This window comes from Peromyscus maniculatus, chromosome 7 (assembly GCF_049852395.1).
Source record: "Peromyscus maniculatus bairdii isolate BWxNUB_F1_BW_parent chromosome 7, HU_Pman_BW_mat_3.1, whole genome shotgun sequence".
In the NCBI taxonomy this organism is placed as follows: domain Eukaryota; kingdom Metazoa; phylum Chordata; class Mammalia; order Rodentia; family Cricetidae; genus Peromyscus; species Peromyscus maniculatus.
In genome coordinates, this window is record NC_134858.1 from 56,547,392 (window position 1) to 56,691,570 (window position 144,179).

The window sequence follows — 144,179 nt, forward strand, 5'->3', positions numbered from 1 at the left end:
GATCCTCTTCTGACCACCACAAGCACCAGACACATACGTGGTGCAAGGACATAAATGTGAGCAAAACACTCATAACACGTAAAATATATAAATCTCAAAACAATTTTAGGGCTGGAGAGCTGGCTCAGTAGTTAAGAGCACTTGTTCTCACAAATGACGCAGGTTCAATTCCCAACACCCATACGGAGGCTCATCGCGTCCTTGATCACCAGACATGTATGTCGTGCACAGACACACCTGCAAGCAAAGCACGCATACACATAAAATAATTGTAAGAAAATTTTTTTTAAAGTGGAACAAGCTGGACAATGGTGATACATGCCTTTAATCCTAGCACTCAGGAGGCAGAGACGGGTAGGTGGATCTCTGAGTTTGAGGTCGCCTGGTCTACAGAGTGAGTTCCAGGACAGCCATGGCTATAAAGGGACACACTGGCAGTAAATGGTTACTGTACAAGTATAATGGAAGGCTAGATACAAAATAAACAAATACAAATAAGAGAAATGAAGAGCTCATCAGATAGTTTTAATAGATTAGCATCAGAAAGCCAGAGAACTTAAACAAAGTTCAATGAAAAGCATGCACATTGAAAACAAGAGGTGGGGGGGGGGAGGGAGGGGGTTGTATGAAATCTAGAGGATAATAGCAGAGACATCTACATACAGCAGTAATCTCAGGAGACAGACTGGACATGAGAAATATGTGAATTACCCAAATTTAATGAAAGAAATCAACACTGATTTGAAAAGTTCAGTAATCTCTATATAAACGAAAATGGGCCCGAGATATGGGTCATCATCCTCCTGCAGAGGACCCAAGTCAGTTCCCAGCACCCATGTCAGGCAGTTTACAACCACCTTTAACTACAGTTCTAGGGATCTGATGCTTCTGGCTTCCTCTAGCACCTGCCCTCATGAGCACATACGCACATGCAGGTACATTTATACACACATAATCTTAAAATAATAAACTCTTTTTTTGAAAAAGAAAACCTACCTAGACATGCAGGTACATTTATACACACATAATCTTAAAATAATAAAATCTTTTTTTTTTGAAAAAGAAAACTTACCTAGATGTATCACAGGCAACTTGCTAAAAAACAAACAAACAAACAAACAAAAAACCTACCTACAGTAAAATGCAACCATGTGAGGAGGGGTATCACAGGCAGTGGAAACTTGAAATGATCAAAACACCCAAGAGTACGGTACAATTAAAGTCCTGACAGAATAAAAGGTCAGCATGGAATCAGAATTCTATACCAAGCAGGAATCACTTGGGAGGTGGGGACAGGAGGATCAGAAGTTCAAGGTTATCCTTAGCTACACAGCAAATCTGAGGCCGACCTGGGCGACAAGAGACCCTGTCCCAAACAGAATGTAACAGTTCTGTATCCAAATAAAAACAGCCCTCACAAAGAAAAAGGAAAATATATTCTGCAACCAATGAGAAGTCAGAGAAGTCATTTCTGGAGAAATGACAGTGGCGGGCTGGAGATAGAACTCAGCAATAGAGCAGCCTAGTGTGGTTCAATCCCTGGCATCAGACTTGAGAAATTATATCAGATAAAACCTTAGATTGACTGGAAACTATGAAGAATATTATGTACTCTAAAGTTTATATATAAAAAGCATATAAAGCATAAAATTATAAAAGTACCATTTCTGGCACACATATATATGTGATTTCTAGTTCTAAACAGTCCCATACAGAACATATCAGCTTATTTAAATTTAAATTCACTGAAAGTAAAAATCCATTTACACTAATCACATCTAAGTGTTCAATAACCATTAATTAGCTACCATATTTTTAAGTTCAATGTATCTTCCTATCACCATATACCGTGTACTTGGACAGGGTTAGTGTTGGATGAGAGGGAACAAGAGTACTTTTGTTTTTCAAGACAGGGTTTCTCTGTGTAGCTTTGACTGTCCTGGAACTCACTCTGTAGACCAGGCTGGCCTCAAAGTCAGAGATCCACCTGCCTCTGCCTCCCGAGTGCTGGGATCAAAGGTGTGCGCCACCACCGCCCGGATTCCAAGCAAGAGGACTTTAAGCTTTACAGCATGTATCTCTGGCTCTTCTTCTTCTCCCCTTCCTAAACCTTTCCCCTTCCATTTTTAAACATTATTTAACTTATTAAAGGAAGCTGGTGCCATGGTGTGTGTGTATGGATGAGAAAGGACAACTTGCAGAAATCAGTTCTTTCCCACCATGTGGGGCTTGGGGATGGAACTCAGGCCATCAGATTCAGCAGTAATCATCTTTACCTGCTGAGCCATCTTCCTCCCCCTCCCCCCCCACCCCCCACCCCCCACCCCGGCTTTTAAATAGATAAGTTTATACTTGCCTGCAGATAGGCAGGCAGCAGGCTGGACAGTAACTAGAGTACAGCCTGCAGCCTAGCCATTTAAAAATAGCTCAAGGGTTTAGTCTTTGAACTGAATTTAGCCCACTGTATAGTATGTTAACTCTTCCCTCTGAGAAACTCTTATGACACTTCTAACAGAATCAGAAAAGGCATCTGATAAAATTTAGCAATGCTTCCTATTAAAAATGCTTAGTAAAATGGGAATAGAAATGAACTCCCACAGGTTTGTAAGATGCATATATTTAAAAAAAAAAAAACCTTACCACTACATATCACACTTAACAAAAAACCATGATATCTTTACTTTCTAATGCTGAGAACAGAATCAGAATGTCACTGTTACATTTTTCTAGCACTAGATTTTGTCACCAGGATGGAAGGGCAAGACAAAACGCTAAGCAATACAAAAGGGAGACATGGAGGTTATCCAGAAGATAAAGCTACTAGCTGCAAAAACCCGACAACCTGAGTTCAATTCCCATGTAAAAAGTTAAGAGGTGTGGGTTATCCTGCATGGAGTAAGCCAGGCAGCATCAGAAACACTAAAGCCCACCTCAGCAAGGTGGAAGATAAGAACATTGTTCTCTGACCTCCACACAGACAAAATAAAAATGGGAAAAACCAAAAACAAACAAACAAAAAAAAGTAAAAACATCATTTACAGAAATGATTTTGCATATATGAAACCCACAGAGCTATTTCTAGAATAGGTTTATTAAGTGGGCTTCAAGATCAATATGTAAGATCAATTTTATTTCTTTATAAGAGCAAAAATAGAAATGACATTTTAAAATATTTTTTAAAAAGTATCAGCCTGACATGGTCACTCACATCGATAACAACAGTACTCAAATGGTTAAGGCAGAAAAATCTGAATTCAAGGACAGCTTGTGCCACAAGCATGAGACCCTGTCTAAAAAAACAAAAAACATATATATGTATATATACATACATACATACATACATACACACACACACACACATGCATATACCCAAGGGAAAAAGCTAAGGGAAACTACAAAGCACTACTAGGAAAAAAATAAAATAAAAAAATAAGAAACTCTAAATAGCTAAGCATGGGGGCACATGCCTGCAACCCCAGTACTTGAGGTAAAATCATTCCTAGTTATATATAAGAAGTTCAAGGTTAATATGGGCTACTTGAGAGCCTACCTCAAAACACAAGCAAAAAAAAAAGTAAACAAAAAACATAAATGGCAATATATGTACCATGTTTATGAACAGAGATTAACTCATCCCTAATAAAATATTAACTCTTCCTAAACTGACCTGATTTCAACGCAACCCATCAAGATTTTCAACCTAAGTGCCAACCTAGAGCTAATGGGGGGAGGGGGATAGAAAATCCTTTAAATAAGCTGCTGGAACTGAATATCCATGTTGAAACAAAATGTGATTCTGTTAACAGAAATCAACTTTGAAATATTAGGTCACCTAAATGTAAAATGCCATAAATGTTTAAACAACTAACTTGAGATGGATCATAAATTTCCAGCAGAAAACATACTGCTTATGATACTGAACTTATTAAATCATAAAACCAGAATTTATGTAAGTCAAAATACAAAATTACAAGCTGAACACCAATAACACAGACACTGCAGTCCTAGAAATATCAGGGGCTGAGGGAGGAGGATCATTTGAGCCCAGGAATTTAAAGCTAGCCTGGGCAAAACAACAAGACCCTGTGTCAAAATAAAATGAAATAAAAAGTAGGCCTAGCATGTAATTTCCCAGTAATGCAAAATAACTGTCACAACTTCCATTGCTAGGTATTTCATACATGCTAAGCAAGCACTTAACCAAAACGGAGTATGTTTATACCACCAAGGGAAAATAACATAAATTAAAATCAGTTATTTCCTACCTGCTAAGATAGGTAGTATAAAAAGTAAACACTGATAGAGCTAGATGTGGTGCATGTCTATAATCATAGTGTTTAGGAGGCGGAGGCAGGAGCTTCTTAAATTCAAGTCATGCCTGAGCTACACAAACTCCTGTCTCAAAAACCAACCACTGACAACAGGAATGTTTAGATATGGAGAAACTAGAGATTGGATATATCATTCATAGGCACACAAAATGATGCACGCTTTGTATAGGACAGTCTATGGCCTTAAACATAAGGTAACCATGTGACCCAACTAATCTGACTGTTAGGTATTTAATCAGGAGAAAAAATGTATCTAAAAACATTTAGAGAGATGGCTGGTTTAGAGCACTGGCAGCTCTTGAAAGAGGACCCGGCATCTACATGGTGGCTCACAATCATTTAACTCCATTTCTAAGGGATACAGTGCCTTCCAAAGACATAGACCTATATTCAGGCAAATACCTATACACAATTAAAAAAATTAAAAACTCATATAGCCCCAAATAGGAAACAAGAGTTATTGGTAGGAAACTGGATAAACTGGTATTATGTATAGGATGTTTTACTTTTCAGCCTACAGAATGATCGAACTTATAATATGGAGAATCTTTAAGGCATTATGAATTAGCCACCCAAGAGTACATATGACCCATTTATATGAAGTTCAAAAGTGAGCACACTGACCTTGAGTGATTGAAACCAACAAGTAGGCACTGGAAAGGGGCCTCAAAGATAGCATTAAAGAGAGCTCCATCATTTTTGGGTTATTACACAGGCGTACACAGTTCTTAAAATACCCAACTAAATGTAAGATGTGTACAGTATGACCAATTAAATACACGATGAATATGGAATTCCTATTCCAGGAGCATGTGTTTCCAAGTCTGTTTTCTTCAGTATAATTTGTGGGCTCTTGTCTGCTCAGGGCAATGCCCTAGATTATGAAATTTATCTTAGAGACACACACACGTCCTTTAAAGAAACAACATTTGCAATCTGTGAAACAATTTCATGGAACCAGCTGATTACATGAATTAGTGTGCCAACATTTGGTAACTGTAAGGCAATGACTTTATTCATTTGATTTTTACAATATATCATGGAGATCTTTTGTTTCTTCTTTTATTTTTTTATAACTTTTTTTTTTGAAACAGGGTTTCTCTGTGTAGCTTTGTGCCTTTCCTGGAACTCTCTTTGGAGACCAGGCTGGCCTTGAACTCACAGAGATCCGCCTGCCTCTGCCTCCCAAGTGCTGGGATTAAAGGCGTGCGCCACCACCACCCAGCCGGAGATCTTTTTAAGTACATATTTTGTTGACTTTATTGAAAGCTTGTCAAAATAATGAAAACAAATTTTGGGAGAGAAAGGGCATAAAGAACGCTATCACCACTCTTCTCGAGGCATATTCTCTGGCGTTTACTGTCATGACCTTTATAGTATTCCAAGTCATTCCCTAGAAAGGGCATAGTGGCACACACCTAAAATCCCAGCACCAAGAGGGTTGCAACTTAAAGGCCAGTCTGGACCTTTATATAATTTATGGTGATATTTTATTTGTATTCATAAATAAAGTTACCCGGTGGGTCAGAGCTATTAGCAAGCCATAGGAAAACAGGGCAGTGGTGGCGTACACGTGGTAGGCAGAGCTAGGTAAGTCTCTGTGTGTTCAGGGATACAGTCAGTATTGGATATACATGCCTTTAATCTCAATACCAATCAATAGAAAACCTGGAGGTCTATGCAGACAGGCCGTGGTGAGGTGGTCATGTGGTTGGGTTTATAACCAATGAGAAGGCAGAACAGAAACACTATAAAAAGACAGACACACAGGAAGTAGTTCTGGTTCGGAGAGATAGGACCACCGCAGGAAGGGTAAGGTTTTAGCTCTCAGCTCTGACCTCTTGGCTTTCTTCTTTGCATTGGTTCTGTGTTTCTTATTTAATAAGACGGTTGGTTACATCTACAATGACCTTTACAGTATTCCAAGTCATTCCCTAGAAAGGGCATAGTGGCACACACCTAAAATCCCAGCACCAAGAGGGTTGCAACTTAAAGGCCAGTCTGGACCTTTATATAATTTTAGCAAGATCCTGTCTCACACTGAATAAAAATTTGAAAGTACATCTTTTCCAAATCAAGTGAATACTCAGGTCATACTTTCCTATTAGAAAATTCTAGCATTTGTCTTATATAGGTAGAAATGAACCACAAGCCAAGATATGTGATAGGAATTTATTAATAAGCAAACATCTTCTTTCATACCAGGAATACCAGCAATTAAGTTATAAATAACTTGAGAGTGAATGTAGTTAACAACTTCAGAGCATCCCATTAGAATGTCTACTGTCCAAGTAAGCCCACAAAAGGTCATCTATAAGTGCAGATCATATTTTATACTACACTCCAAGGAAATGATACCAACAGGAGTAGCAGAGTTCTCTCTTTAAGAGCAAGCTACAATAATTGTTTTTGGATAGGGTCCCTTCAAGTTTTAGGATATAAATTCCTGAATCCCTGTCTGATCCACCTCTTCCAGAGAGCTGGGTCCCCATGGTATAAGATTCAAATAGCTATTCGTGTGAAGTCACCAGTATTGCACTGTTTGATTTTGTATACAGAAATCTTATTTACTTGACTTCTCTATCAGACAGTAGGTAGCTTGCAAAGTTAATGACCCACCCAACTTTCACACAGGTGTAGTCAGGGAGGAGGGCTTTACAGGTGCTAGTTAAGGCACAAAGTAATCCTCAGGAAACATTACTTTATGCATCTAGAGCCAATTCCATCATGTCAAGATTGGCCATCTTTGAATGGTCTGAAGATATAAGGCCCTTCTTCACTCGTTAAAATAGGGTGGCTCCTAAACATGAGGAAATGCTTGGTTTATCTGAGGTCTTCAACAAAAGCAACCTGTTCTGAGTAGAACAATCAAATGAATTTGCCACCGAGTTCCTAGAATAACTTAATAATTTTAGAAGTCTTAAGTCCCAGCAGATACATTGGTAAAACTGAATAGTGTAAAGTGGCCAAATATAGCCCCCACCTGGTAAGAGGCTGGGTTACAGAACAACCCATTTGCACAGACAGCCTAGGTTAACAGCTTCACACAAATTGACAGACCCCTTTGGTTGACTGTTGAACCTGCAGTGTCCAACACTGTATTAAAGGAACTTAATTCTACCCCTTGCTAATGGGAGTGAGGGTAATTATCCATTTTCACTAAATTTTATTTTTATCAAATGAGGAAGGTAACTGTGGTGATTTAGATGATAATGGTTCATATAGGCTCATATTTCAATACTTAGTCCCAAGTGGATAGAACTGTTTGGGAAGGATTAGAAGGTGTGGCCTTGAGGGGGTATGTCATGGGGGCAGGCTTCTCGATTTCAAAAATCTCATGGCATCATTCCCAGTGTGCTCATTCTGCCTACTTGAGGATCAAGATGTGAACGCTCAGCCACCATGACTCTAACCATCTGAAACTGTAAGTCCAATTAAAAACTTTCTTTTATATGTTGCCTTTGTCATGGTGTTTTGTCACAATAGAAAAGTAACTAATCAAAACACAAGAGACCTAAATTAAGTATTTCTTAAGATTTATAACTAGGCTTTATTTTACCCATTCTTTGATTCCCACAATATTCTTTTTTTTTTAAAGCAATATAATAGAATATATGGAATCAGACAAGTATGGACACACTATGAACTCAAGGTTTAACATTTAGTGATCTGACAGTATTTTCTTAGAATCCAGCTCTAATGGGAGTAATCGATCCCTATTTACCTAACTTAGTATGCATTTGAGTTTGAGACCCCTGAATCCCCCATGGATGCATTGTTGAGAAGCTAAGTGCCAAAGTGACTGGTACTTTGACAAGTTTATAACTTGGCAACTACAATGAAAAACATCCTAATGGCCCCAATCCATAACAGGTGAAAACAGTTTTCCCCCAAAAAGCAGTATCACTTCTCCCATTAAATGCTTGAGAAGATTAGCAGGTGCCTTAAACACACCCACACACCCACACCCACACCCACACACACACCCACACACACAAAGAAAATTCCAAACTTTACTTTTATTCTTAGTCAGCATTGACTTCCAATTGAGTTTTTAGGTGTCTAGGTTGGCTAATTCAACTTGAAAAACCAAGAGATGCACATTGTTTAAAATATATACCAACTGCCCAAAGGGGGGAGTGGAACCTTAAGTCTACAGTTTTCATTTCTGAAGGAGCCAAGATTTCCCCATTATGCTGTTTATCTAAAAATAAAACAAAAACAAAAACAAAAAAAACCCTCCCAAGGTGTTAGGTATGGTAGTACATACTGCAATCCCAACACCCAGGAGGCAGAGGCAGGAGGAAAGTTTTAAATTGGAGGTCAGCCTGGGCTATAGTGCTGAGATTCTGTGGTAATAAAAACAAACGAAGACCCCCCCCCCCAAAACAAAAAACCCCAAAACCAAAAATTCCCAGACTCTCCAGTTGCAGGGATAAATGCTGAGCTCAAATGGTTACTTGCTAAGCTGGGCATAGTGGCACATGCCTGTCATTCTAGCACTTGAGAGGCAGAGGCAAGATGATCAGCAGTTCAAGGCCATCCTTGGCTACCTAAGTTCTAGACTCAGACTCACTTGGGCTACAAAAGATCTTGTCTTTAAAAGAACCAAAAAGAAAAAAAATAGCTGCCACTCTCTGCATTTTCAGCTATCATGTATAAAAGAGACCTTGTAACAAGTCCCAGCAGGCCATCCAAATTCAAGGTCAACTGCAAATACCCTATAAAGTTACACTAAGCTATTTATTCCCAACTGTCATATGTGGTCTGGGTGACACTGGTAACTAGTACTTCAAATGATATACAGGGACTGGCTGCCCCAACTGCACGTGGGGAAGGGCTCTCTTCTAGTCACGGCTGGTTTCTAGAAGAAATTAGGACCACAATGGTGAATGACACCATAGCTCTCTAAAAGGAGCGTTGCTAGGCATAACTGCTGTTAAAGTATGGTTCAGAAACACAGCACTAAATGACACTTCTGGTCATGGATACTACATAATTCTGAGACCGGAATAAGAAAATTGTACAGAGAGGTAGCTGGATGTTGCTCTGGTCCTAGATAATCTTACTGAGTCTTATTGTTCTCTTCTGTGAAATACAATCTTTACTCCACTTGTTTGAGAGTAAGTGCTTTGAAGATGGAAGTGACAGATTACACTATTGATGGGATAAGACTCACTGTCCTAAAGTCTGGACTTGGTTATTGTATCATTAACAATATCTACAAGTATCTTCAGCTTTGAGACTGCTTTACAGCGACCATCAGCTTCTACATGAAAGTAAGGTGAAGTACTTTTGAGGCTGAGAATAGTATTTTAAATATCTTATTTAAAAAAACAAAAACCTGACATTGAGGATCTGAGCATCTAGATGTGTATCACTATTAGAACATAAACAATCTAAATTCCATGTTTGCGATTTGGAAACCAGAAAGCTTTCAGAAGTACTTCTGAAAGTTTCATTAGCCAAATTAAATGATGGGGATGGTCTCATTCACAGTTCCCTACCTAGGACCTGAACCAATTTTTGACAGTTTATATTAAATAGGAACAGTGAATAAGGCACATTATTCAGGTGGCTGTTATCCACCTAATTCATCTGTTTTCAGCTATAAAAATAAACATAAGTAACTAATGGAATAACAAAATAAATGTTTATTTTATTAGAATTAGGAATGTTCTTTCCCTCTGGGCAACCTGAACAGTCCAGTTACAATGAAAATCTAAGAACAGTTATTTCCACAGCACAAGGTGCTCTATGCACAAAATTACAGGGTTAGGAGCATTTAATCAATTTATCGATCTGATTGTCTCACCAACCCACCCCATCCCATTCCCCAAGTGCTCTATATCGGGATATGTGGCTAAAATAATGTTACATTAAGTCCTTTTACTCTCTTGTTCTAAGTTTCAACTCCTAATCACAGGTGAACCACACATTACACTGCAGATTCAACCATTTCAAACCAAGTCAGTCAGTCTTGGATCTATTGGTATGTATGTATACACGTGTGTCTTTAATATATTTATTTAAACACACATAAAACATATACAATCTGAGTTGCAGCAAATTACAAAGAATTTAGAGTCTGGTGATGTTATATGCTACTCCATTTACCACAATAGTATGTCTCCTGAGCTTTGGATCAAAATTTTATTGTAAATCATTAAAAGTTCACCTGCTGCTCAATGAATTGCTCAAATGAAGCATGTGCCTAGAATGTAACTGACCTCAAAAACACAAGGAGACCCTTGTGCTTACTGTAAGTAGAGCCCTCTGAGAGACTTAGGGAGGTCAAATAGGAAAGTTGTCAAACAATATGGCTTGCCTATCCCAGCTGGGGGCACTGAAGCTACTAACAAAAGCAGTTAAATTCTGAAAACTCTGTTAGATGTGGAGACAGTTGTTAAAAGCTTGGATGTAGCAGAAAGGCCAATTCACCTTGATCCACACAGATTATGAGTGCAATACCCTCAAGTCCCATGTGAGCACTGGGACTAGGAAGTGTCACCAACTGCACTATCCCTCCATGGGTGGGGACTGGGACTATAAGGTGCAAACACTCTTTTGGATACTTGTTGCAAGGGCAGGGCGTGAAGAGGACTTCTGACACTCAGACCTAGATACTGCGAAGTTAACTGTTTTTAAACACCACATACACAAAGCATTTTAAGGGACCATATATCTATGTGACAATTCTGGTTGCTTTTCAAAGTCACCAGGAAAAGGAACTTACTTTGAGCTTTCTTTGAAATCTCGTTGGTTTTGATAAATGTTGCTTTTTTTTTTAAAGACTGATGCAATTATTTAAAATAAAGTCAAATGGATAATGGGGGAAAGACAGGGCAAAGAGAAAATGGAGAAGCAGACACAAGTTCAGATTTGCACCTGAGGTGACAAGGGAAGGGAAGAAAAAAGACAGAAGTAAAGTTGATCCTAAAGCGACAAGTGGTTTAAGGAAGCAGCATAGCACACTCAGCAAACATTCACTGATTTGTGATGGGAAAAGAACAGTTGCAAGTACATCTCATGTAACAACCTTTCTAAAAGGAAAAGTAGGGTGATTCAGCAAAGCCTAACTTAGGCAAAAAGCCAGAGGAAAGTGAACCTACTTCCCAATGGAGTAATAAGATGTACAATGCAAGAACAGACACAGCTGCCTCACAAATGGTAAACACTCCCTAGGCACAAGACAGTTAAAGGAAGACGAAGAGGTCCTCAGCCAAAACTGGCATTTAATAGTTATACCTCTTGATCTAGTTGCCTAGTTCACTCTGCACTCTAATATAAAACTGACAGTCTTAGGGATGCTGACCTGTCGAAAAATACCACAGGCAGAATGGCCTAAACAGGTATATAGTTAATAAAACCACCACCATCCTTTACTTTTAACATAGCTTTTAGTAGAAATTTCATAAAAATGGACATCACAGCTAAAATGCATTATTAATTCTCCTATATGCTGACAATAGAAAAGAAGCAAACTCAGTGATTCCTACTCAAATGCACTGGATGGGAGGAGTATCAATGTTCTAGTGGTGTTTGCCTTCAAACTGAACCCACCGCAACACACACAAGCAATTTCAATATCCACCATTTAAAATTCACAATCTCGGACTAAGTGAATGGCTATTTATTTATACTTAAAGTGAAAACATTGTATTCAACACCCTAACATAAAGAAGGGATGAGACGAGCCATAACTAAAATTTCAAAAGGCTCAAAGCAGCAATTCAGGAAAAATAAAACAGGAAAAGAAAATTTGAAATGCTTCCTCCAGACGTGATGGGGAGGCCTAGGAAGCCCACAGCCGTGTGCATAACGTGCGCACATGGGCTGGGATAGAGGCATCAAGGCCACACAGGAAAGAGGAAGTTGGGACAGGATCATTCATGAACTGAAGCAACAAACCCCTTGTAGTCTTTCACAGGCCACAGCATTTGCTCAGGACTTGATTCCCTTGTTCTATCTACATCTAGAAGCTGGGAATGCAAGGCATGAGTCCCATGGCCAGGAAAAGACAGAACCAAACCAGAAAGGGCAAACTGACCTCAGGAAAGGGAAACTGAAGCACTCTAGTTAGGTCTTGCAGAGGTGCTTAACATACACACCTTTATCCCAACCCCAACCCTGGAAAGATAAAGCCAACTGAAAGAAAATGCACAGCAAATAGACATAATCTTGAAGCTTTTTAAAGAATAAATATTTTTGTAATTAAACATTATGCAAACACGTGCCACGCTTGCTTTATCCATGCATATGCGCTATATACAATTTTGAAAAATACTGTGTTGTCCTCTTGTTTTAAAAGTCATATACAAAGTGTTTGTGTTTTTTGTTTAATCCTCTTGCTGCCTACCCATTCCCCTCCTAAGAATTTCCTTACAAGTAGCTAATAATCATTATTCACTCATGACCGTAGGGTATGAGAGAAAGTGACTCCAACTGTGTGTGTGTGGGGTGTGTATGTGCAGGGGAAGAAGGGGAAGAGGTCCTTTACCAAAGTACAACAAAATGGCTGGTTTGGACATGAAAAGCAGGGTCAAGGAGCTATTTGAAATTTTAACTGTACTACACTGGGGTGGGGGGTGGGGGGGGCGGAGAAAAAGGAAGTCAGCTTTGAGAATGAAGCTACGTTACAAGTTAAAGTTGGAGGGCTTTTTGTGTGTCTGTCACACTTTGTTGGCGGCCTAGAATACTGTTGTACAATGGTTTATCTACCTTTTTTATTACAATATAATTTACTGAAACTTTCCGTTAACAAAACAGAATTCTGGTACTACAGACCAGCGGTGTCAGAATAGGCTTAGTGCCTCCTTGTTTGTGTTTGTGTTTGTTTTAATTGCATGAGCACTCTAGATGGTAAAGTTTTCAGAGTTCATTTTATGCAGGGCCATTCTCAGTCCTCAATGTACTCCCACAGATCTTTTTCATAGCCTTCATGCACATGCTGTAACAAAACCCTTCGTCGACTCTCACAGTATCTGTAATCAAAGAGAAAACAAAAACAAAAACAACTTGTCATCAGCCTCTGATAATGAAAAAAAGAGGCATTTACCATTTCTAAAAAGAACTACTCTATAGTTTGCCCAGATTTTGAAAAAAAAAAAAAAAAAAAAAAAAAAAAAAAAAAAAAAACACCCGCTATTACTATGACCATTTTCAGATTGTGTACAGACACACCAAACTGCTTCTACCTCTTCTAAGGACGGTTTTTTGCTTTCTTTCACTGCTGGAAATCAAACCTAGGATGCTGTGCATGCTAGACAAATACTCTACCACTGATCTAGCCTTTCAGCCTAGGATTTCCATTTTTTTTTTTTTTTTTTCAAACTCAGATTTCCAGTGCCAGAAATTAATTTTAGAATCTTCCATGTTTTAGAAGTTGTGATGGGCCCTAGAAACAATGATTCAACCCCAAAGTTGCATAAATTATAAAGAGTTAATTTCAGCTGGGCAGTGGTGGCGCACATCTTTAATCCCAGCACCCAAGAGGCAGAGCCAGGCAGATCTCTGTGGGTTCAGGGCCAGCTTGGTCTACAAAGGGAGTTCCAGGATCCCCAGGGCTAGTAAACAGAGAAACCCTGTCTGAAAAAAACAAAAAACCAAACAAACAAAAAGTTAATTTCATGGGCCATCTATTCCCATCTATATAGTTCTGGTTAACTACAAAACACAAAGTGAAAATTGCAGTTATCGAAAGGAAGTGAAGTGAAGATACTGGGATTAAATCTCCAGGCCTTCCAACTTCCCAGTTCTTTACTACTATAAAAAAAAAAAAAAAAAAAAAAAAAAAAAGATACCAGAAGATGGAGAGATGGCTCAGTGGTAAAGAGCATTTCCTGCTTTTCCAGAGGATCCATGTTCCGTTCCCAGTACCCACATTTGGTGGCTCATAACAACTCCCTGTAACTTAACTCTAGCTCCAGGTAATATGTCCCCCTCTTCTGGTCTCTTTGGATACACATGTACATACTTACACAAAAATATACATAAATTAAAAAAATAAATCATTTCAGAAAGAGATACCCATTGGGAAAAAGTTTTATTTGAGGAACCATCCAATCTTGAACTGCTGTTTACCCCTGAGCTAAATTTCTCCCAAGATATAAAAGCTAACAAAAACTCTAAAAAGAATGCATAATTCACTTGCAAAGAACCATGACCCACAAGAGTTCCTGGATAAAAACCAACATCCCCTCATGCTAATAATAGCTACTTATTCCTTTTAAAGTCTTTCTTTCCTATGGTGTAGGGATTTCAAATGAAACAGAATCAGCCATTAGGGGGCTGGAGAGATGGCTCAGAGGTTAAGAGCACTGGGTGCTCTTCCAGAGGTCCTGAGTTCAATTCCTAGCAACCACATGGTGACTCACAACCATCTGTAATAAGATCTGGTGCCCTCTTCTGGCTTGCAGGCATACATGCAAGCAGAATACTATATACATAATAAATAAATAAATAAATCTTTTTTTTAAAAAAAGAATCAGCCATTAGAATACATGTCTAGATTCCTCTTCTACACTCCATCAGTAAGTATATTCTCTGCAATTTTTGGCCCAATAGACAGAGGGAATCTGGGAAACACAGAAGTACAGTCAACCATACAGAACCTCACCACTGGCAGATTTTATTCTCACCTGTACTTATCTTGGACTTTCTGCTTTATATCCTGCAGAGAATCTTGGGAAATATCTCGTTCGAGGTAACCCGAAAGCACCTCTGTGGCATTTTCTAGATCTGCTTGATTATTCTGAAAGAAAAAGAATATAAATTCTGGCTTCAAAGTCAAGCTAAAATATAACCCATTTAAGCTAGTTTGCTGACTATACACATACTTTCAACACTGATAGTCATTTTGACAAGTTGCTTAACTAGCTCTTTGGGGCTTTCACCTGTAATAACCTTTTTTTTTTTAAAATCCCAGAACAATTTTAAAAATGTTAGAAAAGATAAAGACTTACCTACTTACCTCTGGATGAATACTGAAAACAATATGAAAGTCTTTACATTGTTCTAGGTCTGAAAGCTGCTCTTTTTGAAAACTAAAAATTAAAACTTTCAAAATAAAAATCCAAACCCCCCCAAAACAAAACAAAACAAAACAAAACAAAACAAAAAACCAACCCTATTGTTGCCACATTTGGCTGCAGTCATTTTCATAAATTTAAGTATCTAGTTTTTGTTGTTATTGTTTTTAAAGACATGGTCTGCAGTGTAACCTTGACTGGCATAGAACTCTCTATGTAGGCCAGGCTGGCCTCAAACCAACAGAGATCTGTCTGCCTCTGCCTCAGAAGTTCTGAGATTAAAGGAATATGCCATAATATCCAGCTGAATAAATCTATTTCACATCATATGCAAGATCAGTATTCTATGCATCAATTTATGTTGTTGCCCTTTGTTGGAGTGAGTAGATATAGGGTTTAACTATGTAGTTCTGGCTGGACTAGAACCAGGCTATCTTTCAACTCAGAGAGATGTGCCTCCCTCTGCTTCCTGAATGCTGGGATTATAGGCGTGATCCATCAAGCCTTGCTCTTCTCTATTTTAGAAGAGAGTGGAGTACTTATCATTCTGGATATTATGAGGCTTAAGTGACACAATTCATATAAATTGATTGTTCAGCACCTGGCACATCTAAGCTCTCAATAAGCACACAACTGGCCTTGATATTAGAAATTAACATGGTAGTTATCTTTAGTGTTGACATGATGGCTAAAATAGTAGGCTTTTAGCAGTAAAGGTTTTTCAAATAAAAACATTGTAAAATTGATGCACAAGCTGGGTGGCACAAGCCTTTAATCTCAGTACTCAGGAGGTAGAGAGATCTCTGTGAGTTTGAGAACAGCCTGGTCTACATAGCTAAACCCTCCTGTCTCAAAAATAGAAGACAAAACAAACAAAAACTCCAGAAAAGAAAAAAGGGAAAACCACCAGGGGAGAAGGAAGAGATAAGTCAGCGTAAGCCATGATAAAAGCCAATGCTAAACCATGATAAAAGTAAAAATTCCAATTGAGGGCTGACTACAGAGCCAGCACGGTTCATTAGCTGGCTAAACCACATCATTTCAATGCCGCTTAGTTTAACAATGAAGGTTTTCTATCTTTCTAGTAAGGACTATTTTTTTAACCTACTTTTTTTTTTTTTAATAGAAAGGGTTTAACTCTGTTCTATGAAACAAGGTAGTCTTCCTCCCTGTCCAGGAACTTGTCCTACCTCAAAGATAATGGACTGGTTATTCTTTTTGAGGTAGAAGGCGAAGACATAAGTGTACATGAGTGTGGCACGACACTGGCAGAGGACATCGACTGCTTTCTTCAGGAACTGCACCTCGATCCAGGACATGTTGTGCTGCTGCATCTCCTCCATCTTCTGCTTCACCTGAGCATACAGCTTATGTTCAAAGCGTAGACTCTGCATGTGGTTCATATAGCGATTACAGTAGAACAGGTACCTCTGCAGGGCTGCCCGAGATCGCTGCCCGAGTAAGAAAAAGAAAGGTCTTTTAATTATGACATACATAGCCTACACAAAAGCTGGTGTCTAAGCTACAGTGTAATAGCACCTCACACACTAAAATAGCTCATTACTCGAAAGGGCAAAGATAACCAAGAGTTGGCAGTGGAGTGAAGGGAACTGTATGAATGTAAATCAGTAGAAGGCCCTCAAAAAAACTAAAATATACTAAGCCTGTATAGAAATATATATACTATACAATCTTGACTTCTATGAAGAATCTAAAACCACTGAACTCAGAGAAGTAGAGAGTAAAATGATGATACCGGGGAGAGACCCTGTCAATAATGCATTGTGTATTCAAAAGTAACGGAGTAAATGGCAAATGTCTAACCATAGAAAATGATTAGGTACCCAAGGTGACAAAATAATTATCTATATTTAAATATCCATCAACTTTATACACATATTAAAACACTATCTGTGAGTTTATATGATTTTTGACTAAAACTGCTAATTAAAATTTCCTATATTTGCTGATAAAATAGAACAGTAATTTAGAATTAATCTTAATTTAAAATTAAAACTAAAGCCATATATAGTTACCTTTGTTATTTAACACTGTTCTGAATGCCTTACTATAGATTCCATACAGCAGCCATGAGCCACATATTTGTCTATTTTAATTCAACATTAAAATATCTGTTCTACATTAATGACCAACAAATTAAACAATGATGATAGAGTATTTTTCCCATTACAAAAAGAGTTCTCTTGGATAGCACTCTACAGCAGATGCAAAGAGACAGAAAACCAGAGACAGCTGTGTATATTGCTGGTGGCTGAACCCTAAGATTAGTGCAAGCTACGCAAATTTACTGACAACCCAGCCCTTGAAACCAAGTATTTTTAAGTAGAAAACTACCCCCGGGCAAAAAAGGCATCATATAGCTCCTAAGACAATGTAACTCAAGGAGGCAGTACAATCAACTAAGTGTTTTTTTAAAAAAATATATTTTTAAATTACTTTATCTGTATGTCTATGAATCACTTGTGTGCCTGGTGCCCAAAGCAGCCAGAATAGGGCATCAGATTCCTGAGAATTGAAGAGTTACAGGAGGTTGTGAGCTACTATGTAGGTGCTGGAAACTAAACCCGGATTTTCTGGAAGAACAGCCAGAGAGTTCTTAACCACTGAGCCATCTCTCCAGCCCTCATCTATCTAAATGTTCAATGTTCTTCTTGCCGAGTCTGAATTTGTTTAAATTTATAAACTGACTAAGTAGGTAGACTCATCTACCCAGAGTTCCAGGGACAGCTATACAGTGAGCATAGCTCACTGAAGGTTAATGAGGTTTAGTCAAGGATAGCTACCAACTGTTTTTATCTAAGCAAAGTTATTTGGAACACAGTCAAATTCATCTATTAAAGCCTATGGTTTCCTTAGCAGTAAGGGAGAAAACACTTGAGTAATCACAGTGGAGATCACCCAGTCTGCAGGTATTATTTGATTCATACCCCAGTGCTGGGAATCAAAGCCTTGCCCATGCTGGGCAAACTCTACCCCGGAGACTCAACCCTCCCACCTTTTCCCCCCCTTTTTACATCATCCTCCACTTTTTGCGTGTGCGTGTACATATGCACACGCATATGCCAGCAGGAGGTCAGAGTTAACTTTCAGGAATCAGTTCTCTCTTTCCACACTGTGGATTCAAAGGATCAAATGCAAGTTTATCAAATTTGTATAGCAAACATTTTTACTTACTGAGCAATCTCAATGGGCTTATCTTCCCCAACCCCAACAGGTGTATGTGTGTGTAGAATGTATGCGTGTCTAGAGATAAAGTTCACGTAGTGTGTCTTTCTGGATCACTATTTATTAAGGCATGGACTCTCACTGAACACAGATCTTGTTGATTCTGGCTAATGTAGCCGGGCAGCTAGCCACAAGAGTCCTGTTTCTGCCTCAATGCTGGGATCACAGGCAATTGCCATGTGGATGCTGAATTTGGGGCCATGCTTTTTTAAAGTAATGTTTTAAACACTGAGCCATCTCTCTGGTTCTCCCAATACACACAACCACACACCCCTTTTAAAAAAGAGTATCACTAAACTGCTCAGGGTGGCTTTTAACTTCTCTCTGTAGCTCAGCCAGACCTTGTATTCATAATGTTCCTGATTCACCCTTTGAGTAGCTGTGGTTTTATTTAACCCTCCACAGAGAAGGATTACTGACTTCCAAAGACAGAAGAAAATTCAAATTTTTACCACTGTCAGCACAACAGAGCTTGAACTTTTCTACAACACAAAGCACTCAAAATACCACCAATGATCTTTCTGGACTGTATACCAAATTTCTAATACTTCTGAAGACTAACAATAACCCAAAAGGTCAGCATGTTAAGAGTGGAGAGCATAAAGAATAATCAAAAGGTTAAAAATAAGCATGTAATGGTACATGGCCATCAAATAAATAATAACAGTGATATGAAATCTTTCCCTATGCCCCAACAGCAGTATAAGATTCTAGAATGGTCTAATTTGTGAAGTACAAGCTATAAACCCCTACTTTAAAGGACTTAGAAAGGGATTTTACCAGCAAACAAATGAAGAGCAGCTGACTTCAACGGCCCACTCCAGGAATAGATAGATCATGTATTTTGATGGTACTATGGGCTGAATGTGGTTTGTCTCAGGCAAATTCATATTGAGACTTAATTTTCTGTATGATGGTACCGAATGGTGGGGTCTTCAAAACAAAAGATCAGTGCTAAATATGATCTCTAGATCTAATCGGTCTACTATTCATTCAGAATTCATGGTAACTAGGAAAATACAGTGCCACCCACTGTATTTGCCATCAGGAAAAAACATTTCTTTGTATTTAAAGGAATTATCAAAACTATATAGAAAAATGTATAGCATTGTTCTTCAAAAGGATTTTTTTTTTTTTTTTTTTTGGTTTTTCGAGACAGGGTTTCTCTGTGTAGCTTTGCGCCTTTCCTGGAACTCACTTTGTAGACCAGGCTGGCGTCGAACTCACAGAGATCCGCCTGGCTCTGCCTCCCGAGTGCTGGGATTAAAGGCGTGCGCCACCACTGCCCGGCCTTCAAAAGGATTTTAAACAATCATGATTTCTAATAAGTCATAAAAATAAGCTAAGCTTTAAAACAAATAAACAAACAAACAAAAGCACAACAGTAAAACAGGAAGCTAGAGAAAGCAGGACTGCCACTAATAATTTATAAATCAGAATTATACAAAGTGACTGTACTGGCTAATTTTAAGTCAACTTGACACAAGCTAGAGTCATTGAGAGGAGGGAGTCTCAACTGAGAAAATGCCTCAATAATATCGGGTGTAGGAAAGCCTGTAGGGATTTTTCTTAATTAGTGATCAAAGGGGGGAGGGCCTCTACATTAGCTCCTGTCTCAGGTTCCTGCTCTGGTTTGAGTTCCTGCCCTCACAGCTTTAGAAGATGAACTGTTATACGGCAATAAGAGTGAAATAAAGCCTTTCCTAGCAAGTGGCTTTTTGTAATGGTGTTTAATCATAGCAAGAGTAATCCTAACTAAGACAGTGATCCATCTTATATTAACATCCAAGGACCATTAAATGGGAGTGAAGTAGAGGTATCAAATTATTAGTAGACCACAGAAATATTTTGTTTTTTTTGAGTCAGGGTCTCTCTATGCAGTTCTGGCTCTCCTGAACTTTTTATGTAGACCAGGCTGGCTTTGAACTCACAGAAATTCTCTTGCCTGTTTGTGCTGGAATTAAAGGTGTGAGCCACCATGCCTTTTTAAGTAATAAAAATGATGATGATGATGATGATGATGATGATGATCACATCAACTCAGCACAGGAGATGTAGCTCAACTGGTAGAATCTTTGCCCTGCAATACAGGAATCCCTGGGTTCTATCCTTTGCACCACATAAACAAGAAACAGTGGTATATCATTTCACTATCTACAAAATTAAATGAATATAAATAATTTCACTGATTTGTGATTTGATTTGGTTATATAGCTGTACAGAAATAAGATATTTGCAAATGGTTTTACATTCACATATTTAAATAATACTGTAGTGAATATATTTAAATCAGCACAGTAATTTGTGAGAATTTTTCTATTCTTTGAAAGGACTAAAATAGTATGCATGTAATTCCAGTACTTTGAATCCAAACTGAGCTGGACAGTTAAAACATTTCTCGCTGAGCAGTGGTGGCACATGCCTTTAATCTCAGCACTTAGGAGGCAGAAAAACCCTGTCTTGAAAAACCAAGACTCAGAAAACAAACCACCTAAACTATATCCCCCTAAAGGACCAAAATAGCACAAATATCTGTGAAACATTCATCATTTGCAATTATAAAAAAAGACAGTACCTTTATTTCTACCAATATGGGAGTGTATCGTAATATGTATTGGGGGCATTTTTTTTTTAAAATTAGAAATGATTGAGGTCTGTGTGTGTTGAGTGAGAGGTTTCTTGCTGGACTCAAAATTGAGATCCTCCAAAGCCTCCAGAGTGTTGGATTACAGGCACACAGCAATATGCCAGGCCTAGAAAATTTAAAGAAATGCCTTTAAGAACAAATAATAACAAACATGCAATCCATGTTTTGGATTGTATCCAGCTTGGAAGACCATTTAGCATTTTTTTGTCTCTAGGAATTTCAATAATGAACGACCAAATGAAAACTCAATGTTTTTACAACTACTATTAAAATTACAAGGTTATGCCTTTAATCCCAGCACTCGGGAGGCAGAGCCAGGCGGATCTCTGTGAGTTCGAGGCCAGCCTGGGCTACCAAGTGAGTTCCAGGAAAGGCGCAAAGCTACACAGAGAAACCCTGTCTCGAAAAACCAAAAAAAAAAAAAAAAAAAAAAAATTACAAGGTTAAAAAAAAGTATTATAAACCCAAACCTATTGTCTGGATCCTTTCCTAAAAACAGGTCATTTCTCTATGTCAGGAGACTCCTGAGGGGTCTGTTTCAAATCAGCTCACTTATCAGAACTACATGAACAATGAGGTAAAAACAAAACAAAGTGAAAGTAAGTGACACACTGTGTGCTCTATACAGAATAGCAGCAGTTCATGAACAACTGCTGGTCTCTTATTCTCCTTTCTGAATGAGCAGAATGCAGAGGTGAGTGTTGATACCATAAACACCACCGGGACCTGAAAATATCCAACTAAGAGCTCAACTAAAACAAAGGAAACAACAAGACTAACCTTATGGAGGAGGAGGATTGGCAGACCCCTGTAATCTCAGACTTGGGAAGCTGAGATTTGGAATTCAAGGTAAAAAGCAAGAGCTTGTCTCAAAATCAACGAACCAATAGCAAAACAAAAAAGACTGAGCAAAATGCACATGCCTATATCCAGCAGTCAGGAAGAAGCAGCAGAAGGATCAATGAGTTTGATGCCAATCTGAGCTACAGTGCCGTTCTCAGAAAACAAAAATACGAATATGCCTAATAAATATCCTAAGAGTCCCTTTAGGATTGTAAGCAGACATCTAGGATTTATTGGAGTGTCTATCTAAAAATAATTCAGAACTGAATGCTTCTACAAAGTTACCCTGAAAAACGTGCCTTGGGGATTCTGAGCCAGTGCTGCCCTGCCATGGCTGCACTCACCTCTTGGGCATCTCTTGCGGCCTTTGCATCATCCTCATTATAGCGGTTACAGTTGTACCTTAAAGAAAATTAAGAGGATTTCAGAAAGCCATAAATCAATTAAAAAAGGAACAGAATGTAGCATTTCAACTTGGACTAAGAGATTATCTAGAACCAATATTCTACTTTACAACAGATAAACTGAAATGTCAAAACACCCAGGGTTCTATTGTTATAATGGCAGAACTACAAGGCTAAATAAAGCACACTGGGAGGGTTGAACATAATCAACACCTAGTATTTTGGTTGTCTAGATGGAATACTAGATCACTTCTCCATGATGTAATAAGAAATTCCACACCTTCTGGGTAACCCATCCCAAACCAGCTAAGCTACAACCACCAGAAACCACTGCATTATAGAGTTTATGTTTACTACTTATAGTCTGAACTTCAAATTCTGTTTCTGAAGAGATCACCTTATCTCCTAAGCCATCTGTTACTCATTGTATCTCTCCTTTCATAAACCAGAGAACCAACAATCAGCAAATTACTCTTTAAGAGATGCTGTGCTGTATGTACTTTTACACACTGTTATGACCTATTAACTGTCACTGAAAACTGAATGATACATAAAAAAGGAGGGAACAAGCCCAGAGAAATCAACTCAGAGTGGAAATGATTGGTACTTCTTTTGTCCTTGTTACTATGTATCTTTTGTTGTTGTTGTTGTTGTTTACACAGGCTCTCACTATCCCTAGCTAGCTTGAGACCTGCTATGTAGACCAGGTGGACCCAAAACTCAAGAGATCTGCCTAGCACTGGTCTTCAAGTGCTGGGATTAAGGTTACATGCTACCACACCTGGCTACGATGTTATCTTCTATGAGAGACTACACTCTGATTGTGGCTATATATATATATATATATATATATATATATATGCTTAACTATCCACCAGCAATGGACTTTCAAAGAGTGATTCAGAGTTAATACGTAGAGGCAGTTCAGTTAGCAGGAAGCTAAAAGCTAACATGCTGCAAAGTCTGTTAACAGTGAACCTTTTAGAGCTAAAGGAAGCCTTTTAAAAACCCCATTCCTCCCTCCATACCCCCACCCCCGCCGCCAAAAAAAGTTGAATTTAAATGTTAAAAGTGAATTGTATGGGGCTCAAGAGATGGCTCAATAGCTAAGAGCACTTGCTACTCAAAAGGACCAGAGTTTATTCCCAGCATACAATGTGAGCAGCTCAAAACATTCTGGAACTCCAATTCCAAGTTATTTAATGCCCTCTTCTGGCCTTTTGTGGACAGCTGTTGAAATTGAGTGACCATGTGTGTGACAGATGCATATTCATAGAGACAGACACAGACACACACAGACACACACACACACACACACAAAGTAAATCTAAAACTGAGTTGTTGTACAAACTTACCAACATTTTTAGAATTGTTTTTTGAATACACGTGTGCACGTGGTGCTAAGAATTGGATTTAAAGCCTCTTGCACACTAAGCAAATGCTCTCTCTGCCACTGAGCTGTATCTTCAGCCCTTCAGAACTGTACTGGTGTCTATGTATTTGTAGGCACACATAATATACAAACCCTCATTATCTTTGATTTTACCAAATGTGTATCAGAAAGCAATGCTGAGAGAAGTGTTTGTCTATGTATGTGTTTGTCTATGTGTGTGTGTGTGTGTGTTCAATACCTTTCTTTGACTTACATGTTTGAGTAACAGATGGCTTTGGAGATAAGATAGCTCTTACGAAAATGTACCAGAAAGCAGAAGGAAGTAGGGTAACCTTTCATGAAACTTTTAAAGATATTTAAAAGTTCCCCTAAGGAAAATGCAAATTTATTATGGTTACTGCAAGAAATGGCCAATCAATCCCAAATATCTTTGCCTATTTTTACTGAATAGGCTACAAATTTCAGTCTCCAATGAAATATTCTACTGAAATATGGTTCAGATATAGTTTTTAGGTATGGTATAGAATTAAATCAGAAATGTGAATTTATACTTTTAATTGCTTAATCTTTGATACTAGCCGATTGCCTATTTCCCACAATTGGTCTTAGAGTAACAGGTAATTTATCTGGGTAAGGGAGATTTAATGTTAATTTTCACCTGATCATTCAATGTTCTTTTCTTGATGCACTAGTATGCTTAATGTAATTGGAAGATCTCTGCTCTTGTTATCTCTTGGTTAACTATTAAAATTCTTTTCTTCCTATCTCCTAAACCTCACAACATTCCCTTGTAGTTTGTTTTTGAGATATGGTCTGTCTATGTAACTCAGGCTGGCCCAGAACTATTTATGCAACCCAGGCTAGGCCATCCTTTAGAGATGCACCTGCCTCCTGAGTGCTGGAATTAAAGGTGTGTGCCACCATATCCACTCTTTGCAATACTTTTTAAAATGTATTTTAAAGCACCATCTTAACACAGGCTTTTTCCTCCCGAAACTATTAAAGATTTTAAGGCTAGCAAAAGTAAATATTTAGTATCTACATATATTTCTTTTTTTGTTTGTTTGATTTTGTTTCTGTTTTTCCAGACAGGGTTTTGCTGTATGGATTTGGAGCCTGTCCTGGAACTCACTCTGTAGCCCAGGCTGGCCTTGAACTCAGAGATATCTGCCTAGCTCTGCCTCCCGAGTGCTGGGATTAAACGCGTGTGCCCACCACCGCCTGGCTCTACCTATATTTCTAACTCTTCTAACTCAAATAACTGATTGTGCTACTTGGAATACTGTTATGATAAAGGCATTTTAAAACATACAGAAAAACAAAGGATACATTTGCAAGTAAGTATAAAGGCATGGCCCTTTCACCCAGGTCATCATTCAGCCTGTGGTAGTGCTTTTGCTTTGCATAACTTAATTAAAATCTGAGTCATGATGAGAGATGTCATCAAACTCAAAGGTCTTGAAAAACTCTTCTTTATTCCCCACTTCTCTAGGCTTGCATAAAAAAATATACAGTGTCCTTATTATAGTTTCTGGAAACCCCTAAGTTTGCTATCATGAGAGACAGGAGGGGAGGGGGGTGGGGGTAAAGGAGGAAGAGGTAGCCCCCTTTAATCCCAGCACTTGGGAGGCAGAGGCAGGTAGATCTCTGAGAGTTCTGGCAAGTCTGATCTACAGAGCAAGTTCCAGGACAGCCAAGGCTACACAGAAAAACTCTGACTCAAAAAAATCCCACAACCTTTAAGCCAGGTGAATCTCTGTGAGTTCAAGGACAGGCTGGCCTACAAAGCGACATCTAGGACAGGCACCAAAACTAAACAGAGAATCCCCACAAAACCAAAACAAACAAACAGAATCTGTCTTCAGTTGACAATGGCATAACTTCTTTATTTACCAATAACAAATTAGATTTTCCTTAGAATTAGTTTCAGAAGTGAACCCTATTATCATTCTTCCAATTGCTATAACTAATACAGGTTCCAATTAAATTAAAAGCAAATGCCTAACTTTTGTATTAAGTTCCTATTTCCTTTATCTTGTCTTGAACCTGCATGCCCCCTCCCATCCAATCTCCACAGAGCACTGTAATTATTTGACAATCTGTAAGGACACAATACAGACAGACCCTTTTCATCTAACCATGTTACTTTAACTTAAACCCTCACAATATCCAAACTATTTTATACCACAGTTCTATTTCCTAACTTTCCCTATCCCCCACAACTTACTGGAGGAAGGGGGATCAAAAGAAAGTAGGAAGGTAACACAAACATTTTCATTTCAACAGGGTATGTGCTTAGCTCCTGTTTCTCAATCAACCTCATCTAAAATTTTCTCAAACTCATCTAAAATTTAACTTGCATTTTCTCAAATAAACAGGCATATCACAAAATTATCTATTAGTACAGAAAGAAATGGAATGACGCCATTTAACACAGAGAGCAAAAAGTATCTGAAGATAATTCCCAACTGTACTGAACACAAACAGAAGTCTTTATCCTTGTCATTATTCCCTAAATGATACTGTTTAAAGAACAATCACTGTGTGCTAGGTATTATAAGTAATCTATATACATGCAAATACTATACTAGTGTATATAGTGGCCATAATGATGCTCAGATTTTGGTATCCAGAGTGCATCCTGGACCCCATCTCCAATGGATGCACACATATCTAACATTAACTCTCAGTCATGAAGAACTTATAACATTGCACAATAAAGGCCCATTTGAAGAACTGTAGGTAATTCTTCCAAATAGAAACGCAAGCCTATTTCAAAGAGAGGCTAAAAATAAAGATTTTTGCTCAATAGCTTTCCAATTATTAAAGACAACAAAACTTGTTTAATGATGTTGTAGGGTAAGGAAAACACACAGGTTAAATTTCTGTACATAAACTCTAGTTTACAATGTCTACCTAAAGGATGTATCAGACACTGTAACTAAAAATTAAAATCATGAACTTAAAACATTACTCTACCTCCGTTCAGTGTTGCTTTTACTTTGTTTCCAACTTTAATTAATGAAAATATCAACCCAAAGGTTTGTCTCAATTATTAATTCCTGTGAGAAATATCACTACCTAATCCCTCTCTATGGCTATCTTGAACATATTCCTCTACTGAAACGACATATTGTTTATTTAGCTCAAGTCAAATGATAATCAAAGGCAGAAGTATCATTTATATGTGGTATACATCCCATAATTATGTGAACATACTCTACCATTTGTCCAACCTACCAGGCAGATCCATGTGGTTCCCAAGGGCCAAGACACACCCAGCAAAACTCTGCTTTACAGTTCTGGTTACGACAAACCATGTGATTACAACCGCCATCCTTCTCAATTGTGACATGGCATTTGGGACATTCCTATGGAAAAAAACTATAAAGTTGGTGTCAACGCTACACTAAGCTGTATTGCTACCACTGAGGAGAGAAGCCAGTTCGAGATTTCATTTATTTATTAGAGTTAATACACATAAGTAATAAATACCATTAAATATAACCTGTATCATTATTACTGGGTTTTAACAAATACAACAATGTAATGCTTCTTTTTTTTTTTTTAGTATTTATTTTTATTTATATGTATGTCTGTGTGTTTGTCATCTGTATGCAGCTGCCTGTGGAGACCAGAAGAAGGCATCAGATCTCCTGGAGCTGGAATTATAGAAAGTGATGAGCCACCATGCAGGTGGGAATTGAACTCAGGTCCTATGGAAGGAAGAGGAGCCAGTGCTCTCAGGTGCTGAACCATCTCCACCCCAGTGAAAACCAATCAAAATATTTTTAATCAGACACACTAAGTTTGATTAAAACTTTGAAGTTAATTATTTTACTCATTGTAACACAGTTTAGTACCACTTAGCTGTAGAGTACTTTCTATCCTTTGGCACTGTTCTCAGAGTTTTATATGCAGCATAAACATTGTAACAATGCTACTTATTCCTGTTGGTCACATGAATAAAAGACAAAATAGAAATAACAAGGAAACTAATTCTAGGTCACATAGGATCCATATACGGGTAATCTGGCCCTGACTTCCAAATTGAATTCATACTGAGGCTCACAACTTCTGCTTTTGTTTTTATGTACTTTTAAAAACTTTCGTTGTTGTTGAGACAGGGTCTCTCTATAAAGCCCTGGCTGTACTAGAACTCACTATTTAACTAGGCTGGCTTCAAACTCAAAGTGCTGGGATCAATGGTGTGAGCCACAATACTTTAAATTTGAGTGGCATGGACAGTGTGCACACACTTGTGCGAAAGATGACACTAGGGAGTCCTATAACATAGCTCTCAGCCTTATTCCTCTCAGACACTCTCAATGAGGTCTTCAAGTTCAGCTAAGCTGGTTGACCACTGAACTCCAGGGAATCCACTGTCTCTGAAACACAGCACTGGGGGTTACATGGCCACAGCTGCCTTTCATTTGGGTATCAAGGATCTGAACTCAGGTCTTCCTACTTGAGCAGCAAACACATCTTCTCAGCCCTTGTTTTTATATTTTCCTACAAAGTCTTGTGTAACTTTGTGCTGGTGTTGAACTTCTGATACCTGCCTCCACTTCTGCAGGGCTGACATTACAGGTTGTGTCCCCATATTCAGTTTCTATCGTGTTTAGGATCCAGACCAGGGCTCTGTGCCTGTTAGGCGAGCTCTCTACCAACTGAGCTACATTCACAGTGCCAAAGAGACTGAATTTACAACTAGCTTCATTAATAACATACTTCAAAATAAAAATAAGGACTACTACCATCGGTCCACTTTCAATTTTTCACATAAGTCATATTTTAGATGTATATCATAAAGTAGAATCAGAGAATCACTTCTGTTAGACTTACTTTACACAATCAAAACATAAAATTAGTTACTCTGTTTAAATCCTGGCCTCTAAAGATGGACTTCTAAAAAGTAAAACTGAGAAATTTAAAGTAGAAAATGACAATAGCTGGTGACACAGGTCAGGGGCTAAGGGTACTTGCCATCAAGCAAGTACAGGTTCAATACACTGTAGCTACAGAGTGGAAAGCAAAAACTGATTCCTGTAAGTGGTTCTCCCCTGACCTGGACATGAGCATATACATGCACACTAAATAAAAATGATTTTAAAAAAGGGCCTTTAATCCCAGCACTCAGGAAGCAGAGCCAGGCAGATCTAGATCTCTGTATCTTTGAGGCTGGCCTGGTCTACAGAGCGAGATCCAGGATAGGCACCAAAACTACACAGTTTTAGAAACCCTGTCTCGAAAAACAAAAACAAAAACAAAAAAAAATGTAAAAAAAAAAAAGAAAAGAAAAGAAAAAAATGAGTATTAGGTCAATATAAATGAACTGGATGGAGAATCCTCAAATCTAGCTTAGCAAAATTAGCTTGTTCTACAGGAAATTCCTGTTTTTACAATAAAAGTAGAGCACTATGCATACTGCCTTAGAGCTGCTCAATAACAAATACCTGAAAGTAATTAAGGAACCAATAGACAACCATTGGGGATAGGGTGGATAAAAGCTATTGTAAGGCTCATACCAACATAAACTCACACTGCTTTTGCTAATGCTTATATAAACACCTATCCTTCACCACGTTCTTTTCAACAGTTTGGGGATGGGGTTGAAGGGGGGGGGGGGGGGACACATGGATGGACCAACCTTTGTGTTAGCTGCAATCCAATTAGAAGTTTCACTGTCATCATCACACTTTTTAATCCACTTCTTCAACCACTATTTGAAAATAACAATCATTAGAATATAACTAAGAGCTTAAGAATAGCAGCTTATTTCAGCACTTAAACAAAGACAAGCTTTAAATGTGAGAGTCAAAAAGGAATAGATTATCATTAGTCATATTTTCAAAGCAGGAAAATTTGTAGCTATAAAAGCTCATTTATATAAGATCAAGAATTTTATGTAAGAATTTTGTCTGGTTAAAGTGGAGATGGGAGGCTGGAATCTTGAGGAAAAGTCAAACTATAACGTTATTCCTCCCAAAACAAAGTCTGACACCAGCGCTGCTCCACTCACAGATATTCTAAGAATAAGCAGGAACTTGACACTCTAAAGAACACACTTAGAATACCTGTAAATGATCACTAGAAATAAAAAGGGCAGAATAAAATCTTCTGTTTGCTAATACAAAGTCATCAGCTGTTATCTTTAATCGAATCTTATAAATGTACTGACCTGTTATTAAGAAAAACAAAGCAAAAAGAAAGAAAGCTCACCTTACATTTAACAGGATCATGCCAATTTTCGCCACAGTTAAAGCTAGTAAAGGACACAAAGAGTTTAGATAAATAATACTGCTTACTGTAAGTAAACAACTCAACCATTTCATACTCTTCAGTTCTCTAGTATTGTCAGGAAATTCTAAATGACTGGCAAATACCAATGCAAGTAATGTGTCCATTTATTTTACAGTGAATTTTTTCAGAATGAGTGTGTTCTAGGACCAGCATATAATAGGTACTCATTATGTATGAAATGAGAATGACTAGAAGCATAAAGACATGCCCTGATAACAACACAGTAACTGTTGTTAGAATGTCTCACTTGATTGTACTGAGAAGCTTTTAGTAGTGTTTCACCAAATATAATTCTATCTTCATACACTAAGTACTCCAACTGAAGAACAAATCCTGCATTTGCAGGATGATTCACAATTTCATACTAATATACAGTAAACAATACATGAGACAAAAATGGGGCCATCTTTGCAAAATGTGAGTAGATTAAACTCAGGCCCGTAGAGAAAAGTGGCACTGGCCAATCTATTAAAAAACAAAAAACTCGCCGGGCGGTGGTGGCGCACACCTTTAATTCCAGCACTCGGGAGGCAGAGCCAGGCGGATCTTTGTGAGTTCGAGGCCAGCCTGGTCTACAGAGCGAGATCCAGGAAAGGCGCAAAGCTACACAGAGAAACCCTGTCTCCAAAAACAAAAACAAAACAAAACAAAAAAAAAAACAACTCATGGTGGCTCACATCTGTAATTCTGCACTAAGCACATGTATGCTTACAGGGTAGGGGTGTAAATGAAGGAAACATAAATGCTTATGAAAAAACAACTTGATGATGGACTAGCATGGTAGCCTATATAAAATCCCAGGCCCCAAGAAGAATAGAGAATTCAAAGCTAGCTTGCACTATAGTAACGCCCTTCATCAAAAATGGGTGGGTGGAGGGCAGGAATAGCACAGGCCACACAAACAGTATGTCCACTAGTGTGGAGTCCACCAGGCTCTGATGGATTGTTCCAAACTCGTGGCCACACAGAAGGAGCTCAGTGAGTCACAAGGTAAGATGTGAATGTGGGAAAGGGATTCTAGGGATGCAGTGGGAAAGGGTGATAGGGACAGGAGGGACATGTGACAGGGCAGAGGGGGCAGAAAAATCAAAATGTACTATATATGCATAAAATGGTCAAAAAATAAGTTTAGTAAAACGTACACAAAATGAAATTGATGATTATCAAGTAATTTGTAAGAAAGATAAAAAAAAAGGCCAAAAAAGAACTAAAGAGGTTAAGGAAATGATTATTTCTCTAACAAGGTAGATAAGGAATCCGATGGAACAGGGTACCAAGGAGCTTCAAATGTATGCCACATTTCATTTCCTAACAGAAAGACAACACAAGGGCTGGAGAGACGGCTCAATGAGTAAGAGCATGTGTTGCTCTTGCAGACGACCCAGGTTTGACTGCCAGCATCCACAGGATGGCTGACAACCAACTCCAGTTACAGGGATCTGATGCCCTCTTCTGGCCTTTGGGGGCACTGAACATATGTGGTATACAGACATACATCTAAGAAAAAACTGATACACATAAAGAAATCTAACTGTAGTAAATACTTTTTACCAAAGAGAGAGATGTTTCTTATTAATTTCATCTTCTTGTCTGTTACAGAGGGGAGATCTGTGTGGGAGGAGGACCTTGTTTGAAGCAGGGTCTCTCTTCCATGGTGGTGCTCACTGCACACTCTACACAAGCAGAGCTGGCTCACAAACTCCAGGGAGTCTCTTGGTTTTGCCTCCCATCACCATAGGAGAACTGAAGTACAGGTGGATGGATGCTGGGGTGCCCAGCTTTATGTGGTTCTGGGACTCAGGTCCCTGACTCTTGCAGAGTAAGCACTTTACACACGGAACCATCATCTCCCCAGGTCACAGGGTTAAACCCTAAACAGTAAGGCATTGTTATCTTTATCAATACAATTTGCATTGTATACATGCTTACATGTTTGTGAATTTATTTGCTCTTGGGGGATATTGATTTATTCTATTGGTATTTTTAAAGAATTAGAACAATACTGAAATACCTACCAACAAAACATCTATTGAGCTGGGCGGTGGTGGCACACACCTTTAATCTCAACACTTGGGAGGCAGGGTCAGGCGGATCTCTGTGAGTTTGAGGCCAGCCTGATTTACAGAGCAAGATCGAGGACAGGCACCAAAACTACAGAGAAACCCTGTCTTGAAAACAAAACACCACATCTGGTGGTAGTTCCAGTTCTCTCCTTTTCTTTAAAAAGACTAAGACCATTTTACCTTTCTGCTATATTCTGCATGTGCCCCACCCTGATTTCAATGTTGAAACCTAATCATCAGTGTGACAGTATTAAAAGGTAGGGGCTGTTGGGTATGATGGTGCATGTCTTTAATCCCAGCACCTGGAAGGCAGAAGCAGGTGGATCTCTCTCTCTCTCTCTCTCTCTCTCTCTCTCTCTCTCTCTCTCTCTCTCTCTCTCTCTCTCTCACACACACACACACACACACACACACAACCTAGGGGTGCTTGTAAGGTGATTATGTTATGAGGGTTGTATTCATGAACAACACAATAAAGAGATGGAGACGGTTGTATTGTTCCTTCCACCACGTGAGATTATTCACAAGATATCCTCTCTATAGCAAAAAGCAGACCTATACCAACACAAGTAACCCACAAGCACACTGACCCAGGACTTCCAAGCTTGAGAAATAAATTCCTATTGTGTAAATACTAGATTATCTTGGTATTCTGTTATAGGAAAATTGGTATGAGCGGTGAGGAATGCTCTTTTTAACAAAGCCTAAAATGAGGAAGCAGAATTGGAACTCAATAATAAAAGGATTTGGGATGTGTGTTAGAAAAAGAATGCATTATCTTGAATAGACTATTCCAGGGTGATTGTGGTGAAACTTGATCATGAAAAAAGAGGTGCAGAGAAAGTCCCAGTCATCTTAAAAGAATAACAGTCCGAAATAGAATGTGTGTGGACCTAAAGCCAATAAAGGTCATTCTGATGATGTCTCTTGATAAAAATGAGGAACATGCTATTGCAAACTAGAATACCACCGTTCATTGTAAAAAGTAGAACCTGACTTAACTGTTTTTATGCAAGGTAGAATATATGAACAATGAAACTTAATATCAAATATTGATATTTTGAATATTGTTGAAACATTGTTGAAGATGCAGCTTGGCCTCTAAATGCAAAGATGGACTTAGAGATGAATTATTAATGAAAAAGAATAAGAACTTTCAAACTAGGAAATTCCCAGGCTATCCACAGAGGAAAAGAAAGTCAGCTAAACACTTCAGAGACACTAAGATATCCCCTAATATTTGATGTTAAAAAATCTCTGATAAAGAAAATCTAGTGTCCAGACAAAGGAAAAATATACTACAGAACTCTTAAGGCCCAAATTACCAAGAAAGTTGGCTCAAACAACCAAAATTAACTACATTTTCTTATAAGATAAAAACTTGTTGGGGGGGTAGGAGGAGGTGGGATCTGTGGGTGGTATGTAGAGTGAGTAGAAAATTTCTTTTTTTTTTTTTTTTTTTTTTTTTTTGGTTTTTCGAGACAGGGTTTCTCTGCGTAGTTTTGCGCCTTTCCTGGAACTCACTTGGTAGCCCAGGCTGGCCTCGAACTCACAGAGATCCGCCTGCCTCTGCCTCCCGAGTGCTGGGATTAAAGGCGTGCGCCACCACCGCCCGGCTGAAAATTTCTTAATAAAGGAAAACAACAAAACATAAATAAATACAAGATTACAAAAAAATCTTGTCTAAATCAAGGAATTTTTTTGTTTTTAAATAAACTGCATATTATTTATTCCTTAGTCAATGACAATATAAAGGTAGAGAGCAAGAGCCAGATAGAACAAAATACTACATGACGACAGCAATCTGGACCAGAGAGAAGGCTCAGTGGATAAGCGTTGCCAACTAAGCTTTGACTGGAGTTTGATTCCCCAAGACACCACCACACCATCACCAAGCACACACATGAGCACCTAAGTACCACACACATACACTCACACTTGAGTTTTCTGAGTGTTGAAACAAAAGGCAATTAACCCAGATTTCTCTCATTAAAAGTTAAAATGAAATACAAAGAAAACTATGATTATAGCTTTATTTTCCCTTGATGAACAATACATTCAGCAGGTGTGGTGGTATATGCTTAACCCAGAACTTGGGAGGCTGAGGAAAAGTATGAACGTGAATTTGAGGCTATGAAACTATAAAATCAGACTGCCTTCAAACAAAACGCGCTCTCGCTCTCTCTCTCTCTCTCTCTCTCTCTCTCTCTCTCTCTCTCTCTCTCTCTCTCTCTCTCTCTAAGATAAAAGGCATCTTGGAAAGAAGAAAAAAATTTCAAGATGTGATTTCTATCTTAACTTAAAAAAACTATACACTATTTCTTAACTAGTATCACTTATCTCCCAGCATGAAGTGTTCCCCTATTTTATTACCAAGAGAAAGTAGAAACCCTCCATTCGCTTCACTCATTTAGGAAATTACTTGCTTACCAAAACTGGCGCCCACACTTGCAGCGAACAGGTTTCGCATCAGGATATTGGACTTTAACAACATGGTGGCAATCTGGGGCAGGACACCACTTTAACAGTCGGTTGCACTGAAACACAAGTTAGAAAATCTTAAAAATGATAGCAAGTTAAACTACACAAATTATTAACATCTAGTATAAGGTCAAAAGAGAGGAGACAAAACCATACAAAGCCTGCCACAGTCTTGTACAATAGTCTTCCAAGTGTAATATTTTCTCATTACAATTACCCCCCCCCCCCCAGCAGAGGACCAAACCCAGGGCCTTGTGCTTGCTAGGCAAGCGCTCTACCACTGAGCTAAATCCCCAACCCCAATTATCATCTTTTAATGAGAAATGAGTGTTAGTTTTTCTCCATATGGGTAAGATATATGATATTTCTATTTCACTTTGTTAAAAATGTGGCAGGTTAGCAGGGCAGTGGTGGTAATTCCTTTAATCCCAGCACTTGAGAGGCAGAGGTAGGTGGATCTCTGTGAGTTCAAGGACAGCCAGGGCTGCACAGAGAAAACCTGTCTCAAAAAACCAAAACCAAAAACAGAAAGAGAAGAAAGGGGGCGGGGGAGAAGAGAGAGAGAGAGAGAAAAAAAGGAGAGAAAGAAAGAAAAGAGGGAGGGGGAGGGGAGGGGAGAGAGAAGTAGCAGGTTACACTCACTAAAGATTTTTCAATGTTAAACAATCCTTCCAACTTGTTTATTTCAGTTCTTGGAATACAGTTTGGGACCACACATTAAGCAAGTGCTTTGGCAACTGAGCTACATCCCCTATTCGAGAGTATCTAGTTTGCTGGTTCATTATTTGTTTGCTTTGGTTCTAGGTACCTTATACCTGCTAGGAAAGCCTTTTACCAAAGTGGTATCCCCAGATCCTCACAGGATGACTCATTTTTAAAAACATGAACTCATCTATAAAACTATTTTTCATTCTACAAATCCCACTGAGACTTAAACAGTATCACTCCTTAACCCAGGCTTGCCTCCAGACTTATGGCAACCCTCCTACCTCAGGCCTACAATTTCTGAGATTACAGGATTAAGCAACCATGTGCCAGCTTAGACATTTTTATAATTATTAATAAACACCAATTCTAGAGTAAACTTCTATTTCTAAGACACGGTCTTACTCTATAGCCCCAGCTGACCTAGAACGTGCCCCACAGACCAAGCTGACCTCCACAAAGGTGTGGACCACCACTACCAGCCCAGGGGAATTTTCTTAAAATGCAAATCAGGTATGTTCCTAATTAGGGAAGGTGTTCATTCAGACACTAAGCAGAAGCTTGGGATAAGCTAATGGACTTATGTCAGTCATTTCTCCCTTTGACTAGAGAAAAAAACAAAACACAAAACCACTCCTAAACCGCAGGTAAAGATTGAATCTTACTAGTGCTTGAAAACAAAATAATCCCTTGAACTGATTCTCAACTGTTTCTACGACTGCCGTTGTCATACCCCCCCTCCCCCCAGACAAGGTCTCATGCAGCCCTGGCTATCCTAGAACTGGCTAGGTAGAGCAGGCTGACCTAGAACTCACAGAGATCCAACAATCTCTGCCTCATGCAGTGTTAAATTTGGGTTTTCGTCTGTCTATCTGTTTTAAAATGAAGTCTCTCACTAGGTAGTCCAGAGCACGCTCAAACTTGCAATTCTCTTACCCCTGCCACTCCAGTGCTAGGACTTCCCGTTGAGTACCATCCCACACAGATAAAACACAAACTATGAAATATTTTTATTATATAATTAAGACATGTCATAAATAACATTCCACACCAGGATTCAAAAGTCAGTATACTGGCTAGGGGTTTAACTCATTAGATCACTTCATTAAGTATTATCGATCATTTAAGAATGTAAAGTATACATATAATATGCACTTTTATAGTTTAATCTGTAACACAGATAAAGACTATTTTCTAGAATTAAAATACCAAGCTATACAGACATTACTATGATGGCACTTTCAATAAAATCCAAGAGTAAATCATTTTGTTTCCTATACACAGTGTTCTCTGTAGTAGCTTCTCAATTCTGCCATCACAGCATAAAATCAGTAAGAACAAATATGCAGTAAGTATTTTTCAATAAATCCTTTTTTGTTTGCTTGTTTTCTGAAACAGTGTCTCTGCAGCCCTGGCTGTCATGGAACTCACAGAGATCCACCTCTGCCTTCCTGAATGCTAGTGTTTTAAAGGCATGTCCTACCATACCCACCTCCAAAGGTAAACCATAATTTGCTGACCACTTGTCTAAGAAAAAAATAAAATAAATATAGCACCTTTTTTTGTTTAAAAAACTATGTGAGTGTGGTGGGGGATATTTTGCCTGTATGTGTGTATACACCATGTTCGTGCCTAGTGCCCGCCCACAGAAAATATCCACAGGGCACTGGATCCCCTAGGACTGGAGTACAGACCACTGTGAGCTACCGTGTGGGTGCTGGGAGAACGGAGGTCCTCTCCAAGAGTAGCCAGCGCTACTCACTCCAGCACCATAACTACAGTATTCTTATTGGCAATGAATTGTAAGACAATTAGAGAAATAGCCATGTTAGGGTCCTCAACTTGATTATGATATTTTTAATAACATACTGCAATTCTTTGCTAAGGCTAAAAACCAATAAATAAAACACTGTTAAAAAAGTAATTTTTTAATAAGTGTTCTAAATATAGTAACAGGTTCTTGATAGTTTGACACTAGTACTTCAGCTGAAAAACTAGCATTTCAGATGCTGGGAACCCAGCACTCAGGAGGCAGAGGCAGATGGATCTCTACAAGTTAGAGGCCAGCCTGATCTACATAGCCAGCCAAGTCTACACTATGAGATCCTATTTCAAAAAACCAAACCAAAGAAAACTACAACAAAAAGAACTGAACTAGTATTTGATAAACAATTTTTGAAAACAAAAATTAGACAAGCATAAACCACTTACCTCTACAAAGCTATTTGTTATTAAATGCTGATATTTTAATTTAACTTTTGAATCTGTGATTAGGCGCCTGAAACCAAGAATAAAAGAAATTTTTTTAAGTTTAAGTTTATTAAGCCAAGTTTCAACACATATATAAATAAAATATAACTTCAAAAACTGTTTATGTTATAGCATAAAATTACTCTAAGTTGAAAATATAAGAATGTATATGCTATATCAATCTAGTCCTAACAGGGATTTCCAAGTTTCTATAATTTGACTTGGATAATTTTCTCTTATCTTATATTTTAAATATTCTATTTTTCCTGAGTTCACGATGCAGCCCAAGTACTACAAGTTTGCATTCCTTATAGAGTTTTCTGCAAGCAATTCTTGACTGCCTTCCTTTAAACCCATGACTCAGTACATGAAAAGAAACATGCTGTCAACAAGAATACTAAAGAATGGAGCCACGTGTTGTGATTACTAATGAGTATATAATTTTTCCTGAAAAATCCTAAATGCCATACTTCTTCAGAAATATTACTACATAAGACTATTCTCCCCTCCCCCTCCAGAACAGAAAGAGGAAAATGCCAGGAAGGAGACTTGAGGTGAAACAACCTTTGTTTGAGTATGGTTCACAACTAACTATGAAATGAGAGTAAGTTCTTTGACCTTTCTATTCCACAGGTTACCACTCTGCAAAAACAAACTGTAAAATTAAAGATCTGTGAAGCTAGAAGTGTCTGAAAAATAGTATATGCTCAATAAATATTAAAGACATAAAAAAGTTCAAAGAATTTTCCATCATTTTAATTATGACAATCAGCGTAATCTTGTTTTTACATCTATTTTTTTCGCCTGTTTATTCCCAAACAATAAGCTCCAAGAAAAAATATCCCGGGGCTGGAGAGATGGCTCAGAGGTTAAGAGCACCGACTGTTCTTCCAGAGGTCCTGAGTTCAATTCCCAGCACCCATATGGTGGCTCACAACCATCTGTAATGAGATCTGGTGCCCTCTTCTGTGTACATAATAAATTAATTAATTAATTTAAAAAAAAAAAAGAAAAAAGAAAAAATATCCTGTATCCAGCACACTGTCTGAACTATTCAGTGTCTGATAAGGTTTTGTTGTTGTTGTTGTTGTTTTGGGGAGGGAGGGAGTCAACACAGGGTTTCTCTGTGTTACAGTTCTGAATGTCCTGGAACTCCCTTTGTAGACCAGGCTGGCCTCGAACTCACAGAGATCTTCCTGCCACTACCATCCGGATGCTAGGTATTTTTAAATGAATTAATCTTCATATTCACAAATGTTGAAAGCAAGGTCTAGCAATAATTTGTCTATTTGGCAGTTTCTCAACAAGTTAAACACAGCATTACCACAAATCTCTTCAACTTCCCTCCTAGATATATGCACTTAGAATGAAAAATGGGTGTCTCACAAGATCTTATACACAATGTCCATGACAAAAACTTGTTCACACAAACTTGAAACTGCTCTAATAAAAACACAAATCAACAATAAAAAGATCTAACTGGTGATTCATGCCACAAAGTGAATGAATCTCATAAAAACCACTATGCCAAATAATGAAGGGGGGCAGGGGTGGCACGGACACAGGATGGGACAGACGGATGACAACACATATTATGATTTTGTTTACTTATGATTTCTAGATTAGACCAATCAATACACATAGAAACCAGACAAGCACTTAGTAAAGTATTGGAAGTTGAAGGAATTGTTGAATGGAAACAAAATGATGAAAGTATGTTAGAATCGAGTGCAACCCTAGTATTTAGGAGGTTGACACAGTAGAGTTTTTCCTTCTAAGTCCAGTTCGTACTGTTCTAAGACAGTCTCTTAGAACAAAACAATCAGGAATTGGGGAAAAGTAATGACTGTACCAGTAAATTGCTCGTGTGTACACATACACACACACACACACACACACACACACACACACACACACACACACACACACACACTTTAAAATGGTTTTAATCTACTGTTTTATGGATTTGATATCAGTAAAATAAAGTACGTAACTAAGTCAGATGCTCTAGTTCCAAAGACATTTATACATCTATTATCCATAATGCTTCTCTGATTTCACAGACTATTTATTATGGCTGATCTTAGCTAGACAGAATGGTTTCATACCGTTAAGAATAGCACTATTAAGATAATGAAAGTTCCTGCTATTAACATTTTATTCTACCTCTGGTATTATATTCCCATGACTTTAGATATTATCAAAATTCTTTCATCTTTACCCAATCTGAAATACTAAAAACAAACAACAAGAAAAAAAACCCTTAAGTTGGAGTATCTAATTTTGCTTTACACTTGTGTGAGTTTTGTGTGAATTTATTATGACCCGCTTTGCTTACTCGATAGGAGTATCATCTTATTTTTTCTGATTTTTTGGGGGGTATGCATATAATATACATACATACATATTTTGTGCACATGCAGGCCAGAGGACAACCTTAGATGTTGGTATGTTACTCCAGTGACATTCATTTTGGGTTTTCCAGACAATCTCTGGTGCATTGGGATTGGTTACAAGTGCATGTAACCATGCTTGGCTTTTCCCCCTTTTCCAAATGTGGGTTATAAGGATCAAACTCAGGTCCTTGTGCTTGCACGACAGACACTGTAACAACAGTTACCTCCCTAAAACTGGAATATCATCTGCTTTAATGATCCCATGATTTCAAGGAAACAAGGCACAATGGTTTTATGTCTTAGATATATATTTGTCCACTTTCTATCCAGTCCTCTCCCAAAAAGAACTTTAACCAGCAACCCATTATACAAAACATATGAAAATAAGCTTTGGTTAACTCAGAGGAAGGAGTGTCCCAACTGTGATCCTGAACTTCCAAGATCCTTACGGTTTCAGTGTGTTCATGTTGAAAGACAATGCTTACGACATTATTAAGAGTATCCTTAAAATACCTGAGAAAACTGAACAACTTGTTGACTCTAACTGGCAGTGACATTCATGGGCTTGTATCCATTTCTTTCATTAAAAAGATGTTCTAGTATCTAGGGTGACTAGAGTATCTAGATATCAAATACATAATTCAGTCTGAAATCTACTGGGATATAACTGATAGCTCATCTCCTTGAACTACCATATTTCGCTGACTTTTTACTCATAACTAACTCACTGCAATCTTACATCTACTATCTTCCTAGTAAAGTTGTTTTGTAGTAGGGAAACCCAATAATCTGTTTTCACTGTTATTCCCGTTTATAATTCTGGGAAAGTAACATCACTAGTGACCTCTTTATGACATCCTTCTACTCCTTTAGTTCCTGGACTTTTCACTCAAAGCACCACCTAAGTGTCTGACTGCATCTAACTTGTGCACTCTCTTTTGAAACTGTAGACTGCAGAAGTTGGCTTCAAATTTGCAATCCATCTGCATCTGCCTCTTGAGTGTACCATGCCTGACTACTACTCGTCTTTCAACTAAAAGTTTAGCCTCTAAGACTTCAATCTTTTCTTTTTTCACCCTACATTTCTCCCAGGAGTGTTGGTTTCCTCTCCTGTTACTTTAACTGTTATTTACCCTGTTTAATGGATTCGAAACCTAAAGGTTACTAGTTCCTAACTAATGCATCAAATTGAAAACAGACAATCCACACAAATTTTCATGTCACACAATCAGTTTTGTTTGTAAATTCTGTTGTTTTTAACTTGCTTCCCACTGAAATCTTGACTCCTAAATCTTCTTTAACCTACATAACAACCTTCTAAACAAATCTCACTACCCAATATTTCCCCATTTTAAAGCATTCTCGACTACAAAGTTGTATTTCTAAAATATACATCATATAGCTATAGTCTTGACTAGTGTCTGTAACAAGAACCCATGATGAACTGTTAAACTCTTTTCATCCCCATCGATAATAAACCCTCCCCCTCTCTGGTCTAGCCACTGCAAAATACCTAAGAGAAAAGCTCATCACTATTTAAAAGCTACTGACATTTTGTTTAGTCAATATTACCCAGCATTTCCTCACCCCTAATTTTTACTCCTTTTGTGTTATTTCTAGTCTTAAGGTATAATTTGTTTCCTTCTAATACTACTTTACATATACAATGTACTTAACCTTTTATGTTACCCTTATTATTGTGAACCTTTTGGGGAATAGAATTGTATATATACCAAGGAAGTTCCTAGCAATTTCTGGAATGAATGAAAGAATACAGTGCACTGGATGGTAGGATAAAGCTAACACAGGAAAAAACACAATGATAAGAATGCACAAGGGGCTGGGTGGCGGCGGCGGCGTGTGCCTTTAATCCCAGCACTCAGGAGGCAGAGCCAGGTGGAACTCTGTGAGTTTGAGGCCAGGCTGGTCTACCGAGTGAGATCCAGGACAGGCACCTAAACTACACAGAGAAACCCTGTCTCAAAAAAAACAAAACAACAACAACAACAAAAAAAAAGGACCAGGGGATAAGATAACAAGTGGAAGAGTGGTGGGTGGTAGCTGATTTATTTTGGTAGCCTAAACAGTGATGGAAATAGAAGTAACTCTAAGACAAACAAGATTAATGCAGACCTGGTAATAGCAGAAATATGTTCTAAATTAACCAAAGTAAACTGAAGTTAAGAAGGTAGAACGGAGCTGGGCACACCTTTGATCCCAGCACTGAGGAGACAGAGGTAGGTGGATCTCTGAAATCAAGGACAGCCTGGTTTACACAGAGAAACCCTTTCTCGAGAAATGAAGAAAAAAAAGAAAGAAAAGAAAAAGTAGCAGAGGCTAGCAGGAAGGCTCATCAAATTAAGAGCACTTTCCAACAGGCCTAACAACCTGAGTTGGATCTCTGGGACTAACATAGTAGAAGGAGAAAACTCACTCCCTAGAGGTTCTACTCTGACCTCTATGTGCATGCTGGGATGTGCACTCATGTGCATACACACAAAGCAAAATTTTTCCTTAAGTGGAATAGGTGAGCTAGAAGAGCTGCGCTGGTCAGGGTAATTTAGCTTTAATACGTTAAATTCACTCATTAAAACATACTGCTGCCATTTCTTTTTATTACTTTTTAATCACAGATAAAACTTCTTGTATAAGCAATTACCTAAAACTAATTATACAATTTGTTTAGGGATCATCCAAGATCTCATCTGCTTGGCACCCTGGAATGACAACTTGAGGGCACAAAGACAGCACTGGCCCAGGAATTAAGAAGCTTAGTTTTACACCAGGAATTCACTATACTTTTGTTCCTTCAATTTCTTTTTTCCACCCAAAGAGAACATTTGTACAGGAGAACAATTAGTTTACAGCTTCCAGCTGCAGTGCCTTTGAAATTAGTAGCAGTATTTCAGCAGAAACCACTCTATCCCCGGGCTGGCATAACCTTCTGCTTTCTTGGGGCAGTCCTGTGTGGGGAATTTTAAGTGCTGGGGATCCTTAAAGGATAGCAGACTCAGCTGAGTATGGTCGTGTGAATGTAACTGGCCTTCATAAGCTCATAGGGAACGGCACTAGTAGGAAGTATGGCTTGTGGAAGTAGGTGTGGCCTCATTGGAGGAAGTGTGTTAATGTGCTTACAGATCTCTCTTGCTCAGGTTTCCTTCAGTGTGACTGTCAGTTTACTTCCTGTTGCCTACAAGATGTAGGACTCTCAGCTAGTGCTACAGCACCATGTCTGCCTGCACGCTGCCATGTCCCACGATGATGACAATGGACTGAACCTCTGAACTGGAAACAAGCCACCCCAATGAAATGTTTTCCCTTCTAAGAGTTGCTGTGGTCATGATGTCTCTTCAGAGCAATAGAAACCCTAACTAGGACAATAAGTTTCTTCTTTTTGAAAACCTTTTCTTTCCTTCTCCAGCATTATGTACCTGTACTGAGTCGATCTGATCCTCTCTTTTTAATGTAATCCAGCACACATATTTTCATAATGAGTCACATTCCTTTTTATTATTTTCCATTTTTGTTTTGTTTTGTTTTTTGGTAGGTGCTGGAAACCAAAGCCAGGACCTCACATAAGCTAGGTAACTAACTCACTGAGCAACACTCTCAGCCTCCAAAACTCTTCCTTGATTCTGTCTTGGCCTGTTTCTCAGAGGATATCAATTAACACATTCATTATCCCATTATATAATTTTAAGATTTACCAAAATTTAGCAACCATATATTTCCAAATTGACCCTAAGAGTGACTCCTAAGCAAACTGCAAGTGTCTTTCTGCATTACAAAGAAGTGAGTGTGGAACAAAAGGTCTTCAGAATGTCAGTAACTGACCTTCTTGAAGGGCCTCAGGCAAAGGTAATTGGTTTAACCAATAAAACAACAATCAACATACAGACTGCGGCAGAAATACTTACATAACTGTGTTGTCATCCACTAAGATATCACAACCATGAGCAGGACATGAAATAGTCTGAAAAAGATCAAAATTTAAACTATGTCTTCATTCAGCAATATTTACATGATGCTTACCATTGCCAGGCAGTTTGCTCGGTTCTGATGACACATCTTTGAATGTAACTATCCTTGTAAGTACTTTAAAACACGCACGCACGCACGCACGCACGCACGCACGCACACGCACACGCACACGCACAAAACAGGAAAGTTACAAGCAAAATACCAGACAGAAGTACTCTCTCTATCAGGGTAAGCCTGATAGAGATTATCAGGGCTGATGAATGCTAGAATCACTTTATCTAAATTGGACTTTATTTTTTTATTTTTTGGTTTATTGAAACAGGGTTTCTCTGTGTAGCTTTGGAGCCTGTCCTGGAACTCATTCTGTAGCCCAGGCTAGCCTCGAACTCACAGAGATCCACCTGCCTCTGCCTCCCGAGTGTTGGGATTAAAGACATGCACCACCACCGCCCGGCCTAAATTAGACTTTTAACTGCAAAGTCTTTTTTTTTTTTTAAAAGCCTGTTTTAATCTAGAAAAAATGTTTAATCCTAAAACTTTTACTTGGTTATAGTTATCCAAGAACCTAAACAAGTAAATTTAATAAGTGAAAATCAAATTACCTGTCCCATGCCTTCCTCCATTATTTTGGTAGTTAAATATTCACTCCAGCACTGCATACAAAACTTATGTCCACATTCAAGGCCAGTAAAATACTGTAACAAAAATAAAACATAAACTTTAACAAAGACATTATTTAAAAAAAAAAATAAAACTACATAGTGCCTCAGAGCTTCATAATCTCACAATTCTAACAATAGTTAAAATGTCCATTTGACAAAAATCAGAGCTCCTAAAATTAACTTCTATATGATGAAATCTAAATATACAAATACTCTGAACATAGTCTACCTAATAGGAAATGCATGTCGTTGATATTTATAAGTTTTACAAAGACAGACAATAAGTTTGAATTAAATAATGAATATATAATAAGGATATCACTAAGCACAAAAGATGTTCAATTTCATTAGCTATCATGGAGATGTAAATCAAACTGCAATGAGACACTATGTCACACTCACTAAGAGAGTGGTAATCAAGAAGACAGATTTGAACAAGTAAGAAGATGGAAAAATTGGAAACCTGCTCCAATTATCTGCTTGATGAGAACAATTCTGGAAAACAACCAGGCAACAACTACTTTAAAATATTAAAATTGTCATAACTTCTCTCCTGGTTACTTTTCTAATGTAGTGATAAAACACCATGACAAGAATGTTTAGTTTGGGGCTCCAAGTTAAGAGTCCATGACCACAATGGCAGAAAGCACGGCAGCAGGCAAGCGTACATCTGACCCACAAACACAAGACAGGAGACAGCTAAGTGGAATGGCACAGGTTTTTTGAAACCTCGAAACCCACCCAAGTGACACACCTCTGACAAGGCCAAACCTCCTAATCCTTCCCAAACAGCCACCAACTGGGAGTCAAGCATTCAAATACATGAACCTATGGGGCCCACTCTCATTGAAAACACACCTTATGACCCAGCCAGTATACTCCCAGAAATGAAAATGCACATGCTTAAGAATTTGTACACAGTATTTATATTAGCACCATGCATGATAGAGAAATACAGACACAACGCAGATATTTATCAACTGACAGATGTGGAACAGCTTTATAATGGCATATTTAGTCACAAAAAAGAATAGAGTTATGATAGATGCTGCAACATGAATGAACCCTGAAAACATGCTAAATGAAAATAGCCAATGACAAAAGGACTCATATAATTTGATTCTATTTAAATAAAAGATACCGAACAATAAATCCTTAGAAAATATTTGCCATAGGCTGTATATTTGTGGGGAAAGGAGGAATGAATATTAAAAAAATACAGGTTTTTTTTTAAAGGAGGGTGGGGATAATACTTAAAATTTAAAAATAATTATGATGGTCATACAAAAATAGGAATATAACAAAATCCACATTAAATAGTGTGCTAGGATAGTTATGAAAGCACTATTTCAACAAGATGGTATTTTTAAATGTTTTTCAGGAGTGTTTTTGTGTTCTTTTCCTTTCTTTTCCCCCCTTTCTTTTTGGTTTTTTCGAACCAGGGTTTCTCTATGTAGCCCTGGCTGGCCTCGAACTCAGATCTGACTACCTTCCTCCCAAGTGCTGGGTTAAAGGCATGTGCAACTTTAAATGTTTTTCAAATACATACAGGACTTCATGGAATTTCACAGAATGTAGTCATTTAAAAATAAAATTTTTTAGTAAACTGAGAAATTTATTTTGAACCAGGTATAGTGGCAGATGTCTATAATCTAGAACTTAGTAGTAAAGCAGGAGGATCAAAAGGTCAGTACCAGCTAGACAAGGTAGTACACACCCTTAATCCCAGGGAAGCAGAGGCAGGTGGGTCCCTGCAAGCTGGAGGCCATTCTGGTCTACAGAGCGAGTTTCAGGACAGCTAGGGATATGGTGAAAAACCCTGTCTCCAATAAAAATGAAAATGAAAAAATAAATAAATAAAAGAATTCAAGACCAGCCTTGACTATACAGGATACAGCTCAATGTTCAAACACTTGTCTAAAAGCATGAGACTCTAGGATTAATTCCCATTAACTATAAAATAAATAAATAGTTAACAACAGTAAGCCCATATGGCAGTACATGCTTACAGTTCCAGCAATATGAGGCTTAGGGCAAGAGAATCCAAGATATTTAGACAGCCTAATACATTTTGTTCTTATCTTCATCTGCAATGTTTTTTAAGACTAATAACTTAAGAGGTAATGGCTGAATCAAGTACAGTGTATTTGTAACTTGTTTTGCTTTCAGAACATTTTACAGGCCTGGGAAGGTTCAGTGGCAGTTTCTGTCTACTTTGTCTGATGTCCTAGGTTAGATTCTCCAGCACTGCCAAATAAATACTAAAACATCAACAACAAAAAAGCAAGCTTAAGCTGGGCAGTTATGCCGCACACCTTTAATCCCAGCACTCAGGAGGCAGAGCCAGGCTCTTTGAGTTTGAGGCCAGCCTGAATTACAGAGTGAGTTCCAGGACAGGCTCCAAAACGACACAGAGAAATACTTGTGTATACACACACACACCCACGCACGCACGCACGCACCCACACAGAGTTAAAAAAAAAAACTTCAAAGAATTTTTAAAAATATTCTATTTTAAAAATAAAATCAACTACTTCATTTTTCACGTTAGATTGGTAAAGCTGTGTTGACAAGGATGTGAGACTTTTTAAGCAATGCTTATTAATAGTTATGTTTACAAGTGGCATGTGCCTGTACTTCCAGTTGCGTGGGGGACTGAAGCAAACAACCCATTTCACTTACAAGGGGTTTGGACTATCCTATCAGGGGACTGCCCTGAGCACCAGCAGTGGAGAAGCACCTGTTAGTAGTTACTGCACTTCAGTATGAGCAGCACTGTGAGACGGGATCATTTTTAAAAGAAGACAAATTCTTTCGTAGTATGTGTTTATATAGAAAAATTAATCCCCTTGTTTATGCCCCTATTCTGTCTCCTTCACTTAGAAACAGCTGTTGTTTTCATTTCTGAAGTGTACTTACAGAGACATTCTAATGTACACATACGGTATGAGAATCTCATGCTCTCCTTGGTACTCTGTTACTTTTGTTGTTTCCATTTTTTAATTTCTGCTGCAGCTCCATAATGGTAAATCCATTTACCTTTTCCCTTTTGTTTACATATTTCTACTATTTTAACCATTGTGTACATGTGAGGGAATGAAGGATACACAGATGTATGTTGTAGGTGGCCAAGGAGACCAGTGTTGTTGAATCTTCCTGGAGCTTGAGCCACAGCTACCCAATGTGGGTGCTAGGAAATGAACTTAGGTCCTCTGCAAGAGGAAGAAGTGTTCTGGTCCCATGGTTTACCTCCTTTTAAAGCACCATTTCTTTACTATTAATGGTCACACAAGACTTTTCCTACCATTTTGCCACAGTGACAGTAATACACTTTGTAACCATGTGACTTTTTAGAGGGGAATACGTAGAAGATGACAGGTATACAAGTACAATTCGACAATTATTATCAGGTACTTGTAAAGTGGTAGCAGTTCCTACTAGGTAAGAAGAGTATATAGTTTCTTCCGCCCATGTCAGAGTTTTCACCATGTCAGAGTTTTCACCGATTTGACCGCGTAAAAAACAAGTAAATGATTTAGTCCTTAAAATATATCTTTGTAATTTCTTTGAGTTTTTGTTTGCTTTACTTTTTGAGACATAGTTTCTTTGTGTATCCCTGGTTGTCCTTGAACTCAGCCCTCCATTTGCCTCTGCCTCCCAGAGAGCTGGGATTAAAAAGGTATGTGTCAGCACACCTGTCTGTTCATTGAGAAATTTTTACAAAGTAATTTTTTAAATCATATTTACTCTTACCCTCCCACCTCCTCCCAGATCCATACCCCTTGAATAAATTTAACTTCATTCTTTAAAATTAAGAATGAAGCTTCAACTTTGTGCGGGGGTGGGGAGTGGGGGGTGGAATATGTCCAATTCTGTCCATTTTCTTTACATAGTTTGCTAATTTCTCACTAGGTTGCCACACACCCAAAGACTTACAGGACCTTTTTTTTTTTTTTTTTTTTTTTACTATAATTGGCCTTTAAAATTATAGAAAATACTTAAGTTTCGATTTAGAGTGTTCACATTGTGTAGCTCTGCAGAAACACTTTACTATACATGGTCAAAAGCCATCAGTCTTTAAATGTATGGCTTCGAAATTAAGCAAATTTGAGTCTGTTTTCACCTCTATATTGTTTCAACACCATATCCTGCATAATCTACCTTCTCTACATCACATTAACTACTAAAGTATATTCTGTTCCGCTATTGTCCCCCGTCCCCCCCTCCCCCAGACAGGTTTCTCTGTGTAGTTTTGGTGTCTGATCTGGATCTTGCTCTGTAGATTTGCCTGCCCCTGCCTCCTGAGTGCTGGGATTAAAGGCATGCAACATTGCCACCCGGCTCATGATCTTAACTATTAACTAGCCTTTCAAGTTCTGAGTCTGTAAGCATACACCTGATTCCCTGGTCCTTACTTAACTCATGAAACTTGACCATTAATTAAACTTACCCTTGTTTATGCTGTAAATAAATCAAAACAAGAGTAATAATAACTAATATAGTATCATCTATAACAGAAATGATCTTAAAGGATCTAAAGAAGGTTTAATTTCTAACATTTTATTTTACATACATAGCAAGTAATATTTTTTTTAAAAAATGGGGGGCAGGGGGCGCTTAGACAGACCTGGAACTCACTATGTAAATAAGACTGGCTTCAAACTCAAGAGATCTGCCTGCCTCTGCCTTCTAAGCACTAGGATTAAAGGTATGTGCCATCACATCCAGATAATAGCAGATTCTTAAAGTTCAGTAAGAATTGTCTTTCTGGGGAGAGTAAACCATGATCACACTATATATATATATATATATATATATATATATATATATAACTATTTTCAATTAAAAAAATCATCTTTCCTCCATCAGAAATTGCCAATATAATCTAAAAAAATATTAAAGGCAGTTTGTCTATACAAATAGAATAATACAGGAACTCAGTTCTCTCAAGAGTTTAATGGGATGGTTAAGAAGGAAAATAGACGGGAGAGATGGGTCTGAGGTTAAGAATATAATCGCTTCCCAGCACCCATGTCAAGCAGCTCAGCACTGCCTCAACTACAGCTCTAGGGGATCTGACATACCCTCCTCGGCCTCTGTGAGCACTGCAATCATGTGCACAACTTGCTCCACCTATACACATAATCAAAAATAAAGTGGGCAGTGGTGGCACACGCCTTTAGTCCCAGCACTCAGGAGGCAGAGACAGGCGAATCCCTCTGAGTTTGAGGACAGGCGGGTTTATAGTGCTAGTTCTAGGACAGCCAAGGTTGTTACATAGTGAAACCCTGCCTCAAAAACAAACAAACAAACAAATCAGCAGCTTCTTTAAAAAGTAAGGAGGAGTAGACCTAGATTGGATACTTTCAAGTAGTGCTGGTGCTTAATGCCAAAAGCACCAAGATTCTAAATGGGAGATTTAACATGGGAATGGGGCTCTATTTAACAAATTCTAAGTCTTTTTGTTTGTTTTGTTTTTGTTTTTGTTTTCAAGGCAAGGTTTCTATGTGTAGCCCTGGCTGTCATGGACATAGCTCTGTAGACAACTCACAGATATCCACCTGCCTCTGACTCTCAAGTGCTATGATTAAAAGCATGTGCAACCACTGCCAGCTAAATCTTAAAGAATAAAAATTACTTCATAAAAGTGAACTATTCTAGCACATATTACACTTTTTAGTAAAATGACAGATTAAAAAAAGCCAAGTGTGATGGAATATGCCTATAGTCACAGCATTTTAGAGGGTCACAGGCACTTCACCTACGTTTTAAGCTACTTGAATTCAAAATAAGTAAGCATAATCAAGATCTTAAAATTCCTGAGTTATGTGCCAACAAAGTGGTGCTGTTGTGAAGTTACACAGTGCTCAATCCAAAATCTTAGTTCAAAGTGAGACCTTCTCTCCCAGATACTTAGCTCCAAAGTACTATGGAAAGGAAGCTATCAGAAACATTTATTTAGGTCAAGTGTGTGATCTCGTGCTCAGGAGACTGAAGCAGGAAGATCATGAGTTTAAGGCCAACCCTACATAGTAAAACCTTGTCTCTGAAAATGAAAATAACAGAACAAAAAATCCTTACTTACACAAACACACACACACCATTTATTTAATAGCCTTTATTCATGTGACACTGTATAATAGTGAAATTGTTTTCTAGGAAGCTAAGATACTTGTATAAATAAGAGAAAACTGCCAATGTCTAACAGAGTAGTTCAAAGACATCCCTCAACACATTAATAAGGTTCCATGAAGGGTTTCAGGTGACACTGCTAAAACTAAACAGAAGCCATCATCTGTGCACACTCATCTAGAAATGATGAGAAAAGAGCTGTGTTAGGATTATACTGTTCCCAACATCAGCAGTTTCCATTCATAACTCTTTAACCACACAACTTAGAGTAACTCGCCTAGGTCACCAGTAAACTTTAACCCCTTAACTCCAGGTTCTTTCCTTCAGTTCTTAGCACTCCTACTTTCCTTTCTTCTACCTGACTTTCTTATCACAGCCTCAGTTATCGATTGCCATGGATGTGCTAGATCCATAAATAAACTGTGTCTGTTGTCGTTTAGATATTAAATGTCCTCTAAAGCCTTTATATTTGTGAGGTACTCAGAAGTTATAGAACCCATAGGAGCAAGACTTAGTTTAGTTGGAAGTTTAGTCAAGTAACTATAAATGTAAATGTCCCTGTGAAAGGAAGTTGAGAGGCTTGGCTTTACTCCCCCAGGGACCGCATCATGAAGTCTGTTTTTCCCACAGGCCCTAAAGCAAGAAGACCAAGAACTGAAGCCTTGAAAACATGAGCCAAAGCAAATCTTTTCTCCTCAGGTTGATTATCTCAGGTATTCTATCACAACAATAGAAAGTGAACTTGCACTGTACTGCAGTCTAATGTGGCCATGTGGGTGTCAAGTTCACAAGGGGTGTTAATCTTCATTATCAATCTGACTGCATTTAGTATCTTTAGGAGGTACATCCCTAGTGTTTGCTTATGAGAGTGTTTCCAAAAAGAATTAACCAAGGAGAAAGACCCACCCTGAAGCAGGTGGGACACCATTCCTCTGCCTGGGGACTCACAATGATTAAAAGGGGGAAAGGAGAAAGCCAACAATCTGTTTCCTGGCTGTAGAGATAAGATAACCAAATGTCTAACATTCCATCCCCACAACCATACCTTCCCTGCTATAACAGACTGTATCCTCTAACTACAAGCAAAAGTAAGTCCGCACTCCCTTGAAGCTGTTTCCTGCTAGGTGCATGGTCACAGCAACAAGAAAAGTAACAGAGCTGAGTCGATGGTGCAGGGGTAAGGGCTCTTGCTGCCAAGGCCGACAGAAGGTGAGAACATGCCAGACGTGTCAGAAGGTGAGAACCAATTCCCACAAGCTGTCCTCTGATCTCCACACACGTGACCACTCACATACAGAGTAAAATAAATAAATGTAAAATTCAAAACAGATTAAGAAAAATACTACCCAGGTTCCTCCAACACGGTACTATAGTATAATTTATCTGCTATCTCAAAGCACCTATTTCTTTCTGAATGCCCTATGAATTTGACCAGCTAGCCTGTAAGTTCTATGAAGACAAAGTCTATGTTTATTCTCCATTATGTCCTTAAAATTTAGAATACTTTCTGCTATGTTAATCATTTAACTTCTCCATCATCTGCTGCATACAAAGCCAAAATATACACTACAAATGCTTGGTCAAGTTTTTGTTAAGACTTTTGGACAATATCAGGGGCACTGAAAATATAACTGATATTGGTAGCAACTAGCTCCAAGATTAAAGATTTCAATGAAGGAGAAACTGGCTATATTGAAGCTGAAGAAAAAGGCAAAAGAAGAAAGCCATTTATAAACTGGGACAAATTATTTGGATCTTAGTACTAGCTTACAGAGACCTTTGAAACTGTAATTATGGTGTAAATCTTAATTGGCAAAAAAAATCTATTCAAGATAATAAAGGTATTAAAACCTGAGTTTAATGTATTTCAAAAGTCAGTTATTGTACAAATACATTGGGATTATGATTTAAGGAAAGGGCAGTGATACAGCTCACAGGCTGTAGAGATCTGAAGGATATCCAAGCCAGCTCATTTGAAAGATAAAACTCCACCCTAAGTGAAACTGGTGGATCAGTTCCAAAGCAAAACACTGGTTTAAGGCACAGCTAGGACTTGAGAACTCAGAAACGTAGTTTCACACTTTACCTATCAAAGTAGGTCATGGATCATTCTTTTTCTCTAACTTTAAAGAAAACTTGATCATTTGAACAAGTTAGCACCTTTCAAATAAACTCCTTTAGAGAGAGATATCTAAAATTCTAAGACTAACAATGAAAATCTTCAAGAGTCTAAAATGCTGTTGAGAAATACCTAATAACTATGCAACTATAAAAAAAGAACTGTTTATCTATTAAAGCAGAAAAAAATTACCAAGATGGTACTAATTATTATAGAGTTAAACACTTTCTCATCTATAAAAATATCTTGAAAGATGAATTCCAAGTAATTAAACATCTTTATGCCACAAAATAACTTTGCAATGGCTACCAATAAGGTAATGTTTTAATATGAAGACTTCATTTAACCCTGAAATTTATTTACTAAATGCTCTAAAGTATACCATTGTAACTCAATAAAACTTTGACATTATTTTAAGAGAAATACTATTATTTGGTTCTATTCTGTTCTAATTCTGGCCCCATTTGCCATCTTTAAGAATCTATGTCAGGCTGGGTGTTGGTGGCGCACACCATTAATCCCAGCACTCAGGAGGCAGAGCCAGGCAGATCTCTGTGAGTTCCAGGCCAGCCTGGTCTATAGAGCAAGATCCAGGACAGGCAGGGCTGTTACACAGAGAAACCCTGCCTTGAAAAAACAAAACAAACAAAAAGAATCTATGTCAGACTAGATTAATATAAGTGAACATGAAGTCCTGAAAGTACTCTAAAAAATGTATAAGGGTTTTGATTATCTGAAACAATAAATTTTGAATCTATTTTAAGCTGTATAAACAATGGTTTATAAACTGTCAGCCTATTATTACACAGTTCTCAAGTAGTGGTAAAATAAACTCCAGAAAGATTCAGGCATTTAATGATAACTTGGACAGGTCTGAAAAGCAAATGGGGCAGGAATGGGAAGAGAACTAGGACTTTCCTCTTCCTTTCCTTATTCTTAATCTACTAATAGGCTACTGATACAGTTAGTTATTGCTCCCAGGCTTCCAGATTGTCCTTTGTTTAAGTAATGAAAGTTGATTAACCCTCTGACATAGTGCTAGCCTTAAACTACCAGGTACTCACCGAGTTAGGGTAGTTCAAGTAGCAGATCTGACAAGGCATATCCTGTGCTGATGACCTTGTATTCATCTGGCGTGTTCGAGACTTTTTACTTGGATTAATTACATGACACTCAGCAAAGAGCTTCTCCAGGTTTCCATCAAAGTACCTGCATTATTTAAACAGAAAGGATGAGAGCCCAGCAAATAGCACAGTTAGAGCTCTCCAAAAAAAACCTGACTTCCTGTAAGGAAAATCAATTAACTAAACTAAAATAAACCAAGATCAAACCCATTCTGGTCAAGATAGGAAGAGGGTGTGGCTAAACGACAGCAAACAGAGGGTGTGCATGTGTGGTTGATTTTGGCTTTTCTTTTATTTCTAAGTAGGCAACATGGGAGGTTAAGTATTAGCATTTAACACAACTGTGACTAAAACTTTAGGATAAAAGCTGTGCTACAGCTACGGTTACCTGTGAAGAGTAATGCTATTTTAAAACTAAGCTGTATTTTATACTGAAATTTACTTTAGCAATAATTTAAAACTACTTTATAAGAGGTGGTGATTACAACATGTTTCATTGTATACAATGAACTTGCTTTCTACAAACTCCTCTAAAATATTTCTTTAATTTACTGAGAAAAGATGTAACACTGTATCTTAAAACAATTACACCAAATAAATTATATGCCCAAATGTGTATCTAAATATATAGTAATTAAACCTCAATAATATCAAAAGTCAGTATGCCAAGTGCTATCTATAGAGCAAATGGTGAACTGCCTCATAGATGATAAGGTAAATGCCAAGGAAAATGTTTCCCAAAGGAGGTCCCTGGACCTTGGAATATCTTTCTAGTTTTGTTTTTTCAAGACTGCCTCACTATGTACCTCTGGCTGTTCTGGAACTGAAGGCATGGCGTGAAATATCTTAGTATTTAAAAAGTAAAACAAGATGAAAATAAAAAATTTCAATTTGTAAATCAATACAGCCAGCTATAATATTAGTGAAGTATCTGCTCAATTATGTGTTAGCTTTATCCAAGATTGTAACTATCATGTTCTTTAAGCATGCAAGCAAGCCCCTTAGGGCGTGCGTGTGCGTGTGCGCGCACGCAGGCCAAAGGTCAATTTTGGTTATCTTTTGCTTTCTGCCTTGTTTTTTGAGAAAGAATCTCAACCTGAACCTGGAACTTACCATTTCAGCTGTACAAACTGGACAGCAAGCTTCAGGAATATATCAATCTCTGCCTACCTAGCACTAGGGTTAAAGATATGTATCATCACACCTACTTTTTGTTCTTTATATGTGAGTGCTGAGGATCTGAACTCAGGTATTCATGCTTGCCAGGCACTTTACCCACTGAGCCATCTCCTCAACCAAAATCTCCAGTATTTAAATTCCTTAATATATACAATATATCATCACGTTTGTTTATGAGGGTGATGGAGGAGAGGTGCTTGTGGAGTCAGTTCTCTCCTTCTACCATGTAGGACGGACCTAGGGAAGCTAACTCAAGTCATCAGACTTGGCAGCAAGCACCTTTTATCTGCTGAATAATCTCACCAATCCAGATTTCCACTATTGCTAATTAAGGTTTTCTTTAACATTTAAGAAAAATATAGAAATAGATGTTTCTACAGAAAAATTACTCATCCAAGAACAAATCATATTGATTCTAAGATTAATGAGTATCTTTTTAAGAACTTTGACTACAGTGTTCTCAAGAAATATTCAAACCATCAATCAAAATGCCAATATGTTATAAAGGGAACACATACATTTAAAGTTGTCAGTAATTCACATAAAGTGAATTCACATTATGTGAATTATTGACACATAAAGTAATGTGATTCAGATAATCAGAATAAATCTAGCAAAACCAAAAATGCTTTCTTATAAATTTTTGAGAAAGAGAAAATCAAATTTTATAAAAGAAGCAGAAAGAGAAGACCACTAAACATGAATTTGCTAAGACATAAACATTTTGTCCTAAAAAGGAAAATCCATGTTAATAAAAACAACTTTCAGCTATCCTGAATTACTACATAGAATTGGTGGACTCTCCATACTCTAACATTCTAGACAACATTTCATGCATACACAGCCACACAAATGTATCTATATTGTACCACTCTCTTGGATATAAAATCTTCATTTCTTCACTAGACAGTATTTAGCAGACATTTGTCAATCAACACATAGCTGCACAATGGTTCATTTTTGCATGTACATACTATAAAATACTGAATAAACCTTATACTGAAGGGCACTTAAGACGGTCCACATACATACAATCTAGGTAGAACTCTTGGCCCATCTAACAAGTGTAAAAAGGTCAAGATTTGTTTTCCTTTATTAGTAAAAAAAAAAAAAAAAAATCACTCTAAAATACGAAGTTTCTCTAGCCAAGAACAAATTGTCTTTTTCTTTTTTTTGGGGGGGGTCCCCAAGACAGGGTTTCTGGTACAAGCTTTCCTGGAACTTGCTCTGTAAACCAGACTGTCCCTGAACTCAGAGATCCATTGCCTCTGACTCCCAAACTGTCTTTTTCAAGACTTGATTTCTCTATTTTTCCCTCTCAGAGGTTTTACTTTCCCCACGTGACAGGGTCTACAAGTTTTCAGCAAGCTTATTCTCAGATGTAAGGTACTAACTAACTCTTAGTCTAAATTCCTTCACTTTAGGTTGTCTGATTGTTTCGGGTGGAGGGTGGGTTGGTTTTGAGATAAGGTCTATTATGTATCTCTGGTTGTCCTGGAACTCACTATGTAGACCAGGCTGGCTGGTCTTGAACTCAACAAAGATCAATCCACCAGCCTCTACTTCTGGAATGCTGTGATTCAAGTCATGCATCACTGCAGCCAGCTAAGTATATTTCTTAAAGACTGCATGTAGGAATTTCTGATACACCCTAGAAGTCAAAAGACTTTTCCAAAATTACCTAGGCAAAGCCAAGTATAGTTGTGTATTCCTGCAACCCCAGCACTTAGGAGGTTGAGGAAGGAAATCAGGAATTGAAGACGTCTCTGGCTATGAACCAAAGTGGGGACCAGCCTGAGCTACATAGAGGAAGGTGACTAGAAACTTAAGAATACACTCACATTTCCAGGAATAGGAGGTCTGGGATTTTATTTTTTCCATTTAAAGTTAAGCTTCATTTACAAGAAATATACAACGTTAAGTGTTTTGTTTCAACACTATTTCTGCCCCACAGATTTTCATTTCTCTTGATTCCCAAATCATGACAGCATATCTATCTAGCATTGGCCTGTGAGCAGCTCCAATGCTTTAGCTGCCCAAGTTAGTCTGTTTCCACTCTCTTACACACAGAGGCAGAGCTTACAGATGCGAAGTTCCCGCGTGGGATTCTCCTTTTCACGTGACCCAATGCCATTATGGATAAGAGGAAGAGATAGCAAAGCATCCAGGCCAGGGCCTTATAGGTCAGGAGGTTGGCTCCTTTCCTAGGCTAACAAAAAAGATTTTGTTTTAATTTGCATTTATTACATGGTCTTGTTTACTCTTGACTCTACAATGACTATTTGGAAGAATATTAGAATCTAATTAGGGATGGGAATGTTGTTCAAGCTCAGGTGGTAGTGTATTTGCCCAGCATGCATGAAGCCTGGGGCCCAATCCTCAGCAGTGCATAAACTAAGTACATAGTCCCAAGGCTAGAGAGGTAGAGGCAATCATATTTCCTTTACACTTATTTATGTTGTGTGTGGGTATGAGAGCTGCCATGGCCATTTGTGTGGAGGCCAGAGGACAACTTGCTGCAATCAATTCTCCCCTTCTTCCATGTTGACCCAAGATGACACTCAGGTGCTCACGCTTGGCACAAGAGCCTACCTATTGAGCCATCTCACTGATCCACACACAGCTCATTGCTTAATACTCTGAAGATGATTTAGCTTATTTGTTTATTTAGCTTATATATATACATGAAAGTCCACAAATTCTAGTGTAACATAGAATACACTCTTTAAATGCCTTCCCTACCCCAGTCAAATGGTTGCTTAGATTTACCTATAACTCTAGTCCCAGGGGATCCAATGCCCTGTTCTGATCTCCAAGGACACTGAACACATATAGTACACAGTTGTACATTAACACAGGCAAAATACCCATAGACATAACATAGAATAAAATTAAAGATACAAACTCAAGGCACAAAATAAAACATTTTCAGTTGACCTTACAACAAATCAATACCATTCAGAATCAGTGAAAATTCTCTAACTCAGTTTTTTTTGGGGGGTTTTGTTTTGTTTTTTTAACTTTGTCATGCTATGAACCTAGTATTTTTGGCCCAGGCAAGAACTCTACTACCAAGCTATAAACTTCACCAGTTACTAGATATTCTTTTTGGCTCCTAAAAAACTAGAATACTAAGAACTTGTTGCTGATATAGTCAATTAATACTATTTTGTATGTTAATATGTGTGATATATGTTTGACATGTTATTTTTTTGTTGGTATAATCAAATATCCTGACAAAGGCAACTTAGGGGAGAAAATTTTAGCTTACAGTTCCAGAAAGATAAAGTCCATCATGGGAAGAAGACCTGGCAGCAGGCAGGAAAGGGAAAGCAGCAAGAGCTGAGGCTGACTGGTTACACTGCTTTCAGATAAAGCAGGAAGCAACAAGTGGGGCTAAGTTTTAAGTCCTCAAGGCTCACCTCCAATGAACTGCTTCTTCCAGCAAGGTTCTACTTCCTAAAGGTTCCACAACCTTCCCAAACCAGCTGAGGACCAAGTGTACAAACACATGAACCCATAAGGGACATTTTACATTCAAACCACAACAGTGGTAAACAACACACAAACCCTGAAGTCAGTTTTTATATCATATACAAGTTACTGGACGGAGACACTACATACAAAGTAAAATCAGTGCCTGAGCTGAATGTAGTAGCCAACAAGAGCTAGCTATGAATTTACAAAGTACTATATATTATATAAAACAGTATTTATGAACACATTCCATGAACACAGGCTGGAATTTATTTCCCTTCAACTCACTAAAGTATTGGTCTAATAATCATTTTTAGTGCTATTAATCTATTCTCCAGAATATGCCATATACTTTTATTTTTTTCAAGTAATCTATATTTTGATACTTTAAAGATTCTCTACATTTTTCAGCTCCATTACAATTATTTTTAAGTTTGAGTTTATGGTTTTTTTTTTTTAAATCTTCCTGCCTCTGCCTCCTGGGTGCTGAGATTACAGGCATACATCACCATACTTGGCTTACTATGTTTTAAAAGGTGAATTTCTTTTCACCAGATTTCTTCAAATATAAAATGCTTTGGACCCAAATTTTCATGATTTTACCAGAAAACAAGAAATTTTCATGTAGATCAAAATTTCCATCTTTTAAAGTGTCATCTTAATTGAAAGATTCACACAGATTTAAACATGCTGAACTGTTTTTGAGCAAAATCAAAATGAGGCTTAAGACATGGCTCAGTGTTTAAAAGCACTTGCTCTCTTCAGAGGACTGGGGTTTGATTCTCATCACCCACATGGCAGGTCACAACCTTCTGTAATTCCAGTTTCAGGAAATCCAATGCCCTTCTCTGGCTTCTGTAGGCACCAGACACACACACACACACACACACACACACACACACACACACACACACACACACACATACATGCATACAAACATACATACATACATGTATATATATACACACATACACATGTATATACATATATATATACACACCCAAGCAAATACAAATATACATAAAATAAAAATAAATCTTTTTTAAAAATTGTTTAAAAACTGCTTCGAATGTTACTTCCTGACTCTAATCCCAGCACTTGAAAGGTGGGGTTAAGAGGATAGCCAGCCTGAGCTACATAGCAATATATCCTGTCTCTGAGAAGGGAGGTCTGCGTGGTGACATACATCTTTAATACCCAATACTCAGAGGGAAGAGGCGGGGATCACTGAGTTTGAAGCCAGCCTGGTCTCTATAACAAGTTCAAGGCTAGCCAGGACTACATAGAGACCCCATGTCTTAAAAAAAACATTTTCTAGTCCATCTCCTCTCAGTTAAGTGTAGAGTAGAGAGTGCAGGCAGTCCACCTGTACAGGGAAGGTTTTATAGCAAGGGGCCTTGCCTGGATTGTTCAAGGAGAGGAGAGAAGGAAAGAGGTAGGGAGGGGGACAGAGGGAGAGAGAAAATAGTATCTTAGAATCAGTCAGAGGCATTTATTTTGCATGGGAATGGATAGATTTGCATATACATTGATACTTTATTAATCTGGAAAACTCTCATCCTGTCTTCAAAGACTATCTCTGGCTCATTCTCTCCTCTTCTATATTTTTGATCTTTTATTAAATAGTTTCTGATTATTCTAATACCTTTAACTACCTTTAGTCTTCTCCCATTTGCTGTAAGTTACCATTATTTTCCATTTCAGTTACAGAAATTGACTTTTACATCTGAAAGACAGTCTGTGCTCATCTATCCCAGTGACAGCATACTTGATTTAGTCTATGGCAATTCTAGTATTTGGAGTCCCTGGTTTGTCAGGTTTAATTAGAAAACTGAACTGAAGCGGCCAGCAAAAATGCTCAACAAGTAAGGAAGGGCTCTTGCCACCAAGGCCTTACACACACACACACACACACACACACACACACACACACACACACACACAGTAAATAAGCACACAAATCCGGGGGTGGGGGTGGGGTAACAGTAATTTCAGGAGGTAGTCTGAGGGCTTAAGTTTTCTTCCCCTTGTCAATTTACATTTGTTGCTGTTAGGGGCACAGAGACATTAACAATCTGTGACCATCTTAATCCAAGTTTAAAGCTTTAAATTCTCTAAGCTACTTCAATGACATAAGTCAGTCCTCAGGCTTCACAAGAAGTAGTGTATCAAATTCAACCACACTTCACTGGCTTGGTACTCCTTCTTACCTCCATTCTTAAACTAACTCTTTTGGATTAGTACCACAGACTGGGAGGCTTGGCTTATTTTCTCCAGATTCACAGACTTTCTTGAGCCTTCCCATCCAATTCTATATTATTAACTCTTATGATCTAATTTTTAAAAGGCCATTTCAGCATTTCATCTAATCATTCCCATTATCTTTAGGGGAAGAGCTCAAATTACTAGCAGCTTCCATGAATCTCCTATATCTTTCTCTCATGTAAAGCTCTCCATTTTTTCTACCTAATCTCTCCTGCCTATTTAACTGTCATTACTCACACTAGGACAATATTTTCCTTCAACCTAGAGTAATATTAAAACGACTTTCCTTAAAAACTTCCTACCTGAGCCAGGTGGTGGTGGCCTGTCTTTAATCCCAGTACTCGAGAGGCAGAGCCAGGCGGATCTCTGAGAGTTCCAGGCCAGCCGGGTCTACAGAGTGAGATCCAGGACAGGCACCAAAACTACACAGAGGAACCCTGTCTCGAATGAATGAATGAATGAATGAATGAATGAATGAATGAATGAATGAATGAATGAATGAATAATAAAAACTTCCTACTTGACCTGAGTGTGGTGGATCATGCCTTTATTCCCAGCATTCAGAAGGCAGAGGCGAGTGGACCTCTCTAAGTTCAAGGCCGGCCTGGTCTATATAGTGAGTTCCTGGACAGCCAGGGCTGTAAACAAAAACAACTTTCCATTTTCCTTTCTCTTTCTTTAGCCACTGTATATTGTTCAATATGTATTCTAACTTTCATCCCTTGCTTGGTTCTTTTTTCTACCAGAAATGCATGAATTCTCATGTTTCCCTTTCCTCCCTACCCCACCGAATGCCATTCAACAACAAATGTTTATCTACCCATATCAGATACGGTTGGTGTATTTCCAAACAATGTTAAGTACTGTGAGGAAAGAGACTGCCCTGCTTGCCTCTGAATAACACACCACTTCAACCTGCATTTCAGACATAACTGATACATTTTCAAAAATTATTATAATTCATGGAGCCTCGAGAAAGATAAAAATAGAGACAACAGAAAAGACAAAAGGAAAAACCATCTGTGGGAAATTTTGTTTCGTTTTTATTTTGCATCGGGTAGTCTCAATCTTCTTGCCTTAGCCTTTCAAGTACTGGTATTACAGGCATGTACTATCACACTAGCTAGGAAAAAAATCACTTCAGATAAGGTAACAAAGAAAACTGCTTCAAGATCACACATCTAGTAAGTGGAGCAACAGAAATTCAATGTTTACACTAGAGCGTGATGAGACATCTATTTCCATCCACAACTGCCCCAAAACAATTAAACTGAACAAGAAAAAAAAATTGAAATTATAAAAGAATGACAGATGTCACTGCAAAAGCAAGGTTTTCTGAAAAACCAAATTCACTTTTACATTCAACAATTTATGAAACATATTACAGAAACAGCTAAGAAAAGCTCTCTAGTATCAGAGTCACACATAAGCACTAACTTTACACCTAACCTCTTCACTAAATAGGTATTAATATTTCATAACAAAAACACAAAGCCTTTGGAAATACAATTCAGGAAAGGATGACATCACCCTTGGGAATACTTTCCTTTCATCTACTCCTTAGAAGTAGTAACCTTCAGAACAACTGCAATAGAAGTAGTGAGCTTCAGAACAACTACAATAATCCCATATCTCAGTCTCTCAAATACTTGGAATTACAGATTTGTGGCAACGACCCTAGATTTGTGGCAACAACCCTTGCTCCTTACATTATCAGAAGTCTTAATACATCAAAATTGTGGTGCAATCCATTATTTGTGTTTATGGTCTTGCTTTGAAATGGGTTTCCTAACAAGTTGCCAAGGCTGGTCTCCAACTTCTTGGGGCTTAAGTGATGATATTTTTAGTGTGTACTTTAATGTTTTGGTGTTAAATATAATTTTGATGTAAATTACTAGTTAATAATAGCAAGCCAAGAAATTACTTTTCAGTTTACTGAGAATTGCTGTGGGATGGTCTATATGTCAAATGTGTTGCTCTGATTGGTCAATAAATAAAACACTGATTGGCCAGTGGCCAGGCAGGAGGAAATATAGGCGGGACAAGGAGAAGAATTCTGGGAAGTGGAAGGCTGAGTCAGAGAAACTGCCAGTCGCCACCATGACATGCCGCATGTGAAGACACCGGTAAGCCACAAGCCACGTGGCAAGGTATAGATTTAATTTAAGCTATAAGAACAGTTAGCAAGAAGCCTGCCACAGCCATACAGTTTGAAAGCAATATAAGTCTCTGTGTTTACTTGGTTGGGTCTGAGCGGCTGTGGGACTGGCGGGTGACAGAGATTTGTCCTGACTGTGGGCAAGGCAGGAAAACTCTAGCTACAAAGAATTTTTATTTTTATTAAATGTTGGTTAAACACACAATTTCACTGTTATAATTATATTGTTTCTCTTCATTGATCTGCTAATGTATTAAGTATATATTAATTTCTCAACAATCTGCTATTGCATTCCTAGGAAAAATTGTAGACCATTAATTTATTCAGTTATTTGAATATCTATTAATTCAACAGCTAGATCTTTAATAAACATATTGCCATCTTTTTATCAAATTGTGATTATTATTTTGACTTTGATAACACTAATGATATTCTATGTTTCTCCATATTCTAAAGTAGTTTACATTAACAATGAACAATTCCTTAAAGGTTTGTTAGAACTTTACCACATAATCATCTAATCCATCTGAGGAAGAAAAGAATATTTCACTCATCACATTCTGTGATTATTAGCTTACTTGTTCTGGGATTACGCAACTTAAGAAATTTTCAACTCTAAGCTTTTGAAACTAGTGGTAAAAGTAGCACAGAGTATATTCAATTATAACTCTGAAATACTTTCCAATCTAAAATTATGCCTTAATACTCTTCCCCTTTTTTTGAGACAGGGTGTCTCTGTAAGCCCTGGGTGTCCTGGAACTTCCTCAGTAGACCAGGCCTGCCTTGAACTGAGAGATCCCCCTGCCTTTGCCTCCTGAGTACTGGGATTAAAGGTGTGCACCACTATGCCCCAGGCTATATTTAATGTTTTATTTGTGCCTTCTCTTCTTTCTCCATTACATTTGCCAAGTGCTAACTTCTCCCTTTATTAAAATAAACAACATAACCCACAAGTCTTTAAAAGCAGTTGTTGGTTCCTAGCAAAAGGAAACAAGGTAGAGTTCCCATGCTATCCTTCCCATATTCCTTTAGAAATACAAACTACTATCAAAATCCCACCAGACAATGTTACATTCAATGAGCCTACATTATCACTCAAAGCTCACAAGTTACTGCATGCTAAGAAAAGGTTTTATTTTGCAATAAAGGACCAGTCTTCCCTTGTGGCTACACTAGTTTCTACTCCCACCTGCAGTGAATGGGTACTACTATTGTTCTTTACTCTTCACCTGCAGTAAGTGCAGTAAGTAGTTTGGGGTCCTCACCCTTCTAACAAGTAAGTAGTAATATCCCATTGTTTTAATATATGAAACATCTTTTTTGAGATTTTATTTTGTCTATGGGTGCTTTGCCTGTAGTTCTGCCTGTGCACCACAGTGTGCAGTGTCCACAAAGAACAGAAGATGGAATTGGATCCCCTGGAACTGGAGTTGCAAATGGTTGTGAGCTACCACTTGAATACTAGGAACTGAACCTGGGTCCTCTGGAAGAGCACCCAATGAATCTTTTTAAGCACTATGCTATCTTTCCAGCTCCAAGTAAACGATCTTTAAATATTTGGGGGGGGGGGGGTTGGAGAGATAGCTCAGAGAGATGGCACCGACTGCTTTTCCAGAGGTCCTGAGATCAATTCCCAGCACCCACATGGTGGCTCACAACCATCTGTAATGAGACCTGGCACCCGTATACATAATGAATGAATGAATGAATGAATGAATGAATGAATGAATGAATGAACGAACGAACGAATAAACAAGCGAAGAAACGAATGAATAAATAAATAAATCTTTTAAAAAATTAATTTTTTTTCCATCACAGGTGTCTGTTAAAGTTGTCAGCCCCCATTCCATTCCTTTTCTTTTGGTGGGCGTGTAAGTTTAGTTATAAAGCTCAGTCTGGTCTAGAACTCACCATATAACCAGGGCCTTTGACTCTTCATCTTCCTGCTTCCATCTCCCAGCTGTTGAGATTATAGGCATATGCCAATGATGCCTGGCCTTTTTTTGTTTTGTTTTTTGTTTTGTTTTTTGGGGGGTGAGATGGGGTGGGGGGCTCACTATGTAGTCTTGACTGGCCTGAAACTATGTAAACTAGCTGACCTTGAACTGAAGAGATTTCCCTGCCTCTGCCTCCCAAGTGCTGTCTGGAATTAAAGGTGTGTGCCACCATGCTAGCATTTGGTCAGTTTTTAAATCAAGTTGTTTTTTTTTTTGCTGAGTTCTAAGAGTTCTTTGTGTTATTTGGGTTACAAGTCCTTTCTTTAACAGCAAAAATGTTCTCCCCATTTGTGGCTTTGATATTTCCATTTTTAAAATTCACTTTAAGACTTTCTGATTTATACTTTTTTTTAATTCATGTCTGCTTTTATCTTAAATATCCTGAGTTTATTTTTCTAACTTGTTTTCAAAAGCTTTATCCCATTTTTCACCCCATTATCATTTTTATAATAAATAAATACACTTAAAACTGAACATTTCCATGTACTTTTCTCACATCTCTGTGTATTTTCATTTAGCTCCAATTATGTTGGTACACCAAGAGTCAACAGATGAACACTGTGGCTCACCTTGGTGATCTCAGCACTGAGGAGCATGTGGCAGACGACCTGAGTGAGTCTGAGGATCACCAAAGCTATACAGTGAGTTTCTGAACAGTGAAAAACTTTACCAAAAAAAAAAAAAAAAAAGGTTTTAAAAAGGACTGCACTCCCCACCCCATGCCCCAAAAAACCCCACAAGAATATTTAATATTCCCTAAGAGGGATAAGGGAACTAACAGTTCCCACAAAACTGAATAATATTATAAAAAGAATAGCTCAAGGTGATGAAGGGTTGGCACTCAAGACACTGAAGAGCAGAAAAGATAAAGAAAAATAGCTCACTTTAAAAATAATGTTCGGGGGCCAGGCAGTGGTGGCGCACACCTTTAATCCCAGTACTCGGGAGGCAGAGGCAGGCGGATCTCTGTGAGTTCAAGGCCAGCCTGGTCTACAAAGCAAGTTCCAGGAAAGGCGCAAAGCTACACAGAGAAACCCTGTCTTGAAAAACAAACAAACAAAAAATAATAATGTTCGGATGTAGTGGGACACTTGTAACCCCACCACTCAGGAGGATCCTTACAAGTTCCAGGCCACCCTGGACACATAGCAAGTCGAGGCCAGCCAGGCCAGCCAGGAATATATTCAGTGACAATCTGTCTTTGGGGGCTGAGGGAGCAGCCAAAGATGGTAATGCATATCTGTAATATCAGCACTTAGGAGGTGTAGGAAGGAGCTCAAGACCAGAATGGGCTACATAAGAACACAGTGAGATGGTTCAGCAGATTAAGATGCTTGCTGTCACATATGATGAAAAGACTTAAATCCTCAGGACTCACAAGATAAGAGAAAAATCAACTACACACACACACACACACACACACACACACACACACACACACACACACACACACACGACTGTCGCCAGAAAGGATTTTTTTTTTAAGGATCAAGGAGGTAGGGATGGAGTAATAGCACTAGCTGCTGCTTACCAAAAATGTAAATTATCATCAACTTACCAAGCTGAGTGGGGAAGAGGAAAGGATAGATAAGAACAAATAAGCTAGTGTTCGTGTCATACAGAAAAAGGATACAGATACTACACCCAGTTATAATATAGTTTTACAAAGTCTGTGTATAAAAACTACTAGGAAAACTGAAACATAAAACATGAACATTAGTAGAGAATAACAAAACAAAAATCCAACGGTGCCAACAGAATAAACAAACAAAGTATGGTAAAGTGCAACTTAAAATAGCAAAAGCTAAATCTAAACAGAAATTATCATAAAACATGAATATATATTTAGAGCTTTTAAATATTTTTTTAAATCAACTGTATCTTATTTGCAAAAGTTGTATCTAAAAAGCAAATAATCCATAAAGGGTGAATATTTAGAATTAGAAAGTACATAAAACGCTTTTAAAATGAAGCGTAACAGTGCTAATATCAGACAACACTAAGTACAATATTTAATTGAAAAATGTTTTCAGCAATGTTACAAAGGAAAACTCAAGACTATAATGTAAACTAAAACTCTTTTTCTTAGAAGTATCATAAAATATGCCTCAAAGTAAATGACAATAAGATTAAAAAACACCACTGACATCAGTAAAGACAGCAAGGCACATGGGGATGGAGGTGTCAGAATATGAAGAAGCATTTATCCTTCAGAAACCCAGGGAAAGCTGGATATAATGTTTTTAAGACAAACTTTAGAGATCAACAAACATGTTCTGGTCTTTCTGTTACAAAACTGAGTTAAATAACAAGTCTCAAAACTCAAGTTTCCACATCAGGTAAGAGGAGGCAATAGTTTCTAGCCCTAAAAAACTATCAGGAGACAGAGCATGGTTGCTATGCCTTTAGTCCCAGCAGAGATAGAGGCAGGGGCAGGCAGTATGTTTGAAGCCAACCTGGTCTATATAGAGTGTTCCAGGCTAGCCAGAGCTGCAGTGAGACTCTTGTCAAAAAACTAAAACCAAAATCCAACCAAACCAAAAATACTATCAGAAGAATAAAATCAAATAGTATCTAACAGAAAGTACTCAATAACTTACTATTAAATTATAACTCAGATACAAAGTATATGAGTTACATTTCTAATATTATTTAATATCTGATTTATATAGCACTTTGAATATGAAAGTCAAATGCAAAACTTTCCCCATTCATTTATCAGTTCCCAACAAGCTGTAATTTTTACAATTAAGATTGCTGATAAAGTTTATAAGAGTAAACGGAAGCTGTTACCCTAACAACAGCCCCCAAATACCTAATCTAAGGAACCAAGGGAGTAGTTAATACTGTCAGTCTCTAGCCCAGTAACTTACTCTTTTAAAACTAGATCTATTTTGAGAAGCAACCTTTGTAAAACATCCAACAGAGCCGAATTCTGCTCTAAAATCAGAGAACCAGGACAAGCATCTAGGTTTGACAGCTAGGAAACATAACCAACTTCTCACTTTTGTTTTTACTGAATAAATGTCATTTATATACCTAATATAGATTTAAAGTTCATGAATAATAAACCTTAAGTGACTAATACGTAAGATCTTATGTGTTCTAAGAACATTAGTAAGTGCTTTTTTAAATCTACTTTTAGTTTGTAATATTCAAGATATACCTAATAAGCAGAAATAAAGTATTTCACTTCCAAAATAAAGCAGAATTTAACCTGAATTTCGTAACACTAACTTCATTGCAAAATTTTCAATACAAGAAATAGCAGCAATTATTACTTACACATTGGTTTGCTCACTACTATATAAATCAATTCCTGCTTATAAATTCAGTTCAATGGGCTTTTTTGTTACTTCTAAGTCAAAGCTAACAATACAAGTTCCTTACCTTTCCATTAGCTTCTCTTTATCCCAATTGAAGTGGCTAAGGAGTATTCTTGTGATAGTTGCTGGATTCTGAAGGAGGGGGAAAAAAAACATTTTAAAGCAATTGTATCTCATTGACTTTTTTTTGTATGTGTATGTTTTTCTGTGTAATTCAGGCTGGCCTTCAATTCATAATTCTCTTGTTTAAGCATCCCAGGTGCTGAGATTACATGAATGCACCAAGCCCAGCTCTTTCACAAGAAAAAAATTTGTAGGCTAGATTTCAAGTTCCCTAATAACGCATCCAAACTTTCTGTCCCAGTATACTTCTTTTCTGCACCATTGCTGAAGCACAAAAGCACTGCTTTACCACTAAGTCCCACCCACAATATCCTTTCCTAGATCCCAGCACGCAGGAGGCAGAGGTGAGCAGATCTCTGTGAGTTTGAGGTCAGCCTGGTCTACAGAGCTAGTTCCAGGCTGTTACACAGAGAAACCCTGTCTCAAAAAAAAAACAAAGACAGAGGGGGGAGAGGGAGAGGGAAGAAGGGAGGGAGAGAGGGGGAGAGAGGGGGAGAGAGAGAGAGAGAGAGGGGGAGAGAGAGAGAGAGAGAGAGAGAGAGAGAGAGAGAGAGAGAGAGAGAGAGAGAGAGAAGGAAAGGGAGAAAGAGGCCAGTCCATACTACATAGCAAGACCCTATCTTGAAAAGCAAACAAAAATATCACATATTGATTAAAATTTGTTGCACTGAGTACTTAACAGACTGCCACATCAGCACTCTAAATGCAATTAATTAAAATTTGTAAGACCAATGTATTGAACAGTTCAAAGGAATCCAAAGTTATGGTGTGTTTTAGACACATTTAAGCAAGCCAACAAAGTTATCTATACCATGTAATGATACAGTGTGTACTCTTGGGGTGCTCTTTCATATTAGGTTATTTAAAGGGAAAAGTTAAAACTCTGAAATAAAAGCTTACTGTTCACAGATATCCCCACTTCCCATTAAACTAGCCAGCTTACTACTGGAGCACAACGTTTTTAAAACTTGAAACATAATGGGGCTTGGTGTGGTAGCTCACCTGTCTGTCACCTTAATACTTGGGAAGCTAAGCAGACCTGCTGAGTTCCAAGCTAGTCTATGCCACAGAATGAGACCATGTCTCAAAAACAAACTCAACAGGGCTTGAGTGATCAGGGAAACCTCACTCACTGAAATATATGAGAGCTCGTAACAGTGAAGGAAGCAGAGCTTAAACTCAGGTCTGCTCAACTTATATTTCATGTACAAATTTCTACATCAAAGAGTATTTCAAAAAATATTTCTGTAGCTTGAAATTTCTCTCTTTCACTGAGGTTAATAATGGTATTAGTTAAATAATGATTTAAAATAATCTAATATGGGGGTTGAAGAAATGGCTCAGTGGTTAAGAGAGCTAGCTGCTCTTCCAGAGGACAGAAGTTCAATTCCCAGCACCCACATGGCATCTCACAGCTGTCTGTAATTCCAGTTCCAGGGGATCTGACACCCTCACACAGACATAAATGTAGGTAAAACACCAATGCACATAAAATAAATAATTTAAAATAACCTAACATAAAAGTGTCATGAAAGACATCTGAATCAATTATTCAATAACAGCATTTGTTACCAAAACAAACAAAACATATGCATTATCCCCACCCCATTCCCCCCAAAAGGCCAATGACCAAAGTACTCTTCTACTCATCCAAGCACACTTTACTAGTCTCTTCTTATTCAGACACCCTACGAATTTTCTTTTAAATCATACTCCAGAAAATTTGAATCTCCCAGAGTTAAGATATAAAAAGGAAAATGATTAAGTCGATCCTAAATCTTTTTTTATTTAATATTTTTATTTTATGATTAACTTAATTTCACATATCAGCCATGGATTCCCCCGTCCTCCCTCCTCCCACCCCCCAATCCACTCCCCATTCCTACCTCCTCCAAGGCAAGGTCTCCCCTGGGGAGTTAGCCCAGCTTGGTAGACTCAGCCTAGGCAGGTCCAGTCTCCTCCTCCCTACACCAAGGCTGAGCAAAGTGCTATCCTAAATCTTAATCACATTATTATGGAATCAAAATTAAGTCTAGTAATACTAACTAGACTTGTTTCATTATAACTTTATAGCACCCAGGACACTATATACCCCTCCACTAAACAGTGCACCTAAAGGAACGTGTCAGGAATTCAGTCTCCACTTACAAAGGGAAAATAGAGAAAGGATAACCAAGGTTGCTAGTGCCTCTTTTGAGTTATAGTCGCAAAACGTTGTTGCAGTGTATTATTGGTTTTATCAAAATTTACTATGGAAATTTCTTGACTCCTAGGTTCTAATCTCATATTTTTATTAATAAAATATCTGAGGCAAGGTCACCTGGATGTACTCATTGCCAAAATGACTCAGATAATTTGCTTCAGAGTAGCTAGCTAATCACTGTAAGTGTACTTCATGAGGAGAGATGGTGGGGAATTGTATTTATCATAATTATTCTAACAGGCAACATATTAATTACTTTACGTAACTTATTTAAATCCCAAAGCACTCTATAAACCAGGCATGCTGGCCCATGCCTGTTACATCAGCACTCCAGAAGCTGCAGGAGAATCATTGCAGGGTAAAAGCTAGCCTAGGCTATATTGTCAGGGTTACTATAAGGCCCTTTTCAAAACAGCAAAAACAAAAACAAAAGAAAAAAACACTCTGTAAACTTGACTAGCTAGTTTTTGAGTATTTTGTTTCCTTTTTTAAGAGTGATCTAACTGTAGAACTTAAGATTCTCTTGCCTTAGCCTCCCAAGTACTAGGATTACAGACACATTCCACTATGCCTAACTTTAAAATCGTTGTGAATATGAGAAAACTAGAATTAGGTTTCAAAAATTAATATGAGAAGGAATATTACTGATTCAGTCATGTCTTAACAGCCTTTATGTTCCTCACTAAAAGGTTAATCAGAACAAGGTGAAAGGGAAAAGTTAGTCAGAATACAAAGAAGCACTAGGAACTGTGGTGGTATTGTGTTCCCCAAAATATTGTGTACTCTAATAAATTTATCTGGGGTCAGAGAACAGACAGCCACTAGATACAAAGGCTAGAAAATAGTGGCACTCACACCTTTAATCCTAGCATTCCAGAGATAGAAATCCCTCTGGATCTCTGTGAGTTCAAGGCCACATTGGAAATAGCCAAGCATGGTGACACACACCTTTAATCCCAGAAAGCCAGCCTTTAATCCCAGGGAGTGGTGATAGAAAGCAGAAAGATATATATAAGGCGTGAGGACCAGAAACTAGAGGCATTTGGCTGGTTAAGCATGTGGCTAGTTAAGCATTCAGGCTTTTGAGCAGTAATTCAGCTGAGACCCATTCCGGATGAGGACTCAGAGGCCTCCAGTCTGAGGAGACAAGACCAGATGAGGATCCGGCGAGGTGAGATAGCTGTGGCTTGTTCTGTCTCTCTGATCTACCAGCATTGACCCCAATAACTGGCCTCGGGTTTGATTTTATTAATAAGAACGTTTAAGATTCCTGCTACAAGGAACTTCCTGGGGGACTAAAAAAAGTTAGGTATCTTGAATGTCACATAAAAGTAACCTATCTACACAGCAGGCCCCATCAGCCATGGAGTACGTCTCAAGATTCCCAGTGGATGGCTAAAACTGCAAACCATAGCAAAATGTACATACAAGTACTGGAACAGTTCAACAGCTGATGGCACACCAGGTGGGCTAAGTGAATAATAGGCGGGGAACACAAATGCTAAGACTAAGACAGAAACTCGTACTAGGTCTTGGGGGTATTGCTATGACAGACAGACCTGACGGTGTTTCAGAGAGGACTATGGTAGCACTGGAACTTTGGACTGTCTTGGGGTTTCTCTTGCTGTGATAAAACACCAGGACCAAAAGCAAATAGGGAAGAAAGGATTTATTCCATCTTATAGCTTACAGTCCATCATCTAGAGACGTCAGGACAGGAAGTTGGAGGCAGGGGGTGATGCACAGGTCACAGAGGAATACCACTTACTAGTTTGTCCACCAGGGCTTGCTCAGTCTACTTCCTACAGCATACAGAACTGCCAACCCAGGAGTGCTGCCACCCACAAATGCGCTGGGCTCCCCCATTATCGATCCATCAATGAAAAAAAGCACCACTTCTCCACGGGCGCCCTCTTCTTCCCTCTTAAAGTATTTATTTTTTAAAAATGTTACAGGAGCCCACAGTCAGAGATTCTGAAATTTTAGGGAAACTGAATATTTTTGAGAAATTTTGGAAATTTTAAAGAAACTGAAGGTTTAAAGTATTTGAATTTATTTTTTTTTATTTCTTTTTATTTTTTGGTTTTTTAAGACAGGGTTTCTATGTATGATTAGGCTGGCCTTGGACTCATAGAGCAGAAAGATCTGCCTGCCTCTGCTAGGATTAAAGGCATGCACTACCTACCCCAACTGTGTTTGGATTTTTTTTTTTTTAAGGACTAGAGTTAAAAGTTGGAATGTTTTATATTGTGATATTAATATTAGTATAATATCTCAGGACAAATAAAGCAGAGGTCCTAGTTGAATACTGATGTGTTTGTGTGTCAAGTTTACAAAGGATGAATCACTCTGGGTAGTTTTATGTCAAACTGACACAAGATAAGAGTCCTCTGAGAAAAGGGAACCTCAATTAAGAAAATAACTCCACCATATTGGCCCATAAACAAGCCAGTACCATACCTGGTGGGTAGGTGGTCTCTGAGTTGTATAAGAAGTAACTGAGAAAGCAAGGAGGAGCAAGTCAGTAAGCAGCACTTTGTGGCTTCTGCTCCAGTTGCTGCCTCCAGGTTCCTGCTCCAGCTTCCCTCAGTGATGAACTTATCAACTATAAGGTGAAATAAACACTTTCCTGTCCAAATTGCTTTTGGTCATGGTGTTTTATTACAGCAAAAGAAACCCTAACTAAGACATCATGCATGTATGGATATGCAAACACCCAGGGGAGGGTGTAGCATGAATCTTAAAAGGTCTTTTAATAAAATCAAACCTGAAACCAGGTATTGGGGTGAATGCTGGAAAATCAGAGAAGCAGAACAAGCCACAGCTTCCTCACCTCGCCAATTCCTCAGCTGATCCTGTTTCCTCAGACTGGAAGCCTCTGTGTCCTCATCTGAACTGCTGCTCAAAAGCCTAAAAGCTTAACCAGCTCTAGTTCCTGGTTTTCATGCCTTATATACCTTTGTGCTTTCTGTCATCACTTCCTGGAATTAAAGGCATGAGTCACCATGCCTGGCTGTTTCCAGTGTGGCTTTGAACTTACAGAGATCCGGATGGATCGCTGCCTTCCAAATGGTAGGACTAAAGGTGTGTGTGCTACCATTGCCTAACCTCTATGTTTAATATTGTAGCTGTTCTGTTCTGACCCCCAGACAAGTTTATTAGGGTGCACTATATTGGGGAACACAGTATTACCACAGGAGGGGGGAACATATGCACATGCAACTTAATAGAGACTAGAGAACTGTGAAAATAAACAGTAGCCAGATTGTATGATGGGAAGGTAAAATACAACCAAATAAGATGGTGGTGAAGCTGGGTCTGGAGGAAAAGCCTGTAATCCCAGCTACTCAAGAGGCTAAGGGTCACAAATTAAATGCCAGTCTGGGCAAATAAAAAGATTTTAAAAGAGCTAGGATGTACCTCAGTAGTAATGTGCTTGCCCACAATGTAACAGACCCTGAATTCAATCTCCAGATCTGTAAAGATAGATATGGATGGATGGATGGATGGATGGATGGATGGATGGATGGATGGATGGATGGATGGATGGATGGACGGGCAGACAGACACACATAGGGAGATAAGATGGTGTTAAGCATTCCATTAGGCTTTCTCCTGGTTTTGACGCAAGGTTGTGCCAAAAAGAAACTGTACTAAGTTGTGTGTATATGAGACACAAAAAAAAATTATAGGAAATGCTTTCAGAACAAATTACAATATAAATCACTACCCAAGTCCTAGGATCAACCTACATACATGGAAATAGAGGCAAATACAAACCTGACAAAAGCTTTAAAAACCAACAACAGGAACCCTTGTTTGTAATTACAGTCTACCCAGGTTGACTTGTCTATTAAAAAACATCTTCAAAAGTGTCCAAGATGAAATCAAATTACCAGACACAGCAAAAAAAAAATTCTTACCAATTTCTAAAAGTCCATTTCTAGATGACCCAGACATTGCAATGAACAAAGACCTTTAGGGGCCAGTGAGATGGCTCAGCAGGGTAAAGGTACTTGCCACCAAGCCTGATGTGAATTCCACCCCCAGAGCTCACATGGTAGAAGGCGAGACTAACTCCCACCACACACACACACACACACACACACACACACACACACACACACACACACACACACACAGAGTAAATGGTAAATAGCCATCACTTAAGAGTGAACATCTAAAACCAAGTCAAATGATACACGAGGGAAACAGGGAACTACAGAAAACAGGAACAATAGCAAGGGTCATCTGAGTAATTATCATGAACTACTTTTCTCCTGAGTTGTCAAAAACATAAAACTGTCAAATCAAAAGCTGTAACACATCAATGTGAAGGAAGAGTTAAATGTATGTAGAGAGCAGGGGCTGGAGAGATGACTCAGAGGTTAAGAGGACACTGGCTGCTCTTCCAGAGGTCCTGAGTTCAATTCCTAGCACCCACATGGCGGCTCACAACCACCTATAATGAGATCTGGTGTCCTCTTGTGGCATGCAGGCATGCATGCAGACAGAACACTGTATACATAATAAATCTTTTTTTTAATGTATGTAGAGAGAAAAGAGAAAATTAGTAAAGATATTAATCCAACCACATCAAAATTCCATTAAAAAATAATAAACCAACCAGGCAGTAGTGGAGCACACCTTTAGTCCTAGCACTCAGGAGAGGCAGGTACAGATCTCCATGAGTTCAAGGCCAGCCTGGTCTACAGAGCTAGTTCCAGGACAGCCAGGGCTACACCCTGTCCTGCAAAGAAACCCTGTCCTGCAAAAAATAAAAATAAAAAAATAAAAAATAATAATAAACCAGGCATGGTGATACACTCCTGTAATCATAGCACTAGGGGAGGCAGAAGCAGGAGAATCAGGAGTTCAAGACTAACTTCAACTACACAAGACTATCTCAAATCCCTCTTACTCCAAACTTACAAGGAAAATTGATAGCCTAGATTTGTTTTGTTTTGAAGCAGGTTCTGATTTAACACCAGCTGACCTTAATTGTGCTACTATATAAAAATCAAAACTATAAAATTAGAAGAGAAAATGTATGTGATCTTGAGTTAGGCAAATAGTTCTTAGATACAACATCAATCTTTAAGACCAAAATGATAAATTGTAATTCATTAAAAATCAAGACACTGCTGATCTGCGTATTACAGCTATGACTGTAATCCTAGCATCTGAGAGACTAAGACAGGATGATTCCCACTAATTTGAGGCCAGTTTGTGTACTTAGTGAGTTCCAAGTTAGCCTGGGCTACAGAGTGAGATGAACGAGAGAGAAGGATGGAAGGAGAGGAAGATGAGGAAGAGGAAGAAGACAATGACCATATATATCAGAGAAAGGGAAACTATATTCGAAAAAAGGGTATTATGTATCCAGAGTCTATTTTTATTTAAAGATTTACTTATTATGTATACATTATGTATGACTGCAGACCAGAAGAGGGCACCAGATCTCATTACAGATGGTTGTAAGCCATCATGTGGTTGCTGGGAATCGAACTCAGGACCTCTGGAAGAACAGTCAGTGCTCCTAACCTCTGAGCCATCTCTCCAGCCCCCCAGAATCTATTTTTAAATCTTAAAAAACAACAACAACAACAATTTGAAAATGGGTTTGTATGAATTTGGATAATAAGCACATGAACAGGTATCCATTGAATTCCAGCTACGTGACATGGAAAAACTCAAGCCTCCCTAAAGTTTTCCCACTGGATGTTAAGCACTCTTTGCTGAAAAAAATTTATTGCATGTTAAATACACACCCCTCTCAATGTTTTCTTCTCTTGCTTATACCTTGCTTATACTTTTAGTTGTGTTTATTTGTTTGTTGTTTTTTTTTTTTTTTTGGAGGATTGAACTCAAGGCCTTGTAAGTGCTAGTTAAAGTCTTCTAATGCTGAGACATACTATCATGATGTTCCACAATTTTCTTTTTAAATATTAAAATGGCCAGGTGCAGATAGTTTGACTGCTTGACTGAGAGAAACCAAGCAACTATCTGAAACCCTGCAGTGATGCTGGCTGGATTAGGAATGGGGTTCTCCAGTCATTAGTGAGACAATGAATGACGGTGCTATCATCGGGTACAGCACCTGCATATGGTGCTGGATGGCAACGGAAAGGAAGCACAGGGAACTAGCTCCCCAAATGGTGGTTCCTTGAGCAGTCACTAATATCACAGCTGTTTTTCACTGCTCCTGCAGGAGACCCTTCTCAGAGACTTCAAACTAGCTGCAGGCACACAGATCAGACTTCACTTAGTGTTAGGAACTGAACAGAGAAGCTGTCATGGCCCCGGCTCCAATCTCAGTTGTGTTTCAGGGGGTTTTGCTTAGGCCATGACAATTTTAGACCATCTTAGCTCCACCTGCAGCCCAGCTAACCCCATGCACAGTGCTCAGTCTGTTCCAGGAGTACTTCTCCATCCATGATAGCTGGTGTCATTGACTTCATAAGTGCAGTCCCCAAGAAAGCCTGATGAGTGTTTTGGCCTTTTCAGCCAGACATGGTGGCTCATGCCTATAATCCTAGAACTTGGGCAGTTGAGGTCAGAAGACTGCAACAAGTTCAAGACCAGCATTAGCCACACAGTAAAACCTGGCCACAAAACAAACAAACAGCAGCAGTCCCAAATGAAGAACAAACAAGGAAACTGGCTGTCCCGGGCACACCTACAGTTCTAGAAGGCCAAAGAAAAGTGCCAGATAACAGCAAGGAGCAGAAACTGCCAGAGAACTAAGACTACAAACGGCTACAGAACTGCATGGTGTCAGGCAGCTGGTTAAAGAGAGCACTGGCATTTAAGCTGTACCACTAAAGTGAAGCCTTCTTGGCACCCCAAAATTGGAGCCACTATCAAAGAGCGACAGCAGAAGTGGCAGCACAAGCCAGTAATCCTAGCACTAGAGAAGAAGCAATGGGACTACTGTTAGCTAAACCCAGCCTTTACTTCTACACTGAGTTCAGAGAGGAGGAAATGGGAAGGGTGGAGGTGGAGCCTGAGTCAGGAGCGGGGAGGGGGGTAAGAGCGGGAAGGGGAAGACTAGAAGCAGGGACTTGAACTGACAGAGAAACTGAGATTGCCATCCAGAAGAGCTGGATCTTAGCTAGTTAAAGACAGAAATACAGATACAATGAGGGAGAGGGCAAAAGAAAGAACTGGGTGATGGGGGAACTGTTTGGTAAACTAACTGTAATAGTGGCTATGAAATTTCAACTCAAAAATGTACACACACAGGGGGAGAGAGGAGGCTTTGATTTTAAATTATAGAAGTAAACTAACCTGCACTGGAACACCCACAGCAGAAGTACTAATTCCTTCAATGGATACCTGTTCATGTGCTTATTATCCAAATTCATAAATTGTTTTATGTAAGGTTAACTGAGCAAAAGCTCAAATAAAAAGCTCATCTTTTTCTGACTGTTGTTTATCATCTTAAAGGATATAAACACATCAAATAAAAAAATAACATGACTAGTCACTATGAATAAAAAACACTAATAATACCAGCTGTATACTTAACTTGAAGGGTAATAATCCACCTAAAATTTTACATTTTCATAAGCCCCAAATCAGTGACACTATCCCTTTCTGGCTACTAGAATCTCCTGAGGAAGCTTAAAATTATCAGTACATGAGCTTAGTGTCCAGCAATTCTGATTCAGTGGTCTAGCACAATAACACATACCTATAATCCCAGATCTCAGGAGGCAGAGGACAGGGGAATCACTTAAGGATATGCTAGCCTGAGTTTTATACACACACACACACACATATACATACATATACATACACACACACACACACACACACATACAGGGGAATCACTTAAGGATATGCTAGCCTGAGTTTTATACACACACACACACACATATACATACATATACATACACACACACACACACACACACACACACACACACACACACACACACACATATAGTAAGCTACAAGTCGCAACCCTAATTCTGAAAAGCATTTACAAAGTTCTCAGTTTGAATATGTATTTCTAAGCTACTCCCAATAAAAGAAAGGGAAAGGGAAAGGAGGGACAGTTAAGAACCTCCCCTGTGATGATACCAACAGATCTTCTCAACAGATTACTTTCACTCATTATTTTTAGAGACTATTTATATCAAAATTTAGTGCTGGCAAGGGCTGCTTAACTGCCTGTACTACTGTACCTGATCCACAGCAATTTGAAATTTTGCTGAAGTTTGCACTTGAACTAAATGCACCTGATGCACCAACACTTGTAAACAAACCTGGTTTCAAACCTGCCCATGCACATGTATCTAATGAAGGAAATTGCTTCTTTGTCATTCCAAGTTTGGAAGATCAAAGAGATTTCAAGCTCTAGAAAAAAAAACATGAGGACTAAGGAGATGGTTGCCGTGAGTAACAGTGTTTGCTAAATAAGCATGAGAACCCGAGTCTGATCTCTAGCACCCACAGAAAGACAGGCGTGACCATGCACCTACATAATCCCGGCACTGTAGGACACAGGCTATAGGCAGATAATCTCCAGGGCTTGATGGGCAATCAGTCTAGCCAAAACTTTAAGTCTTATATTCACAGAGTAATAAAAGCAGGACTTTTGACAACCTCCGTTAGCCTTCAAGTGATCATATGCATGTGATCATACACCACACATACATAACACACATACACTGTGTATGTGTGTCTGTATGTGTGTGTGTGTGTGTGTGTGTACACAAACTAACAAAAGAAAACTGTCATGAGTTTAATCAATAAGATGTTTCTACAAGTGCTGTAGAGGTGACTCAAAAAAGGCACGTGCTGCTGGTGGGGAGGCTGCAGGTAGGATGTTAAATAATATATTTAAAAAAAAAAAAAAAAAGGCACTTGCTGCTGGGTTCAGTTCCCAGTACCCATATGGCAGCTCACAATGGCTGACCTGCAGCCCTAGTTCTAGAAGATCCAATGCCTCTCTTTTGGTATACAAGCAAACAAAAAATAACAACAAAAAACAACTACAAATAGAAGTGCTATCAATCTATCAATTAATAATTTGACTTCTTAGCTGGTCAGTGGTGACACACACCTTTGTAGCTGGAGTTTTCCTGGTCCTGCCTGGCCCACGGTCAGGACAAATCTCTCCTCACCCTCCAGTCCCGCAATTTAAGGGGAATAATGAGGAGAATGAGCACCAGTTATCACTAAGAACGGTTAGTTTAGGGGCAGGGGCAAAAGATGAATTACATATCATAGAGGCAGAAGCAATGAACTATGAAGGCAGTCCAATTAAAGTAACACTGGCAACTTTGAAAATGTCTATACAGCCAACAGTTCCTCTTGGGGTCTTTGAAATTACACCACCTGTGGTCTTAAGGTTGAAGTGTGATTCAGGGCCTGTGTACATTAGTGGACAGCACCTAGTAGCTGTAGAGGAAGATGCAGAGTCAGAAGATGAAGATGAGGAGGACGTAAAACTCAAGTATGTCTGGAAAAAATAGCTATACATCTTTAATCCCAGCAATGGTGGATCTCTGTGAGTTTAAGGCCAGCCTGGTCTACAAAAATCAGTTCCAGGTAAGCCAGGGCTGCACAGAGAAACCCTTTCTGAGAGAGAGAGAGAGAGAGAGAGAGAGAGAGAGAGAGAGAGAGAGAGAGAGAGAGAGAGAGAGAGAGAGAGAGAGAGAGAGAAAATATATATATATAATATATATCTTCTATGAAAATTTAACTGTATACCAATGAGAGTGTCAATTAACAGGATATATTTATATACAATAAAAAAAATGCTCCTACTTAACACCAGAAAAACAAGCTCACGATCTTAACATCTTATATACATCATCATTAAGAACCAAATCAGCTCCAGCATAGAGTGCAGTGGGTACAGCATGAAGGGCTGCATGTGGCCCTTTTTCCTCTGAAGATGATGACCTACTTACAAAGAGACCTTTCTTAGGAGGCTTGGAATATAGTTCAGCGGTATACAGTGCTGCTTGTGCAAGGTCCGGAGTTTGATCAGGAAGTAGGAAAGAAGAAGGGGGATCTATTTTCATTCCCAATTACACATGATAAGCCAGTGCTTATCAAGCTACAACTCAGTATCCATCTACTTAGCAACATATTTTTTTTTTTTTTTTTTTTTTTTTGTTTTTTCGAGACAGGGTTTCTCTGTGTAGCTTTGCGCCTTTCCTGGAACTCACTTGGTAGCCCAGGCTGGCCTCGAACTCACAAAGATCCGCCTGCCTCTGCCTCCCGAGTGCTGGGATTAAAGGCGTGCGCCACCACCGCCCGGCATTAGCAACATATTTTTAACAGTATCTTTATCAGTCTTTCACAAATATAATTTTTCCCTAATATCTTTCCCATTGCAAAAAATAAAAATACAGAATTCAATGATTAATATCAAAGGGGCAGGCTAGAGATGGCTCAGTGGTTAAGAAAGAGCACTTTTGCTACTCTTACAGAAGACCCAGGTTCAGTTCCAGCATCCACCTGGTGACTCACAACTACAACTCTAGTTCCAGAGGATCCAATGCTCTCTTCTGATATCCACAGGCTTGTGCATAGAGGTGATACATATACATAAACCCTGTCATACACATATACAAGTAAAAGAAATACTTTTTTACAGAAATCATAGGGTTGGAGAAATGGAGAAGGAGGGGTGCAAAGCACTTACTGCTCTTATTGAGGGGAAGCTGGGTTCAGTTTCCAGCATCCACACGGAAGCTCACAATGTTCTGTAACTCAGAGAATTCACTCTCTTCTGACCTCTGAGGGTTCCTGAAGATATGCAGTGTGCATATACTCACAAGGACTTGTGTGTGTGTGTGTGTGTGTGTGTGTGTGTGTGTGTGTGTGTGTGTATAAATAAAATAAGTCTTTTTTTTTAAATAAAAGAACACATAGCATATAGCCACCATATATTTTCTAGGTTATTTTGAAAAATGTTATCAATAAATCATATTGGATCAAGTAACTGTTTTGAATTATTTTACTTAGTGCATAGTTTTATAACTAACACTACTGCAATATCTAAATCTTTTTAAAATTTTATTACATTAGAAAAATTGTGTATGTGTTGTGGCAGTCAGAGAACAATGTACAGGGAGTCAGTTCTCTCCTTCCACCATGTGATCCTAGGGATCAAACAGTTGGTCAGGCTTTGGCAGTAGGTGCCTGTACCTGCTGAACTACCTTGCTGGATCAAGTTTTAAATCTTTGTCTTATCTCAGTTATCTCTAGTTTTAAATCTCTCTCACCAATAGGTTTATTTTGTTTGTTTTTAAGATGGGATATCACGCCGGGCGGTGGTGGCGCACGCCTTTAATCCCAGCACTTGGGAGGCAGAGCCAGGCGGATCTCTGTGAGTTCGAGGCCAGCCTGGGCTACCAAGTGAGTTCCAGGAGAGGCGCAAAGCTACACAGAGAAACCCTGTCTCGAAAAACCTAAAAAAAAAAAAAAAAAAAAAGATGGGATATCACTGTGTAACCCTGGCTATCAAGGAATTCACTATGTAAACCAGACTGTTCTCCAACTAAAAGATTTGCCTACCTCTGCCTCCAGTGTTGGGATTGTCCACCACACCCAGCTTTGATTTAAGAACAAGGTATCTAAGGTATTTAAGAACATGAACAAGCTCTGGAACTCACTCTGTAGACCAGGATGGCCTAGACCTCAGAGATCTTCCTGACTCTGCCTCCCACGTGCTGGGATTAAACTGCTCACCACTACATCTGGCTTCAGCTTTGATTCTAATCTTATAAGGCAATCATTTTAATCTTTTTTAGTTTGTTTCTTCTAGTATCTTTTCATCTTCAATAATATGCTTATAATCTCAACTATTACTTTCCATTATAGATATTATCTATCAACATCCTAGCGGATTGCACCTTCCCTAGTCTTTCTTAGAAGTCTCAGTCATAATTTTTAATTAAACTGCATCCACTGGTTTTTAAAATTCAACTAACAGAAATTGGGGGGGGGGGGGGAGACTACCAAGCAGTAATAGAATCCCAACAAAGCTACAAATAGACATAAGTTTTTCCACTTCAGAGAGTGCTAAAAGCTTACCTAGCACAGTGACCCAGAAGATTCACAAACATCTCTTTGGCATACCAAGGATACACAACCTAGAGAAAATCTCAGGAAGACACACAACAACCAGATTATTGCCAATTTTATCAGTAACAATGAAGGCAGTGTCTCCCACAAAGTTTCCAATCTATAGTTTCCTATCTAGACAATCACACAATCATGCTTGAAAGAATTATCAGGGTCACAATGAATAATATCTTTGAAAATTTTTGAAGTTAGATTTAAGGTAAGTGGTCTTCAACATTAAATCTAAGAATCAAAGGATATGACAGACCCAGGAAAACCATGCTGACAGGTAAGTAGAAAGGGCTCCAAGTAGAGCGCCGAGTAAATTCAACTGACCTCAACACCTGTGCACACTACGCCCAGGACATCTGTTACGTCTGTTAGAAACAGGAGAGCTACAGGTATCCCTCAACGTGAATAAACCTTGGATTCAAACCCAGCACAAACACACAAAAAAGTAATAAAGGTCTAGAGATGGCTCAGTGGTTAAAAGCACTACCTACTTTTCCAGCAGACCCAGGTTCAATTGTGCACCTACAACTGTCTTTAACTCCAGTCCTGGAGGACCTGATGCCTTCTTCTAGCCTCCATGAGCACCAGGAATGCACATGGTGCACAGACATGCATGCAAACAAAATGTTTACCAATACACATACATTAATTTTTAAAAAGTAGTAATGACCATAATATACTTGATTATCATTTGCTGTAAGAATGACATTAAATAACATTTTTAAACGATGAATGAATTTAATGGTATCACTTAAACTCACACTAGGACTAAGGATATATATGTGTGTGTGTGTGTGTGTGTGTGTGTGTGTGTGTGTGTGTATGTATATATATGTATGTGTGTATGTATATCTATATATATACACACACATATATATACACACACCTTAGCTGGCATACTACTTGCCTAACATGCATAAAGCCCTGGGTTCAAACTAATCCCCAGCACTACATAAAATCAGGCAGAGTAGTGTACTCCTAACCTGTAGTTGCTGCACACAATAGAAGCAGAAGGAGTCAAGGTCATGCTTGGCTACAATTGTGAGGCCAGCTTTTTGATAGATCAGAAGCTGTCTCAAAAACAAAACAAAACAAAAATTCAACCTATAAGCAATTTAATAAAATTCGTCGTAAGATTTTGATTTAAAAAGTAACATTAAGTAGGATTTTCAAAGGTGGTAGAAAAAAATGGAATAGAGAATGTAAAAAGGAAAGGCAGAATGCCAAAAGATAGAAAAAAGAAATAGAGAAGTTACATGAACTCATAAGAGCACACATAATACAACTCGTTTTTTGTTTGTTTCTATTTGTGTCCAGAGGCATCTGTCTTTACTTTCTGACTGAAGAAAAGAACTATGATAACTATCATACATTAAGAATTTAGCAAGTGGGGCTGGAGAGACAGCTCAGCAGTTACTTCCAGAGGACCTAGGTTCCATTCCTAGCACCCAAATGTCATTGCACAACTGCCCAGGACTCCAGTCCCAATATCTTATGCCCACTTCTGGCCTCCATGAGCACCAAGAAGACATATGTAGGCAAAACACCATACACATTTGAATAAATAAATAAATTTTTTTTCAAGAAAAGAATTCATTAAGATAGGTATAAGGCCACACAAGGTGAAAGTAGTGATTTGTGCCTATAATCACAGCATTTGGGAGGTAGAATAAGGATGATTAGAACTCAAGGTCATTTTCAGTTACACAGGAAAACTGGAGTGAGTGAGTGAGTGAGTGAGTGAGTGTGTGTGTGTGTGTCTAAAGGATATAAAATAGAATTTTGGATAAATATAAAAAACAAGCAAAATTTTATCAGATTAATAAAAATCTGAAAATGTCTAAGATCCATCAACAAGTATTAGAGAAACTAACAATACACAGCACTGGTGTAAAGAAACAACACCTTAAAAAAATCAGCTTTACTTATAAAATTTAATAGAAAACATTACATATAACATATAATGAACTAAATGGCTAACAACTAGACAAATGAAAAACCAATGTAAAGTGTACAGAAAAGACAAGAAACTGATGTGGTAATATAAAAAAATAGTATAATAACTGTTAAATCTACAGTATACTGTCGAATGAAAAACAAGAAACTTAGAAATAAGATGGTATTTGAACAGAAAGAATAAGCACACATATGATTCAGTTGTAGATTTAATGCACTGACAGGACTGGAGACAAAGCTCAGTGGGGGAGCACCTGTCTACCATGCGTAAGATGAGAGTCAATCACCAGCATTCAAAAAATAAAATAATGTAAACACAACTGGGAATCTAAAATTAACTGAAATCAAGAAAATGTTACTTAAAAAATCATTAGCAATAATTTAGTTTAAAAAATTTTAGTTTAAAAAATGTTTAAGCCAGGCGGCAGTGGCGCACCTCTGTGAGTTCGAGGCCAGCCTGGTCTACAGAGTAAGTTCCAGGACAGGCACCAAAACTACACAGAGAAACCCTGTCTCAAAACCCGGCCCCCCTACCAAAAAATCACAGCTTTAGTCTTATCTTGAATCAATTTTCTTAACATAAAGACATGAATTAATCAAACTGTGTCAAGTTACACATTTTTCTTTTTTACATTTACTCATGAACAGAGGGCACTCAAGTGCCACAGTATACATACGGAAGTCAAAGGACAACTTTTCAGAAACCAATTTTCTCCTTCTACACTATTAGTCTATGGATCAAATTCACTCATCAATTTTGGTGGCTATCTCACCAGCCCACAATATTCATTCTTATTAATGTAAACTAGATGTACAAAGTAATGAATTCCACTGTAACATTTTCATGCATGCATATAATGTATATGAATCATACCTACTCCTACATTACCTCTACCCTCCTCTCGCACAATGCCCCATTCTTCCCTAATGATCATTCTTCTGTTGGTATAAGGATTTTTCCCTTTTTATAGATCCCAATGCATTTTTGAAGAGAAAAGTGAAAAACAGAAATTACAGGTTTTTTTTTTTTTAAGATTTATTTATTTCACACACACACAAAAAGATTTATTTAATATACTTTGGGGTTTTGTCTGCATGTTATGTCTATGAGGGTGTTAGATCACCTGGAAATGGAGTTACAGACAGCCATGTGGGTGCTGGAAATTGAACCTGGGTCCTCTTGAAGAGTAGTCAGTGCTTTTAACCTCTGAGCCATCTCTCCAGCCCCTAGAAGTTAAGTTTAATAGTGGTACAGCCAGGATCAGATCCTAGACTTCTAAACTCACAATTTTAATTTATTTTTATTTCATGTGCATCGGTGTTTGGCCTGCATGTAATGTCTGTATGAGGGTGTCAGATCCTCTGGAACTAGACTTACAGACAAACAGTTCAAGCTTCAAGGTGGGTGCTGGGTATTGAACCCAGGTCCTCTGGAAGAACAATCAAATGCTCTTAACTGCCGAATCATCTTTCCAATCCCACAATTTTTTTTTATTCTGCTTTGAGCTACTAGGTTTCACAATTTTCGAGAAATTGTAGATTTGTGACATATGCTTTTTTAATGCCCCATACTATAGAGGTTAAAAATCAAGGTTTGTGATTTAAGAAACTATGAAGTACCTAAGATACAACTGAAAGAATGAATTATAAAATATGAAAGCCAAAAAAGTTAACCAAGATCCAAGAGGACAATTTAAACCCAAATTTTATTTTGCAACACTTAATTCAAAACACTCTTCCTATGGTATGCTATAAAGTTTCACTTCAAAATATGCTTCCACACTAGATCTCAATACAAATAGATTAAGTTTATTTACAGTATTAACTAACCACCACCATCCAGCCTTTCAACCCAAAACTTGTTCCAAGGGCATTTAAATATTCAGTTTTACTGTCATTTTTGAAAGCTTAGCAATCTTCACTGAAGATCAAATACACATTTTTATCTACCTTTTTATCTGGGAAATCATAAGGAACAACTATTAATCTATCAAAAAAAAGCAAATCATTTTCCTTTCAGAAACAAAACAAAGAAAGTAATGAAATAATGTCATCATTCAACTATACCTACAGTACCTTACTTTACAGCCAACTCTACAACAATATAGGCAAACTTTCTGTACTGTATAGTTTAAGGTTTTTGTTTGGGGAAGTGTTTTGGAGTGCTGGGGACCAAAACGAGTGCTGTATGCATTCAAGTCAAGTGCTATTATACCACTGAGCCCTAGCTTAAAATTTAAGTTCCTAAAACTGACCTGTTACTTGGGCTTTAGAAGGCACTATGAAAAGGCTGTTTTTCTTTCATTCTAATTCTATTTAATAGCAACAGTGGAAACAATCAGGAGCTGCTACTGCAATTGCTGTTGTATAGCATATCTATATTACAAACATTTAAATAGAATCCCTTACAGTTTCTCAGAGACATTAGCCAAAAAAACCTGCAAGGCGCAGATTACTTTTGTCATATACACAAGCAAATCAACCCATCTTTCCTGCTTCTCCAATTTCCAAAATGGGAACCTTTTTCAATATAATTTCCCCAAAATCAACCTGGTCTATGAATCAAGCTAATACTAACACACACCATTAAATCCTCTTCAATCACTCAATATTTCTAACAAAGATAGTAGTAAGTACCTATTTACTTATTAGTCTGTCAAGTAGCAGGCTTCTGTTTAAATAAAGTAAGCTAAGGGTATATAGCTCAGTAGTAGCCTTACAATACACATATATGCTACGGACGTAGCCCCAATATCAAAAAATAAATCTGTGCTCTTTACAAATCATTTCGATTTGCTTTCCTAGAACAGGCTTTCCCATAAAGGTGTGCAGAATAAATGCTGGGCCTTTAAACAATGAAGTACTTGCTGCTGGTGTGTGTGTGCACTTAATGATCCTTTAATGACTTGTCTTTTGAATGATTCTGTCCTACCTTTGCTGCTGCAGCCCGCCTGTCCTTTGCATCACTGAATTCAAACTTCTGGAAGTACCCAATATGCACTGTAACAGACAGATGGACAGATCAATGGGCCACAGCGGCAAAGGCCAGAGACACAGACTTGATAAATTAAAGTCAAGGTATACCAAGGGGAGGGGAAAACCAAGGGGGGGTGGTATATGCCTCTATTTTATAGCAAAATTCTTGAGCTTGAAGTCTGTAATTGTCCCATACTTGATATTCTTTTCGCTTTCCTTGCTTTTATTCTCTTATTCTTTTGAAACTGAGCCTCATGTAACCCAAGCTAGCCTGACCCTGAACTTCTGACTCCTCTCCCCACCTTCCCAATAGTGGGATTATAGGTGTGTGCCATCATGTTTGGTTTTATGCAGTGCTGATGATTGAGCCCAGGGCTTTGTGCAGGCACTCTACCAACTCAGCTATACCCGAGCCCCAAATAAAGTATTCTTGCTAGGCAGTGGTGGCGTACGCCTTTAATCCCAGCACTCGGGAGGCACAGCCAGGCAGATCTTTGTGAGTTCAAGGCCAGCCTGGTCGACAGAGCGAGATCCAGGAAAGACGCAAAGCTACACAGAGAAACCCTGTCTCGAAAAACCAAAAAAAAGTATTCTTAATTAGAAATTATTTCCCACAAGTACAGTAAATCCATCAGTATTTTTAATGCCAATAACAGTTAACAGATCTAGCAGGCACTTTCATAACCCTGCCTGTTTCTTCATACACAACAAATTACCATATCTAAACTTTCTATACCAAAGCTAAACTGTCAAATTACTATATGCAGAAAATTTCTGTTAACACTAACATCTTCATAATTAGAATATACTTAAAAATCACAGAATAAAACTCATAATTCAGCATTTTACCATTCTATATTTTGTTTTACTATGTAAGTATGACTGCTTACATAGCTACAAAACTACTTTGAAGGCTCAAAACAGTATATGGTAGGGGCACTGTGGTACTCTGAATGTAATTGGCCCCCATAAATTCAGCACTATTACGAGGTGTGGCCTTGTAGAAGTAGGTGTGGCCTTATTAGAAGTGTGTCACTGTGGGGGTGGGCTTTGAGGTCTCCTATGCCCAAGCTATGCCTAGTGCAGTTCACATCCTGTTGCCTTCCTATCAAGATGCAGAAATCTGAGCTCCTTCTCCAGCACCATGCCTGCCTGCACTGCCACCAAGTCCCACCATGATGATAAATGGACTAATCCTCTGAACTGTGGTCATGGTATCATGGTCAAGGATACAGGCACCAAGGCCCATTATGTTACAACAACAAAGCATGTATATATAAAACTCTGAAGTGAATTTTCAAAAGCTAAGTAGAATCTGACCTATAACCTCAAGTTCATAATCACATTAAGAGGCTTGTACTTAAATACTCAAAATGCTAATTTAAGTCAGCCTCGGTGTCACACTGATAAAATTTTAGTCAGACAGTACCCTAAATGCTCATTTCACCTGTCTTCACCAAAAGCTTGTGTACAGGTAAAAGCAATAATTTAATCTTTTTCTTTTTTTTTTTTCCATGAACCTAAAATACGTTTGCCGGGCGGTAGTGGTGCATGCCTTTAATCCCAGCACTCGGGAGGCAGATGCAGGCCTATCTCTGTGAGTTCAAAGCCAGCCTGGGCTACAGAGTGAGTTCCAGGAAAGGCGCAAAGCTACACAGAGAAACTCTGTCTCAAAAAACAAAGCAAAGCAAAGCAAAACAAAACAAAAAAAAGACGTAAGAAAGGAAAAGTTGCCAGACAGTGATGGCATACTCCTTTAATCCCAGCACTCCGGAGGAAGAGTCGGGTGGATATCTGTGAGTTCAAGGCCAGCCTGGTCTATAGAGTGAGTTCTAGGACAGCCAGGACTGTTACAGAGAAACTCTGTCTCTAAAAGAAAAAGAAAGAAAAGTTCTGTTCCCTCCTCTATTTCTAGAGGATCTATCATTGTAATCCATTAAAACCAGGAGCAGGTAAAGAAGTGTGATCTTAACTCAAGTTCTGGAAAAAGTCACACCTATGAAGATTCTGCAGACTGACTAGGACTTCCCTGGTTTTAGGGAATCAACAGTACAGACAAGGAACCAAAATTATCTTGAACTATCTTAAGGACTCTCATATCTATATAGATACTCTGTATCTAACCAAATAATAGCCACTTATTACCCATCTCTATATCCGACCTAATATCCTTCTGGCTATCAGGTAAAATATTTAGAATGTATTGTAAATGAGTGATTAGCAGATCATTAGCTTCCATCAATCCAAAAGCTAAGACAGCACCTGAACTCTATGGCAGAGATTTCCCAGCTTTGATGTAACTCTTCTGAGTTCCCCATTAACGTATGGCAAATGCACTGGCTTGGGACTTACATTTGTTCTGACTATAAAAAGTTCACATAACCATTTCCATAGTGGAACCTGTCATTCACAGTTACCTGAATCTGTAGTCTTTCATACCTGGCTTATACTAACTATCTCTCATTCTGGAGCAAGGTAATACTAACCAAAAACAATGCAAGATCTTTGCCAAAGACATGGAGGGACTGAGGATGTAATCTGGTGGTAGGGAAGAAGGCGTTGCCTAGCTCTAAGTTCAATTCCCACTACACAAAAGCAAAACTACATATTAGATAGCTGAAGAAACTTAAAATATGGTGTAAAATTTTTATGATTTATATCATAAAAATTAACTCTAAGATGGTTCGGGTTTTTTTATTATTATATTCATTATGATGACAACCATTAATTTCAGAACATTTTATCACTCTAAGATAAATCTAGTACTTACTAGCTGTCTTTTCCCATTCTCCCCATCTAATCTCTGGCAATTACTGACCTAATTAATACTCTACTTATTTACCTATTCTGGGCATTTTACAAATGGTTGTAATGCAGTATAAGGTCTACTGTGCTAAGCTAATGCTGCTATTTAATTTTGGCTATCTAGGGAAACCAGCAAATCAAGGAGCTTGCAATGGATAGCAAACAGGTATGTTTCAGTGAGTGAACACAGAGTAACAATTCAGCCAAGCCTATTAAAATGCTACTTAAAACTCAGGTTACACTATTATTTTTACAAATAAGGAAACAGTATTCATCAAAATGAACTGATACAAAACTGCACATGATCAAAGACAAAACTGAAACTGAAATTAGCATTAAGCTATGTCTTTTCTAATCAATTCACCATTTCTCACTAATTTTTAACCTTGTATTATGAATGCTATCCTTTTTCATCCATTCCAGACTCTTTTTTTCTTGCCTAGATTAGTAGACTTCTCGCCACAGTTTTCGTTTATTCCCATGAACAGTGGCCAACAGGTAATTTTGCATTAGTTCCACCAACGCTGAGATGTTTCAAGTTGTTTCCCACAGCCTTAGGGAGTTAAAGTCTATCTCAACAGTACATCCTACATCTTTCAAAAACAGGTCATACTGCCTAACTGACTCTGCCCATCTCCTATCATTCTAATTCCCAATCATTTAGAGTGACAGTTCCTTACTGTTCATTCAATACCGCGACCACTAATCACTCCTGCCTTTGTCTGCTGTCTCCTACTCTTTTTCTATTAAGTTATCAATCCCTTTTCTTTTCCATTCTTTCTTTCCTCTTCCCCCACTCCCCACTCCTCTTCCTTTCTGGAGTCAAATTATCTCTCCATAACTCTTGCTGTCCTGGAACTCACTTTGTAGATAAGACTGGTCTCAAACTCAAGAGGTGTGCCTGCCTCTACCTCCAGAGAGCTGCAATTAGAGGTATGCACCACCATGCTCAGCTATCATTTTTTTCAGCTTTAACTCTTTCATGTTTGGCTGGATAGTTCCATTGTTTATTCCATTTCTGTATCTGGGCTAAGGGCTAATTTAACAGGTAACTCAGACTGGCCTCAAACTCAGAGCAAGCCTATTAGAATTATAGACATGAGCCACAATGTCCCAGGTTTATTTTTAAATCAGGGTTATGAAGAACTAAGTCATATTAGCATCAACACCCAACTTCTTGACTGTTTTGCTTGCACACAAGGAGAAATATTAACCTGATTCAAAGTTTACATTGCACCAGGCAGTGGCAGCACAGGCCTTTAGTCTCAGCACTCAGAGGCAGAAGCAGGCAGATCACTGTGAGTTCCAGGCCAGCCTGGTCTAGAAGTGAGTTCCAGGACAGCCAGGGCTACACAGAGAAACCATCTTTTAAAGAAAAAAAAAAAAAAAAAAATTCAAAGTTTGCATTACAACTTCAGTGTTCTTCACTTAACTTAGCTAGAATCTCCAAGACATACAAAAACATTTTTTTTAAATTCACAGTTACCTAGTTAGTACTATTTAGCAACTGCTTTTATTTTTATAAATGCAGAGTCAGAAGTACACAGAACTCAAAACTATTAATAAAACAGTTACACAAGATGAGTGACTTATTCACTGGTTACTGCAAAACCCACCAGTATCTGCAACAAGATATAAACAAACAAATCTGCCTTAGGTATTTGCCTGGCATTTACTTAACTGAGCATGGTGTCCATGTGCTGCTGGTGTTCTTTCTACCTTATGTAACTAATGCCTGCACAGGCATGAATTCAAAATACCAGCACAGAACAATCTTCCTAACCAACAAACTGTAAGAAGAAAGTTTTATTCTGGATTCTACCCCCCAAAAAATGTTAGTTGGATATAGATTAAAGCACTGTATTCTCCAATGTGTTAAATAAGTCTTTTACAATTACAGAAAAACTTATTATGAGGCAGGGTTACAAATTTAGACTTTAATACTACAGGGAGACATAATAAGAATACAGAAGAACTTAAGTACTCAAACAAGAAAGTACACTCGCTTTTAAAAGCTGTGGAAGTTTAATAACATAACAGGGAGGTAGTACTCCATAAATAGCCATCACAACCATGAAAAGCTCTTCAATCTTGTTCATCTGACTACATGATAATCAAAACTTCTATTGACTCCAGCATTAACCCAACATTGGGCAAGCTTAGTGTCATCCTAAACTTTTCAAATCTTGCTTAAAACCTACAATTTTTTGTTTTAAGATTTTTATTTTATGTGCATTAGTGTTTTGTCAGCATGTATGTCTGTGTGAGGGTGCCAGATATTCTGGAACTGGAGTTCTAGACAGTTGTGAGCTGCCATATAGGTGCTGAGAATTGAACCTGGGTCCTCTGGAAGAGCAGCCAGTACTCTAAACCGCTGAGCCATCTCTCTAGTCCCTTTGTTCTGTTTTTTTGAGACAAGGTTTCTTTGTGTAGCCCTGACTAACCCGGAACTCACTCTGTAGACCAGACTAGCCTCAAACTCAAGTGCTGGGATTAAAGGAGTCTACCACCACACCCAGCTTACGCTTTATGATTAATTATTTAGAACACTTTGTGAATTTTGAAGTCCTATTTTCACCACTCTGGCTTTAGTTGGATGAAATGCAACATTATTAATCCAGCTTCAAATACTGTCACAGTTCTAAAGAACTGAGGAAAAGACAACGATGACAACCACCACCACCACCACATAAAATTGTAGGGCCAGTGAGAATTCAGTAGAAGGTGGAGAGGTGGCTCAGCAGATAAGAACACTGGCTTCTCTACCAGAGGACCCAGCTTCCAGTCCCAGCACCCACACAGAGGCTTTTAATTCTCTGTAACTTCAGTTCTAGGAAATTTGACACACCTCTTCTGATCTCCAAGGACAGACATACATGCAGGCGAAACATTCAAGACATAAAATCAGAGAGCTGAAATGATGAGTGGAGGAGTGAAGTTAAATAGTAACTAGTGAGTTCATCTAAAAAGTTCTCTACAGGTCTATGCTCTGGGGCCTGGGCAGACGGCTCGGCTGGTAAAGTGTTGCCTGTACAAATATGAGGACTTGAGTTTGGATCCAAAGCACAGGCATAAAAATCAGGATGTGGTAGCCTGCTTTTAATCCCAGCACTGAATGACAGAAACAAGAGGACTGGGGGAGCAGGAGGGCCAGAGAGCTAACTAGTGAGTTTTAGGTTCAATGAGAGACCCAGCCTCATAAAAAGAAGGCTGAAGAGATGGCTCCGCCATTAGAGCATTTGTTGCTATGGCTGAGGATCCAGGTTTGATTTCCAGCACTCACACTGTGATTTACAACCATTCCTAACTCCAGTTCCAGATAACTAGATGTTTTCTGGTCTCTATGGACACCAGGCATGCACGTGCTGCACATACATACATGAAGGCAGAACATTCATATGTATAAAATAAATCCAAAATTAAAAAAAAAAAACAAAAACAGGTGGAGTGATGAAGGAAGACACCTCACTTCTACACAGGCACCTGTACAACTCCATATGTTGTATAAAATAAGCAGCATTCTCTCTTTTAAATAGAATTTCTCTGGCTGTGAAGTAGCTAAGTAGGAGAGTGTTTGTCTAACATGCACAAGGCTCTGGGTTGGATCCTCAGTAATGGTACCCACATTCACAGAAAAAGGAAGGTTAGGTAATGAAAGATAAAGCAAGTATTTGTTGTCTAGCACACTCATAACAATGTTTCAATGCTAGTCTTCCATTATCTTTTGGTATTTCTGTTGGAAAGAATGCTGGACCTTGTGGACCATGTCTACATTTCAAACTTCAGACATTATATTAAACTGTGTGTGCTGTGGGATGGTCTGTATGTCAAATGTGTTGCTCTGATTGGTCAATAAATAAAACACTGATTGGCCAGTAGCCGGGCAGGAAGTATAGGCGGGACTAACAGAGAGGAGAGTTGAGAGAAGAGGAAGGTGGAGGGAGACACTGCCAGACACCACCATGACAAGCAGCATGTGAAGATGCTGGTAAGCCATGAGCCACGTGGCAAGGTATAGATTTATAGACATGGATTAATTTAAGATGTAAGAACTAGATAGCTAGAAGCCTGAGCCATTAGGCCAAGCAGTTTAAATAATATAAGCGTCTGTGTGTTTATTTTATAAGTGGGCTGTCGGACTGCTGGTGCTTGGCGGGACCCGGAGAGAAAATTCCAGCTGTGTGTGTGTGTGTGTGTGTGTGTGTGTGTCTCGTGCGCACACTGTTCCATTTTCTATCACCCTTTTCTGGTCGTTTTGAATTTCCTGATACCTCTTTGCATGTGTGTCCTACAGGCATTTGTATTTATGTGTTCCTGTGCCTCTGGAGGCTTTGCAGTCATCATGCACCTTGTTTTTGGGGGCAGGGTCACTCACTGGCCTGGAACTCACCAACTGGCCAGCAAGCTACAGGGATCTACTTAACACCCCCATCTCCCCAGTACTAATTACAAGCATGCATCACCATGCCCTGATTTTTCAATTTGAGTTCTGATTTTTCAATTTGAGTTCTAGGGATTAAATTCTGGTTTGAAAGGTAACCATTCAGCTGACCAAGCTCTATTATATCCCTGATTTCTAATATTTGTAAAAAGATCCTTGTAACAACTGCTGTGTCTAATAAGACTATACTATTTTCCTAAAATCTAACTGGTCCTTTTAGAAAAAGCAAGATTGCAATAGGCCAATATCCAAGAAAGTGACCTACACCAGAATTGTCATCTTAAGAAAATAGCATTTAAGAACTGGAGACATAGTTCAGGGCCCTGCAACTAACTCAATAAACACAAACTAGAAGGTTAGATCCCTGGCATAGGGTGGCATACTAAGACTGTTAACTTTGGAAACCAAGCAAAACCAAGTCCAGAAACAGAGAATCACCACAACTAGGACACACATGTATAAATGTGGGCATAATAAGTTCTGAGTTACTGCTTTAATTACCCAGTTGTGTCCAGGCCACTCTGCTTTCCTACACTTTGGACTCTGGAAAGAAAAGAAATATACTTAGCTCGTCTTTGCATAGCTACTACCAAGCACATATATCAGGAGAAACATATGGACTTAAAGGCTGATTATAGATTTGGCAGAACATGAGGCATGAGGATTATATGGTAATTTCAGAGACAAAATCCACAAAAAACAAATTAAAGACAAACAGTGGCCTAAGAAAAGCCAGACAATAATCCAGAAGTCAATGTGATAGGCATAGGAAACAGCTTAGGTAACAAGAACTGAGGCTGGTGACCCTTACAGCTGAAGTGACTTCCCCCACCCCCACCCTTCAAGGGAACTTTCTCAGTACTTCTGGGAGCAAGCAACTTGATCATCTATCACAGAAGGTTACTGCTAAGAGACAGCATGGTAGATGTGACCTTACTACCTCAAGGTGTTCACATTCTAATACCTAGAGTCTGAGACTATACAACAATGCAAGGAGACATTAACCTTGCAAATGGAAGGCCAATACACAGCTGACCTTGAAGTAAGATTATCCTATAATATGCATGTTAGTCCTTTAAAATGGAAAAAAAAGGGGCAGATTCAGAAATCTGAAGATGTTCTGATGCTGGAGGATGGAGGAAAGTCTCAAGCCAAAGAATGGGATGGTATCTAGAAGTGAAAAAGGACAAAAAAAAAAAAACCAACAAAGGCTGCTGACACCCAGATCTTTAGCCTACTGAAATCCAATTCAGACTTCTGATTTTCAGTACTCCTTAATAATGAATTTGTATTTTACATCACTAAATTTGTAATTTATTAGAGCAACAGTAAGAAAATACACATGCCATGTGGTAGTGGCAAACACTGCTGTGGGATATCTTTCTGTATACGCTGTGAATGTGTTGCTTTGATTGATAAATAAAGATTCATTGGCCTATGGCAAGGCAAGATAAGGTTAGGTGGTACATTGGAACTAAAAAGGAAGAAAGAAGGGTGGAGTCAGAAGAGATGCCAGCATGCCCGAAGGAGCAACAAGATGCCAGCAGACCAGTAATGCCATGACCACCTAGCAACATATAGATTAATAGAAATGGGTTGAGTTAAGTTATAAGAGCTAGCTAGCAGGAAGCCTGACCCATAGGCCATATAGTTTATAATTAATATAAGCCTCTGAGTATTTATAAGTGGCTGTAGGACCTTCGGGCCAGGCGGGACCGAGAAACTTCCCCCTACAAAACACCTTTAATCCTAGCATTTAGTAGGCAGAGGCAGCCAGGACTACAGAGCAAGTTCCAGGACAGGCTCCAAAGCTACACAGAGAAACTCTGTCTCAATAAAACAAAACAAAGTTACTAAATGATTAGTAGTATCCTAGAGAAAATGAGGCAAAGCACAAAAATACCTGAGATAGGATTGGTAGAACACTGTAATTTACACCAATGAATCAAACAGAAGGCATGGCATGGGACACACACCTAACCCCAGCATTTGAGAGGCAGAAGCAGGAGAATCGCTGCAAGCCAAGCCAACCAGAGTTATATACATAGTGAAACCCTGTCTCAACATTACAAAACAACAAATAGAAATTTTAGAACTGGAAGCTATAATACCTTCCTCTGGAAGAGCAGTCAGTGAACTTAATCACTTAGTCATCTCTCCAGCTCCCTAAAATGCTGGAGGTTTTTTGTTTTATTTTGAAGTTCTTTGCATTTTAAGCACTTTGCATTGAAGTTCTGTTGTTAGCGGGGTATGATTATGGCCTATAACCCCAACAAGGTTGGAGTGTTGAGGCATTAAGGTGCGGTGGTATTGTGTTCCCTAAAATATTTTGTATCCTAATAAACTCATCTGGGGTCAGGGAACAGAAAAGCCACTAGATACTTAGGATAGGCAGTGATAGCACGCACCTTTAATCCTAGCATTCCAGAGGCAGAAATCCATCTGTTCAAAGACACAGCCAAGCATGGTGACTCACGCCTTTAATCCCAGAAAGCGAGCCTTTAATCCCAGGGAGTGGTGGTAGAAAGCAGAAAGGTATATAAGGCGTGAGGACCAGAAGCTAGAAGCATTTGGCTGGTTAAGCTTTTAGGTTTTGAGCAGCACAGTTCAGCTGAGAGCCATTCGGATATGAGGAAACAGAGGCTTCCAGTCTGAAGAAACAAGATCAGCTGAGAAGATGGCCAGGTGAGGTAGCTGTGGCTTGTTCTGTCTCTCTGATCTTCCAGTGTTCACCCCAATACCTGGCTCAGGTTTGATTTTATTAATAAGAACTTTGAAGATTCATGCAACATTAAGAATCACAAATTCAGCCGGGCGGTGGTGGCGCACGCCTTTAATCCCAGCACTTGGGAGGCAGAGCCAAGCGGATCTCTGTGAGTTCGAGGCCAGCCTGGTCTACCAAGTGAGCTCCAGGAAAGGCGCAAAGCTACACAGAGAAACCCTGTCTCGAAAAACCAAAAAAAAAAAAAAAAAAAAAAATCACAAATTCAAGGAAAGCTTGTGTTAGATAGCAAGTTAAAGCTTATCTGAGCTACATACAGAGCAAGACCTCCTCTCTAAATAAATAAATGAAATGAAACAGAGCCATGGCTGGGGATGTACTTGAGGAGGGAGTGCTTGCTTAGCAAGTGCCAAGGCCCTGGCACCACATACACACAAAAGATTTCTAAACAATGATTGTGTTGTTTTCTGGGTTCCATTGTGAAAATAGTATGAAATTTTTTTCTCTTATTTTAAAACTATGTGTTCTTTTTTTTCCTTAGCTGAACATTGTGGTAGATGCTTTTAATTCCAACACTCAGAAAGCAGGAACAAGCAGATTTTTTTGAGTTTGAGGCCAGTCTGGTATACATAAAGTTTCAGGACCGCCAACACTACATAAAGAGACTCTATCTCAAAATAAAATCAGAAAAACAAAAATTCCTTGTCCTCAAAACAAAACAAAACACAAAACAAACAAACAAAAATCAATAATAAGCCTAGCCAGTATTTCCTTTGTGTTTATCCATGAGATAACATCAGATTTTTTTTTTACTATGAAGATAATGTCTCTTTATTAGTTTTGGAAACTCTACTCATCTGTTGTGGAATATTAGTTGAAGATGTGTTACATTTATTTATGCTGTAGAACATTTGTTTAGTGATGTAAAGATGTGCTGCATTCTTTTATGTTGCATTTAACTCTGTGAAGCTGTGTTACTTGGCCTGTCTAAAACACCTGATTAGTCTAATAAAGAGCTGAACAGCCAATAGCTAGGCAGGAGAGAGAAATAAGAGGGGCTAGCAGGCTGCGACAATATAAAGGGGAACAAATGGAGGAGCGAAAAAGGAGGGGAGGATGACAAGGGCCAGCCACCCAGTTAGACACGGAATAAGAAGGAAAGAAAAAAATATACAGAAATAGAGAAAAGTAAAGGCCCAGAGGCCAAAGGTAGACAGAATAATTTGAGGTAAGAAAAGCTGGCTAGAAATAAGCCAAGCTAAGGGCAGGCATTCATAAGAAAGAAGGATCCGTGTATTTATTTAGGAGCTGGGTCAAAAGAATAAAGAGTAAAAAAACAAAAAAAAAAAAAAAAGAAAAAAAAAACCTACAATCATCCTTTACTTAGGTTCTTCTGAGGCTCTAGTCAAACACATATCAGCACTTTTTGTCAGTTCTTTGTGTGTTTCTTGGTCTTCATGTTATCGTCCTTCTTTTCTCCATGCTTCACTCTGATTAACTTCTATTGACCTCTTTTGTCTAATGTGCTATTAAATGCACCTTAATTAGTGCTTAATTTTAGATACTGTAACTTCCATTTTAGTTCCAGGGGATGAGAAGCCCTCTTCTGGCATCTCTGGGCACATGGTACACAGACATGCACATAGGCAAAAAATACATAGTATTTTTTTAAATTATCAGGATTTTGTATTTAACAGTTTGGGATATAGTTCAATGACAAAAAAAAAAAAAAAAAAAAAATGAATGTCTCCACTGCCCTCCCTGCAAAAAAGGAGATAAAGCAGATAAAGCTAATTATAAAGAAATTTTTATGGTGTTCATCTCAAACAAAGTATTCTTCTGAGCACTGCTACATTTCAATATAAAGCCAGAACACCAAAAAACTAGGTCAGTTTGTTAGCTCCTTAAAACTTTCAAGAATTCCATCCCATTCCTAACCACCTCTGGAAATACTGGCTTGTAACATTATGTGTATCTTCCAAATGTTGATGTATTTTTATTTATATAGTATACATCATGAGAAAGTTTTCCTAGGAAGCTGTTTCACAAAGGCAGATAAAGCTTCTCAAAATTCGAAGTCACATAAAACTCAAATTTTATCATCAGCAACATTTTAGCTGTTCTCCTTGAAATGGCTGATTAGAGAAACATCACATGAGGCTAGTGGTGGTGATGGTAGTAGTGGTGGTACACGCCTTTAATCTCAGCACTTGGGAGGCAAGCGGTTCTCTGTGAGTTCAAGGGAGTCTGATCTACAGAGCAAGTTATAAAACAGCCACAGCTACACAGAGAAATTCTGTTAAAAAAAGAAGTATCAGGTGTGACAAATATCTAAATGACTTTTCTAGTAAAAATGTCCCATCAATATTTAGCTCACAAGTCTAAATTGAAGCACATTTTTGTTTGTTTCAGACAACCATCATACTTTAGATTGCAAAGTATTTTATGCATACTTCTCATTTTATCCCACAAACTGAGAGGATGTGCATTTAAAGCATAATCAAACTCGCAAGCCAGGTGTGGTGGCATACACATTTGTGATCCCAGCACCTGAAAAGCTGAAGGGAAGGGAAACAAGTTTCAAGCCAGTATGGACCACATAGTGAATTCCAGACCAACTTGGACTATGCAATACTAAGAACCTGTCTTAAAAACAAACAACAACAAAAGAAACCACATAAACTGGTGTCACATTTGCTGTCTCATTTAGAATAAGTAAAAGTGTGGTGGTGAAGAACACAGTGACTATTGCTATACTAGTCTTGCTAGGTACCTGGTTTTATCCATCTATTGCTTCTACATCATGAATACAAATGTCAAAACTCTTATAAAAAGAAATAAATAATGCCTTGTCAAACAGCTTGATTCTTTGTGGATGATTCTTTAAAAACCCACACTTGAAGTAAATCAACTGGTAATACCATTATGTCAGTTCACATAAAGGGCCAAAGAACTAACTACACATAAGTATAAAAGTTACATCGCCGCCCCCTCCAAGTTACATCTAAAATAAATAAATAAATAGAAAAGGTTACATCTAAAAAGGCCTTTTAAGCTAAACGGTGGTGTAAGCCTTTAAACCCACTCAGGAGGCAGAACCACGTAGCTCTCTCTGAGTTTGAGGACAGCCTGGTCTACACAGCAAGTTTCAGGCCTGTCAGGGTTACATGGGAAGACCTAGTATCAAAAAAATAAATAAATAAGAAACAAAAATTAAATAAAGGGTTTTTTAAAGCTTGTCCTCTTAGGCGTGATAGCGTATCTAATCCCAGAAGTGGTAGGTAAATCTCTGAGCTTGAGGTCAGCCTGGTCTTCTGAGTAAGTTCCAGGACAGCCAGAGCTATACAGAGAAACCATGTCTCAAAGAACCCAATAAATAAACAAATAAGTTTAAATAAATAAATGCTTGTCCTCTTAGAGTTTAAACATTGCTTGTAGTCTTACATTATCACATCTGCGGCATATAGAAGCAATAAAATAATTTACTAGTACCAGAAAAAAAATTTATTTGCCTTCCTTTGGTTTTTAAGATTAAGAAAATAAGGTAACAACAGGTAGTGGTGGCACATGCCTTTAATCCCAGCACTCAGAAGGCAGAGGCAGGCGGATCTGAGTTCAAGATCAGCCTGGTCTACAGAGTGAGTTTCACACAGCCCGAGCTGTTACACAGAGAAATTCTTTCTCAAAAAAAAGGGGGGGGGGAGAAAAAGGAAGGAAGGAAGGAAGGAAGGAAGGAAGGAAGGAAGGAAGGAAGGAAGGAAGGAAGGAAGGAAGGAAGGAAGGAAGGAAGGAAGTTAGAAAAAGGAGGGAGGGAGGGAGGGAGGGGAGGGGGGGGAGGAAAGGAGGGAGGGAGGGAGGGAGGGAGGGAGGGAGGGAGGGAGGGAGAGAGAGAGAGAGAGAGAGAGAGAGAGAGAGAGAAGAAAGAAAGAAAGAAAGAAAGAAAGAAAGAAAGAAAGAAAGAAAGAAAGAAAGAAAGAAAGAAAGAAAGAAAGAAAACATAGTCCAGGCCATTTGGTGAGAGAGATGACCAGGACTTCCCAAGGTGTACTCCAAGGACTAGAGGGTCATAATCTGGGCATGTGGTGAGAAGCGGCCTGAAGATCTGCATGCTAGACCTGGCCAGTCCTCTTATTGGTCAATTGACCTGGGACAGCCACATATACCCCCTCCAACTGGGTCTCCATTTCTCTGTCTCTGTAATACATAGATTGGACCTTGACTCTGATGAGACTTCCAGCCTGGATGTTGGCCCCAAGAGAACCAACCACCTAGCCTTCAGGTCTCTGTCACCCATCAAGTGCTCATGACATCCACCTTTGGTGACATTTTCAAACAGCCAGTCTTCACTGAGCTCAGTGACGAGTGCCAGTGGCAACAATGGGCAAAATTAAAACCTCAGGCTTCTGTATTCCAGACTTAGAAAAAAAAAAAAAAAAGAAAAGAAAGAAAGAAAGAGCCGGGCAGTGATGGTGCACGTCTTTAATCCCAGCACTTGGGATTGAAGTGAGTTCGAGGCCAGCCTGATCTACAGAGTGAGATCCAGGACAGGCACCAAAGGTACAGAAAAACCCTGTCTTTAAAAAAATAAAATAAAATAAAAAAACAAGAAAGAAAGATAAGGTAACAAAGCACTTACCAGTTAAGTACAAACTTCAAAATATTTACCTAGTGTTTTCCTGTCAGACTATGTAAGTACACTCACGCTCAAAGCCATCATATTTAGCCAACAAGACTTAGATATAGAGATGTAGGTACACACTCCTACACATACAGGCAACATTGGCACACATGCTCACTCATACCTGAGAATACACACACACACACACACACACACACACACACACACACACACACACACACACACACACACGGAATATCCACATAAAGTGCTAAGCAAACAAGGAAGCATTGGAAAGGTAAATAAAGAGGCTCCAGAAAAATATGAGGTAATAGTTAAGCAGTTTAAGAGAAGGGCTGTTACAAGAAGAGATAATAATATAAACTCCAGGAAACTTTCAGTGTATAATTATAAGCAGTGCAGTCAGAGCAGTGGGAGATACGGACAAGAACAGTAGAGATGGAAAAGCATTAGGTGACAGTCAGATGGAAACTATGAACGTTGGAAGGAGTCTGGACTATACTTTTAACAACACTCTTTTTTTTTTTTTTGCAAGAGAATAACTAATACATGTATTTGATAGCTGTATATGACAGATGAACTGAATGTCTAGAGTCAGGAGCCAAAAAAAAGTTAAAATTAGGATTAGTTATTAAGAAGAGAAACAGAAAAAAAGGTAATCTGACCTGGGCTAACTGGATGTGGGAGATGCAGAAAATAAATGAAGGCTAGCTCTTAAATGCCCAAATAGTTAATGGATTGGGTAAATCAATCAAAGAGCTGCTGAAAGAAGAACCTGTCTAAAATGTCACAAGCTCTAAGAGAAATACAGCCACTGTAGTGACTTTTAGTTGTAAATTCTTTCTTTCTAAGAATCAGGAGATAGTTGCCTCTATACTTAGCCTTTTCAAAAATTAGAAAATTATGGTTAGATATACTGTCAAGTTAATTAGAATCAGCATACTAAGCTTTTTTAAAAAGTAGAAAATTATGGATAAGAGATATACTGTCAAGTAATTGGAATCAGTAATATCTGAGTTGTATGATTTTTTTTAATTAAGCATGAGGGAAAGTATCAAGAATTATGCTATTTTTAGCATTATCTAAATAAATGTCTCAATATTAAGGAAATATTACCTAATATTTCATTATTTTTTGTACTTTTTGCCAAAGCATATTATATGTAAAGTCATTTCTGACACTTCCTTTAAAAGGGACATAACAAAAGAGGAAAAATTGCTACTGAACAATGTGTACATTTATAAACATTAAATGGGGAAACTCCCAGAACAATATATGGCACTCCTTATTTAAACCCTAAATTTTAGCCTAAAAACCAGATTTACCATTAAAATTTTTTAAAGTAAAGCTCAAAAAGGTTGATTTGCCAGAACAGCTCGGTAACAACTTGTAAATTGAATTCTCCAATTCCATACTACCCAGCAATGTAACTGGCCATCTCTTTACAGCATAACACATGAAAAGGCAGTATTCAAAATCAAGCTGTATGATCACTTATTCCTGAATTAAAACTGAGGAAAAGAACAAAATTTTTGGAAGAAATTTAAATCATGTGATTGCAGAAGTCCACTTGACAGCTCAAAAAGAAAGGCTTTTATGCTGAGCAGAGGCAAGTGGATCTCTATGAGTTCAAGGCAAGCCTGGTCTACACAGTTACAGTTCCAGAACAGCCAGGCTACAGAGAGACAAAGTCTCAAAAGACAAACAAGAAAGAAAAAATGGCCAGGCGGTGGTGGCACACACCTTTAATCGAAGCACTCGGGAGGCGGAGGCAGAGCCAGGAGGATTTCTGTGAGTTCGAGGCCAGCCTGGGCTACCAAGTGAGTTCCAGGAAAGGCGCAAAGCTACACAGAGAAACCCTGTCTCGAAAAACCAAAAAAAAAAAGGAAAAATGAAGAAAAAAAGTTAAAAAAAAAAAAAGAAGAAAGAAAGAACAGAAAAAGAAAAAAAATCAACACTTAGGCTTTGAATAATAAAAACTATCACATGGGTTCCAAAGGATCCAGCCATGTTAAATTACAAGTGTGATCATTTTCTTATCCAAAAAGTAGTAATCATCAAATGCCAGTCTAAACATAGCATTTATTCTACTTAGTCTATTCATCAGATCACCTAATAGGATTAATCTACTTATAAAGTTATTCATGTAGTTACATAGTATCAAGGTGTATAGGTTTAACAAAGTTAAACACCTGTTGACACAGAGCCTTTAAAAAAAAAAGTGGCTTGGAAGAGTTTAGCAGTTAAGAGCACTTGCTGCTCTTGCACTGCAAGAGTTCAGCTCTATCGGGCACAGTGGCGCTTAATCCCACCACTCAGGAGGCAGAAGCAGGTGGATCTCTGAGTTCAAGGCCTGTCTGGTCTACAGAGTGAGTTCCAGGACAGCTAGAGCTGTTACACGGAGAAACCCTGTCTCAAAGGGAAGAAAAAAAAAATCAGTTCCCATCATCTATTTACTCAGGGCAGCTCACAATCACCTGTCACTACAGCTCCAGGGGATCCAGTGCCCTCTTCTGGCCTCTGCAGGCATCCATGTATCCACAAACATACGTGTACTTTAAAATAAAAGGTCTTAACACACACACACACACACACACACACACACACACACACACACACACACATGAAAAAATATGGCTAACTAAAAAAGAACTACAGAGTACACCCTGCTATGGTAGCACTTGGTATGTATGACACATCTGTAGTCCTGGCACCTAGGAAGCTGCAGCAAGACTATCACTTGAGTCCAGGAGCAGACGAGCCTGGGCAACACAGGGAAATTCCATCTCTAAACAAAACACGACAAAATGAAAGGAGAGAAAAGACAATAAATATATGCTCATTATGTCATAAATAGAATGATGGATAGGGCATGGTAGTATAAGGCTATAGACCCAACTACTAGAGAGAAAACCATGAGTTCCAGGACGGCCTGAGCTACACTATGAGACTCCTGTCTCAAAAACGCTGTGTGTAGGTGCGTGTGTGCACTTTAAAGGGCTGGGGCATAGATCAGGAACAGAATACTTGCCTAGCATGTGCCAGGCCCTGAGTTAGACGGCAGGAGAATTCTAAGTCTAAGGAAAGCCAGAGCTATCTACACAAGAAACTGTTTGTTTTGTTTTCCCGAGACAGAATCTTACTATGAACTTCTGGATGTCCTGGAACTCACTATGTACATCAGACTGACCTCAAACACACAGACATCAACCTGACTCTGCCTCCTGAAATGCTGGGATCAAAGGTGTACACCACTACACCTCACTCCCCAAAGCAAATTTTTTAAATGACATTTGATGACAATTAGGCAACTAGTATAACATGGAAAAACACTGTTAACACCACCCAAAAGCCTTTAATTCTGCAAATGGACTTACACCAAGAAATAAGAAAATATTCTACGACTGACCTCTGAGGCTATGTGTGCTTATAAGTCAAAAACCGTAAGAAGCCAGCAATGTGTTAAATACAAAAATTAATGTGTAGTCACTAAGTTCTTGAAAAATAGTTATTACAGAAAGTTCTTCAGAGACTCTTTCTGGTTTTGAAACCCGTTTTTTCTCCCCACTGAAAACAGATCACACAAAAATCATTCTGATATATATGTGTACACATGCACGTGCATGCGCATACACACACAAACGTATGTATGTATGTATGTATGTATGTATGTATGTATGTATGTACGTACGTATATATGTATTATAATTATGCAGTATCCAGAAAAGTAGCTACAGCTCACATTTTAGTGCCTTTCTCTGGTGGTTTATTTTGTCTTTCTCTTTACTCATGAGGTTCTTACAATGTGAACACATTAATCATACAATGCTTTGAGTTTAACTCTGATCTAAAACATAATCAAGCCTAGTTTAGATGTTTAAGTATACCAATTCAAGGAAAGATGGTCTGGGATATATCCTAACCTTTGACTTGACTGGTATTTCTAAATATGAACTTTCATGCTCAGGTGTGCATGAATTCTATTTAAGAACAGCCTTACTTACAAAAGCTGGAATGAAGCAAGGAAATATGGAAAAAGTAGGGGACACCCCCCCCCAAAAAAAGAATCCCTACTTTTCATAGGTCTTGGTAGTTCATTAGCATTCATTCTCTTATCTAAACTAAGAAAGAATGATGTCATACACATCAGTTACTTTTCTGTTCCAGAAATGACATCATGTTTCTGACCTAGCTAAGACAAATCTAAGAACTAACAAAATTGGATGAGATTTAATTATAGTAAAATACACATTTAAAGTCAGAAGTTATTTCTGATAAATACCCTTGAGTTATTTCAAAACATAATTAAAATGCCAGTGAGTTAGCTAGTAAGTTGAAAACATCAGATTTGATATAACTCCATGTAAATAAAAAGAATTCAAGTTTTAACCACAAATACCTTATATAATTTGTTTCTTAAAAAGAGAAAAGAAATAAATCTCAATTTTCAAAGAACTAAATTAGAGCAGTGAAATTTATCTGACTTCTACAATCCTTCCACTTATTTCTGAGATTACATTATCTATATTGAAACTTGAAATTTCCACTAATAACAGCACTAGATGAGATTTTTCCATTATTCAAAACCCACCCATTCTTTAATGCCTTGATGGTTTAATCTGCAAAACGGTGCCTACTGGATGAGACCATAAACATATTAATAATGGAAAGTCAGCAAGTAGGCAGTGACACTGATAAATCTGTCCATGAATATTAAGCCAACCCATACTAGTTTTAGGGGAAAAAAGTAATGTGCTAGCTGGGCGGTGGTGGTCCACGACTTTAATCCCAGGAGTCGGGAGGCAGAGCCAGGCAGATGGATCTCTGTGAGTTTGAGGCCAGCTTGGTCTACAGAGCGAGGTCCAGGACAAGCACCAAAACTACAAAGAGAAACCCTGGGTGGTTGGGGGGGCGGGGGGAGAGTGATGTGCTTAAAAACAAGAGTAACTACTTCCAATGTAGTTTCCTCCCATGTAACTACTGTTTTCTAAAAGTTGAACTGGATCAAGATTTCATTTTTCTATTTCTGCAATACTGAAGACTGAATGTAGAGCCTCGAACATGCTAGTCCTGTGCTCTATCTACCACTGAGCCGTATCCCCAGCTCTTCTCTTTCAGAGACAGGGTCTCACCAAGTTGCCAGGGGCAGCCTTGAGCTCACTCTGTAGGCCAAGCAGGACTTAAACTTGCCACCCACCTGCCTCAGCCTCCAAAGTAGCTAGAACTTCAGATTTTCACACAAGGTCGGTTTTTTATTTTTCAATCATGTCGCATTCGTGACAACATTTTCCCCAAACTGATCGAAATTCCTAAAACTCAAAAATACAAAACCTGATGTATAGTGTTAAGTGAGATGTAGTTACTGGCTTGAAGCAAGCCTAACTTTCTATGCACGAAATAGAAATCTTCTGAGAAAGGAGTTTAGGAGCTGAAAGCCTTTCTAATTCACAATAGAGTTTTGTCCAATTAGACAACACTGAGTTTTATTGTTGCTGAGGCTGCAAGAGTAGACAGGCAATCTGCAGTAACTGTCCCTACAGCTTCCATCAAGTTAGATGCTACCACTGGAAGTAGTAGCCGTTAGGTCCCAAACAAAAAAGACACACACACACACACACACAAAGGTACAAGCCTCACCATCAGAAAATAAAGCCCATCATCACCTCTTCCGAGAAACAGTTCCCTTCCCCCACCTTTAAGTAGCCACTTAAGACTGCCAAGGAGATCCATTTCTTTATTAGCCGGTGCCCACTTGGGGCAATCGTACACCAAAGCTGCTCTGAAGGGCCTGCCCTAATCCCGTCTGAAACTGCTCAAGAGACTCAAGGGCTAGGATAAACGGGGTGGGAAAGGGCCGGATTCTTTCTGACACCTCTTCCACACTCACTCCCTCACCCCCTCCTCCAGCCCGCCCCTGTAGCCTTATCCTCCGGCACGAGGAACTGCCGGCTAGAGCCGCTGGTCACGCAGGAACTGCCGGCCAGAGCCGCTCAGGCAGCCCCAGGCCTCCGCCATACCAGGACTCCGGGAAGCACCGCCCAAACGCACCTCCCGACCGGCCGGCAGAGCGGACAGGCCTGGGGCGGGCCAGGCCCAGGCCTGCCCCCTCGGCGCCGCGCGGGCCGCCCGGGTCCGATCCCCATGCCGGTCCCGGGCCTGACGGCGCGGCGGGGCCCCTCACCTGGATGACCTCGTTGACCTCCCGGATACATTCCACCATGTGCTGCAGGATCTGCTCGGCCGTGAGCACCTCGTAGCGGTAATCCTCCTCCTGCTCGTGCCCCGGGCCACCGCCGCCGCCGCCGCCGCCGCCACCTCCTCCAGGCCCCAGAGCGCTGCCGCCGCCGCCGCCCGTCTCCCCGCACAGCAGTCCGTCCCGCTCCCCGCCGACGCCCAGCCCGGGCTCCACCAGCTCCACCTCGCCCAGGTCCAGGTTATCATCGTCCGGCTCGTCCTCGTCGTCGTCCTCCTCCTCCTCGGCGCCGCTGTCCTCCTCGCTGCACTCCTCGTCCTCGTCGAACTCGTAGTTGTAGCCCTCGTCCGAGTCCATGGCGCGACGCGCGCGGGCCCGGCGGACGCTGGCCGCGGCGCGGAGAGGGCGGGGACGCCGAGGCCCCGGCTCTCGCTCCGGCTCCGGCTGCCGTCCGGACGCAGGCCTGGTTCCGGCCCCGTGGGCCGCGGCTGCTCCCCCGGTGCGGCGGTTGGAGGCGGGCGGCGGCGGCGGCCGGGAGGGCGCGGAGCAGGGCGGGAGGGAGCGCGGGGGCCGCTTGCTGCCCGCCTCAGTCAGACACCGCTCCGCTCCGGCCTCGGACGGAAAACAGTCCCCAGCGCCACCTCCGCGGCCGCTGCTACCGCTACTGAGCCAACAAAGGGGCGTGCGTCACCGCGCCGCGCTGCGTCATCGCGTCAGTCCTCTGTGCGTCACCGCGCCACGCCCCTTGGCCCCTGCGTAGTATACGGGGAGACCCCACGGCCGGGCCGGAGGAAGGACGGGAACGCGGCGGCGCAGCGGTGGCCCGGCTGGACTGAGAACCCGCAGGTCCTTGACGAGAGGAGGCTGAGGCCTTCCGGTCGCGGGGAGGGGCCCGGGAAGCGCCCAGGCAGAGGTTCTCGCCGCGGGCCTTCCTCGCTTCCGGGCCTCACCGGCACTTGTCGCCCGCCGTGGCTAGTTCCGGAAAGCCATCTGCTGCTCAGCTAAAATTCCGGTTGCCCGAGTCACTGCCTGGAAGGTGGTAGTACGAGGAAACTCCAAATTGTGTGACAGGTAGTTGGAGTGTTGCTCTCCACCCGTGTGGATCTGCAGTGGTTCTCGGGGCCCCCTGACGTGACGTCATCGTAAAGAGCCGTTTCCTGAACTCATCTTGACAAGCACTTCTTAAGGGTCCTAAACAATGTGAACGCCAATGGCTTTCCTCAGTTGATCACTATGGGCCTTCCAAAGATTAGTCCTAGTGCCCACGTTATAGCAGAAGCACATGAGGCTCTAAAACAGAAAGACAAGAGTGTTTGTAGCCCTGTGGTGGCATGCTTGCCCATCATGCACAAAGGCCCCAGCAATGGAGCAGAAAGGCTTTCTGATACATACTATATATTACATGCAATATAAAATACAGTAATGATTCCAGGGAACAATACAGGCAAACCGCATCTACAAGAACCAAATGTAGCAAGAGAGACTGCTTATCTGGAGGGATGCAGAAGTGAGCTGTGTTGATGGATGGAGGAGGAGGGGAACATGGCCTTGCTCAAAACAAGGTTCACAGTAGTTAGAACACTGAAAATTAAAACTCAATTGGTAAATGGGAAATATTGGGCAAATTAATTAGAGGTCATGACAAAGCATTTTATGCCTTTCCAACACTTGGCTTAACTTGTTTTATTTGCTTTGGACCTTGTAAATAGGACAGGAGAATCGGAATTGTTTTGAAGGGAGCAAAGGCATAAGAAGCCTCCTTCCGGTAACTTGAAGGATTGGCCAGACTGAAAACCTTTTAAAAGCTGAATCCTTAATTTATTGAAAGGTTTAGCAAGTAGATACAGTGCTTAAGATATAGATTCCTTTTAGAAATTCATGATATATATATCATGTTCCAAAGTGAATATTATATATATATATAATGCCTGTATTTATTTATTTGTCTATTTTGTTTTTAAATGATCAAATTTATTTCCTTTAAAAAATACGTCTATTTACTGAGTTGGGGGCATGGCATGTGGAGGTCAGAAGAGAACTTGTGGGAGTCAGCTTGTTCTTCTCACTGTGTGGGCTCCAAGAGTAGGAGGAAAGCCATCAGGCTTGGTGGACAGTGCCTTTCTGTACCCACTCAGCCTTTTTTTTACTTTTTTGTTTTTTAAAATGTAGCTGTAACTCCTGACCTTCCTGCCTCTGCCTCCCAAATGCTAGGAGACATGCACCACCATGCCCAGGCCAAATCAAAGTTCTTAACGTCAGCTCTAGGTTATCTTGGCCCTTTGAGTCAGTGTTTCTGTTTAGCAGTTATAAGTTGTTGGCACAACTGGGGCAAGCCGCAGACACAAGCACCCTCTGTTCTCCCCCATCCTCCTTGTGTTACACCTGTGGACGTAATTCAATACCATTTGTGTGTTCATTACTTCTCTTCTTGTTGTGACAAAATAACACAGAAAAGCAAGTTGAGGAAGGAGGGGATTGACTTGCCTCACAGTTTAAGGACAGGGTCTACCCTAGCAAGGAAAGCATGGTGACAGAAGTGTGAGGCAGCTAGTCACATTGCATTGTATCAGCAGTCAGGAAGCAGAGAGAGATGAATAGTGGTGTCTAGATCACTTTCTCCTTCTTATTCAGTCTAGGACCCCAACCTATGGAATGTTACAGACCATATTTAGGGTCTCAAACCTTAATTATTGTGTCTAGAAAGTCCCTTATAGACATACCCATAGGTTTAGCTCCTAAGTAATTCTTGGTCCAAAAGTTGATGATATTAACCATAACAATTTGTCAAGACCTTTGCATCATCTTTCTTTTAATAGTACCCTACCATCCACGTCCTCCTTTGGGTACTGAAGTAGCTGGCCACAACCCAAAAAAGACTTAGCAATATGCACTCTGTTACTGAGTTTCAATCACAGAGCACAGCTGAACCCTCAACACTACTCCATAGTACTGATACATTTTAAATTTTGTTTTGGTGCTTGGACCTACTCTTCATACCTTTACTAGTTTCCCAGACCTCCAACCCAGCAGTGTGTGTGGTGGTTCACACCTGTAATTCTAACAACTCTGGAGACTGAGGATTCAATTTTGAAGCCACACAGCTTGGGCTCCATGGGGGGACCATATTTCAAACAAAAACAAGCAACAACAAAATCCAGCCCAAATTTGCCCTTTCCAGTCCTCCCAAAGCACATGAAATTAAGTTATAGTAAAATGTGAAAATATCAGGAAGGACCTTATGTAGTCAAGAGTTTCTCTGGTCCTGGCAGGCCCCATGATCCTGCAGCCGCTTATAAAATAATCACTCAGGCTGGGCGGTGGTGGTGGTGCACACCTTTAATCCCAGCACTTGGGAGGCAGAGCCAGGTGGATCTCTGTAAGTTCAAAGCCAGCCTGGTCTACAGAGCAAGATCCAGGACAGGCACCAAAACTACACAGAGAAACCCTGTCTTGAAACCCCACCCCCCCAAAAAAAATCACTTAGAGGCTTAATATGAATTACAAACTGTATGGCCTATGGTAGGCTTCTTGCTAGCTAGCTCTTAACCCATTTCTATTAATCTATAAGTTGCCAGACATTACTGGTTTGCTGGCATCTTGCTACTCCTTTGGCGGCAGCTGGCATATCTCCCACCTGTCCTTTTTTTTCTCCTTATAGCTGCTTAGATTTCCCTCCTGACTCTAAGCTGCCTTGCCATAGGCCAAAGCAGCTTTATTTATCAACCAATCAGAGCAACACATATTCACAACAAACAGAAAGACATCCCACAGCAAACATATTTGAAATTTTGATACTTGAAAATATCTACATCATTGAAATATGCTGAGCAGCTAAATACTATTAAGGATTAAAAACAGAAGGCAGATAAGGTGGGGAGCAGTGGAAATTATAGACCATCCTAAGATGTTTACATTAGGGCAGTGTTTCAAGCAGAAGAGTAAAACAATATGATCCTTGTTCTCAAAAAGGTAACTGGGTACTTCATAGATCATGGGCTATAATGGCAACAGCTAATTATGAGGCTATCTTGGAAATCCAGCTGGAGAATAATAATGGCTTGAAATAGTTTATGGCACTGGAGATAAAAGTGGTTAAGTCTGGGTATACTTTAAAAGTAGACCCAACAGGTTCAGCAATGAGACCACCAGAATACCTCTGGATTCCTGACTGCAGACACAGTGTGAGCCTCCTCACAGTCATGTGTTTCCCTGCCATGGTAAGACTGTATCTGTTCAAACCATGAGCCAAAACAAACACTTCTTCCAATAGGTTGATTTTGTCAGCTATTTTTGTCACAGCAACAAGAAAAGTGCTATAGAAAATTGGTCCTGAGGTGCAGTAATGCGCCTCAGTGGTTCTTGGGCTTTCGGGAGGAATTTGAAAGATTTTGGCACAGGAGACTAAAGAAAACTTAGAATATTGTAAGAAAAGCTTAAAGGGCCATTCTGGTGAGAGTTTGGAAGAAAGTAAAAAAAAAAAATGCAGTGGAGGCCAGACTCATGAGGCTTTGGAGAAGAACGAGACTCTTAATGGCTAGAGGCCACTTGTGTTTGAGTCTAGCAAAGAACTGGAATACATTCTGTCCATGGCCTGAAATTTTTGAGTAAGACTGAATTCTAAGGTAATAGACTAACTTGTTTGGTAGTAGAAATTTCAAAACAGGTAACATCCAGGCTGTGGCACAGTTCCTGCTCACAGGTCCAACCATGTGCAGGTCTTATACAGATAACCACAACTGCAGTTCATGAATGCAGTGACTAACAAGTCCAGGGGATGACTTTTTGTTACACATCTCCCCATTCTCTGGCTCTTACAATCATCCCTCCCCTCCTTCTGCAGTCACCCTTGACCTTTAGATGAGATGGTACAGCTGTCCTGTTTAGAATGAGCCTTTGAGGACCAGGAATGGAAAGATGTGTTTTGATGTAGAGTTGACAAATAGACTTGTGACAATCATCTCCATCATTAGTTTGACTATTTTTGGGGTCACCTAATGGACACACCTCTGGGCATATCTTTGGTATGTCTTTGAGAGAGGTTTAACTGAAGAGGAAGGCCAACTCAAATATGGGTGGCACTGTCCCGTGGATTAGAATTGGAATCCCACACAGAAGAATAAGGGGGAAGGGAAGAAGCCAGTGAATACCAGCACTCATCATTATCTGCTTCTGTAGCTTTAGTTTTCCTGCCTTGCCCACAGTCAGGACAAATCTTTGTCATCCGCCAGTCCCACAGCCGCTCAGACCAAACCAAGTAAGCACAGAGACTTATATTGCTTACAAACTGTATGGCTGTGGCAGGCTTCTTGCTAACTGCTCTTATTGCTTAAATTAATCCATTTCCATAAATCTATACCTTGCCACGTGGCTGGTGGCTTACCGGCGTCTTCACATGCTGCTGGTCATGGCGGCGGCTGCAGTGTCTCTCTGCCTCTGCCTTCCGCTTCCCAGAATTCTCCTCTCTCCTTGTCCCACCTACTTCCTGCCTGGCCACTGGTCAATCAGTGTTTTATTTATTGACCAATCATAGCAATACAGACATACAGACCGTCCCACAGCATGCTTCCTAACTGCAGAAGCAATATAACCAGCCACTTCATGCTCCTCCTACTGCCAGGCCTTCCTCTCCATTATGCACCATATCCCCTCGTGCCATAAGCCAAAATAAAGCCTTGCTTCAAAGGGGAAGATTGCCGCAATTTGACTGTGTTTATAGGGAAATCAAGGTTGCCTACAAGACTTAGGGCTTGACCAGCTGAGACAGGTGGTAACAGTTACTGAAGCACATTGTTTTCCTATCAGGCATCAAGGCAGAGTTATTAAGTAGACAATTCCATGTACTAATGTTCAAAACAAAATAAAAAGAGTTAGATGTGGAGATAGGATTTTACAAGGGTTGACACCGTCAGTACTGAGAAGCAGGATAGGATAATGGTAAGATACTTAAGCCGTGGAGGAGATAAGAGTGTACCTCTGCCTTGAGTTTCTGTCTCTAATCTTAAGAAAATTTTTGACTCTCTATGAGCTTAACTTCAGGGGATCATAACTCCTAGTCTCATAGAACTACTCATAGCAACAGAAGCATAGCTCTTCTTTTTTTTTTTTCCAGAGCTGAGGACTCAACCCAGGGCATTGCGCATCCCCAACCCTTAGAAGTGGCTCTTTAATAGAACATTTGCCTAGCATGAGTGAAGCTCTAGGTACAATTCCCAGTAACACACACACACACACCATTTGTATCAAATGAAAAACTGCATTAAAGTACCTAAGGCCAGATGCACACCTTTAATTCTGATATTTAGGAGGCAGACACAAGTGGATCTTTGTGAATTTGAGACCTGTATGGTCTACATATTGAATTCCAGGACAGCAGGGACTACCCAGTGAGATCCTGGCTCAGAGAATAAATAAAATATTAGACTCAGTACCTAGCATATAGTTAAGCTCACAAAATTACAAATTACAAAAAATTGCCAAGGCAGTGGTGCACACCTTTAATTCCATCACTTGGGAAGCAGAGGCAGGCAGATCCTTGAGTTCGAGGCTAGCCTGGTCTACGTGAGTTCCAGGACAGCCAAGGTTACACAGAGAACTATGTCTTAAAAAAACAAAAACAACAACAACAACAAAAAAAAAAAAACCCTGTCATAATCACCTGCACCCTTGGGAAAACTGTGACCATTTAGATTTAAGCCTTGAATTAGTTTTATTTTAATTATGTTATTATGTATATAACCTAGATCCTCCTTTTTGTAGGGTGTGTGTGTGTGTGTGTGTGTGTGTGTGTGTGTGTGTGTGTACTTGTGTGTATGATATATATTCATGTTGATATGTGTGTGTGCAGGTATACATATGGACCAGAGATCAACATTAGTTGTCTTCCTCGATTGCTTTCCACCTTCGTTTTTGAGACATGGCTTCTGACCAACATTGGAAATCATCCATTTGGCTAGGCTTACTGGCCAGTGAGCTCCAGGGATCTGCCTGTCTCCACCCCTCCAGGGCTGGGGTGACAGATGCCAGATGCCTACCAGCCATTTCACATGAATGCTGGGGATCAAGTTCAAGTCAGGCACTTTACCAACTGAGCCATCTCCTAAGTCTCTCATCCACAACGTCTAGAAGAGAAATTCATCCTTTTTCTCAGAAACTCTCTCTATGATCTAATTAATCTTTTAAAAACTAATATCATAAGCAGTGTCAGAATGGATCTGAAGTTTTGGTTCTCCTACTCTAGAATAAGCTTTCATAATCAGGTTCTTGGCAATAGTCATTCCATTCATATTTGGAAAATATCTTAGATTGAGGTTAGCTTATGGTGTATGGTGCTATTTCAGGAAAACCAGTAGAGCAGCTTCTCTAAGGTCCCATATTGGCCAAGGGATGACCTACATACATTATTAGGGTTTTGTTTTTCCTTTTAATGATTTGCTCTGTAAGGTATTGCCTGTGTTATTGTTGTCTTAAGTATGATGATTACTGGGTGGAAGTATAGTACTCAGTAAACAACAGGACATGGTACTTGGAAAAAGAAAATAAACTAATACTTCCTTGGTGCAGGAAGGAATCATTTTTGGTAATGCAGTACTCTCATCCCTATATGTGAATGAGGGCAGAAATTACTAGCACCAGGTGGTGGTGGTACATACCCTCTCCTCCCAATATACGCCTTACTTCTCCTTCATCATTTCTTGTTTGAGTGTTATTTGAGAGAAAGTCTCACTGTGTACCCCTGGATGGCCTAGAGCTCACAAAGAGTTCCACCTGCCTCTGAGATCCCACCTGCTGGGATTAATGGTGTTAGCTGCCATATCCAGATTTTCTTATGTTGTTTCTTTGTTTTTGAGACTGAGTCTTGCTATAGAGCTCAGGCTGGCCATAAACTTGTAGCAGTCATCATCCCCTCTCTTAGTGTTGAAATTATAGGCATGTGCCACCACAACTGAAAAGGGTATTTTCTAATAAAGTTCAAAAAGACTTACTTCTCTACGGGTCCCAGTTCCTCTAGCTTATTGTGTTGCCTTGTGGATGTATTTGAACAAATGAATGAATTTGTTTGCACTTGCCAAACCAACCACATACTCTTTTTTGCCATTGTTTGGACACATATCTCTGTATCTCCAGGTGGTTCCATACTCTCAGACTAAAGAAATTGTCGTCTGACTTCCACATATTTGCTGTGGCACATGCCTTCAAATTCACACATTCATGTGTGTGTGAGCACACAAACACACACACACATACACACACACACACACACACACACACGGAATAAATAAATAAATATAATTCAAAAAGAAATCACATTAGGCTTTCTCCAGCCTCAGCACTTTTTAATCTATTGTTTCATCTACCTAAACTCTCTGCTTATCTAATCTGTGTGTTTCAAAACTGCTGTTTTTCAAATCATTCCAAACTTGGCACTTAAAAATGTAGAATGTGAATCATACTTGTATCTCCCATTTGCAACAAGAATCCATGCGTTTGCTAGTATGGGGTCAATTAATTATAAATCTGAAGCTGTAGACCAATAGACATTTATTGACTTCTTACCTCAAAGTACAGTAGATTTTGCCAACATTAAATAAACATTGGTGTCTCCTCTGCTAATTCTTCTAGGTTTCCATGAAAACTTGAAGGCTAGAAGAAAGAGGAGGGGGAGGCCGAATGTCCTTTGCTTCTGTACCACTCCTTATCTGGGATTTCTCTGAGGCACGTGTCCATCTCACCTCACACATCTCCAGCTTTTGATGCTGCATTGCAAGTTAAGATTGAAACAGAAATCCAAACAGACAGGAGACAAAGCCCAGAGTGCAGCTTGCTTGTCACTGCATGAAGGACTGCAGATTGGAGTGAGCTGCCACAGCCCAGAAACATCAGTGCTGGGTGTGTCCCCAGAACACCAAAGCTTACCAAAATGAAAAAGCTTGTCTTCTGTCTTTTACTTCTTTTGGTTTTTTTGTTCTTCTGGTATCTTCTTTTGGAAACAATACCATGATTTAAAAGTCATAACAGGGCTTGGGACAGCTCAGCACTACAACACAAGCCTAGCAAACACAACGGCCTGTGCTCAGTTCTCAGCACCCAACAGCTACAACCAATGGAATCACCTCTTCCAACTCCAGGAACCAAATGTCACCTCTTCCAGTCATGTCTCAAGAGGGCAGAGAACAAGTTTCTCTATACCCTCAGTCAATATCAGTAGAGTAATAATGGAAAGCTTATGGTATGTGACTGCTTGTCAAGAATTCTCTATGAATTGCTTCACATTTTGCTTTTATGAACAGATAATTTTGCAGGCAAGATGGCTCAGTGGGTCGACATTTCTTACTGAGACTCATGGCATAAGCTTGATCCCTGGGACCCACGTGGTAGAAGAAGAACCAATTCCTGCAAGTTGTACTTTGACCTACATATGCACATGTACATATATGCATGCACACATAATAAATGCAAAAAAAGGGAGTTTAACATGCTTAGAAGTTGAATAACATACTCAGCTGCCAAAACACTAGAGTTCCCACTTTAAAGAGTTTATACTGAAATCAATACATTGTCTCTCCATGTTACTAAATAAAATGGCCTCAAAGTGCTGTCTTAGTTATCCAGTTGGCTTATTTCTTTATACAACACAAATTAAGGTATGTGTGGGTACATTTTCCAAGGCATGACAAAGCTGTGAGGCTTTGTAACTTTCTACATGAATATAGGTGGGAAGTTGCAGGTGGAAAGGATCAGACACACAGAGGTATGTTGTAGAGAAGTAGATATTCTGAGAATGTTTTTTCTTTGAGGTACTGGAGATTTGAACCTAGGGCTTTGCAACTAAAATAAGCCCATTCCCTTTATTCAGCTATCTTTATTTTTTTGTTTTTTGTTTTTGAGTAAAACCAAAGCTTATTCTAAGCCACAGTCATCCTAGGGTCCCCCCTACCACATAGCCTCCCTGGTTCTGTGGGTTGCAGTCTGATTGTTCTTTGCTTTATATCTAAAATCCACTTATGAGTGAGTACATACCATGCTTGTCTTTCTGGGTTTGGGTTACCTCACTCAGGATGATATTTTCTAGTTCCATCCATTTGCATGCAAATTTCATGATGTCATTGTTTTTCTCTGCTGAGTAGTACTCCATTGTGGATATGTACCACATATTCTTAATCCATTCTTCAGTTGACGGGCATCTAGGCTGTTTCCAGGTTCTGGCTATTACAAATAGTGCTGCCATGAACATAGTTGAGCATGTTTCTTTGTGGTATGATGGAGCATTCCTTGGGTATATGCCCAAGAGTGGTATGGCTGGGTCTTGAGGTAGATCGATTCCCAATTTTCTGAGAAACCTCCATACTGATTTCCACAGTGGCTGTACAAGTTTGCATTCCCACCAACAGTGGAGAAGTGTTCCCTTTGCTCCGCATCCTCTCCAACATTGACTATCATTAGTGTTTTTGATCATAGCCATTCTGACAGATGTAAGGTGGTATCTCACAGTCATTTTGATTTGCATTTCTTTGATGATTAAGGATGTTGAGCATTTCTTTGAAATGTCTTTCAGCCATTTGTGATTCTTCTTTTGAGAATTCTCTGTTTAGCTCTTTAGCCCATTTTTTAATTGGATTGTTCAGTATTTTGATGTCTAGTTTCTTGAGTTCTTTATATCCTTTGGAGATCAGTCCTCTGTCAGATGTGGGCTTGGTAAAGTCTTTTCCCACTCTGTAGGCTGTCTTTTGGTCTTATTGACCATGTCTTTTGCCCTACAAAAGCTTCTCAGTTTCAAGAGGTCCCATTTATTAATTGTTGTGCTCTGTGTCTGTGCTGCTGGTGTTAAATTAAGGAAGTGATCTCCTGTGCCAATATGTTCAAGTGTACTTCCTATTTTCTCTTCTATTAAGTTTAGTGTAACTGGATTTATGTTGAGGTCTTTGATCCACTTGGACTTGAGTTTTGTGCATGGTGACAGATATGGATCTATTTGTAATCTTTTACATATTGACATCCAGTTATGCCAGCACCATTTGTTGAAGATACTTTGTCTTTTCCATTGTATAGTTTTGGCTTCTTTGTCAAAAATCAGCTGTTCATATATGAGTGGATTAATGTCAGGGTCTTCAATTGGATTCCATTGGTCTGTATGTCAGTTTTTTTTTTTTTTTTTTTTTTTTTTGGTTTTTCGAGACAGGGTTTCTCTGTGTAGCTTTGCGCCTTTCCTGGAACTCACTTTGGAGACCAGGCTGGCCTCGAACTCACAGAGATCCGCCTGCCTCTGCCTCCCGAGTGCTGGGATTAAAGGTGTGCGCCACCACCACCCGGCTTATGTCAGTTTTTATACCAGTACCAAATTGTTTTTATTACTATAGCTTTATAGTAGAGCTTTAGGTCAGGGATGGTGATGCCTCCAGAGGTTGCTTTATTATACAGGATTCTTTTAGCTATCCTGGGTCTTTTGTTTTTCCATATGAAGTTGAGTATTTTTCTTTCCAAGTCTGTGAAGAATTGGGTTGGGATTTTGATGGGGATTGCATTGAATCTGTAGATTGCTTTTGGTAAGATTGCCATTTTCACTATGTTAATCCTACCTATCCATGAGCATGGGAGATCCTTCCATTTTCTGATATCTTCTTCAACTTCTTTCTTTAGAGATTTAAATTTATCAAAAAGGTCCTTCACTTGTTTAGTTAGTGTTATCCCAAGGTATTTTATATCACTTGTGGCTATTGTAAAGGGTGATGTTTCTCTGACTTCTTTCTCAGCCCTTTTATCATTTGTGTATAGGAGGGCTACTGATCTTTTTGAGTTGATCTTGTATCCTGTCACTTTACTGAAGGAGTTTATCAGCTGTAGGAGTTCCCTGGTAGAATTTTGGGGTCAGTTATGTATACTATCATATCATCTGCAAATAGTGAAAGTTTGACTTCTTTTCCAATTTGTATCCCTTTGATCTTTTGTTGTCTTATTGCTCTAGCTAGAACTTCAAGTGCTATATTGAATAATATGGGGAGAGTGGACAGCCTTGTCTTGTTCCTGATTTTAGTGGAATTGCTTTGAGTTTCTCTCCATTTAATTTGATGGTGGCTGTTGGCTTGCTGTAAATTGCCTTTATTATGTTTAGGAATGTTCCTTGTATTCCTGATCTCTCTAAGACCTTTATCATAAGGGGTGTTGTATTTTGTCAAAGGCTTTTTCAGCATCTAATGAGATGATCATGTGGTTTTGTTCTTTCAGTTTGTTTCTGTGGTGTATTACATTGACAGATTTTCCCTGGGATGAAACCTACTTGGTCATGGTGGATTATTTTTTTGATGTATTCTTGGATTCGGTTTGCCAATATTTTGTTGAGTATTTTTACATCAATGTTCATGAGGGAGATTAGTCTGTAATTCTCTTTCTTTGTTGCATCTTTGTGTGGTTTGGGTATCAGGGTAAGAAGGATGGATCCTGTTTTCTTATCCATTCTGTTAGTCTGTGTCTTTTTATAGGTGAGTTGAGACCATTGATATTGATGGCTATTAATGACCAGTGATTGTTAATTCCTGTTATTTTTTTGTGGTCGTGTTGTGTTTTCCTTCTTTGTTGTTTGTTGGTGTGGGATTATCTATTGCCTGTGTTTTCATGGGTATGTTTAACTTCTATAGGTTGGATTTTTCTTCTAGTACTTTCTGTAGGGCTGGATTTGTGGATAGGTATTGTTTAAATCTGGTTTTATCATGGAATATTTTGTTTACTCAGTCTATGGTGATTGAGAGTTTTACTGGGTATAATAGTCTGGGTTGGCATCCGAGATCTCTTAGTGTCTGCATAACATTTGTCCAGGACCTTTTAGCTTTCATAGTCTCTATTGAGAACTCTGGTGTTATTCTGATGGGTCTGCCTTTATATGTTACTTGGTCTTATTCCTTTGTGGCTCTTAATATTTTTTCTTTGTTCTGTATGTTTAAGTGTTTTGATTATTATGTGGTGAGGGGACTTTTTTTGGGTGGGGTGGGGTGGGAGGATCCAGTCTATTCTGTAAGCTTCTTGTATCATCATAGGTATTTCTTTCTTTTTTTTTTTTTTTTTTTTTTTTTGGTTTTTCGAGACAGGGTTTCTCTGTGTAGCTTTGCACCTTTCCTGGAGCTCACTTGGTAGCCCAGGCTGGCCTCGAACTCACAGAGATCCGCCTGGCTCTGCCTCCCGAGTGCTGGGATTAAAGGCGTGCGCCACCAACGCCCGGCTGGTATTTCTTTCTTTAGGTTGGGAAAGTTTTCTTCTATGATTTGTTGAATATATTTTCTGTGCCTTTGAGTTGGTATTCTTCTCCTTCTTCTATCCCTATTATTCTTAGGGTTGGTCTTTTCATGGTGTCTCAATTTTCTTGGACGTTTTGTGTTAACGACTTTTTTGTCTTTAGTGTTTTCGTTGACTGACGAATCTGTTTTCTCTATTGTGTCTTCAGTGTCAGAGATTCTCTGTTCCATCTCTTGCATTCGGTTGGTTATGCTTGCTTCTATAGTACCTGTTTGTTTTCTATTTCCAGCATTCCCTCAGCTTGTGTTTTCTTTATTGTCTCAATTTTACTTTTCAAATCTTGAATTGTTTCCTTCATCTGTTTAATTACTTTTTCTTGGCTTTCTTTGATTTCTTCCAATTTTTTGTTTGTTTTTTCTTCCATTTCTTTAAGGGAATTTTTATTTCCTCTTTATTGGAGTTTTTCATTTATTCTTTAAGGATCTCTATCATCTTCTTAAAGTCATTTTTAGGATAGATTTCTTCTATTTCTTCTGCCTTGGTATGTTCAGGTCTTGCAGGTACAGAATCACTAGGTTCTGATGTTGTTATCATATAGGTCTTTAGTTGTTGCCTGTATTTTTGCACTCGCATCTACTCATCTCTTCTTCTGCTCGGTATAGGCGGTGTCTGTGTCTGAAGGTGCCTCTCTTCTTCTAATTGTTAGTCTTGGTCCACTAGGAGTTCTTTGTTAAATCAGTGCTGTTGGCCTCTGTTTTTCAGGAGCAGCTGTTCCCAGTTGGTGTAGTGTAAGCTTATGATTCTAGTGATCTGGTTCGGTGGCTGGTCGGCTCCTTCTTTTGTGTTCTCAGGTCACGTTTTGCTCATTTGTCAACTTCTCAGCTGATTTTGTTTCCTAAGACTGCAGACTGTAGGATTCTGAATCCTCTCCCAAATGGATCTCAGCTGAGTAGATTATTTAGTAGGGTAGTCTCACCAACACTTCCAAGTTGTTGGGTTTCATAGGATCAGCAGCTGGGCCTTGGGTTGGCCTCAGACTGAGTGTTCGTATCCATTCTGGTCATGCCTCACGGAAATGGCTCCTTCCCCGGGTGCTGGGGTTAAAGGTGTCCCTGTTCCAGGTTCTTATTCTCCTTGTTTTCACTAACTCCTCAGCGTATAATAGCTCAGTTTCTGGTCTTTATTATGACCGCGTCTCTGCCACTGCTTAGCCCGCCTCTGCCACAGCTCCTCCTACCTTTGTCCCAGCTCCATGTGCCTCTGTGGCAGCTCCGTCTGCCTCTGTCACCACTCCGGCTGCCTCTGCCTCAGCTATCTTTATTTAGGGGTTTTGTTTTTTGAGATAAGGTCTCTTTTTGTAGCCCTAGCTGTCCTAGAACTATATATGTAGACCTCACTGACCTTGAACCTGTAGAGATTCACCTGCCTTAGCCTCTGTAGTACTGGGATTAAAGGTGTACACCACCACACCCAGTTTTGGGAAATTTTTTTTCCTGTTTTTTTTTTCCCCAGACAGGGTCTCCCTGTGTAGTCCATGCTGGACACAATTTGAGTCCTTCCTGCGTTGGTCTCCAGTGTACTGGACTCATAGACATACATCACTATGCCTGGCTCTATTCAGTTGCATGTAGCAGTTAGCAATGTAGGCTTCAGAGCAGGAAACCCCACGTATTAAGTATGTGACCGTAAGCAATTTATTTACTATCTACTGAGCCTGATATCTCATCTGAATACAAATAGGAATAACTACTTTCTCCATTTGATTGTAGATTCATGTCATATGGAACACAGAAGAAGCACAAAGCTTTTTTTAGGCCTAAGTATATAAAAAGATAGCCACTTAGTCTGTTTTAAATTAGATTGGTTTCAAGCAGCATTCATTTGCCAATTGTTGAAAAGGTCACTGTGCTCTTACAGGCCTGTATGCTAGTTAATTCAACAAGTCAGTTGATACTAGTTATTGAAGTTAAGAAGATAAATAAGTTGGTTGGTGGTGGCACACACCTTTAATCATAGCACTTGGGAGGCAGAGGCAGGCGGATCTCAGTTCAGGGCCAGCCTGGTCTACAAAGTGGGTTTCAGGACAGCCAGGACTATTACACAGAGAAACCCTGTCTTGAAAAACCAAAAAAAAAGTGTCTATGAGTATGAGCATGTCAATAGCTGAAATGATTTTATCTTTTTTTTTTTTTTTGGTTTTTCAAGACAGGGTTTTTCTGTGTAGTTTTGGTGCCTGTCCTGGATCTCACTCTGTAGACCAGGCTGGCCTCAAACTCACAGAGATCTGCCTGGCTCTGCCTCCCAAGTACTGGGATTAAAGGCCTGAACCACTATTGCCCAGCTCATAGACACATTTTAAGCCATGAATCACACAGTGATATGTTAAGTATATTAGCATATGTTAATATAAGTATATGTTAAGTATTAATACCATAGATGATAATCTAATGTTGGGAAACACGAAGATAGTAATCTGACTCAGAATAGGAAGCAGACAAGATTGTCAAAGAGGACTTCTAGGCGTTGTGAATGGCCTGAGCTGAGTATTTGTGGAAGAATAATTAATGTTCTGGAAAGAATTTGAACGTATATGTAATGATAAGAATATGGAATAGTGGCTAGAGAGATGGCTTAGCATTAAGAGCATTGGTTGCCCTTCCAGAGGACTAAGGTTTGATTCTCAGCACCCACGTGTCTTAGTTAATTGTCATGGCAAAACGTCATGACAGAGGCAACTTACAAAATAAAGCATTAATTTGGGGTTCACAGTTCCAGAGGGTATTAGAGTCTGTGACAGTCATGGAGGGGAGCATGGCAGCAGGCATGGTGCTAAAGCAGTAGCTGAGAGCCCACATCTGATCCACAAGCCGGAGCGGAGAATCAACTAGTGTGGCATGGTCTTTAGAAACCTCAAAGCCCACCCTCAGTGACACACCTCCTCCAACAAGGCCACACCTAATCTTTCCCAAACAGTTTCAAACTTTAGACCAAGTATTCAAAAATATGAGCCCCGCTTGGGGACGGTGTCTGGTGCACGCCTGTAATCGCATCACTCAGGAGGCAGAGGTAGGCAGATCTCTGTGAATTCCTGGCCAGACTGGTCTACAGAGTGAGTTCCAGGGAAAGCCAGGACACAGAGAAACGCTGTCTCGAAAATAAATTAAATTAAAATTAATTAATTAATTAAAAAACATGAGCCTATGGAATCATTCTCTTTCAAACTACCACCCATGGTGGCACACAACCATCTGAAACTCTGGTCCAAGGGAATCCAATGCCCCCTTCTGGCCTCTTCAGATACTGCACCCACATGATGCACAGACACTCATTTTCTTAATGTCTGTGTCCTATACAAAAGTCTGCTTGTCCTATGCAATGGGTAATGCTTTGTGAATGCTTAATTCAACCATATATTACTTTTTATATAGGCCAGAAATTAATACAAATTAGCATTTTCAGTGTAGCACATTCATTTTACTCTCAAATATAGAATTAAGAATACGGGGAGGGGGAGGGCTGGAGAGATGGGTCAGAGTTTACACTGGCTGTTCTTTCAGAGGTCCTGAGTTCAATTCCCAGCAACTACATGTAATGTACATTACATTGTACATTACAACCATCTGTAATGAGATCTATGCAGGCTGTATACATAATAAATAAATAAATCTTTAAAAAAAAAAGAATATGAGTACTGGTGTAAATTGTTTACTTCACAAAGATGTTCCTTATAAATCAGTTTATCAAAACTTAAGTACTCACCCCAGGACAAATATAAATTCTCATGCTCTATATGCCAAAGACCTGAAGGAGACTGTTCGCCAACAAACACTGTGAGAAACCAAAGTCCAACAGAGAAGCTGAAGACTTCAGCAGCCTATGAGGAACTAAATCCTGCCAAGAACTGTGTAAACAAACTTGGACTCAAACCTTCCAGGCATACAGATGGGAGATCTAGCCTTGGCCCGATACTTTATTTGCACCCTTGTGGTGAAAACTGGGCAACCCAGCTGAGCAACAACCAGATTTTGACTGACAGATACTGAAATAATAAATATTCATTACTGTTGTCATTTACTTTTGAGACAACATCTCACATGGACCAGGCTGGTCTTAAACTTACCGTGTAATCAAAGATGACCCTGAATTTATCACTGAAGTCCTCTTGCCTGCATCCCCTGAGTGCTGAGATTACAGAAGTGTCACCACAACCAGCTGTAGAGTGCTGGGGATCAAACTCGGGGGTTCACCCATCCTAGGCAAGAACTAGACCAGTGAAGTTACAGCCTCAGCCCATGGGTGTTTTCTTTAGTCCACCTTCAACCAATATTTTGGTCAACTATTCAAAGGGATATCAAAACAAGTAATACAGATTGACTATACACTGCCTTAAGAACCTAGTGCTTCTTAACATTCATTAGATTTGCCCTGCGCAGTGAGTCCGGTGTCATAATACAGCGGCAGTACAGGGTGTGCTACTTAGGAGGCATGCAGTAAGTAGGAAGAAGATAGGTTTCTCCGTTCATTCTATCACTTTAGAATCTTGTCCTATGAAGATAAAGGTAAGTGTAAAGAAAATCTGCTGTTGGTAGAGCTTGGTGAACGTTAAACAACTAAGGATGCTCAGAGCCATATGAAGAATGGTGCTAAAGGCAATATCTACAAGCGCAATATAGATGTGTATGATTACATACCTGGACGATATCATCTGCAAAAACAATACTGCAAATAAAAGAGACAAACCGGGGGAAATAAGTACAACATGGTCCATTCATCTTTGATGTGTAAAATTTTCATATGAATTTAAAAGAAACCTACTTATACATGCTAATGTGCTTGAAAGTTGGATCTAAACTTAAGTCCAGATGCCCAAGAAAATGACAAAAAAGGTCAACTTTATTGTTGTTGTTTTTAATTTAGTTGGTTTCATTTTTTTTTTTTTTTGAGGCAAGTTCTTTTTATGTAGTCCTGGCTGTCCAGAAATTCACTATGTAAACTTGAGGCTGGCCTCAAATTCATTGATATCTGGCTGCTTTTGCCTTCCAAATGCTGGGATCACAGGCCTATGCCACCATGCCTCACAAATGTAATTAAAGAATAAAAAGAAAATATTAGTTTAACTTATTTAAACATTTCTTTTTTGTTATCTTTCATTCATTAAAATTTTTCTGAAATTAAAATGCAATTACATAGTTCCCCCTCCTCTTTTTTTATATTTTTATTTTGTGTCCGTTGGTGTTTTCCTTGCATATATATCTGTGTGAGGGTGTCAGAAGCCCTGGAACTGGAGTTACAGACAGTTGTAAACTGCCATATGGTTGCTGAAGAACCTAGAAGAACAGTCAGTGTTCTTAACCGCTGAGCCATCTCTCCAGTCCCCACTCCTCTTTTTAATATTAAGTAAATTTATTCATTTACTTTACATATCAACCTCAGTTTCCCCTCTTTCCTCTCCTCCTATTCCTTCCCCTGAACCCTCACCCATCCATTTTTCCTCTGTTTCTGTTCATAAAGGGGCAGGCCTCCCATGGGGGTCAACAAAGCATGGTATAGCAGGTTGAGGAAGGACTAAGCCCCTCCCCTTGTATTAAGGCTGAGCAAGGCAACCTGGTATGAGGAGTGGTTTCCTTTTGTTTATTATTATTATTATTATTAAATTTTCTATTCATATGTAAAATGAAGAGGAATAGGTTCCTAAAAGCCAGCCAAAGTGTCAGGGACAGGCCTTGCTCCCCCCACTAGGAGGTCCACAAGTAGATCAAGCTACACAATCAGCACACTTATGTAGAGGGCTCAGGTCGGTCCCACGGAGGCTCCCTAGCTGTCAGTCCAGTCTGTGAGTTCCTATGACAGGTGGTGGTGCCGGTGCACACAGGGCATCGCTCTTCCTTTTTTTGTTTGTTTGTTTGGGGGGGGCGATTTCGAGACAGGGTTTCTCTGTGTAGCCCTGGCTGTCCTGGAATTCACTCTGTAGACCAGGCTGGCCTTGAACTCAGAGATCCACCTGCCTCCCAAGTGCTAGGATTAAAGATGTGCACCACCATCACCCAGCTTATAGCTTTTTGTTTTAAAATATTCCACCCCCTTATTACTCCTATGCAAAAGAAGAGACAGAACACAAAATGTCAAAATGATTGTAATGACAGTTGGAAGGTTTCCCAAGGGACAGAAAGATAGCAAGCAAATGCAATTCTTGGAGTGCAAACAGTTGCAGAAGGACTGAAGGACCTGCTTTGGGCTTGCTTGTGTGGCTGTTTCTGTTTGCAAAAGGCTTTAGTTGCTAACCCTATCTGCCCATCATTCTCTGACCTTTCTAGGCCTCCCAGGGGATTGCAGCGTAAGGAGTAAGAGTTTGAGTGAAGAGCTGTTGAAGTCCTAATTCTGCTTTCATTTTTTAAAAGAAACTAGACTTGATAAACTCCAGGACACATGAGTTCAAGTAATAAGAAGAAAATCAGAAAAGAGAAAGTATTAGTGGACCAGACTGATTTTTTTCCTTTTTTCTTTGGGTGTGTATGTAGGGACTGTGTGCATGTGGGTGTGAGTGAAGTAGTGAGTGGAGGTCAGAGGTCAATTTCAAATAACTTCTTTATCATTCATCACCTTAATGTTTATTATTTATTTATTTATTTATTTATTTATTTATTTATTTATTTTGAGGCAGAATCTCCCATTGGACTGGAGTTCTGATTTGGCTAGACTATCTGAATGGCAAGCCCCAAGGATCCTCCTTTCTCTACCTCCCCAGGGCTGTTGGGGTTACCTGCACCCTCACCCCTGGGTTTTATGTGGGTGCTAGGGATCTGAACTCAAGTCCTCACGCATGCATGGAAGTGCTTTATCACTGAGCCATTTCCCCAGCCCCTATACTGCTTTTTCAAAGACCAGTCTGTGATAATAAATTACTGCTGTGGAAACTACATGATATCTACAAAATAAAGAGCAATAATTTGCTATATTGCACACAACTACACTAGTTGAAATGAGAATGGTCACGGATGTTTATAATCCCAGCACACAGGAGGCTGAAAAAGAAGCATTACTGCAAGTTCAGGGCAAGCCAGGACTACATAGTGATCTTGTCTTAAGTAATAATAATGGTGATAATAATAATAATTCTTTAACTGGGTTACCACCAGAAAGTGCTGGTGGACCTTCTCACTTCAAGTAGTCTGATCCAAAAAATCCCTCACATTATTGCCCAACAACTTGCCTTTTAGTTGATTCCAGATCCAGCCAACCTAGACTGACCAGTGCATTTGGCTGCTAACAAAACCTTTAAAGCCTGTCTCAGGTTCAGTTGTAGAGTGCTTACCCAGCATGCACAAAGGTCTGGGTTCCGAGCATGGAGTCATCCTTAATCTGCATTCGCTCCTTTAATCTTGTTTTTATTGGAGCAATAGGGTAGAGGCTCTGGAGTCTAAGTGCTTGGTTTCAAATTCCAAGCCACCAGTAACTATGTCATCTTGCTGTGAACTTTATTGGCTTCATTTGTAAGGTAGAGGAGCTAATAGTACTTCATTTGTAGGAGTGGGTAAAGATCCTATGAGATATTATCTATAAAATGCTCAACACAGTGCTTGGCACACATAGAAAATGTTCAATAAACATTAGATACTTATTATTCAAAGTAAACAGACTTTAAACTGATAACACGATGGGCAGAAATGTCACTAAAACAAGAGGTCAAAGAGGCTGAATTGGAGTTTAGAAGCAGAAGAGAAAGACAAGGGCATGGGGTGGAGAGGGCAAGACTGGGTCAGAGCCACATAATAGCTGGCAGGAAACTGGACTCGGGAAAACCGTAAGGAAGAGTTCCTGTGTACTTGGGGATACAGGGGAATTGGGGACCTTAGAGGTTTAGTTGAAGTGGGGTGGGGAAGATGGACTTACTCTTGTTTGCCTTGCCCAGGGCAACTGGGGAACAAAAGAGCTGAAATCCAAAGTCTGGGCAGAAATGGAAAGGGACTGAGGATACCTGGGGCTGGAGAGAAGGCTCAGTTGGTCATGTGTTTGCTGTACAAGCATGAAAACCCTGTAAAATGTCAAGCATGGCGACTCAGGACTATAATCCCAGTGCTGGAGAGGTAGAGAGAGGATGGTTAGCCAATCCAGTGAAATATAAGAGCTTCGGGTACAGTGAGAGTCCTTATCTCAAAACTAAAGTGAGTGGACCTGGAGAGATGACTCAATCATGTGTGCTGCTCACACAGAGGACCCCAGCTCGGTTTCCAGCATCTGCAGAGATTCTCAACCACCTGTAACTCCAGTTCCAGGGGATGTAACTCCCTCTTCCAGCTTCTGCGGGCATTGTGTTCACGTGGCACACTTACAAACACACATGTAAGACACTCATAAAATGAAAAAAATAAGTCTTTAAAAAAAAAAAAGAGAGAGAGAGAAAACATGCCGGGCGGTGGTGGCGCACGCCTTTAATCCCAGCACTCGGGAGGCAGAGCCAGGCGGATCGCTGTGAGTTCGAGGCCAGCCTGGGCTACCAAGTGAGCTCCAGGAAAGGCGCAAAACTACGCAGAGAAACCCTGTCTCGAAAAAAACCAAAAAAAAAAAAAACAAAAAAAACGAGAGAGAGAGAGAAAACTTAAGGTGAAGCAATTGAGGAAGATATCTAATGTAAATCTCTAGCTCTTGAATGTACACACACACATACAAAGCACACACAACTCATACAACATATAACACATACACCATACACAACACACACAAAAGAAATTGGAAGTATTAAAAATTATTGATTAGTTGTATAGCTAAAAGGGACTCTAATGTTACATCAGGGAAAACTGAAACTCATTAAAATGAACTGACTCCCATATCTCCAAAGTGGCCGGAAGCAAAACACACGGGAGATTTTCAGTCACTTTATACTGCAGTGCTCACTGATGTGAGTTCTTAAAATTCAACATTTGTGATAGTCGCTTAAAAAAAGTCCATGCATTCCTAAATACCTTCTTGGGACTGATGGTAGATTGATTTGATAGTTTTGTTTGTTTGTTTTGTTTTGTTTGTTTTTGGAGACAGAGTTTCTCTGTGTAGCTATGGAACCTTTCCTAGAACTCACTCTGTAGCCCAGGCTGGCCTCGAACTCACAGAGATCCTCCTGGCTCTGCCTCCCGAGTGCTGGGATTAAAGGCGTGTGCCACCACTGCCCGGCCTGATAAAATTTTTTTAATGTTCTTATTTTTAATGTATTAAACATCTATTTATTTGGGGAGTGGCCTGTAGAAGTCAGGTGTAAGTTCTCTCTGTCCACCACATGGGACCCAGAGATCAAACTTAGGCCATCACCTTGCCAGCCCAGGGTAAAAGAAACTATGAGTAGTACTCCTCAGAGATACCCTTCTTGGGCTCCATCTCCAGAGATTTTGATAAAATATGGTGAAAACATGAGATCTGTATTGTTAAAAAACAAACTATTCATGTATTTTCTTGATAAACCAAGAACTACCTAGTATGCCGTCTCTCCATAACTGTAACAAGTATCTGTAATAACCAGCTTGGAAGAGTCCAGCTTGGTGGTACACGCATGTCATCCTGGCATTTGGGAGGCTGTAGCCGAGAGAGTATGAATTTGAGCCAGCCTGAACAAAGAAACAGACAAAACAAAAAAGAAGAGTGAGGGAGGCAGGGAGAGGAGAAGCAAATGTTTATTTTGAACTCACAGTTTCAAAGACTTCAGCCCATGGTCATTTGGTGCTCTTTCTTTTAAGCCAGGCCTTCTGTCAAGGCAGGGGGCCCGTGAAATAGCAAAACCATTCACTTCATAGCAGCTGAGAAGCAAAAGAGAGACCAGAAAGGGCCAGAGTCCCCTTTAAGAATATATTCTCGTGGCTAAAGAGATAGCTCAGGGGTAAGAGTACTTAACAGCTGCATGTATATGGTGCCCACCATACACACATGCAGGCAAACCACTCACACATACAATTTAAATTATTATTTGGCTTATTACTACAATTTATTTGGTTTCTTACTACTTATGACAAATATTCCTCAATTTCTTCTGGAAATTTCCTCAAAAGCCTTTTGAGACACCACCATCAGCCTTAGCCAGTCAGAGAACAGAATCATCCTGAGGTTGGTCCCACAGATAGCATAGATTTTTAAACTGGTTGTTATTAAACCTGCCTGTGACCCTTGGCCACATTCATCTGGGTGGATGTGTGGTCCTTGGCACCAAGGATGCGGTTGCTCTCAGAGCATCTCCTCAGCACTCCGTGAATTTGCTGGCAGAGTTCTGTATGTAGAGACTGTTCTTGCTCCTCCAGGTCCAGTGTAAGCACAGGAAGCAATACTTATTTTATTCTTATTATATGTGTGTGAATGTTTGGCCTGTGTGTAGGTCTGTGCACTAAAACCCATAAAAAGATGGAGAGAATCAATGCTACAATGTTGTCCTCTAACCTTGTCAGGTACCTTCGGGGGCCAGAAGTGGCCATCAGATCCCTGAGACTTGGGGTTACAGATGGTTATGAGCTGCCATGTAGGTGCTGATAACCAAACCCAGTAAGTGATGGATCTACAGCAGAGGATTTGTTCACTAGACACATGCAAGTCTGAAAGGTGAGAGCATTAAGGCACAAATGAGAAGGAAGCAAGAGGGGGAAGTTGGGAAAGGAAATGAGACCTAGGCATTGGGAAGCTGTTGGAAGAACTATTGGAATTCAAAACACAGGCAGGCAGGGCAAGGCAGCGTTACATATAATTGTCATTATCATGTGAAGTCGAGGTTATCTGTCCCAGTGCTTTCCTACATGGACTGTGGACCAGTAAGGCACGCATCACCGAGAGACTCTGAAGAGTCAGAACCTCAGATCCCTCTAGAATCAACTGAATCAGAATTTTGCTTGTTAACAAACAAGCAAAGACTGAATTTAGAAATCTAACCCAGTGGCATATAATGTAATACAGAGAAAAGAGTCTGGAGGTAAAGAGGTAATCTAGGAGCTAAGGCCCTAGATTCACTCTCCATTACAAATCAATAAATAGGATTGACAAGCATAGGGCTGGAGCGAACCTGCTGCTCTTGCAAAGGACCCAGGTTCAGCTCCCAGCAACTGCATGGTGGCTCACAGCCCTCTCTAACTCCAGTTCCAGGGAATCGGTGCCCTCTTTTGGCCTCCCTGGCAGCAGGCACACACGGGTGCACAGACTTATATGCAGGCAAATGTATTCATTAAACAGATCGATAACCACAAGCATTTGCAGGTTAACGACTAAAACTCATACATCCTATCAAGAACATAACAGGAAAAGATCTTTGAATAGTTCCATGTATATTTCTTTTTCTTTTTCTTTTCTTTCTTTCTTTCTTTTTTTTTTTTTGGTTTTTTGAGACAGGGTTTCTCTGTGTAGCCTTGGAACCTGTCCTGGATCTCACTCTGTAGCCCAGGCTGGCCTCGAACTCACAGAGATTCACCTGCCTCTGCCTCCCAAATGCTGGGATTAAAGGTGCGTGCCACCATGCCCGGCCCATGTATATTTCTATCCTAAGAGCTTTGATTCTTTGTTTTAAAAAACAAGTTTTAATTTCATTTAATATGTATGAATGTTTTGCATGCGTGTGTGTGTGTGTGTGTGTGTGTGTGTGTGTGTGTGTGTATGTGTGTGTGTGTGGTACCACTTGCATGCCTGTTGTCTGCGGAGGTCAGAGGAGGTGGTGGTTCTCCTGGAACTGGAATTACAGATAGTTATGAACTGCCATGTGTGCACTAGAAACCAAACCCAGGTCCTCTCCAAGAGCAACACGTGCTCTTAACCACTGAGACAACTCTCCAGGCCTGACTTTCACTCTTTTTTTTTTTTTTTTTTCGAGACAGGGTTTCTCTGTGTAGCTTTGCGCCTTTCCTGGAACTCACTCTGTAGACCAGGCTGGCCTCGAACTCGCAGAGATCCGCCTGCCTCTGCCTCCCAAGTGCTGGGATTAAAGGCGTGCGCCACCACCACCCGGCCTGGCTTTCACTTTTAAGCATTCATCTAACAGAACTGAGCATTTATGTCCACAAAAGAGATTTGCAAGAATGCTTGTAACAAGTTCATTCATAATGGCTGAAAATGAAAATAATCTAAATGATCATTAAGTGAAAAAAGAGTTTGTAACACATTCACATAAGTGAATAACTCAGTAGATAAAAAGGAAAATAAAGTCCTGCACACAGAGAAATATGCATGACATTCATGGGTATTGAGCCAAAGACTAGACACAAAGGAGTATTATAAACATACATACATGTATATTATGATACTAAAATAAGGTCTCACGTAGCACAGGTTGACCTCAAACTCACTATGTATTTGAGGACAAGCTAAGGAAGGATTAAGCTTCTGAACTTCTTGCCTCCACCTCCCAGGTGCTGGAACTACATGCGTGAACCACCGTACCCGGTATTATGCAGTGCTGGGGACCAAACCCCGGGTTTCAGACATGCTGGGCAAACATTCTACCACCGAAACTATACCCCCAGCTACAAATGGAGCACATATTAATTATTCCATCTATATAAATATTTAAAACAACAAAAATCAATTTTATTTGTTTCTGAGACAGGGTTTCTCTGTGTAGCTTTGGAGCCTGTCCTGGAACTCACTTTGTAGACCAGGCTGGCCTTGAACTCACAGAGATCCATCACTCTCTGCCTCCCAAGTGCTGGGATTAAAGATGTGTGCCACCACCGCCCGGCTCAAAAACTGATTTTTATCCTTACCACATCAACCCTCTCCAAACCTTCTTCTGGAGGAGCCAGCTCTTCCCATCTTGCCAGTTCCATCGTAGGACACTCGCGTCTGTGATGAAACCTCTTTACATACACTGGAGGATGGCCCAGACTCTGCCTTGCCACTTCTGTTCTTTGTTCTCCTGGCCAAACTCCACTCTTCAAATCTTAGATTAAAAATCCTCTGTAAAAACCTCCTAACACTACAGCTAGCTGGTTCTGGACTCACAGCATTCTGTACCTTTAATCCTGTGATTTAACACAATTGTAATCAATTGTTTGTGATAGAGTTGACCTCCGCTGCTAAATCATAAGCTCCAGAAAATGGGACATAAATCTGTCTTATTTCAGATTCACTGTAGGTACTCTGGCAGTATTTGTTAAAATGAATGAAAGAGGGCTGGAGAGATGGCTCAGAGGTTAAGAGCACTGCTTGCTCTTCCAAAGGTCCTGAGTTCAATTCCCAGCAACCACATGGTGGCTCACAACCATCTGTAATGAAATCTGGTGCCCTCTTCTGGCCTGCAGGGATACGGGCAGACAGAACACTGTATACATAATAAATAAATAAATCTTTAAAAAAAAATAAATGAAAGAAAGTGAAAGAGATAAAAATGAAGAGCCTGGAGCAATGTGTGTGTGTGTGTGTGTGTGTGTGTGTGTGTGTGTGTGTGTGTGTGTGTGTGTGTGTCTGTGTGTGTGTGTCTGTGTGTGTGTCTGTGTGTCTGTGTGTGTCTCTGTCTCTGTCTCTGACTGTGTGTAGCTCAGGCTAGCCTGGAGCTTCTTAGGTAACCTGGAATGGCCTCCAACTCTCATTCTTCTACAGTCTTGAGTGTTGGAATAACAAATGTGTTCTACCTCACCGGGGCCAATTTCTGAGTCATAACCATGTGTGTGTGTGCGTGTGCGTGTGCGTGTGTGCGTGTGCGTGCCTGCGTGCGTGCGTGCGTGCGTGCGTGCGTGCGTGCGTGTGTGTGTGTGTGTGTGTGTGTGTGTGTAAATGAATACATTATTGCAATGGTGCAAAGATGAAGTAGTCTCTCTCCTCTTCATATGAAATACTAAGGGCTCCTTGACTTTGGCTGGTAGAATTTTCTCAAGGTTACTGAAGAAAGAAATTTCCCTCTTTTTTCTGGCTCATCTTTTTTCCCCATTATATCATGGTATGATTTGGATGATGAATGTCCACTCCAAAGGCCTGTATGTCAAAGGATTGGTCCTTGAGGCAACACTATTGGGAAAACTACTTTGTGGAAGGATTATTGAAAGTATCTCATCAAAAGAAATTACAGGGCTGGAGAAATGGTTCAGCTGTTAAGAGCCCTTGCTGTTGTTGTAGAGGACCCTAGTTCTGTTCCCAGCAACACATTAGACAACTCACTAATGTCCAAAACTCCTCTTTCAAGGGGTCCAGTGCCCTCTTCGGGACTCCATGGCATCTGTATGCACACGTTGCATGTACCCACACACAGTTATACACACAGTATAAATCAAACTAACCTTTTAAGAAAGAAATTGAGCCAGTTGTGATGGCGCACGCCATTAATCCCAGCACTTGGGAGGCAGAGGCAGGTGGATTTCTGCGAGTCCAAGGCCATCTTGGTCTACATAGTGAGTTACAGGACACGCAAGGCTATATAGTGAGACTGTGTCTCAAAAAACCAATAGGTAGGTAGGTGGGTGGGTGGGTGGGTGGGTGGGTGGGTGGGTGGATGGATGGATGGATGGATGGATGGATGGATGGATGGATGGATGGATAGATAGATAGATAGATAGATAGATAGATAGATAGATAGATAGATAGATAGATAGATAGACAGACAGAAAATTTCAAAAAAATTAAAATGTCTTTGACTCACTCTCTGCTGGTTTGAGACATGAGCATTCGTGGGAGCAAACTTGTGTTCCCATCGTGGTATGTACCAGTGCCACCTTCCCCAGAAGCCAAATGGATGCCTCTCTCACTTGGTCTTGGATGCAGAACCGTCCCAACTGATGTACTGAAAGCTTTCTCCTTGTCAGTCAGTCTGTCTCAGGTGCTTCTTTGCACGAACAAAGCTCACTAACATATGCCATTCTAGGTTGCTGAATTAATGCTCCAAAGGGCATCAGTAGTTTCCCACTTCATATCCTTCTTTTTTGTATCAAGACCCCAGGATTGAACATAATAAGGAAAGGAGGAGTGTTTGGAGCAAGGAACAGTATACGTGGAAGAAAATATGGTGATGCCCACGCTGGGGAGGCAGACACAGGAGGATCCCCGGAGCTCTCTAGTCTTGCCAAGTCCATAAACTCCAGTTTTAGTAAAAAAAAATTCTGTCTCAAAAATTGAGGTGGAGGGGCTGGTGGGATAGTTCAGTGGTTAAGAGCACTTGCTGCTCTTTCAGAGTTTGGTTCCTAGCAACCACAAAAATGGTTTACAACTGCCTGCAACTCCAGTTCCAGGGCACCCCACCCCCACCCCGTGCCTTGTGACCTCTGGGGGCACCAGGCACACATGTGGTACACATACACACAGGAAAACTTATGTGAAAAAATAAAAATAAATTTTTAAAAAATTAGGTGGAAAGTCATAGCGAAAGGCATTCAGCCCTGACCTTAGGCTTCCACACAGAGACTTACACAGTGTGTATGCATGGGATAGCACACATATATGAACACACACATATGCAACATATATACACATATTTCCTAAATTATCTAGTGATTAATATAATAATAATAATAATAATAATAATAATAATAATAATAATAATTTCCCACTAGGTGATGGTGATGCACACCTTTAATCACACTATTCAGGAGGCAGAGGCAGGCAGATCTCTGAGTTCCAGAACATCCGGGGCTACATAGAGAAACCTAGTCTCAAAACAAAACAAACAAACAAATGAAAATCCCAAAACACAAAGCTGTTTTCACTCATAATTTTCTTTCAAAAACACACTTTATTTTTCAACATAGAACTGCCACATTTTTAGGCTACATAGTTTTCAGCTATCAGAATCTTGGCCTATTCTTGCTGTGTCTCCGCAGACATTTATTTCTTCTTTTGGCCAAACCATCCGAAAGTAGGGGATACATACCATGACGTTTCCCCTCCAGATCTCTCAGTCTACCTCCTAAGCAAGAAGCGTATTCTCCTACATACCCACATTACTATTAATTTGGAGGAAAATCATCACATTAATCCTATACAACCACCAACATACTTTCTGTGCTCACATTTCCCCAGTTGTCAAAAGAATGTTTAAACACAGAATCAAAGCATTTCACTGCCTGTTACATGTTTCCCATCTGCAGTTTAAACATCCTGTTACCTCCCTCCGTCCTTCACAATATGTGTCCTTGAATAGCCTGGGCCAGTTATCTTCTAGAATGCCCCACATTTTGGATTTGTGTGACTCTGTCTCTGATGAAACCAGGTCAAACATTGCTAAGCAAAACACTACAGTGGTGATTGTGTATACCTCCCCCTGTGTCGAATCAAGAGGCACATTGTGTGGTGACATCTTGATACCGTGACACTTGCCAAATATTTCCATTGCAAAAGTACATCTCCCCCTTGGAGCTAGCAAACACTTCGGGGAGTGATCATTTGATATTGTTTCCAAAGAGCTTGCCACTAGCCTGAATTATACTGGTGATAATAAAATGAAGATTTGAAAGTTTTCTCAGACTTTTTATATTTTCTTCCCAAAGGATTTATTTTATTCATGAGTGTTCGTGTGTGTGTGTGTGTGTGTGTGTGTGTGTGTGTGTGTGTGTGTGTATGCAAGTGCCCAGGGAGGTCAGAAAGGGGCTGGAGCTGGAGTTACAGGTGTTTGCAAGCTACCCAACGTGGGTGCTGGGATCTGAACTCTGGGCTCTTAACTTCTTGGGCATCTTTCCAGCCCCACTACCTGACTTTTTAAAGACATAAGCCTCAGGCTTATCTCAAATTCCTGGGCTCAGGTGACCTTCCAGTCTCTGCCCACTGAGTACTAGCACGACTGTGCCATCATGCCCAGCTCCCAATTCGTTTTGATGTTACTCATTTTGATATTCAGATTACCCAGTGAAGGTCCTTAAGGTTTTCTTTCCTTTTTGCAGGGGAGATTTTCAAGACAGGGTTTCTCTGTGTAGCTCTGGCTCTCCTGGAACTTGCTTTGTAGACCAGGTTGGCCTTGAACTCAGAGATATCCACTGGCCTCTGCCTCTTTTTTCTTTTCTTTTTTTTTTTTTGTTTGTTTTGTTTTTTTTTTTTGTTTTGTTTTGTTTTTTGAGACAGGGTTTCTTTGTGTAGCTTTGTGCCTTTCCTGGAACTCACTCTGTAGCCCAGGCTTGCCTCGAACTCACAGAGATCTGCATGCCTCTGCCTCCCAAATGCTGGGATTAAAGGCGTGTGCCACCACTGCCTGGCTGCCTCTGCCTCTTGAGAGCTGGGATTAAAGCTGTGCACCACTATGCTCAGCAAAGGTCCTTAAACTTTTATTTTTCACATTTAGGGCTTTAATCTTCTGGAACTTAGGAAAACTTAGCAGAAAGCAGGGGTCTGGTGATGTCAGCCTCATTATTCAAACAGTCTATAGTTTCTTATTCCCATTTTAAATACTTCCTAAGATGTCACACTTCCACATAAGCATGCCTGTTTCTAAGCTTTCTGTTCTGTTCTGGGTTTGTTTAAACCTGGGGTCATAGTCTAATGTCTTATTACATATTTGATAAATCACCTCCATATAGACAATTTACATCTTCTTATTTTCCAAATTTATCTCAGCCTCCACCCATCGCAAGGAGAAGAAAAAGAGTAACAGTGAATTCACAATTGATTAATGTATGTAGTTTGACATTTTATTGGTTCAAAGCATTAACTTGTTAGTATTACAAGAGAAACCTGGAAAAGTGTAAAGCCATTCTGGGACATTTAACATAGGAAAACATGAGCAAAGAATAATAAAGAGATTTAAATAAAATATACTTTAATATGCATATATGTAGACATGCACATAGTTACAGTTTCCTTTTCGTTATTATTATTTATTTAAGCTTTCTTGTTTTTTCCCTTAGTTATAGTTGCTTGTAGTTTGTCTTTGTTAGAACTACTTAATTAATTTTATGTGTATGGGTGCTTTGCCTGCATGTATGTCTATGTACCACGTGCATGCCTGGTGCCTGAAGAGGCTAGAAGACAGATCAGATTCCCTAGAATTGGAGTTACTGACAGTTATGAGCCTCTCTGTGGGTGCTGGGAATTGTCCTGGGTCCTCTGGTAGCCAGTGTTCTTAATCACTGAGCCATCTCTCCGGGTGCTGTAGTTCTTCTTTTATTTAGTTTTTGTCCACAGAATTAAATTTTGGTTGTGATGGTAATTTTGAATTTAGCAGGACGTAGCATCACCTAGGAGAGAGCCACTGGTGTGCCAGGAGGAGATTGTCTAGATTAGGTTAATTTGCTGAAGACTCTCCTAGAGGTGGGTGTACCATTCCCTGGGCTTGGGTCCTGGACTGCATTAAAAGAAAAGAGAGAAGGCTGCCACCCTGAGCAAATTAAGAGGGCTTGGGACGCCGGGCGGTGGTGGAACACATCTTTAATCCTAGCACTTGGGAGGCAGAGGCAAGCGGATCTCTGTGAGCTTGAAGCCAGCCTGGGCTACAGAGTGAGTTCCAGGAAAGGCACCAAAGCTACACAGAGAAACCCCGTCTGGAAAAAACGAGAGAGAGAGAGAGAAAGAGAGAGAGAGAGAGAGAGAGAGAGAGAGAGAGAGAGAGAGAGAGAGAGAGAGAGAGAGAGAGAGAGCTGAGTGAGAGCATTCACTGTTTGCTTTGTCTGAGTATGGATACAACATGACCAGCTGCTTCAAACTCCTACCTTGACTTCTCTAACATGATAGACTATACCCGCAGACAGTAAGCCAAAATAAACCTGGCCTTGAGTTGCTTTTGTCAGGGTATTTTACCATGACAACAGAAAGGTCACTAATACACAAGATAATGTTTGAAATTTTAAAATATGAAAAATTACTTTTGCAGGCTTGAAAATTTAATGCATCATTCATTTGTTTTAAACAATTTTTTTTGTTGTTTTTGGTAAATGTTTCTAGGGTTTCATTTTATTTTTATGTAATCCTGGAGCCCCAGCCCATACTTCTAGGTAAGCATACCTAGCCATATGAGTAAGTAGTAAGCATACTGAGCCACAGCCCTTAGGGGGTTGGTTTTCATAATTATTTCATTCATCCTTGATTAATTCTAGATAGTTTGTCCCTTCCATTGTAACTTCTATTTTATCTACTTGTTAAACGTTCTTAAAATGGAGAGGTTTTTTTGTTTTTTTAAAATCATTCTGTTAAATGCATTCAAGTTAATTCAATTTGTTGTGATTAGGATAAAGAGACAAATGAAATAAAGAGAATTTAGCATGTCTTAAAACTGTCATATTTTTGTAAACGTTCTAGATATTTGAAAATAAAGTCGTCCTTCTCTGCCCCTCTCCCTCCTTCCTGCCTTCCTTTGACACGGGGTTTTCCTATATAGCTGAACTGGATCATCCTGCCTCAGCCTCCTGAGTGAGTACCGGGATTTTAAGTATGTACCACCAAGCCTGGCAATTTTCTCTTTTGCTGAGTGTGTTTCCTAGATTATATCACATGTTCTAATTTCATTTCTGTTGCTATGATGAAAATACCCTGGCAAAATTCAACTTAATGGAAAGTCCACCATAGCACAGACAGCAACATGGCAGAAACTGAAAACCAGCTGGTGATATCACATTCGCAGTCAGTGGAAGAGAAGAATAAATGAATGCATACACAATCACGGACTTGCCTCAATGTTCTAAGCTCAATTTCTCCTTTTTTTTTTTTTTGTTTTTTTTTTTTGTTTGGTTTTTGGAGACAGGGTTTCTCGGTATAGTTTTGGAGCCTGTCCTGGATCTCGCTCTGTAGCCCAGGCTGGCCTGGAACTCACAGCGATCTACCTGGCTCTGCCTCCCAAGTGCTGGGATTAAAGGCGTGCGCCACCACCGCAAGCACATCTCGCTTTTTATGTAGGTGCTAACCCAGGTCCTCAGGCTTGTGTACCAGCCACTCTGCCAGCTGAGCCGTCGCCCCAGGCCTCGCTTTTCATCTGAGATGCAGTCTTCCGTAGTCCAGAGAATCTGCCAACTTGCTGTGTAGTAAAAGATGACCTAACTTCTTGCTCTTCCTGTGTTAGCTTCCTGAGGGCTGGGATTACAGACATGAGCCACTATGCCTAGAATTCTACTGAGTTTTTATTCCAGAACCTCCTTTTTCAATGTCTATGCTTTTTAATTAGTTCCTTTTCATTTAAATTTACTCTTGTTTCGTTTCTATTTCTCTTTCATAGGTTTGCTCTCTTTTGTTATCTCATTATAATTCAGTCTAAAGTGTTTGTCATATGTGCCCCCAAGTTGCTTCAGTGGAAAGAATCAGTACTCTTGTTGACTGTTAGGTTTTTGTGACATTTCCTTGGAATTCCTACATAAAGGTAACTTTTGGGGGAAAAAAAGGTATTTACCAGTCTGTAGTAGCATATGTTCCAAGACAGCCAGGACTACACAGAGAAAACCTAGATAGGTTTGTATGTATGTATGTATGTAGGTAGGTAGATAGATAGATTAGATAGATAGATAGATAGATAGATAGATAGATAGATAGATAGATAGATAGATAGATAGATAGATAGGCAGGTAGGTAGTCAGGTAGGTAGTCAGGTAGGTAGGTAGATAAGGTTTTGAGCTGGGGTGATGGTTCAGCAGTTAAGAGAACTTGCTACTTTTTACAGAGGACCTGGGTTTGTTTCCCAGCATTCACGTGGCTGCTAAAAGCCATCTGTAACTCCAGTTCCAGAGAATATAATGTCTTCTGGCTTTCACTGGCACTGCATGTACATGATACACAGATATATATGTAGACAAAACACCCACACACATAAAATAAAAATAAAGAAATCTTTAAAAATAAAATAAAATCATGTCTCCCATAGCTCAGGGTACCCTGACAATTCACACACCACTATGAAGCTGCAAAGACCTTAATATTCTTGCCTATACCTACTGAGTGTTAGGGTCACGGGTGTATGCCAACCATACTTGGTCTATCAGGTGTTGGGAAATGAACTTTAATCACAGGAAAAATCCACCAAGATGAAGTCTCCATTCTGAACATTTATGCCCCAAATACAAAGGCACCCACATTCATAAAAGAAACATTACTAAAGCTTAAAATGCACATCAAACCCCACACATTAGTAGTAGGAGATTTTAACACACCACTCTCACCAAAAGACAGATCTACCAGACTGAAACTTAACAAAGAAATAAATAAAGGATTTAACAGATGTTATGACTCAAATGGACTTAATAGATATCTACAGAACATTCCATCCTAACACAAAAGAATATACCTTCTTCTCAGCACCCCATGGAACCTTCTCAAAAATTGACCACATGCTTGGTCACAAAACAAATCTCAACAGATACAAAAACATTGGAATAACGTCCTGTATCTTATCAGACCACCGTGCATTAAAGTTAGACTTCAACAACAACAAAAAATATAGAAAGCCTACAATTTAATGGAAACTGAATAATGCCCACCTGAAACATCAATGGGTCAAGGAAGAAATTAAAGATTTCCTAGAATTCAATGAAAACGAAAGTACAACATACCCAAACTTATGGGACACTATGAAAGCAGTGCTAAGAGGAAAATTCATGGCTCTAAATGCACACATAAAGAAGATGGAGAAATCTCATACCAATGAATTAAAAGCACAACTGAAAGTTCTAGAACAAAAGGAAACAAACTCACCCAGGAGAAATAGACGCCAGGAAGTAATCAAATTGAGGGCTGAAATCAACGAAATAGAAACCAAGAGAACAATACAAAAAAAAAATAAAATCAATGAAACAAAGAGTTGGTTCTTTGAAAAAATCAACAAGATAGACAAACCCCTAGCCAAATTAACCAAAAGGCAAAGAGAGAACACCCAAATTAACAAAATCAGAAATGAAAAGGGAGACATAACAACAGACAATGAAGAAGTCCAGAGAATCATCAGATCATACTTCAAAAACCTGTACTCCACAAAAATGGAAAACCAGGAAGAAATGGACAATTTTCTGGATAAATACCACATACCAAAGTTAAATCAAGACCAGATAAACCATTTAAACAGACCAATAACCCCTAAAGAAATTAAAAAAAAACAGTCATCAAAAGTCTCCCAACCAAAATAAGCCCCGGACCAGATGGTTTCAGTGCAGAATTCTACCAGACTTTCAAAGAAGAACTAATTCCAATAATCTTCAAATTGTTCCACACAATAGAAACAGAAGGAACATTACCAAACTCTTTTTATGAGGCTACAATTACCCTGATACCCAAACCACACAAAGATGCAACAAAGAAAGAGAATTACGACCAATCTCCCTCAAACATTGATGCAAAAATACTCAACAAAATATTGGCAAACCGAATCCAAGAATACATGAAAAAAAATTATCCACCATGACCAAGTAGGTTTCATCCCAGGGATGCAAGGATGGTTCAACATATGAAAATCT

At 39.4% G+C, this 144,179-nt stretch overlaps 1 protein-coding gene across 2 annotated transcripts; it reads right to left on the reverse strand.

Moving 5' to 3' along the window:
* Positions 1-9,970: 9,970 nt before the first annotated feature.
* Arih1 (ariadne RBR E3 ubiquitin protein ligase 1) lies at positions 9,971-109,343 on the reverse strand. 2 transcript variants are annotated; one of them, XM_076575366.1, is made up of 14 exons: positions 108,661-109,343; positions 68,577-68,644; positions 54,051-54,195; positions 44,676-44,768; positions 44,010-44,065; positions 37,658-37,724; positions 34,691-34,797; positions 30,117-30,159; positions 29,545-29,616; positions 27,135-27,265; positions 22,397-22,499; positions 16,552-16,812; positions 14,972-15,084; positions 9,971-13,315 (listed from the first exon to the last, which is right to left on the reverse strand). In XM_076575366.1, the coding sequence occupies exons 1-14, from the start codon at positions 109,027-109,029 to the stop codon at positions 13,231-13,233; spliced, it is 1,713 nt and encodes a 570-aa protein (XP_076431481.1). In that variant the 5' UTR covers positions 109,030-109,343; the 3' UTR covers positions 9,971-13,230. The 2 variants fall into 2 exon arrangements, with proteins under 2 accessions (XP_076431481.1, XP_076431480.1); XM_076575365.1 differs by having other exon boundaries at positions 22,442-22,499; positions 108,661-109,179.
* Between the last annotated feature and the right edge of the window lie 34,836 nt (positions 109,344-144,179).

Coding starts and splice junctions, on each gene's coding strand:
- Arih1 (XM_076575366.1), bottom strand. CDS start 109,029: ATGGACTCGGACGAGGGCTACAACTACGAGTTCGACGAGGACGAGGAG. Junction 68,645..108,660: donor AGGTCAACGAGGTCATCCAG/GTGAGGGGCCCC, acceptor CCCCTCCTTCAG/AATCCAGCAACTATCACAAG. Junction 27,266..29,544: donor GGATTGCAGCTAACACAAAG/GTTGGTCCATCC, acceptor TTTTTTCCATAG/GAATGTCCCAAATGCCATGT.